This window comes from Manis pentadactyla, chromosome 1, assembly GCF_030020395.1.
Source record: "Manis pentadactyla isolate mManPen7 chromosome 1, mManPen7.hap1, whole genome shotgun sequence".
Lineage (NCBI taxonomy): Eukaryota > Metazoa > Chordata > Mammalia > Pholidota > Manidae > Manis > Manis pentadactyla.
In genome coordinates this window covers 91,530,061-91,652,719 of record NC_080019.1, presented here as the reverse complement: position 1 = coordinate 91,652,719, position 122,659 = coordinate 91,530,061, and the positions used below count along the sequence as shown (strand labels likewise).

Here is a 122,659-nt window from a genome sequence, read left to right as displayed (position 1 = left end):
GTGTAAAATACACACTAGATTTCAAACTGTGTGAAAATAGAATGTAAATATTAATAGTATATGGATTGCATGTTACACTGATATTTACATATATTGTGTCAAATAGAATATATGAAAATTAATTTCACCTGCTTTTGCTTTTCAGTGTGGCTGCTAGAAAATTTTAACTTTCATATGTGGCTTACATTCCTATTAGTGGTGATTTATATGCTGATGTCTCCAAAATTCCTCCATTCCAGGCTCCTTTCTTGAGTGACAAGACTCCCATCCTTACTGCCTATTTAACATCTCTGTGTGGATGACTAATAAGCATCTCAAATCTTACATATCCGAAACAGAACCCCCAAGTTCTGTCATACATACTAGAGCTCTTCCTCCCTACATGCTCCCCAGCAAAGTAAATGACACATCTGTCCACAGTTGCTAGCCACAGGCCCACCAGTCATCCTTGATGGATTACTTACCTCCCTGCCTATGTCCACTCCACCTTTGGAGGTGTCTTGTCTTTATTCTAAAACATATCCTGAATCTGTGCACACTCTCCATCTGCCAAAGTGCAGCAGATCTTGATAACTTTTTGCTGCTTATTTTTAAAGAGAAATACATACACCGGTAGAACACTCACATGGCACCAAAGAGAATAGACCTCAAAGCAAATCTTTTCTGCCTCCATATCCCCAGTAAGCTTGAGAAGTAATCACCATTACTATTAGATTCTTTTGTATCATCCTAGAGCTACCCATTTTTTTTCAACCCAAGAACATAGCCTAGAGATTGTCTCCATTTTTTTAAACAAATGCAAAGGGTTCTGTTGTAATAGATGTATTATACACTATTTAGTAAGTCTCCTATTGATGGACATTTGTTTCCAAACTACTATATATAGCACTGTAGTGAATTGCCTGTACAATGGTCATTTCACATATGTTGATTTTACTTATAGAATAAATTTCTAAAAGTAAAATTGCTAGGTCAAATAGACTTAAAATTTTGTTAGTTAGTGTCAAATTGTCCTCACTAAAATTGTACCAGTTTACACCCTCACCAGCAGTACAGGGGAGAGCCTCTTTCCCACACCAGCCCTATCAAGTTTGTTGTCAGGTTTTTGGGTCTTTGCAAATCTAATAAGTGAAAAATGGCTGTCGTAGTTTAGACTCAATTTACATTCCTATTACAATAAGTGAGGTTCAACGTGGTTTTATAACTAATAGCCACTTACATTTTCTAAGAATTCTGTTCATATAGTTTGCTCATTTTTTAGATGAATCATTGACTTTCTCATTGATGAAACTCTTTGTCAATGGTGGGAGTTGCAAATATTTCTTTTGACTGTGATTACTGTATATTTTTCTATGTAGACTTTTAGTATAAATATATTTTTTTCATAACTCCAGGAATTTGCTTCGCACACAAAATTTTCAACAGCCTTAAACTGGGTTCCCTACTTCTGCTGTTGTTATATTCCTGTGACATGTTGCCCACACAACAATCACAATGATCTTTTTAGTTTTGATGTTTGGTTTGTCAAAGGATGATGAAACAACCGCCTCATATCAGAGTTAAATAAGACAAAACTAGATTGATCATGTACTCTAGCAAGGGAGAATTGTATGGGTAGGCACAGTCTCTCACCAAGCAAGCAGGCTGTTGATCCTATGTAGGGGTAAGTATGGAGTTAGGGAGAGGTGCATTTGGGAGACAAAAGGGTTGGACATCATCTGTCTAAATGCACTAGCTAATAACTCCAATATTAGATAGCTATGGAGATAATGTGCATTCTTGCCTTGGACAAACTAAACTTGCCTGGGATAATACTAAACAAGCAAATAGAAGAGAAGGGAAAGCTCTTGTTTATTAGTTGGAAAGCAAACTAATAAATGTAGAAGGAATGGTGGAAATAGAACATCACTGTTCGGCAACCATTGTAGTAATTTATTCAGGCAACAATCATCAGTGGTTGCTAAAATCAGTAGGTAAAAGTTCAAAGAGTGATGATATATACATATTTTCAAAGTATCTCTTCACAAGACACTTATTAATTATAAAAGGAAAAATAGTGCAGAAACCTGGCCCACACCATCTTAACCAAGTGATCAAAGTTATTACCAGTGCTGAGACAAATGGACAACATGTACCTCCTGGTATTATGCACTGAAATGAACACAACCATCTGTGGTATACCTATCACAAGCTCAAGCCTAAATCTAATCATGAGGAAACATTGGAGAAACCCAGACTGTGGGACAGTCTACAAAATAACACCTGTAGTCCTCAAAAACCTCAATGTCATAAAAGACTAAGGAACTGTTCCCGGTTAAAGCAGACTAATAGGCATGACAACTGAACACAACACATGATCCAGAATTTCTTTAGTTAGAAGGACCATTATTGGAACAGTTTACAAAATATGAGTAAGGTCAATGATTAAATAATTAGTACTCTATAAGTACTGATTTACTGATTTTGTCTGTTGTACTGTGGTTATGAAAGAGAAAATACTTCATTTTAGAAGACACACAGATATTTAGCAATCAAGGGACAATATACCAGCACCTTACTCTCAAATGGATCAGAAAAATGTGTACGTGTGTATACACACTTACATGTGTAATATGGATACAGAGGGAGAGAAAACAAATGTGGTTAAATGTTAACATTCAGGGAATCTGGGAGCAAGATGTATAGGAATTCTTTGTACTAGTCTTATTGCTTTTTGTGAGTCTGAAATTATGTCCACAAGACTTTGACCACCTGAGAGTCAACTTTGTTCCTCAAACACCTAGTACAGGGCCCAGCTAGAAAAATGTTTAAGTGGATGAACCCCTTAAATCAAAAGAGTTGCATCAGTGAGTGGTGTAATAGGGAAAGTTTACTGCCATGCAAAAACCCATCCTACTTACATAATAAACTTACTTATCCTATCTGAATTGACCTCTTAATTAGTCAAGCAAAGTGCACTTATTCTATAATTACTGAATGATAGAAAAATGAGAATGACTGATTGAATGAATGACCGGTTTAGGCTTTACTATTTGGGACACAAGACCATTGAATTGACTAGCCGGTATCACTGGTGAGGGGATGGCTGCAGCTTCCAGAGCAAAGTTAGCCCCACAGACAAAAATGAGGGTAGCATTCTAGATTCAGCCTTCACATGCCTTAATTCCTATTATTCCTGAGGGCTGTATGAGTCAAAACATTCCCTTTATTTCCAAGCCAAAACCTTTCAGTGCCTTCTTTCCCTTCTGGCCTGCCCCCACCCCCACTCTCCCTACCAGCAGCATTGTTTCTAATGAGGGACAAGTGGGAGGAGTGTCTGGTTCTGCTTGGAAACCCAGAAACAGGGATAAATCAGCTAGACCTCAAAGAATGGAGAAGATTGAGGCAGGTGGAGGGAGGGAGTGTAAGAGATTGAAAGTATTTCAGGCAAAAGTGACAATGTATGCCAAGGTTTAGAAGGGTTACAAAATCGCATCAGCTCCCATATCAGCTTTATTCAGTTCTACATGAAAGCTATGCAAAGGAAAGTCTTGAAATTCTGGTACAAATAACCAGATTGCTTTAAATCATGGGACCAGAATTTAAATCTAGATTTCTATATATCAACTCATGAAAAATATTTTGTAGTCTCTGGCCAAGTTTATATAATCATGGGAATAAATTTTTAATATTTTCTTATTTGAATGACCTACCAAATTTAAGAGAAAAATATGTGCATTAGTAGTATAAGACTACCTTTAGATTTTAGAGTTGAACTGGCAAAACTGGTGGCCCAGATAATGGGAAGACACCCGCTAGGAGGTCTGGGGATCCTTGGCTAACCATCTAGTCACCATTTTCAACTGCCTCCTTTACTTTTTTCTTTTTTTCAGCATTACCATCCATGACCTGAGAATCTGCCCCCCACACATTTTGTCTGGTGCCTTGCTTTTGTTCCCAGGGTGGAGAAAGCTCTTCCTTCTCTCCCCTCTGGGACTCAGGTAATGCTCACATTCATTCATTAACATTTCTCTCATCAATATGTTTGTAAAGATGTCCATTCTGGATATCTACTCTCTTTAACTAAAATATAAAATGCACTCATTTATAAATAACTATAGGGCATGATATAAAGCTGAAATGTCTTCATAAAGCATGGTTTTAAAAGTTGCTTAAAACAGAAGTGCTTTTTCCATAAGAAAAGATACTCATTTTATGATTTGGGCTCATTACACATTTCTGCACCTGAATTTTGCTGTCAGTAAAAATCGTTTTTTTGGCCTGTGTACTTTATAGGGATACCAAGGTGATTGTGGGATTTCTAAGCATTTTAATGTCCTCATATGAAAAAAAAAAAAAAAGGAATTACAGTGAGCAATAAATACTGGTCTTAACGTTTTTTGGAGACGAAGTCCTACATCTAAAACTATTAAGCCAAAGAGTCATCTTTATGGATCTAACCTTCTGTGGCCAAACTTATAAAAAATATCTAAAAGAATGTTTGCATGCTAAATAAATTATTTTATTTATGATAATACATAATTATATGTGTATGTAATTATATATAATTTTATTTATTATAATCTTTTTATTATACAGCAAACACCTAGAAACCATTTAGATCTATTTTATTCATTTACAACAGAATAATTCCTTTGTTTCCCTCTTTATTTATGGCAAACTTGAGTCCTGGAGGAACAGAATAATTCACTGGGTTTACAATACAAATCGGTGAGTGAACAAAGTTTAGATGGTAAATTACTATATAGCCTGCTTCAAACAACTGGTTAAAAGAAGGAAAGAGATTGTGAAAGATATACATTATTAACATATATGATTATTCCAGGAAATAAAAAACTCAGTAAAAGTGAAAAAAACTAAAAAAATGTTGGAAACACATGAGACAATATGACAAAACAATATTAAAGAGATACACAATACAGAATTATAAAATGAGAAGGAAAATATAAGAAAACATTAACACCAAAACCAGCTCCTTGGAAAAGCAGCAATACAAAGTAAATATGAGCATGCCCTGAGAGAAGCACATGAGATTTTCCACTAGGAAGAATAGAAAATAGGAAAGAGAGAGCTTTTAGACCTTAGAGGTCAGAGCCGCTGACCCTCAGATTCCAGCGTGACTGTTACAGCTGTATGCACAAATGTAAAGTGAACAAATATGGATATTTTCATTCATATACAGATCCCCAGATTTTCACATTCTTATCTGTTTTCAAAACTAGTTAAGTAAAGAGAAGAGGCCTGTCCCCAAAGATATAAAATTGGTGAGTATGTCAGGATGGAGTGGAGAAAGGCTGGCATTTTGGAAACAAAGATAGGTACCATGCCTAGGATGAAATGCCACTTAAATTGCCCCAAATTTCTAAAACCATTGAATAAATTTGTGTCCTACAGACTTCAGTTTTAAGAAATATGCCTCTTTTACTTTGAATGCTGTTATCTGTATGTTATCATCTTTTCATCTATTTCTATTTTTCTCTTTCTGTATGTGTCTGGCCATGTATTCAGCCATATGCCTATCTCTACCTATACATTTACTGTACATTTATCTACCATGGTTATGGACATCTGTTTTGGAGACTAATTGCAAAAATAAACTCAAGATATTTTTCCTCCCTCATAAATGGTGAAGGGGGGTCAGGAAAGAACAGGTGTCACATTTTTTAATTGGAGAAACTTAAAGGAATCCTTTGGCTTGGTAAAAGGAAATATATGTATGTATGCATATAAATGTATGTGTGTATATATGTATGTATATATCTATGCATACTAAGCCATGAAAAATGTGAGCATACTTACGAATTACATATTGAGAAAGAGAAAAACAAAGGATGAGGAAATATCTTAAGGAAAAAACTAAGCTGTTGAGGAACAACTATCAGAGGTATATAGGGATATTTTTAATGCATATTATGTACTTACTGTCTCAGCTCCAAGTTCAGCTACAAGATAAAAAATACCTTGGAGTTCATTATTTCACCTAGTCTATGATAATTTAAATGTTTCCTTTGCCAACTGGCACAATGTTAATCTTGGTCAGTAGATGGCGCAGGAGAGACATCTCCGACAGAAGCAGTTCAGCCTCTGGTTTGCCTTGCCCACTCCAGGCTCAGCCACACTTGCACAGCCAGTCTAATGCCCACTTCCCACAGCGCAGGTGGCATTCTTTTTAAAGGAAAAATATTACGAAACCCATAGCTAAATGGAATAAATAAATCTATAAAGTTAGTACTATAACAAAACTATACTACAAAGTTATCTCTGAAATGCAAGTGAGGAGAGAAAAGAGAAAAGGATGAGGAAAAATTAAGATAGCCAGTCTGTTATAACGAAAACAGAGAGGGGAATACGAGCATGCCTCTACAAAAGCAGGGCAGAGCTTACAGTTTGAGAAGCAGTGAGGTCTTCCCTACTCTAAGCTTGCAATTTAAATCAATATACACCATGGCAAACATATCAGTGTAAAATCTTGGAGTGAACAAATTTACTAGGCTCTGGTGCACCTCCTGTCCTCTATTCAAGGATGATTTGTCTGTGAATACTTCAACATGGCAAAGTCAGTGTGTGGTCAGTTCATACACCTAAACCCAGACATACATTTTTATTATCTGCTTCAGATGTCTGTCTGCCTGTCTGTCTATCTATCTATAGATATGAGCTGCCCCAAATGGGTTGCATTAGTGAGGATATCAGGAGGGCTGGCCCATGAAAGCAAAGAGAGGTATCATACCTGGTGTGAAATGCCTTCCTTGTCCATTTCTACCAATCTTGATTTACCATAAATTTCTAGTACTAAAGATTTAAATTATTTCCTGGACTAAGTAAAAAAACAGCACTGACACAGATGTCAATTGTTAAAAGTTGTTTTTCTCTGCCTAACAATATATCCTGAAAAGTGCTCCATATTAGTTCATATAGATTATAATCATTCTTTTTTGGTACCTGCACAGTACTGTATTGTGTGTATTACCATAGTTTATTCAACCACTTTCCTGTATTTGGTATTTCTTAAGTTTTCAATATTTTGCAATTACAAATCATCTTTTAATAAATACTCTTGTGCTTGTGTATTTTTATACTATTGGAAGTTCATGTTCAGGCTAAAGTATAATTACTGGGCCAAAGAATGAATGCATTTATGGTTGTGTTTGTGCCAAATTTCCCTTTGGTGGAGTTGTAACATTTGTGCCATGTTTAACTATGGCTACACCAAGAAAGTATATTGTTAAGCTTTTGAGTTTTTGCCAGTCTGTGTTGGCATAGGTGGCAAAGATTAATAAAAATAACATGAAGAAATATATACAATAATGTATATAAATTTTTGGAGGTAGAAATCACTTGCTTTTGTGGGGAAGGCAGCATAGCACAGAGAAGACAAGTAGTGATTCTATAGCATCTTACTATGCTGATGGACAGTGACTGTAATGGGGTATGTGGTGGGGACTTGATAATGGGGGGAATCTAGTAACCACAATGTTGTTCATGTAAGTGTATATTAATGATACCAAAAAAATAAAATAAAATAAAGAAATGAAATCACTTGATTTTGGATACACATATTTAATTATTTAGAGCATTTGTCTCTGAATGTTCTCCTTTTTTGTCACTCATAAGAAGTAATGTTTGGCCAGTGGATGTCACTCTAGTGCTACTTATTTAAAGGATAGATTATAATACAACCCTCTCAGTTCATATATTTTAGGACAATAATTCTCTTTAAAAATCCTTTCAACATGTTCATTAGATAAACTAGGCAAGAGTTTCCAAGGGACAAATCTCTTTGGAGAGACTAATGTGTTTAACATTAGGAGGGAGATTTTTGAAGGGCTAAAGAAAGCCAGTTCGCCATGGTCTGATTTTAAAATGCAAAGTATGGTACTTTTGATTTGATAACTAAAATTAACCAAATCAAGAACAAAATTCACTATCAATGAGTACTAAACCATGATCATGTGACTCTTTAATGTATGTAAATAATAACTTGGAATTTTTGTCCTTAATGAAATGTCCTACACTGTCCAGAGAAAGAGGAGGTGGCTTTCTCTATACTTCACTAGACCTCTCCAGCTGAGGTCAATGGCTTCTCACCTAGAACAGTCTCCAAACATGATATGCAAGTGTCTTAACTTAGCTCTTACAGTCACTCTCGTAGTACTACCTTCATAAAATTGACCTTTAAATGAACTCCTAAAGCATTTATGCATTAAAATTGGCAAGAATGACCTTAATGACTAGAGAATCCTTGAATTGATTACTTTGTGGATTAAAAGGAAAAAGACACTTTAGCAAATCTATAGTATTCAACTGTAGATCTTTAATATTCATTATTGCTTATTTCAATAAAGCAGGTAATTTCAAATCCAAAAGAAAAGGTTAAGTTCACAGATTAGAGCTTTGTTATTTGTCCTCAATATCAGGCATAGTTAGTACCAAAATTAATTAAATGTCACATGATTAGTATTTTTAAATAGATATTTTATTAGTAGAGTCCCAGATAAAAAATTATAGCATACTCAAATTAGGACACATGAAAAAAAGCTAAGAGTCTTAATAAAGACCACAAAAGATTTGTGGAGAATAGCCAAACTCCCCACTCTAGAATAAGGTCAATATTCAGTAACCATAACCCCATGATTAATAAAACTGACAACAAATGCTAAACACTGTGTCCTGATATCAACAGTTAAATCTCTCCTTATGACAACCCGCAGCCAGGTGTAGCCAAGAAATCATCTCTGTTCTGAATTTATTTCTCTGCACTGAGGAAGTTCTGCCACACATCGTCACTTGCTGGCTCAGCCCTATTTAGGTCTTGTGACCTTTGTTCCACTTGCCAGACAGTCCCAAGTTCTTCTTATGCTCTTGTTCCAAGGTCGCCTGAAGTGCAGTGTTCACAAGGGAATTCCCAGAGCTGTCCTTTGCCTTCCATCGTGCTTGTTAAACTTTCTTGCTAATCACGTGTGACCACAGGACTGGCTTGTCTCATTGTGTCTGTGAGCCCCTGTGGCTTTCATGTGTTTCTAAGTTGAGCATTCTTAATTTTCTGGCTGTCGCCTCTCTGTTCACCCTACAAGGAGTTATAGAGGGAGAGGTTTTCAAATCTGCCCTGTAAATAGTGGGCTATTTTTTTAAGGGAAGATTAAACTCTATGGGTAGTAGAGGATGACAGTGAACTTAAAAGAGTTACCACTTTATTATCTTCCATTTCTTGAGCAAGAATTTCACTAAGTCTGCCTAGAAACCTTGAATTTAGGAGTTGAACAGGTAAATCATTTGCAACTGTTGGAGGCAGATAGTATTTTACCTAGAACTTTTGAAAATTTTTCAAAAGCTGAAATTGAAATCAGCTATGAGTGCCTGAAAAATATATTACTATTTTATCTGCTGATGCATCGGAATGAGCAACTTGAAGCGCTTTAGGCATTCCAATTTTTTTCTGAATAAATACACATCTGCCAACTAGTTATATTTGTATAACAGCTCACATCATTGAGTGCTTACTGTGTGCCAGGCACTGTGTTAAGCACTCTGCTGGTGTCTGGCATAACCTCATGCCAACCCAGTGAGGTAAGTACCCTTAATATCCTTGTGCTATACATGATGAATTTCTAGCTCCATAAGTAGGAAAAGATAGAATGAGAACACTGTTAAGTAAGCCAGAGCATTCTGGGGAATGTAGGGATTCTACCAAGGGAAGACAGGGTGGATTAGCCCCAGTGGACCCACACAATGCCCAGAAAAAGAGACTATCCCTGCAGCCTAATGGAGTAGTTGTCTGTCCTGAGAAGAGAGCCAGAGGCTCTCCCTTCTGTGGGAGAGGAGCCCTCCTTTGACCCTACTAATTAGAGCTAATAAAGAGGTAAAAACAAATGAAACAGTAAACTGAGGCAGAGCTTCCTGTGAGGAGGACATGAGGAAGCTCTGTGATGGCAGAGAGGGGACAATAAAGACCTGTTCTCTACCTTATGTAGATAAGGCAAACTCTCCCTTGCACTCACACTGCACTGGGCCAGACAATACCAGCTGAGGCGGTGGTGGGTAAAGGTCACATTCCCCTTATCACTTGAGTGGATAACTCAAGTGCATGCTCAAGATTCAGTGCTGGAGAGGGTCAGCTTCCTGGTTCTTTTCACCATGTCCTTACAGGGCAGAAGGGTCAAGGGAGCTCTCTAAGGTCTCTTTATGACGGCCCAAATCACATTCATGAGGGTTCTGCCCTCAAGACCTAAGCACCTCCACAAGGTTCCATCTCCTAATACCATCACATTCGGCGTTAGGTTTCAATGTATGGATTTAAAAAGAAAAATGAACATCCAGTTCACAGCAATTCCCTACTTCCATAAGCCCTGCAGTTCTTTGATTCGTTTCTAAAAATTTTCATCACCTTTACTGAGGAATAATTTACATTCAGTGAATTTTATCCCCTGTCTGGTACAAATCAATGACTCATGACAAATTTATACCATTATGTAACCACCATCCCAATCAAGACATAAAATAAACATCACCCCGAAAAGTTCCTTCAGGGCTCCTGACAGTCAGTCCTTTACTCTACCCCTAGCCCAGAGAGAGACATCTAATGGTCTGGTTTCCTTCATTACAGTAGGCCTTTTCTCAATTTTCATGTAAATGGAATCAGAGTATGTAATCTTTTTTTTTCTTTTTTTGCCTTTTACTTAGCATTAAGTAATTTGAGATTCATCCATATTGTTGTATATGCCAGTAGTTAATTCCTTTTTATTGCCAACCAGTATCCCAATAAATGGATGTAGAATGGTTTGTTTAGCCAATCCCCTGTTGAGGAACACTTGAGTTCCTTCCAGTTTGGTCTATTATGCCTACAACTGCTAAGGATATTCATGTACAAGTCATTGTAAAAACATACGTTTTTTTTTCCTTGAGTGACTATGAGTAGGATTGTTGAGCTGTGTGGTAAGTGTGTATTAAACTTTTTAAAAAACTGCCCAACTACTGTGCAAACTGGCTGTGCCTTTGTGAAATGTATGAGAGATCCAGTGGTTCCACATCTTCATGAACACTGTATATTCTCAGGTTGTTTTCCTTCTTTTATTTTCAGCCAGTTTAATAGATGTGTAAGTAGTAGTAGTTCATGATAGTTTTACTTTATTTTTTCCTGATGATTAATGATGTTAATTGGACAACTTTTCTTGTGTTTATTTGACATTCATATAACTCCTTTGGTGAAATGTTTGTTCAAATCTTTCTCCCATTTTAAAAAATTTAGTTGTTTTTTGTTCCCAATATTTAGTTGTAACAGTTCTTTATATATAGTTGGAATATAAGTCCTTTCATCAGGTTATATTGTGTAAATGTTTCCCATGTTGTGGCTTGATTTTTATTTTCTTAATGAAGTCATTTTAAATACCTCTATTGATATATAACTCACATACCATACAATTCAACTGTTTTAAAGCATACGATTCAATGGATATTCAGAGTTGTGTAAACTTGCCACAGTCTAATTTAAGGACATTTCAATACTCCAAAAGGAAACCCTATAACATAAGCATTCACTCTCCATTTCCCCTTACTGCTTCCCCTTCCTGCCAGCTCTCTGTAACCACTCATCTCTTTTCTGTCTCTAGATTTGCCTATTTAGAACATTTCATAAGAATGGAATCATACAATATGTGGTTTATTGTAATTAGCTCCTTTCATTATGTAAAATGTTTTCAAGTTTCATCTGTTATAGCATGTATTGGTACTTCATTCCTTTTAATTGCCAGGTAATAGTCCACTGTGTGAATATACTGCATTTTCCTTATCCATTCATCAGTTGATGGGCTTTTAGATTGTTCCCATTTTTGTCTATTGAGTTAGGCTGCTCTGAACATTCTTATGCAAGTTCTTGGAGGTCTTTTTTTGGTATTCTTGTCTCACTACTAATGTATGGGGGTTGCTGTTTCTTCACATCCTTGTTACTGTCTTTTTTTTCATCACCATCCTAATGGACGTGAAGTCATATTTCTCTGCTTTGCATTTCCTGATGTCTAATGATATTGAGCATTTTTTTTCATGTGCTGATTAGACTTTGGAGAAATGTCAATCAGATCCTTTTGCCCATTTTTAATTGATTGTCTTTTTATTATTGAGGGCAAAGTTTCTTTCTATATTCTGGATATAGATCTCTTGTCAAACATATGATCTGCAAATATTTTCTCCCATTCTGTGGGTTTTAATCATATTGTTTCCAGCTCAAAAGTTTCTAATTTTGATGAAATCTAATTTACCAACTTTTTTTTCCCTTAATACTTTTGGTGTCATATGTAAGAAACCATTACCTAACCTGAGGTCGCAAAGATATACTCCTCTTTTCTTCTTTTATAATTTTACTTCTTACATTTAGGTGTTTGTTCTATTTTGAGTCAATTTTCGTGCATGATATAAGGAAAGAAGTCCAAATTAAATTTTTATGTGTGTGTTGAAAAGACTATATATCCCCCATTGAATTATCTTGGCAACCTCGTCAACATAAATTGATCATAAATGTAAGGGGTTATTTTTAGACTTAAAATTCAATTCCATTGATATGTATTTCTATCCTTATGCCAATATTACACTGTCTTTGTAGTAAATTTTGAAATCAGGAAGTATGAATTCCCCAGTTTGGTTCTTTTTTTAAAAAAAGATTGTTTTAGCTATTCTGGGTTCCTTGAATTTCCACATGAATTTTAGTATCAACTTGTCAATTGATAAAACAAAAAAATAGCCAGCTGGAGTTTTTAGTAGTGTTGCACTATTAAATTGAATCTGTAGGTCTGCAGAAAATCTGTAGTTTGGGGAGAATTGCCATCTTAATATTAAGTCTTCTGATCAATGACTAAGGGATGTCTTTCTATTTCTGCATTCCTTAGGACTTTCTATGTACAAGATCATGTCATCTGCAAATAGAGATAGCTTTACTTCTTCCTAATCTGAATTCCTCTTATTTCTTGTTTGTGCCTAATTGTCCTGGCTAAAACGTTCAGTACAATATTGAATAGAAGTGGCAAGAGCAGGTGCCTTTTTCTTGTTTTACCGTTATGATATTAGCTGTAGTTTGTTGGGGGTTTTTGGTAGATGTCCTTTATCATATTGAAAAATTTTCATCTTTTCCTAGTTGTTGAATGTTTTTATCATAAAAGGATATTGAATTTTGTCAAACTTTTCTATTGAGATGATCATATAATTTTTGTCCTTTATCCTATTAATACAGTGTATTTCATTAGTCAAATTTCATATATTAAATTAAATTAACCTTGCATTCCTAGAATAAATCCCACATATGCATGGTATATAATGATTTTTATGTTTCTGGATTCAGGTTACTATATTTTGTTGAGTATTTTTGCCTCTTCATTTATAAAAGATTTTGGTCTGTAGTGTTCTCTCTGGTGATGTCTTTGTCTGGTTTGCCATCAAGATAATACGGGCCCCATAGAATTCATGGTAAAATAGCCCATCCTCTTTTATTTTCTGAAAGTTTGTGAAGGATTGGTATTAACTCTTTAAATGTTTGTAGAATTCACCAGTGAAACCCTCTGGATGTAGCTATTCCTTTGTGGAAAGTTTGAAAGTTACCAAGCTGGTCTTTTTATAAATTGTTATAAGTCTATTCAGATTTTTTTCTGTTTTCTTAAGTTAGTTTCAGTAGTTTGTATCTTTCTAGGAATTATTCCATTTTATCTAAGCTATCTAATTTGTTGGCCTTCAGTTTTTATAATATCCTCTTATATTCTTTTCTATTTCTTTAAAGCTGGGAGTTATGTCTCCTCTTTTTTTCTTGATTTTTATCACTTGGGTTTTCTCTCTTTTTTTTTCCTTGGTCAGTCTAAGGTAAAGATTTGTCAATTTTGTTGCTCAGAGAACCAACTTTTGGTTTTATCGATTTTTTTCTATTGTTTTTAAGTGCCCTATTCCAGGTATTTCCACTCTAACCATTATTCTTTTCTTTGTTCTTCTCAGTTTGGGTATAATTTCTTCCTTTTTCCAATTCCTTAAGGTGTATAATTAGGTTATTGATCTGATATATTTCTTTTTTAATACAAGCATTTAAATCTATCAATTTCCCTCTAAACACTACTTAGCTATATCACATAAATTTTAATATGTTGTATTTTGTTTTCATTCATTTCAAAGTACTTTCTAATTTCTGTTGTGATTTCTTCCTTGACCCATTTGTTATTTAGGAGTATGTTATTTAATTTCCACATGTTTCTTAATTCCTAAAATTTCCTTCTATTATTGATTTCTGATTTTATTCCATTGTGGTTAAATAACATACTTTATATGGTTTAAATCCTTTTAAATTTATTGACACTTTCTTTATGGCCTACCATGTGACCTATCCTGAAGAATGTTCCATATGCACTTGAGAAGAAAATCTATTCTGCTTTTGTTGGGTGGAGTGTTCTAGAGATATCTGTGGTTTATAGTGTTATTCAAGTCTCTTATGTCATTACTGATTATCTTCCTAGTTCTTCTACCCATTATTGAAAGTAAGCTAGTGAAGTCTCCTGCTACCATTACTGAATTTTCCTCACAGCAATCCTTACGCCATCATTCCAGAAGTATCACCTTCTGTCTTTTGAAAAGTATATGTTTTTAATTTTGAGGAAGTCCAATTACTCTATTTTTTTCTTTTATGCTTTCTGCTCTTTTTGTGTTTTATCTAAGACATCCTTCCCTAACTCAGGATTACAAAATGTTTTTTTATGCTTTATTTGATAAGTTTTACCAGTTTAGCTTCTATATTTAGATCCATTCTAGTTAACTTCCTTTATATGGCATGAGGTAAGGGTCAAGGTCCATTTTTTTAAGACACCAATTGTTCCAGTATTGTTTATTGGAAATACAATCTTTTCCCCACCGCTTTACCTTAGCACATATATAAAAAAATAATTGAAAATTTAGTTTCAAAATGTACACATGTACCATAGTACTACTACCTTATAGTAATGAACACACACACACAGAAAATTTTAAAGGATGAGATTTTAAAATGAAATAAACAGTATTTTAAATGTCTTGTTAATAGGATGGTCCATGGATCATTATCAATATCAAGCCACAATATAGACTTTGTCAATAAGGGTAATGAATGTGAATCCATTTTTCAGATAGTATTCTTAATCTCAAAGTTTTGTCTGTTGGTTGTTTTGGGGTTTTCTTTTTCCTCATGCTAGGAGAAAGAGGCATGTGTTATATTAAATGGTCCTACGTACAAAAAAGAGTTAACATTGCAGGCCTAAGATGTAGCCTCAAAAGTTCCTGCTTGCAAGGCTGGCCCCTGGCTGGCATCTGGAAACTTAGATTTGAGGAGGGTTCCCTCCCATTAATTGGTGAATGTGGCTCTCTGTGCCAAACTGTTTCTACAAATAATGTGGTTTATATTGAACATCCACTTTCCTCCTGGGAGCATGGAATTTGGGTATGTGCTAGATAAAGAGTGCTATGTGTTCACCTCCCGAGGAAACTAGGCACTGAGTCTCTGATGGACTTCCCTAGTTGGCAACATCTCACATGTATTGTCACAACTTGAGGCTGGGGTGTTCTGTGAGACTCTACTGGGAGAGATTCAGAAGCTTGTGCCTGGTTACCTCCCACATCTCACCCAGTGCACCTTTTCCCTCTGTTGATTTTGGTTTGTATCCTTTCTCTGTAATAAATCAGAACCATGACTATGACCTGTGCTGAGTCCTTTGGGTCCTCCTAGAGAATCACTGAACCTGGGGGTGATCTTGGGGACCTTGTGATATGGCCTGCTAACACTCCCTGAAATGAACTTACCCCAAATTGCAGACCTCCCTTTGGTGATGTTGATGTATTTGAAAAGAAAGAGCCTTTGTCAAACTTTCAATTATTTATAAAAGAAATAAACCCTCATACAATATTTAAGAACAATATCAAGGGACATACTAGGTAGTCAAAGGAAGGCAATACAGATTTGTGCCTTTGGCCCGTACAAATTTTGTTTTTCCATGACTTTTGGGCTTACTGTATATACATAGGACAAACCCAGTGAATGCTTACATACTAAGAAAAAATACATTTTGCAAACGCAAAGTAAAAATGGAATACTTGCCAAATTTCTCGTAATATTTTCCAAGTGTTTAATTAAAAAATCTCTAGGGAAATTGGGTGTTTTAAAAATTATGCTGTCAACCACCTCTTAGACAAACTAAATGCATTTTTGTCCAAACTTGTTCCAATACTGACTGAAAATAAAGATATCACTCAGTCATGGACTCAATTATAATAATGTTTCCCTGTTATGAAATTACTTGAAGTTTAAACTCTTCTTACTTTGGTTGTATTGTAGTACTTTTCAAGTTAATTGAATTATGCCACTGTAGGTATAACCATGCTAGTGATATAAGCATTAGACAATCCACATAAAACTAAATAGACCTCAAGGGAATTACGATAAATGAAAAAAGCCAATATCAAAAGGTTATAGACTGTATGAATACATTCATACATCATTCTTGAAATAACAAAATTATACAGATGAAAAAAAGATTAGTGGTTGCCAGAGTTTGGGACTGGGGGAAAGTATAAAAAATGAAATAAACAGAACATGATTATTAATCGGGAATGTAGAAAGATGAAATCCTATATATCATTTATTTGAAAAATATTTATCATTACACATTTGATCTTTTTCATTTCCAACCATATACAGTTTCACCTTGGTGATGACCTTGCTGAGTGGGAAGCATAATATCTTTAATACATGAGTTAAATCTAAGATGATGTTCAAATGGACTGCAGGTAACTGTTTATGTCAATAATAAATACAGTAGATTACTTTTAGAGCCCATACTTTGGACTTTTTATTACAGATGCAATTGCTGACTTGCCATAAATCAATGTGCTTAAAGTGCCATATGATATCAAATGTTTAGCTTAACAGCATAAAATTGAGCAGAAACTATAAAACATGTTTTATAGGTGCTATAAAATCCTGGGGCTGGAGGTCCTGCTTTTTTGCATTACTCTGATCCATCAAGTCCACTGAAAATTCCAGAAAGCCAATGCACTTGGGAATTGCAAATTGGCTTATAGTGTTTTACTCACTTCAGTTATTATGACCTCTGGGAAAAGCATCCTGTTTCCTAATAAAGGAGAGACACACAGGCTAGTGTAGGACCCAGAGAGACTTAAAACATTGTATGTTCATAATGCTCCTCTGTCACTTATTCATCTTGCTGCATCTGTCCTCCCCACCCCCAGCCCCCTGTGGGCTCTTTAGCATCTGAAAAGAGGCTAATTGATAATGCAAAAGTACAGTCATTGTTTTTCCCTAAAATGTTTGTTTCCATAAGCAGCGGTCACTTATTCATTAAGCAAATAATTACTGCTCCACTTTAAGCACTGTTCTGTGTTCAGCCATGGACAAGATATGGTAGAAGCAGTAAGGAGGTGAGGACATAAATATGTGGATGGAGGTTGGGTCCTTTAGGATATAGAGGCAATCACAGTTGGTGGATAAAGTGGTGAGAAGGAGGGAGGAGTCAAAGATGACACCCAGGCTATTGGCTTAGCAACTTGGGTGGATGGTGGTGCCATTGCCAAAGTACAGTACAGAGAAGGGAGCCGGGGCAGTGAGAAGGGGGGATACATTGAATTTAAGACACTCATGGTTAACCCAGTAGAAATTTCCAATAGCAACTGGTTATATGGATCAAGACTAAAAGGCAAATTAAAAGGAATTGACTGTGGTAACATCCTTGATGGTATTTTCTATGGTTGCAAATGCAGTCCCTTCCATTATAAAACCTTGTATCTCATGGGTCCCTTCAAAGCATTAACTGATTCAGCTCTCCATCCTTACTTACCCATCCAACAATTAATTTCTAAGTTTAAACCATCCGGTGCTTACTTCTTACCACTCAGAAAAGTCAACTACTTTTCCTCTTCAAACTACAGAACCCACAACTGAAGGTAATGCCTTAGTACAGTCAGAGATTAGCACTGAAGAAATGAAAACAGTCAGTAAAGAAATCTATGACAAGTTCATAAAGGGGTAAAATGCAATAATAATAAAAATTTATTAATCCAAAGGAAGGAAAGGAAAAATCTTAAATGGCATATAAAGCAGGTGGGTAACTTAGAAAATAATAGTAACATAGTCACTATAAACCCAACTATTTCAATAATTAATATAAATTGACTGAATAGTCCAAGTAAAAAGCTAAAACCGTAATACTGAATGAAAATCAATAGACACATTTTAAATATAAAAACACAGATTGTTACTGAAACTGAGAGGATGAAAAAGTCACCAGGCAAACATTCACCACAAGGAGCTGGTGTAGCTATCCTCATTTCAGGCAAAGTAAACTGTGAGGCAAGAAGCATCACCCAACAGAAAGTGGGACACTTTGTAGTGATCAGGGAGTCAAACTGACAAAAAAAATAACAATCTCAAATCCTTACACAAACAATAACTTTTCTTCAAAATACAAAAAGTAAAAAATCGACAAATGCAAAATCCACTGAGGAATGATATCAATCAAGTTCAAAGCTGATTTGAAGAGTGAGCTGCTACTGAATCAGAACTCATTATCACAAAGAACCTGACTTGCCTAAGCACTAGTGGCCTTGAAGTTGCCTCAGGAACAGTCAGAAAGGGGTGGCAGTGGACAGTGAGCTGCATCCATCCCTCTAGATCTCTTGCTTAGTGAGATCTCTATCTCCAGGCACACCTATTAAAACACTTAGATGTATAATACATCCTTATGTGAGACTGTTGTGTTCCATCTGCATTTTTCTATGTGAATTCTAATCAATGTCAGGGATCACCAGAGCCCTATCCCAGCCTTGGGATCCTCCAGTTCCTGGTGGTGTTGTCAAAGGATAAACATAATCTGCAGCTGCTTCTTGGTACCTGACCCCTCAGACATCAGACACTTAGAATAGTGAAGTGTTCCAACATTATGATCCAAAGGATGACCCACAAATATGTAGAGGATGTTAAAATGCTGGTGTCCTCCCAAGCAAGGAGCACATCACTTGGTTCCCCTGTGTCATCACTAATTTCTGCCCCAAGAGCTATGGTCTCATGAGGATCATTTAAGTCTCTCCATCTGTCTGCAGTCACCACACATCAGCCACTGTACCATACAATATCCACTCTGTGCAAAATCTCAAGACCAAGGTCATAATCTCTGCATTAGAATCCCTTACTCTAGAAATAGGAAATTACTCTGCTATATTCACCCATCTTAAGCCTTCAAAGGAGGAATACCATCATTTTGGGGTGTCTCCTCTCTCACTGCCTCCTTGATAAGGGGCTTTGGTCCTGGAATTCAACTACCTCCGCTTTCCCAGGAAGAAAACCCCTTTATTCTTCTTTAGTCCCTGGGGATCTAGTCACTGCCCTCTGCCCAGAGCTCCCTGTTTTCTGCCATCTCTATAGGATCCCAGATAGTCTGCCTCCAGTGGTTCAGGGAGTAAAGCCAGCTTCCCTTGCTGAGGGTAGGGCTGGGGTGTGGATACAACAAGGGACAGGTTGTCATTAACAAACACGGCAAAATGTTATCTTGAGATATATAAACCTGTGGAGTTTTCTTTCCCCGCTTTCTTGTACAGTGACCAGTAGCCTCGTGGAAGAGTAGAGCTGTTGGAAAACGATTGAAAAGAGCTGAAAATAGTGAATAGTGAAAACTCTGCAAGTCCAGAACAGCTTTGAGAGTCATAAAGTGAGGCTTAGGGCATGAAGCTTATGGAGAAAGTTGCCAGACAACTGCACCCCAACGACTCCAAGGGACAGCAGGGTAGCTCTGTTGGGCTGGGCAAGGGGAGGAGCCCACGGAGAGGAGCAGGTCAGCACTGGGAGCCTGGAGTGGCCTGAGAGCATTTCCCATCAGCAGCCCTCCCCCTGGGAAGCCCTCAGATGACTGCATATCCCTGCAGATGTTTGCCAAGCCCTTTCCACACTCCCCTGAATGGACACCTCCTCATTCAGTGTCCCAGGACTCTCAGGAGGCCTGCATATCTGTTAGGAATGTTTTCAGCTGCAAGCAACAAAAAAGTATTATTTGCAGTGCCTTAAACACTGGAAGTCTATTTTTCTCATGTGACAAGAAGGCTTGAGGTGGGCAGTTGTTACTTCATAAAAATGCATATTCCCCAGGACACAGTTCCTAAGAACAGGATTCAGTTAATTCTGGAATGATCTCCAGGGATCTGTAATTCTAGGAGCTTCCACGGTGATCCTAATTTGCATCCAGATGTGGAAGCCTTTCCTCCTAAATTCACTGAACCTGCTGTTCTCTCCCCTTTTCTGAGCTTTCAGAGTCATTTAGCTTCCAGAGGAGTCAACAGCACTAGCAGTCTACGGATCTAGGGATCATCTGCTTCATTTATTCAGTAAACACACAGTATTTATATGAGTCACCAGCTCAAGTAAGGGTTGCGAACTTGGCCAGAGACATGGGGATTTAGTAACATTCTCAAACTAGGTACAATGTCCACAGAATCTATTTTAAGTACTTTTTTTTTCCATTGAAGAAAAATGGGGTAACCATCCAACTACACCTGGTAGATTAAACATCCTTTTTTGTCTCCATTCTCTCTCAAAACCTCATTGTTCTTTGTTTTGATTTTGTTAAAGGCAACAAAATCCTCATGGACAAAGCTAAAAGAAAAGGCAGGGAGAATGAAGAGATATGAACAAAATATTGGAAAATGGAAAGCAGAGAAGAAGCGATGAATGACTGACAGACTGATCGTGAGTTGCAGGGCAGAGGCAGGAAGCTAACAGACTGGCCCCATGGAGCCCCTGAAAGACTCAGGACTGGAGGCCCCAGGAACCTCTCAGGTGGTAGGGTGTAGGTTACAAGTACTAAATGTAGCAGGATCCCTAGGTTGCTTCTGTACCACCCTCACCACCCCACAGCCAGGCATCTCCTTCATTCAATAGAAAACACACTGGAGGAGATTAAGGGCAAGTTGGCATGCTGAATGAATGTTGAAGACCGCCAGCAGTTTTTCACACTGCATCTGAGAATTATCATGTGGCAGGGGAGGCTGGTGTTTCCTCTCTAGGGAAAATGCACTCTTCAAAGAAAAGACTTACGGACAATGATTATTGGGAATCCTAATCAAACATAGCAATCCAGAGGAAACCAAACAGCACTAAGCACAGAATAAACTTTCAGGAAAATCATAATATCTTCAGAGAAGTAATAGAAGATAATTACACCAATGAAAGAAGAACAGGCTGTTCTCAGTTTTAAAAAATATAAAAACAGAAAAAAAAATTCAATAGAAACCAAGCACGCATTATGGGAAGCTACTGGAGAATGACCTCCATCAAATGTGGGCCTAAACCAGGAAAAAAGGAGATAGAAGATCCACCACAGGAGAGTTGGATGTCACACCAAAGCAGGAGGCTGGTGGGCTCCAGAGGGAATGTGTTAAAAATAAAAAATCAACAGATTACCTGACACATTTGAACTTTTAAGAGAATAACAGCTTTGGCAAAGAGTTGGAGAGCATTTGGGATAGGTGTAAATCAAAACATTAGATAATTTTGGACTCTAGGCAGAAAAAAGAGTTGTGTAACCAGGAAAACATCAGTGTATACTGCATGCTGTAGCTGGAGAAAATACAGTGATCACAACAGTGTTAACTTTGAATATCGATTTAACCAAAATTGATGATACAGATTTATCATATAAATGTATGATACATTGGAAGAACAGAGAGAACGAGAGAGCCAAATTCTCATTGCATAGTTGGAAGTTAAGAGTTTATATCTAAATCTGAAAAATCAATACAGAAGGATATTATTTAGACACATAGAGGAAAGATCCAGAAGGAACCAGTTGAAAGTGAGACTTCTGTTTCCCTGATGAGGAGGGCCACATGGGAAATGGTAATCTGGCAGACCACAGGGTTTTTCTAGTCAACAAATCTCAGACTTTTGTGATTCTTTCCCTCTAGTTCACTGGGTTCAGCCAAAGTCCTCCCTTGAGGCTTGCCAAGTGTAAACTCTAAGGAAACACAAATACACACACTGAACTTCATTTGATCTTCATTCTTTTCTTCTAAGCCAAAAGTGTCATAACGAATAGGGAGAGAGCCAGAGCCCCACGGATAGGTGGGGGTATTGGTGCAGAGGGTCTGTCCCCTGAGCTGCCTGCATCTGTGTTTCTCATCCATGACTCCCTAGTCGCCCAACATTCCTCACACTCAGTATGTTTGGTGAAAGGAAGAATGAATGGGTAAACAAGGAACGAACCTATCACTTCTCATGCACCGTGAGTGCTTAACAAATGTTAGTACCAACGCTATTTGCCTCTAGCACCTCTTTCTGATCCACTCAGAGATTTAATGGCCTGTTGTGTGCTTGTTGTAGATGATGTGGGCACCTTTAATGAGCAAGGGACACTCCTGCCTTCAAAGATACTACAGTCTGTTTAGGGAGGCAAAATGTGAATAAAAGAAAATGTAAGCATATGGCCATGGACAACTGAGCATTGGGTGCAAAGGAAGAAGTTACTCTGAGCCTTGAGTCCATAACTGGACTGAAGGCTGAGTGCAGGGAGGCAAGACTTCCCAAACACTGCCGGCGAAGACTCCCTCGAGTCCTCCCAAAGCATCTTGTTCACATGAGGATGGGAAGATGGGAAGAGTATCATTTGGTGTGACACTCTCATTGACAAAAGACAACTAAGCTTTAATTTCGTTTGGTTGCCCAAAGGCATTCTCATGTTTGCCTTAGGGCTTTCACTCTAAGGAAGAGAAGTAAGAGTTCCACTGGTGATGAACTCTTACCAGTCTTTCCTTCCCACCTGGAGGACAATTGGTGGGGTGCTCTCTGGCTGCCTGCTCTGCTCACTCCACGATTGCAGGTGACAATTGATTTCCCCCATTTGGATATTCTTCCCACTGGAACAATGATCAAACCATTATTCAGGACTGGCTAAGAACACTTCCACTGGCCTGGGCTGCTTCTTTTGGTGTTCTCTAGTTCTGGAAGTCTGTGTCTGCACTCCTGTGTCCTTAGGGATCCACCAGGTCCAATGCCGGCCCCACCAATTCACACCAGAGCAGCCCCTTCCTCACTGTGGGAGAAATATTCTAATGGAGGAGAATTCTTGGTCTCCCTCTGCACCTGTTCAGACTTCTAAGTACAGAGTCTTCATTTCTTTAGCTCTGTCTGGCTAACTTTGCTTTTATTTACTCTTGTAAAACATTCAGAGGTGCAGTGCTTTTTCAGTTTTGTAAATATTCCTTTTTTAACAAAATGCATGCTCTTGGCATTTAAATGTCCCTAATTTGGGGAAATCAGGTGATTACAACAGGAGTACAATCTTAAAGGCTCTTGAACTCCATGGAATGATTACTTCTGGGGATCTGGCTACTTACGTGTATGCTGGAGTGCTCAGGGCTCGCTACCTGCATCCAGGACAGAGCTGTCATAGAGAAGTCCCTCCACAAACAAGGATAAGGAATAAAACCTTGCATCTGAAGACTGTAAGCCTATCCTACCATAATATGAAAGAGAGTTGTAGAGCTCTATTTAGTATTCTTTTCAAATCCACTTGTCCATCCTGTGCTAGACATACGTGATGGACAAGGTAGCTGTGCTGTTTGAAGCTTCCCTGGGAACCAGTTTATGCTGATTAATCTAATGGCTCTATGTCTCAAGTGTAGGGGAAAAGGCCCCTCTACTACCACTTTCCAAATAATTTCCTTGGTGAGGCCAGCTCCAAGAGGCTGGGGCTCCAGCTGCCATTTTCTGTGAACCACACAGACTCTCTAGCATGGCTTACAGTGCAGGAAAATCTCTGTGTGGACAGAAAGCAGCTCAAAGTCTCACTTTAGAAGTCATGGGAAGAAGTCTTCATAAACCCTCTCCAAGCCATATTCCATTTAAGGTTATGTGGTGGGGACTGAGTACCTACTATGTGTCAGTGATAAACAGGTCAGAAACAATCTCTGCTTTTAAGGAACTTGCAGTCTTGTGGAAGAGCTAGAAGGGACACATTGAAGGACATGTGGTCCAGAAGCCCTGGAGAGTGGCCTCCGGGGGCTGAAATCAGGCCGAAGCAGATGGACAAGGAGAGGGTCCCCAGCAGGGGAACACCAAGTGTTAAGGCCCACGGTGAGAGATGCTGTGATGCGTTAGGGTTAAACCTGGAGCAGAGAACTCGGCAGCTGCAGGTGAGGGAAGGTGAAGGAAGCAGGGGGTAGATCGCAGAGGGACCATGTTAGGAGGTTTGGGCTTTATCTCGAGAGAAATGGGATGTCACTGAAATATTTGAAGCAAGGGAGGGGCATAATCATATTTGCATTTTAGAAATATGAGGTAGTGATTTGAACCAGCAGAGTGAAGTGGAGATAAAGAGAAGCATAATGAAAGGGTCTTTCAGGAGTCAAAATTTATAGGTGAGAGGGGAATGGATATGGTGGATGAGAGAGGGGGGGAGGCCCAGAGGAAGCTTCTCCTTTCTAGAATGAATGCGTGGGTGAATGCAGGTGCCACTTCCTGAGTTAGAGCTCCCAGAGGAAGAGCAGGTTTGGAGAAGGTGGGAAGATGATTGATTCAATTTGAACTTATTGACTTGGTATTACCTGTGGGCCGGATAAATGCCCAGTAGATGGTTGTGTATTTGGACTTAGAACTCATCAGAGAATCTGGGCTGAAGACAGAGATTTGGACAGCATCTGCATGAAGTTGCTAAGAAAAGCCACAGGAGTACATGGGAGTGTATGAAAGGAGAAGAGCACACAAGGGCAAAACCCTGAGGAGTGCAAATATTTAAAGGCAAGACAAAGGAAGAGATGCCAAGAGAGTAAGGAAGAAAAGAGTGGGGAAAATATGTTGGATTCGGCAGCAAAGCAGTTGTTTTGAGTTGAACTGAATCCCCCAAAATTCACACGCTGCAGTCTTCTTCCCCAGTACCTCAGAATGTGATTGCATTGGAAACAGGGCCTTTAAAGAGGTAGTTAAAATGAGTTCACGTGGGTGGACCCTAATCCAATATGACTGGGATTCTTATTAAAAAAAAGAATATTAGGACACACACATAATCTCTCAGAGGAAAGACATCGTGAAGACACAGGAAGAAGACAGCCATTTACAAGCCAAGGAGAGAGGCCTCCGAAGAAACCAACTCTTCTAACACTTGATCTCAGACTTCCAACCTTCCAAACGGTGAGAACAAAGGTTTCCAGTGCCACCCAGTCTGTGGCACTTTGGGGTGCCGCCCTCTCGGGCTGCCACAGCGAGAGCAGCGACTGGCCAGAGCACGGCTCTGACAGCAGCACAACGGGCAGCCAGGCGGCAGGGCCGAGGGGCCAGCAGGTGGGAGAAGAGGCTCAATGAGCCGAGAAGATGATTCAAAAACCCTGCATTTGAAGGGAAGGGGAAGACATAGGTAGTACCTGGAGGAAGCTGTGGTGTCAGCTGAGGGGAGCTGACTAGTTAGTTGCTGGGTTAGTTGGTTAGTTTACAAGAGATACAGCTAGTTATTAATAGCTCTCCAACTGAAGAATCAGAGCATATTGCAAGAAGGTCAGTTAAACATTCCTAGGCTAGAGTTTAACCAAGAACAAGCCCACGTGGCTATGCTGGTCAAGGCCCTAGAGTGGCACTCTCCAGTACAGCGCAGTCGGTGGCTGCATGTACATAACTGAATTTAAATTAATTAAAACTGAATACAATTTAACACTCAGTTCCTCAGTCACACTGCCACCTTTCAGGCGCTCGATGGCCACATGTGGCAGGCGGATAGCACTAATTAGGGATCGCAGTAATTACAGAGTGTTTCCATCATCACAGAAAGGTTGGGCAGCACTGCCCCCAGCTTATTTTTGATGTTGTTAAGTGAAGGGCTGGTGTCACACAGTGTCACATGTCTACAGTGTCACATGGTCCAGCTTACATGAATAGGGAGGGTGAGCAAGAGAATGTCATTCCCAAGACTCTTGTCATCTGAGAAAGACATGCTAATGCCCGGTGTGGCTGAACACAAGAGGGAGAGGCTGGCAGCTCGCCCTTCTGGGGCCGCCTGTGGGAACTGAGAGCGGGCAATAGAACCCGGCTGAGGGTGTGACGAGGCTTTTATGACCAGGAAGCCTGGTGGTGGTGATGAACCTTCTATCAGCTGGCTGGGGTCCCTTTTCCAGCAGGTCAGGCGGGAAGCTGAGCCATGGAAGCCCCAGGGAGGGACCCCTGCACCCCACGACTTGTTCCCAGGAACCCAAAGAGATTAGGGTCAGTCAGGGAACAGTCCTGCTGGGTCTCCTCAATAAGTCTCTTTGTGAGGCAAGGATTGGTCTTCCTGGAATTTCCTGACACTGTCTCTGCTACTAGAAAGGATGAAATAGTTTACTTTTCTTTAGCCATTCTACTGGCACTGGTTTTGGGGGGTTTCTTTTGAGGGTTATTTGGTCGTTGTTAAAATCAATATATTTGTTCCTTTCATTTTTAAAGACACAGCCATGTCCGGCTGTGTATTATTTTCTTTTTTGTGTGTTAAAATACACATAACAATGGCCATCTCAGCCATTTTTAAGTGCATAGGTCAGTGGTATTAAACACATTTCATTGCTGAGCAGCCATCACCACCATCCATCGCCATAACTCTTTTCATCTTATAAAGCTGAAACTCTATACTTATTAAACAATAAATCCCCACTTCTTCCCCCAGTCCCAGGCAACCCCATTATACTTGGTATTTATGATTTTGACTACTCTAGTAAGTGCATCATATAATATTTGTCTTTTTGCACCTGACTTATTTCACTTAGCATAACACTCTCAAGGTTCATCCATGTGGTACATATTGCAGAATGGCCTTCCATCTGGGACTGATACTATTCCCTTCCACGTGTTTACCACATTTTGTTTATCCATTTCATCTGTGGATGGACACTTGGGTTGCTTCCACTTTGTAGCTAATGTGAAAAATGCTGCTGTGAATATGGGTGTACAAACATTACTTCAAAATGCTGCTTTCAATCCTTTTGGGAATAGACCCAGTAGAATTGCTGGGTCAAATAGTAATTTTATTGTGAATATTTTGAGGAAGCTCTGTACTGTTTTCCACAGCAGCTATACCATTTTATATTCCCACCAACAGTGCACAAGGGTTCTAATTTCTCTACATCCTCACCAACATTTGTTTTCTCTTGTTTTGATAGTAGCCATCCTAATGGGTGTGAGGTGCTTCTAACGGCACTTTTTTGAATTCTCTCATTCACATATGCCCACTCGAAGCTGAGCACAGGGCTGGCCAGGCAGGGTCTGTCAGCTCAGGGCAAGCTGTCAGCAGGGCTGGCTGAGCCCAACACACTGAGGGGCCTATTACACTTGTGGCCAGCAAGCAACACACACACACACACACAAACTTTAAAGAAGTTATCATTTTAAAACCACGTGATTATGGTTAAAAAGTACAAAGGGTATAGAAGAATACAATGCAAAAAGTAAAATCTCTTCCCACTTCTCTCCAGCCTCCCACATTCTGCCACCCAGAGAGAATGGCAGCTGAGCGTGTGTGTGTTTCCTCATGGAAATTTTCCATTCATTTTCACACATACCCTATTTCATAGCACCATGAATAACTGATCAGGACGACACTATTGATCTCATAAAGTTTGTCTTTTAAAAATATGTGTGTGAATGTGTGCCTATACGCAGTATACTTCTGTGTCCGGATATTCCCTCTCCCTCCTCCCCCGACCCCACAGCCACCATCCTGGGCCTCCACATAACAAGGCCTTAGGCAGTCACCTGTGGGGTGTGTCTATGTGAGCATATATAATACACTTTACACAAATGAAAGCTTACCCTATATACTGTCTATAACTTACTTTCCTAAACTTAAAAATATATCATAGTGTGATGGGTTACATGCCAACATGACTGGGACCAGACATTATGTGAAATATGATTTCTGGGTGTGCCTGTGAGAGTACTTCTGGGTAAGATTAACATTTGAATCAGTCAGATTGTCCTCTCCAATGTGGGCGGGCCTTATCCAAGCCCTTGGAGGCCTGTATTAAATAAAAGGTAAGGTAAGGGAGAGTTCACTCTCTCTACCTGACTGCTTCCCAGCAGGATTTCGGAATACTCAAGCAGTCAGACTGTAACCACATTGCTAGCAATCCTTGCTCTCCAGATTGCAGATGGCAGCTCTTTTAACAATTCTTCATAAAATTCATGACCTTCTCTTTCAGTCCTGACCTCAAGCTGCTTAACATTTTCATCTGATTGGTTTTCTTTCCAAGAATGGCTCTTACCTCTGCCAGGATCATCACCTTAGAAAGGACACCCCTACACTCCACCAAAGGCCCCTTGCAGAGAGCAGGTGGCAGGTAGGAACCTTCCAGATAGGCTGCCCACAGGATGCAAAGGGCACGTCAGAAGGAAGGATCCTAATGTGTTGCCCTCACCTCAAAGCTCCATGTTCCATTGTTTGGCCCTTTCAACACCCCAGAATTTGGTGTCTTTTGAGTTTTCAAGAGAATGAATCCACAATTTTATTTATTTACTTTTCAATAAATTCAAATCCTGGAGGGGCACAGCATTACATGGATTCCAGTTCCATGGCCTTGGCAGGAGGGCTGCTCTGAAGTTTGGCAGGAACCGTGCCACTGTTTTCATGGCCACTAGTTCCCCTTTTCCACATTCCTCTGGTTTTGTTTGCTTTGCCACCAGGAGTCACTGTGTTGTGCTTTATACTCATAAACATATCTCTTGTCCAAATAGAATCCAGTCTCTTGTCGGGCATAAACACCTTCAGTTTTAAGAAGAGCTGTGTGGTCCCTCTGGTTCCAGAGATCTCGCTTGTCGTCAGCAAAAATGGCCTTGGACACACCTCCTGACATAGTTACTGCTTTAGAAGTCCTGTTCACAGCAGTTTCCACAGGCTCCAAAATGGCACACAGAACAGATTTATTCTCTTTTGCCAGGATAAGAATCTCTAACTACAGAAGAGCTAAGATCTTTTTAAATACAATTTGTCCCAAAATAAACAGTTTTGGTTGTTGAGTCTAAGACACAGTGACATGTAATCCTAGATCTTACTCAGATTCCTTAAAACTAGCTTTAATTTCCAAAAGGTTGATATTGCATTATTTTGTTGGTACCATTTATTATTTTGTGATAAAAAAGAACACTACAAAAAAGTAACAGTTCCAACAATAATTCCACCAGAGAAAAATAACTTCACTTCTCCCTATTAAGGTTTGAAAGATAGCATGTCAGTTTACATGCACACTGCTTCAAAATTCACAATTAATCCCCAAATGATGTAAGTAAAAGTTCTGCAGGTCAGTAAAGAGGAAAACAGAAATGAACTTCATAAAGTATTAAGACAGCTCAAGGTATGGCCCAAAGCCATAGCTCCTCGATCAGGTTCTCAGGCAAAGTGGAATCAAGGCTGGAGAGAACTCACACAGGCCACCACCACAGAGCAGCCCAGGACATGGTAATTATGACATAGGAGGCCTTGTGCCCCTTGATCAGTAATAACAATATGTGGCACTCCTGCAGTGCTTTTGAAACCTGAGAAGCCCCTCAAAGCCTTGACTATCATAGGTCCAGGGTCCCAAGTTGCTGAGAAGTGTTTGCTACAAATATCATGTAAAGTGATGTCCTCCACACTGACGGAAAGATGGGGGTGGGGATGAGGGGGGCAGCACTGAGTGCCAAGTGTCACAGTGACATCCTCCTCACTGAGCTTCCGGCAGCCACCTGTGCTGGTTCCCGGAGGTCCCCAACAGGGCAGCCAGAGTGACCCTTCCAGACACAGTTCAAGCATGTCAACATCTGCTTAAATGTTCAGGCCTCATGTCAATCTTAGAACAAAGACCACATCTTAATAGGGTCTCCAGGCCTTGATATGGATCCCTGCCTGCTTCTCGGCCACTGTCTTCCACTTCCCGCACCTGCACACTGGCCTTCTATAACCTCCTCCAGCACTCCCTGAGAGCATTTCCCCATCACAGAGCTCTGAACAGGCTGTTCCCTCTGCCAGGAACTTGCCCCACACCCTTCCCTTGGCTCACACTCTACTTTAGATCTCAGCTTCCATAAACTTCCTGCCCCAGACTAGTTTCTCTCTCCCAGCACCAAGCATCTTTCCCTCAAGAATTGATCATGATATGCAATTACACAGTCATGTGCATGATTATTTAACACCCTCCTCCACTTAAGCTGTGATCTCCATAAGGGCAGGGCCCATGTCTATTTTGCTCACCTTGTTATTTCCTAGTGCCTGACACAGTACATCATAGACTATCAATAAATGCTTGATGCATAAATAAATGGCAGAGTGCCTCCCCATCCTTTATAAATTTAATATTTGGGTTCAGTCCCCACCACTCCAGCACAGCGTGTAATCAGCATGCAAGTTTCTATCCTGAATACAATAAATATTTACTCATATCTTACTCGCCAGAAGTTAAGTATTTTGAAACTTCAATTCATGAATCTCCATCCCTCAAAAAGAAAGAAGATCCCCACAGACTCAGTAATGTTAAAGGGGACTATGTTTTTTTGACTGGACAGTTTAAACATTAGGCGAATGTTCAGCTGTCTATCAAGATAACAGAGCTTCCTAAAATGTTCTGCTGTTAGAGAGCCTCTCCCTGCCCTAAAAGATGAGTCAAATGCCACTTAAACCTTTATTCACTCTAATAGACAAAGAAAATTTCTCCTTGGCCTCCATGCACCACCACTCTGACTGAGAAACAAGGGTCAACCAAGTGCAGCGGCAGTTGGGTTATCCTCCTTGGCAGAGCTCTCCGGCGGCCGGTGGGTACTCTGCTGCCTGTTCTCTGACATAAAGCACCCCCATTTCTAGCTTACTTCCTTCATTTAAAGTGGTTTTTCTTCTCAACTTCTGTGGAGCTGTCATAGAAAAACTATTTGAAAGAAAGTCAGGATAAACCATCTCTGCCAAATATTAGATATGTGCTAAGGCTGTAAGAACTATGGGACTGTGCCAGGACTCCCATGTCAGCAGCCACAGTCCTTTAAGCACTGGAGTAACTAAAAAGACTGTGAAATCCCCATAATGTAAATGCAGGCAGTGCCTGGTCGAGGCTGTAACCTGCTGAGGCTCCTGGGAAGTAGTTCTCCACTTGACCCACCTGAGGCTGCCTCTAGGCCAACGCCCTCATTTAAGGATCACACCTCAGCCTGAGGGTGCCCAGCTTCTCCTAGCCTCATCTTCTGGCCTTTATCCCTTTTACCCTCTAAGCCACAGCCTGGGTCTCTTCTCTTCCCTCTCAGCAACTGTGGTTGGCCTATTACTGGGAAGACTCTCAATCACCCTGCCAGTGATGAGTCCCAACTGCCAGCAACTGACAATGACATGTCAGTCCTCGAGGACAAGTGGTGCTCATTATTCATCAAACCCAGCATTCTAACCCGCACTCCAAGGAGGGAAGGGAGATGTGGCCTCTCAGCCTTGGGGAAAGTTGCCCTCACACCCAGAATGGACCAAACAGCTCTTTACCATCCAGAAAGAAAAAGACAATAAAAGTTGAATATTCATTTAAAGAGAAAGTTTATATCCTGCTTTTCAGACCATAATTCATTTGATATTCCCAAATATCTCTAACACACACACAAAGGTGATTACATTCTTTATATTTAAAGAACACCCCATAGAATGAACACTCACTCATTGTTATTTGCATTTCACTTAATGCTCAACTTATTAAACCTATAAGTTAAATAAACAAAATGTTGAAAATCAAATTTTCTTATAAGATCAGGCAATCATCATTTATTTAAATTACCTTAAATTATTTAAGCTACAATTAAAGTTTTAGGATAGTTCAAACAAAAATACGCCACTATAAGGCTCTTAAAACTATTATAAAGTATGGATGGGTGGAAGATGGCGGCGTGAGTAGAGCAGCGGAAATCTCCTCCCAAAACCAAATATATCTATGAAAATATAACAAAGACAACCCTTCCTAGAATAAAGACCAGAGGACACAGGACAATATCAAGACCACATCCGCACCTGAGAGAACTCAGCGCCTCGCGAAGGGGGTAAGATACAAGCCCCGGCCCCGCGGGAGCTGAGCGCCCCTCCCCCCAACTCCCGGCGGGACTGCCGAACACCCAGCCCCAGCCATCCGGGCCAGAGTGCAGACACAGTACGTGCCCAGCGGGCCCTGGATGCTAGGGAAACAGGGCAGCAAGAACAGTGAGCGGGCACCAGTGGCCTGGCGCTGGAGGACACCAGAAAAGTGAGCGACCATTTCTTTTTTTTTTGCGCTGTTTTGTTTTGGCGAGCGCTTTGTGGAAGACTTAAAGGGATAGGGACCCCAATACTAGGGAAACAGGGCAGCAAGAACAGTGAGTGGGCACCGGTGGCCTGGCGCTGGAGGACACCAGAAGAGCGAGCGACCATTTTTTTTTTTTTTCTTTGCTGTTTTGTTTTGGCAAGCACTTTGTGGAAGTCTTAAAGGGAGAGGGACCCCAATACTAGGGAAACAGGGCAGCAAGACCAGTGAGCAGATGCCTGAGGCTGGTGCCAGAGAATAAAGAAAAACGAGCAGCCACCTTTTTTTTTTTTTAATTAAAAATTTTTTTTTTTTTTGTGATCGTCGTTTTGTTTTGGCGGGTGCTTATTGGAAGTCTTAAAGGGGCAGGGTGGGACACTTAATCGAGAGATAGGGAATCCGGGGATCTCTGGACACCCTAACCCCTGGGCTGCAGGGAGCAGGGAGGCTCCTTATGGAAATAAATAGCCTCCCAGCCGCTCCGCCTCCAAACACAATACCACCACTTTGGAGCAGCTGACCGAGCCAGGCCACGCCCACAGCAACAGCGGAGATAAACTCCATAGCAGCCGGGCAGGAAGCAGAAACCCTGTCTGCTCGCAGCTGCCCAGCACAAGCCTCTAGAGGTCACTGTTCTCCCAGGAGAGAAGGGCCACAAACCAACAAGAAGGGAAGTTCTTCCAGCCATCACTAGTCCCAGCTCTGCGAACTATTCCTATCACCATGAAAAGGCAAAACTACAGGCAGACAAAGATCACAGAGGCAACACCAGAGAAGGAGACAGACCTAACCAGTCTTCCTGAAAAAGAATTCAAAATAAGAATCATAAACATGCAGACAGAGATGCAGAGAAATACGCAAGAGAAATGGGATGAAGTCCGGAGGGAGATCACAGATGTCAGAAAGGAGATTGCAGAAATGAAACAAACTCTGGAAGGGTTTATAAGCAGAATGGATAGGATGCAAGAGGCCATTGATAGAATTGAAACCAGAGAACAGGAACGCATAGAAGCTGACATACAGAGAGACAAAAGGATCTCCAGGAATGAAACAATATTAAGAGAACTGTGTGACCAATCCAAAAGGAACAATATCCGTATTATAGGGGTTCCAGAAGAAGAAGAGAGAGGAAAAGAGATGGAATGTATCTTAGAAGAAATAATTGCTGAAAACTTCCCCAAACTGGGGGAGGAAATATTCAAACAGACCACGGAAATACACAGAACCCCCAACAGAAAGGATCCAAGGAGGACAACACCAAGACACATAATAACTAAGATAGCAAAGATCAAGGACAAGGAAAGAGTTTTAAAGGCAGCTAGAGAGAAAAAGGTCACCTATAAAGGAAAACCCATCAGGCTAACATCAGACTTCTCGACAGAAACCCTACAGGCCAGAAAAGAATGGCATGATATATTTAATACAATGAAACAGAAGGGCCTTGAACCAAGGATACTGTATCCAGCACGACTATCATTCAAATATGATGGTGGGATTAAACAATTCCCAGACAAACAAAAGCTGAGGGAATTTTCTTCCCACAAACCACCTCTACAGAACATCTTACAGGGACTGCTCTAGATGGGAGCACTCCTAGAAAGAGCACAGCACAAAACACCCAACATATGAAGAACTGAGGAGGAGGAATAAGAAGGGAGAGAAGAAAAGAATCTCCAGACAGTGTATACAACAGCTCAATAAATGAGCTAAGTTAGGCAATAAGATACTAAAGAGGCTAATCTTGAACCTTTGGTAACCACGAATTTAAAGCCTGCAATGGCAATAAGTACATATCTTTCAATAGTCACCCTAAATGTTAATGGGCTGAATGCACCAATCAAAAGACACAGAGTAATAGAATGGATAAAAAAGCAAGACCCATCTATATGCTGCTTATAAGAAACTCACCTCAAACCCAAAGACGTGTACAGACTAAAAGTCAAGGGATGGAAAAACATATTTCAAGAAAACAACAGTGAGAAGAAAGCAGGGGTTGCAGTATTAATATCAGACAAAATAGACTTCAAAACAAAGAAAGTATCAAGAGAAAAAGAAGGACACTACATAATGATAAAGGGCTCAGTCCAACAAGAGGATATAACCATTCTAAATATATATGCACCCAACACAGGAGCACCAGCATATGTGAAACAAATACTAACAGAACTAAAGGGGGAAATAGACTGCAATGCATTCATTCTAGGAGACTTCAACACAGCACTCACCCCAAAGGATAGATCCACCGGGCAGAAAATAAGTAAGGACACGGAAGCACTGAACAACACAGTAGAGCAGATGGACCTAATAGACATCTACAGAACTCTACACCGAAAAGCAACAGGATATACATTCTTCTCAAGTGCACATGGAACATTCTCCAGAATAGACCACATACTAGGCCACATAAAGAGCCTCAGAAAATTCCAAACGATTGAAATCCTACCAACCAACTTTTCAGACCACAAAGGCATAAAACTAGAAATAAACTGTACAAAGAAAGCAAAGAGGCTCACAAACACATGGAGGCTTAACAACACGCTCCTAAATAATCAATGGATCAATGACCAAATCAAAATGGAGATCCAGCAATATATGGAAACAAATGACAACAACACTAAGCCCCAACTTCTGTGGGACACAGCAAAAGCAGTCTTAAGAGGAAAGTATATAGCAATCCAAGCACATTTAAAAAAGGAAGAACAATCCCAAATGAATGGTCTAATGTCACAATTATCGAAATTGGAAAAAAGAAGAACAGATGAGGCCTAAGGTCAGCAGAAGGAGGGACATAATAAAGATCAGAGAAGAAATAAACAAAATTGAGAAGAATAAAGCAATAGCAAAAATCAATGAAACCAAGAGTTGGTTCTTCAAGAAAATAAACAAAATAGATAAGCCTCTAGCCAGACTTATTAAGAAGAAAAGAGAGTCAACACAAATCAACAGTATCAGAAACGAGAAAGGAAAAATCACAAAGGACCCCACAGAAATACAAAGAATTATTAGAGAATAGTATGAAAACCTATATGCTAACAAGCTGGGAAACTGAGGAGAAATGGACAACTTCCTAGAAAAATACAACCTTCCAAGACTGACCCAGAAAGAAACAGAAAATCTAAACAGACCAATTACCAGCAACGAAATTGAAGTGGTAATCAAAAAACTACCAAAGAACAAAACCCCCGGGCCAGATGGATTTACCTCGGAATTTTATCAGACATACAGGGAAGACATAATACCCATTCTCCTTAAAGTTTTCCAAAAAATAGAGGAGGAGAGGATACTCCCAAACTCATTCTATGAAGCTAACATCATCCTAATACCAAAACCAGGCAAAGACCCCACCAAAAAAGAAAACTACAGACCAATATCTCTGATGAACGTACATGCAAAAATACTCAACAAAATATTAGCAAACTGAATTCAAAATTACATCAAAAGGATCATACACCATGACCAAGTGGGATTCATCCCAGGGATGGAAGGATGGTACAACATTCAAAAGTCCATCAACATCATCCACCACATCACCAAAAAAAAAGACAAAAACCACATGATCATCTCCATAGATGCTGAAAAAGCATTTGACAAAATTCAACATCCATTCATGATAAAAAATCTCAGCAAAATGGGAATAGAGGGCAATTATCTCAACATAATAAAGGCCATCTATGATAAACCCACAGCCAACATTATATTGAACAGCAAGAAGCTGAAAGTATTTCCTCTGAGATCGGGAACTAGACAGAGATGCCCACTCTCTCCACTGTTATTTAACATAGTACTGGAAGTCCTAGCCACGGCAATCAGACAAAACAAGGAAATACAAGGCATCCAGTTTGGTAAAGAAGAAGTTAAACTGTCACTATTTGCAGATGACATGATACTGTACATAAAAAATCCTAAAGACTCCACCCCAAAACTACTAGAACTGATATCGGAATACAGCAAGGTTGCAGGATACAAAATCAACACACACAAATCTGTGGCTTTCCTATACACTAACAATGAGCCAACAGAAAGAGAAATCAGGAAAACAACTCCATTCACAATTGCATCAAAAAAAATAAAATACCTAGGAATAAACCTAACCAAAGAAGTGAAAGATTTATACTCTGAAAACTACAAGTCACTCTTAAGAGAAATTAAAGCGGACACTAACAGATGGAAACTCATCCCATGCTCGTGGCTAGGAAGAATTAATATCATCAAAATGGCCATCCTGCCCAAAGCAATATACAGATTTGATGCAATCCCTATGAAACTACCAGCAACATTCTTCAATGAACTGGAAGAAATAATTCAAAAATTCATATGGAAACACCAAAAACCCCGAATAGCCAAAGCAATCCTGAGAAAGAAGAATAAAGTAAGGGGGATCTCACTCCCCAACTTCAAGCTCTACTATAAAGCCATAGTAATCAAGACAATTTGGTACTGGCACAAGAGCAGAGCCACAGACCAATGGAACAGACTAGAGAATCCAGACATTAACCCAGACATACATGGTCAATTAATATTTGATAAAGGAGCCATGGACATACAATGGCAAAATGACAGTCTCTTCAACAGATGGTGCTGGCAAAACTGGACAGCTACATGTAGGAGAATGAAACTGGACCATTGTCTAACCCCATATACAAAAGTAAACTCAAAATGGATCAAAGACCTGAATGTAAGTCATGAAACCATTAAACTCTTGGAAGAAAACATAGGCAAAAACCTCTTAGACATAAACATGAGTGACCTCTTCTTGAACATATCTCCCCGGGCAAGGAAAACAACAGCAAAAATGAACAAGTGGGACTATATTAAGCTGAAAAGCTTCTGTACAGCAAAAGACACCATCAATAGAACAAAAAGGAACCCTACAGTATGGGAGAATATATTTGAAAATGACACATCCGATAAAGGCTTGACGTCCAGAATATATAAAGAGCTCACACGCCTCAACAAACAAACAAAAAATAACCCAATTAAAAAATGGGAAAAGGAACTGAACAGACAGTTCGCCAAAAAAGAAATACAGATGGCCAACAGACACATGAAAAGATGCTCCACATCGCTAATTATCAGAGAAATGCAAATTAAAACTACAATGAGGTATCACCTCACACCAGTAAGGATGGCTGCCATCCAAAAGACAAACAACAACAAATGTTGGCGAGGCTGTGAAGAAAGGGGACCGTCCTACACTGCTGGTGGGAATGTAAGTTAGTACAACCATTGTGGAAAGCAGTATGGAGGTACATCAAAATGCTCAAAACAGACCTACCATTTGACCCAGGAATTGCACTCCTAGAAATTTACCCTAAGAATGCAGCAATCAAGTATGAGAAAGATCAGTGCACCCCTATGTTTATCGCAGCAGTATTTACAATAGCCAAGAATTGGAAACAACCTAAATGTCCATCGATAGATGAATGGATAAAGAAGGTGTGGTACATATACACAATGGAATACTACTCAGCCATAAGAAAAGGGCAAATCCAACCATTTGCAGCAACATGGATGGAGCTGGAGGGTATTATGCTCAGTGAAACAAGCCAAGCGGAGAAAGAGAAATACCAAATGATTTCACTTATCTGTGGAATATAAGAACAAAGGAAAAACTGAAGGAACAAAACAGCAGCAGAATCACAGAACTCAAGAATAGACTAACAGGTACCAAAGGGAAAGGGACTGGGGAGGATGGGTGGGTAGGGAGGGATAAGGGCGGGTGAGTAGTAGGGGGGTATTAAGATTAGCATGCATGGGGGGTAGGAGAAAAGGGAGGGTTGTACAACACAGAGAAGGCAAGTAGTGATTCTACAACATTTTGCTATGCTGATGGACAGTGACTGTAAAGGGGTTTATAGGGGGGACCTGGTATAGGGGAGAGCCTAGTAAACATAATATTTGTCATGTAAGTGTAGATTAGTGATACAAAAAAAAAAAGGGCAGTTCCTGTGTGATAACGTCCAATGAGTTCTACACAAGGGTATAAAGGGCATATAAAGTGTAGGCAAAGGGTCTGTTTGTGTTTATACAGAGGATCAAAGCCTAATTGGGCTACCCCGAAAATGAACTAAGATACGATATGAAAAAGAACTTCCAACATCAGCACTCTCTGGAAGACTCATGCCAGAAGATGATCATCAAAAAACCCCAACAAAGATCCACGCACTGCTACAGCTGTAGATGCACTCATCCCACCAGTTCCTGGACTTGCCATGGGAATGAGGAAGGAGATATCTAAACTGGCCTGTGCATACAGTAAAACAACAAATTTGACTGGATCTATACTGTTGGAACTCAACCAAGAATTTGGAGAAGTGCAAATTGTAGCGCTCCAAAGTCTTACAACTACAGACTATTTACTGTTAAAAGAACATAAGGGATGTGAACATTCCCCAGGAATGGGTTGTTTTAATTTGTCTGATTTCTCTCAGACTGTTCAAGTTCAGTTGGACAATATCCACCATATCATAGATAAGTTTTCACAAATGCCTAAGGTGCCTTAATGGTTTTCTTGGTGTCACTGGAGATGGCTGGTAATTACAGATATGCTTTGGTTATGTAACTATACTCCTATTATGTTAATGTGTGGGCACAATTTAAGTAGTATCTTAAAACCTATACATGCTGAAGTTACTCTACAAGAAGATATGTCAAAGAAATAATCAATCTTCCCATGTTTTCTTCCGCCTGCTACTTCTATAGCTTTTCTTCTTCCTTCCTAATTACAACCCTTAAATAGAATTCGTGCCTCATATCAAATTTACCGAGTATCATAATTCTTCCAAGTGGTAAAGATACCTCAAGACAAATGCTGGGCATAGAAGCTACAGGGCATAAATATGCAAAGAAATAAAAAGCTAACCATTTCAAACAATAAGGCTTCTCTCTCACTTACCAACTTTACATTTCCCTGTATGGCCCCGGAAGATGACTGGTTAGCCAGAGACGGGTAAGATTCCTCAAGGGAGGAACAACCTAAGACAGGCACAGTCGCAGGGGGGCCATCAGGTGAGAAATTAGGGATCAACAGAGGTGAGGCTTAGAACCTCACCCCCCCTGTTCTGAGAGAAATCTTCTGCATACGTGGATGTTTTATTGCCCTTGTCTAGCTTGGATTAACACATAGTCTACAGGCTCACACCTGATCATCTACATTTTCTCTCTTACAACACTAAACTATGTTTTCTACCTTTATCTTGTATCTACCTACCACTTCAGCATTTTATTAAAAATAATAATAATAAAGAGAGAAATGTGGTATCCACATATAAATCAAGTATAAAAACCAAATGAGTATTCATATTTGAACTGACTGTTTATAGTTCATAATGCATGAGCAAAACTGAAAGTTTCTGTGATGACTGCCCTTGTACTGTTCACCATGTAACTTATTCACTATGTAAGAATTTGTTCTCCATGTAAGAACTTGTTTGTTATGCCTCAGAAGATTGGAGACTGACGAAAATTAGGCTTGGGGTGGATTAATGATTGTGCATTGAGCATTGACTCCCGTATACAGAATTTTATTGTTGTTAACAACCATTTGATCAATAAATATGAGAGATGCCCTCACAAAAAAAAAAACAAAACAAAAAAACAAAAAAAAACTATTATAAAGTATCAACCCAATTAATTTCCTAATTATTTCTATATTTCTTATACCTTCTCATGGTTATATGAAATACAGTACCGCTTATTTCAATACTTCCCAAGTATACAAATACCCCAGGCCAAAAGAAAAGGGCGACAGTAGCCCTCAGCATCCAATCAGGAAAACGAAATGCACTTGGGGTGTTTCAGATGTGGGGGATTCACACAGAGCCCTGGGCACCAAAATGCTGGAGGAATGAGAAGGAGGGGGTCAGTTTTCCCAGAGGTGGTGGCAGCAGGAGGATGCCACCGCCCTGCAGGCCAGCAGCAAAGGGGAGAGTGGTGTGGCCCGAGTGCACCCCCCCCCACCACCACCGTGGGAAGCCTGTGGACCCCCCTCCCACTGACACCCAGAGTCCACCCCATTGGGCCAGAGCCAAACCCAGCAGTGCTCTTCACCTTCCTTCCTCACACAGTCAGAAACAAGCATCCATCCATACCCAGTGTTTGTAAGAAGAGGTAGCCAAGAGAAGAAATAAAAAGCCCCAGTGTTACTTCTCTCCTAGGCTTTAATGTCAACACAAAACACGCATCCCTGTGTTCACTCCTCCACTGTGTCTTCTGTCTTCCTTCATTCTCTTTATATTTTTATCTTTTAGGTATCATTAAGTTTTTCCAAATACAACTCTTCCAATTAACTATGATTACCGTGTCCTTTGTGATATCCACATTGCCAAAGGCAGGCAGAGACCTCCTTGGCTCAACTCTTGTGTCCTTTCAGCACAGGTCGTGAAGTCCTAGAAATTATTATTATTTTGCTTCCTATCAGTCCCAAAGCTGTTCTCAAGCCAAAATCTGGAATCAGCTACCCTCCAGGGGGGTGCTGGTTCCTCATAGAGACCAGCTCCGGGCTGATGGGGTGCACAAGAGAGTGAGTGTTGAGAAAAGCGCCCCTACTCCTGCCCTCCATCATCAGCAGTAGGGTGAAGTGTCTTTAAGGACTTGTATTAACAATAATGCTCCAATTTAACATTGTTAAATATTGTATTGTATTGTTGTTAACCTATTTTCTTGTGGTATGAGATTGCATTCACCACCAAGATTTCTATTTCTTTTTTACCCTTTCTTTCTTCAAGGCAGCTGAGGCTGAGAAAGCTTATGTAACATGTCCAGGATGACATTGCCAATAAACCTCAGATGCTCTTTCAAACTTGGTCCAACCCCAAAGTTCACATTCTCTCTATTACACAGCCCTTTGTGGAGCCGAAGCTCTAGTTCTGGTCATTGGTCCATTTGTTCCATGAGCTGGTCCTCCCTTATAGCTTGGGACTTGTCTTCCCTGCTCCATCCTCTGTCACATGGTTACAAGATGCTCTAAGTACGGCCTGAACACTCTGGACATACTGCCAATGATTACGAGAAGAAAAATTCCTGTGATTGCATCAAAACAGGAAAGAATTCATGCAAAAGTTATTTTTATACTTTTGAGAACTATTCTCTCAAGGCAATCAAATCACCTTATATTTCAAGATCAAGGTCAGGATAGAGTTGAGTATAAGTGAATAACAAAAGAAATAATATGAACATGGCAAGCCAGTTAAGTAACAATACATGAAGAGTCAAATCTTGCTGAGCTTTAAATTTCAAAATAAAAGATCTGCTCTGTCCTCACAGAACTGTCCTAAGGATCAAATAAGGACCCACTTAAAGCTCTCAACCCAACATGTGTGCTCAAAATGTTAGTGATCATCAATAGTATTATTTCTTTCTGAACCTGCAAGTTTATGACTTACCTAAAATGTGTACAGTATTATGATTCAAACTAGGGGCTAGTGTAAACAAACAAACCTGCTTGTCAAAAAATAAAAATTATTTCAAAGATGAAGGAAGAAAAACTAGTAAGAATGTTTGATACCTTGAGCTGGGCGATAGTTGCAAAAGGAAAATTAATTTTATTGACAGAAATCTTGATAGAAGTCACAAGATGCTAGTTTGAATTAAAGGAAGAACATGGACGGGCAGAGGATGGCGTGAGCCATTTCAGAGGACTACCTACACTTGGTGCACTTCGGTGGAGAGCTTCCACCCATGTTCTTTCATAAGCTGAGAAAACAGAGTAAGTCAAAAAGTAGTTGAGTTCAGAACTGTGATGGCTTAAAGTAATTAAATGTACAGCCTTATTAAGAATTAAGTCAAATGGTCTAAGCATTTAAGATGACCTGCTGTCATCAAGAAGTCAGAAGCAATCTTGTTTTTAGCACATAAGAAAGACTTTCCCGAGGATTGTATTAAAGATGGCGGCATGAGAGAAGAGACAGAGGCTTCCTCCTAAAACTGGATACAATTAGAAAATTTAATTAGCGCAACTAATCCTGAGAGAGCAACAGGAAAGAAGACGTCAGACTGCACACACCTGGAGAAAAGAGCAGACCTCAGCGAAGGGGGTAACGTACCAGAGCTGTGGCTCTGCGGGACCCGAGCCCCTCCCCCACCCCAGCTCACCAGCGGGAGGAAGAGAAACGGAGCAGGGAGGGAGTGGAAGGCTTGGGACTGCTGAGTACCTAGCTCCGGAGATCTGCTCTGGGAGCACAAACCTACGTTTCATGGTGCTTTCATGAGACTCACATGACTACCGGGTTGGAAAGTCAATACAGGCAGAGTTCCTGGGGACACTGGGATTCCGGCTGCTTATGGAAAGCAGGATCCATATCTGGCTGCTCTGGGACAAAAACTTATACCTGTGTGCCCGGCCCACTGGCTCAGGCAGTGGAGAAACGCACAGCAGCCAGGAGGCGGGGAACAGCTCTTTCCTACCCCCAGGCACCAGTACCGCTCCCCTGCGACCCCTGACATTGCTTCAGGGGCTCAGCAGCTCCAGAATAGAGAATTCTGGACACTAGAGGGCGCCATATACAAACATGAAACGCCAAAGAAACCTTGTCCAGAGTCAAATTGTTAATACAACTCCCGAGAAAGATTTAAATGATATGGACCTCATGACTCTTCCTGAAAGGGAGTTCAAAATAAAAATCATCAACATCCTAATGGAGGTACGGAAAGACATCCAAGAACTCAGGAATGAATTCAGGTGAGAGATCCAGTTGGTTAAAGAACACGATGGAGGGTATTAAAAGCAGGTTAGATATGGTGGAGGAGACAATAAATGAAATAGAAACTAGAGAAGAGGAATACAAAGAAGCTGAGGCACAGAGAGAAAAAAGGATCTCTAAAAGTGAAAGAATATTGAGAGAACTGTGTGACCAATCCAAGCAGAACAATATTCGCATTATAGGGATACCAGAAGACGAAGAGAGAGAGAAAGGGATAGAAAGTGTCTTTGAGGAGGTAGTTACTGAAAACTTTCCGAGTCTGGGGAAGGAGATGGTCTCTCAGGCCATGGAGATCCACAGATCCCCCTACACAAGGGACCCAAGGAAGTCAACACCAAGACACATACTAATTCAAAAGGGAAAGATCAAGGATAAGGACAGACTGTTAAAAGCAGCCAGAGGCTGAAATAAGATCACATACAAAGGAAAGCCCATCAGACTAACAACAGACTTCTCAGCAGAAACCTTAGGGGCCAGAAGGGAGTGGCATGATTTATTTAATGCCATGAAGAAGAAGGGCCTGGAACCAAGATTACTTTATCTGGCGAGATTATCATTAATTTGAAGGAGGGATTAAACAATTTCCAGATAAGCAAAAGCTGAGAGAGTTTACCTCCCACAAACCATCTCTGCAGTCTATTTTGGAGGGACTGCTATAGATGGAAGTGTTCCTAAGGTTCGATAGCTGTCACCAGAGGTAGTAATATCACGGTAGGGAGGGTAGAGCAGCTGATTGCAAGGCAAATGCAAAATTAAATTGACTATCCCCAAAGGTGATCAAGGGATAGAGAAAAAGTATAGAATCTTATACCTAATATATAAAGAATGAAGGAGGAATAAAAAGGAGGAGAAATAGAAAACCTTTAGATTGTGTTTCTAACAGTATACTAAGTGAGTTAAGTTAGACTCTTAGATAGTAAGGAAAGTAACCTGGAACCTTTGGTAACCACGAATCTAAAGCCTGAAATGGCAATAAGTACATACCTATAGATAATCACCCTAAATGTAAATGGACTGAATGCTCCAATCAAAAGACATAGAGTAAGAGAATGGATAAAAAAAACAAGACCCATCTACATGCTGCTTACAAGAGACTTACTTCAAACCCAAAGACATGCACAGACTAAAAGTCAAGGGATGGAAAGATATTTCATGCAAACAATAGGGAGAAAAAAGCAGGAGTTGCAGTACTAGTATCAGACAAAATAGACTTCAAAACAAAGAAAGTAACAAGAGATAAAGAAGGACATTACATAATGATAAAGGGCTCAGTACAACAAGAGGATATAACCATTCTAAATATATATGCACAGGAGCACCAGCATATGTGAAACAAATACTAACAGAACTAAAGGAGGAAATAGACTGCAACGCATTCATTTTAGGAGACTTCAGCAAACCATTCACTCCAAAGGACTGATCCACCAGACAGAAAATAAGTAAGAACACAGAGGCACTGAACAACACACTAGAACAGATGGACCTAATAGACATCTATAGAACTCTACACCCAAAAGCAACAGGATACACATTCTTCTCAAGCGCACATGAAACATTCTCCAGAATAGACCACATACTAGGCCACAAAAAGAGCCTCAGTAAATTCAAAAAGATTGAAATCCTACCAACCAACTTTTCAGACCACAAAGGTATAAAAGTAGAAACAAATTGTACAAAGAAAGCAAAAAGGCTCACAAACACATGGAGGCTTAACAACACGCTCCTAAATAGTCAATGGATCAAAGACCAAATTAAAATGGAGATCCAGCAATATATGAAAATAAATGACAACAACAACACAAAGCCCCAACTTCTGTGGGATGCAGCGAAAGCAGTCTTAAGAGGAAAGTACATAGCAATCCAGGCATATTTAAAGAAGGAAGAACAAACCCAAATGAATAGTCTAATGTCACAGTTACCAAATTGAAAAAAGAAGAACAAATGAGGCTTAAAGTCAGCAGAAGGAGGGACATAATAAAGATCAGAGAAGAAATAAACAAAATTGAGAAGAATAAAACAATAGAAAAAAATCAATGAAACTAAGAGCTGGTTCTTTGAGAAAATAAACAAAATAGATAAGCCTCTAGCCAGACTTATTAAGAGAAAAAGAGAATCAACACCCATCAACAGAAACAGAAATGAGAAAGGAAACATCACGATGGACCCAACAGAAATACAAAGAATTATTAGAGACTACTATGAAAACCTATATGCTAAGAAGCTCGAAAACCTAGAAGAAATGGACAACTTCCTAGAAAAATACAACCTTCCAAGACTGACCAAGGAAGAAACACAAAATCTAAACAAACCAATTACCAGCAAAGAAATTGAAGCGGTAATCAAAAAACTACCCAAGAACAAAACCCCTGGGCCAGATGGATTTACCTCAGAATTTTATCAGACATACAGAGAAGATATAATACCCATTCTCCTTAAAGCTTTCCAAAAAATAGAAGAGGAGGGAATACTCCCAAACTCATTCTATGAAGCCAACATCACCCTAATACCAAACCAGGCAAAGACCCCAACAAAAAAAAAAATTACAGACCAATATCCCTGATGAACGTAGATGCAAAAATACTCAAAATATTAGCAAACTGAATTAAAAAATATATCAAAAGGATCATACACCACGACCAAGTGGGATTCATCCCAGGGATGCAAGGATGGTACAACATTCGAAAGTCCATCAACATCATCCACCACATCAACAAAAAGAAAGACAAAAACCACATGATCATCTCCATAGATGCTGAAAAAGCATTTGACAAAATTCAACATCCATTCATGATAAAAAATCTCAGCAAAATGAGAATAGAGGGCAAGTACCTCAACATAATAAAGGCCATATACGATAAACCCACAGCCAACATCATACTTAACAGTGAGAAGCTGAAAGCTTTTCCTCTGAGATCAGGAACAAGACAGGGATGCCCACTCTCCCCACTGTTATTCAACATAGTACTGGAGGTCCTAGCCATGGCAATTAGACAAAACTAAGAAATACAAGGAATCCATATTGGTAAAGAAGAAGTTAAACTGTCACTATTTGCAGATGACATGATATTGTACATAAAAAACCCTAAAGAATCCACTTCAAAACTACTAGAACTAATATCGGAATACAGCAAAGTTGCAGGATACAAAATTAACACACAGAAATCTGTGACTTTCCTATGCACTACAATGAACTAACAGAAAGAGAAATCAGGAAAGCAATTCCATTCACAATAGCATCAAAAAGAATAAAATACCTAGGAATCAACCTAACCAGGGAAGTGAAAGACCTATACCCTGAAAACTATAAGACACTCTTAAGAGAAGTTAAAGAGGACACTAACAAATGGAAACTCATCCCATGTTCTTGGCCAGGAAGAATTAATATCTTAAAAATGGCCATCCTGCCCAAAGCAATATACAGATTTGATGCAATCCCTATCAAATTACCAACAACATTCTTCAATGAACTGGAACAAATAGTTCAAAAATTCATATAGAAACATCAAAGACCCCGAATAGCCAAAGCAATCCTGAGAAAAAAGAATAAAGTGGCAGGGATCTCACTCCCCAACTTAAAGCTCTACTACAAAGCCATAGTAATCAAGACAATTTGGTACTGGCACAAGAACAGAGCCACAGACCAGTGGAACAGATTAGAGAATCCAGACATTAACCCAAACATATATGGTCAATTAATATTCGATAAAGGAGCCATGGACATACAATGGGGAAATGACAGTCTCTTCTACAGATGGTGCTGGCAGAACTGGACAGCTACATGTAAGAGAATGAAACTGGATAACTGGATCACTGTCTAACCCCATACACAAAAGTAATTTCAAAATGGATCAAAGACCTGAATGTAAGTCATGAAACCATAAAACTCTAAGAAAAAAACATAGGCAAAAATCTCTTGGTTGCAAAAATCATTAGCAACTTCTTCATGAATATATCTCCCTGGGCAAGGAAAACAAAAGCAAAAAATGAACAAGAGGGGCTATATCAAGCTGAAAAGCTTCTGTACAGCAAAGGACACCATCAATAGAACCAAAAGGTACCCTACAGTATGGGAGAATATTTTCGTAAATGACAGATCCGATAAAGGCTTGACATCTAAAATATAGAAAGAACTCACACTCCTCAACAAACAAAAAGCAAATAATAAAATTAAAAAATGGGCAGAGGAGCTGAACAGACAGTTCTCCAAAGAAGAAATTCAGGTGGCCAACAGACACATGAAAAGATGCTCCACATTGCTAGTTATCAGAGAAATGCAAATTAAAACCACATTGAGGGGTGGGGCGGAAGATGGCGGCGTGAGTAGAGCAGCGGAAATCTCCTCCCAAAACAACATATATCTATGAAAATATAACAAAGACAACCCTTCCTAGAATAAAGACCAGAGGACACAGGACAATATCCAGACCACATCCACACCTGAGAGAACCCAGCGCCTCGCGAAGGGGGTAAGATACAAGCCCCGGCCCTGCGGGAGCCGAGCGCCCCTCCCCCCAGCTCCCGGCGGGAGAAGAGCAGGCAGAGCGGGAGGGAGACGAAGCCCAGGGCTGCCGAACACCCAGCCCCAGCCATCCGGGCCAGAGTGCAGGGCCCTCGATACTGGGAAAACAGGGCAGCAAGAACAGTGAGCAGGCACTGGAGGCTGGGCGACAGAGGACATAAGAAAAGCGCGCGACCATTTTTTTTATTTTTTTTTTTTGCTTTTTTGCTGCTTTGTTTTGGCGAGCGCTTTTTGGAAGTCTTAAAGGGACAGGGACCCCAATATTAGGGAAACAGGGCAGAAAGACCGGTGAGCAGAGGCCTGAGGCTGGCACCGGAGAATAAAGAAAAACGAACGACCACCTTTTTTTTTTAATTAAAAATTTTTTTTTTTTTTAATTAAAAAAAATTTTTTTTCTTGTTTTTTTTTGTGGTCGTTGTTTTGTTTTGGCGGGTGCTTTTTGGAAGTCTTAAAGGGGCAGGGCGGGCCACTTAATCCAGAGGTAGGGAACCCGGGATCTCAGGGCACCCTAACCCCTGGGCTGCAGGGAGCAGGGAGGCCCCTTACGGAGATAAATAGCCTCCCAGCAGCTCCTGCTCCAACGCGACTCCACCATTTTGGAGTAGCTGCCCGAGCCAGGCCACGCCCACAGCAACAGCGGAGATTAACTCCATAGCAGCCGGGCAGGAAGCAGAAACCCTGTCTGCGCGCAGCTGCGCAGCACAAGCCACTAGAGGCCGCTGTTCTCCCAGGAGAGGAGGGCCACAAACCAACAAGAAAGGAAGTCCTTCCAGCCGTCACTCGTCCCAGTTCTGCAGACTATTCCTATCACCATGAAAAGGCAAAGCTACAGGCAGACAAAGATCACAGAGACAACACCGGAGAAGGAGACAGACCTAACCAGTCTTCCTGACAAAGAATTCAAAATAAGAATCATAAACATGCAGACAGAGATGCAGAGAAATACGCAAGAGAAATGGGATGAAGTCCGGAGGGAGATCACAGATGTCGGAAAGGAGATTGCAGAAATGAAACAAACTCTGGAAGGGTTTATAAGCAGAATGGATAGGATGCAAGAGGCCATTGATGGAATTGAAATCAGAGAACAGGAACGCATGGAAGCTGACATAGAGAGAGACAAAAGGATCTCCAGGAATGAAACAATATTAAGAGAACTGTGTGACCAATCTAAAAGGAGCAATATCCGTATTATAGGGGTCCCAGAAGAAGAAGAGAGAGGCAAAGAGATGGAAAGTATCTTAGAAGAAATAATTGCTGAAAACTTCCCCACACTGGGGGAGGAAGTAATCAAACAGACCACGGAAATACACAGAACCCCCAACAGAAAGGATCCAAGAAGGGCAACACCAAGACACATAATAATTAAAATGGCAAAGATCAAGGACAAGGAAAGAGTGTTAAAGGCAGCTAGAGAGAAAAAGGTCACCTATAAAGGGAAACCCATCAGGCTAACGTCAGATTTCTCAACAGAAACCCTACAGGCAAGAAGAGAATGGCATGATATATTTAATACAATGAAACAGAAGGGCCTTGAACCAAGGATACTGTATCCAGCACGACTATCATTCAAATATGACGGTGGGATTAAACAATTCCCAGACAAACAAAAGCTGAGGGAATTTGCTTTCCACAAACCACCTCTACAGAACATCTTACAGGGACTGCTCTAGATGGGAGCACTCCTAGAAAGAGCACAGCACAAAACACCCAACATATGAAGAATCGAGGAGGAGGAACAAGAAGGGAGAGAAGAAAAGAATCTCCAGACAGTATATATAACAACTCAATAAGCGAGCTAAGTTAGGCAGTAAGATACTAAAGAGGCTAACCTTGAACCTTTGGTAACCACGAATTTAAAGCCTGCAATGGCAATAAGTACATATCTTTCAATAGTCACCCTAAATGTTAATGGGTTGAATGCACCAATCAAAAGAGACAGAGTAACAGAATGGATAAAAAAGCAAGACCCATCTATATGCTGCTTACGAGAAACTCACCTCAAACCCAAAGACATGTACAGACTAAAAGTCAAGGGATGGAAAAACATATTTCAAGCAAACAACAGTGAGAAGAAAGCAGGGGTTGCAGTACTAATATCAGACAAAATAGACTTCAAAACAAAGAAAGTAACAAGAGATAAAGAAGGACATTACATAATGATAAAGGGCTCAGTCAAACAAGAGGATATAACCATTCTAAATATATATGCACCCAATACAGGAGCACCAGCATATGTGAAACAAATACTAACAGAACTAAAGGGGGATATAGACTGCAATGCATTCATTCTAGGAGACTTCAACACACCACTCACCCCAAAGGATAGATCCACTGGGCAGAAAATAAGTAAGGACACCGAAGCACTGAACAACACAGTAGAGCAGATGGACCTAATAGACATCTATAGAACTCTACATCCAAAAGCAGCGGGATATACATTCTTCTCAAGTGCACATGGAACATTCTCCAGAATAGACCACATACTAGGCCACAAAAAGAGCCTCAGAAAATTCCAAAAGATTGAAATCCTACCAACCAACTTTTCAGACCACAAAGGCATAAAACTAGAAATAAACTGTACAAAGAAAGCAAAGAGGCTCACGAACACATGGAGGCTTAACAACACACTCCTAAATAATCAATGGATCAATGACCAAATCAAAATGGAGATCCAGCAATATATGGAAACAAATGACAACAACAACACTAAGCCCCAACTTCTGTGGGACACAGCAAAAGCAGTCTTAAGAGGAAAGTATATAGCAATCCAAGCATATTTAAAAAAGGAAGAGCAATCCCAAATGAATGGTCTAATGTCACAATTATCAAAATTGGAAAAAGAAGAACAGATGAGGCCTAAGGTCAGCAGAAGGAGGGACATAATAAAGATCAGAGAAGAAATAAATAAAATTGAGAAGAATAAAACAATAGCAAAAATCAATGAAACCAAGAGCTGGTTCTTCGAGGAAATAAACAAAATAGATAAGCCTCTAGCCAGACTTATTAAGAAGAAAAGAGAGTCAACACAAATCAACAGTATCAGAAACGAGAAAGGAAAAATCACGACGGACCCCACGGAAATGCAAAGAATTATTGGAGAATACTATGAAAACCTATATGCTAACAAGCTGGGAAACCTAGGAGAAATGGACAACTTCCTAGAAAAATATAACCTTCCAAGATTGACCCAGGAAGAAACAGAAAATCTAAACAGACCAATTACCAGCAACGAAATTGAAGAGGTAATCAAAAAACTACCAAAGAACAAAACCCCCGGGCCAGATGGATTTACCTCGGAATTTTATCAGACATACAGGGAAGACATAATACCCATTCTCCTTAAAGTTTTCCAAAAAATAGAGGAGGAGGGGATACTCCCAAACTCATTCTATGAAGCTAACATCACCCTAATACCAAAACCAGGCAAAGACCCCACCAAAAAAGAAAACTACAGACCAATATCCCTGATGAACGTAGATGCAAAAATACTCAACAAAATATTAGCAAACCGAATTCAAAAATACATCAAAAGGATCATACACCATGACCAAGTGGGATTCATCCCAGGGATGCAAGGATGGTACAACATTCGAAAGTCCATCAACATCATCCACCACATCAACAAAAAGAAAGACAAAAACCACATGATCATCTCCATAGATGCTGAAAAAGCATTTGACAAAGTTCAACATCCATTCATGTTAAAAACTCTCAGCAAAACGGGAATAGAGGGCAAGTACCTCAACATAATAAAGGCCATCTATGATAAACCCACAGCCAACATTATATTGAACAGCGAGAAGCTGAAAGCATTTCCTCTGAGATCGGGAACTAGACAGGGATGCCCACTCTCTCCACTGTTATTTAACATAGTACTGGAGGTCCTAGCCACGGCAATCAGACAAAATAAAGAAATACAAGGAATCCAGATTGGTAAAGAAGAAGTTAAACTGTCACTATTTGCAGATGACATGATACTGTACATAAAAAACCCTAAAGACTCCACCCCAAAACTACTAGAACTGATATCGGAATACAGCAAAGTTGCAGGATACAAAATCAACACACAGAAATCTGTGGCTTTCCTATATACTAACAATGAACCAACAGAGAGAGAAATCAGGAAAACTACTCCATTCACAATTGCATCAAAAAAAATAAAATACCTAGGAATAAACCTAACCAAAGAAGTGAAAGACTTATACTCTGAAATCTAGAACTCACTCTTAAGAGAAATTAAAGGGGACACTAACAGATGGAAACTCATCCCATGCTCGTGGCTAGGAAGAATTAATATCGTTAAAATGGCCATCCTGCCCAAAGCAATATACAGATTTGATGCAATCCCTATGAAACTACCAGCAACATTCTTCAATGAACTGGAACAAATAATTCAAAAATTCATATGGAAACACCAAAGACCCCGAATAGCCAAAGCAATCCTGAGAAAGAAGAATAAAGTAGGGGGGATCTCACTCCCCAACTTCAAGCTCTACTATAAAGCCATAGTAATCAAGACAATTTGGTACCGGCACAAGAGCAGAGCCACAGACCAATGGAACAGACTAGAGAATCCAGACATTAACCCAGACATATATGGTCAATTAATATTTGATAAAGGAGCCATGGACATACAATGGCGAAATGACAGTCTCTTCAACAGGTGGTGCTGGCAAAACTGGACAGCTACATGTAGGAGAATGAAACTGGACCATTGTCTAACCCCATATACAAAAGTAAACTCAAAATGGATCAAAGACCTGAATGTAAGCCATGAAACCATTAAACTCCTGGAAGAAAACATAGGCGAAAACCTCTTAGACATAAACATGAGTGACCTCTTCTTGAACATATCTCCCCGGGCAAGGAAAACAACAGCAAAAATGAGTAAGTGGGACTATATTAAGCTGAAAAGCTTCTGTACAGCAAAAGACACCATCAATAGAACAAGAAGGATCCCTACAGTATGGGAGAATATATTTGAAAATGACACATCCGATAAAGGCTTGACGTCCAGAATATATAAGGAGCTCTCACGCCTCAACAAACAAAAAACAAATAACCCAATTAAAAAATGGGCAGAGGAACTGAACAGACAGTTCTCCAAAAAAGAAATACAGATGGCCAACAGACACATGAAAAGATGCTCCACATCGCTAATTATCAGAGAAATGCAAATTAAAACTACAATGAGGTATCACCTCACACCAGTAAGGATGGCTGCCATCCAAAAGACAAACAACAACAAATGTTGGCGAGGCTGTGGAGAAAGGGGAACCCTCCTACACTGCTGGTGGGAATGTAAGTTAGTTCAACCATTGTGGAAAGCAGTATGGAGGTACATCAAAATGCTCAAAACAGACTTACCATTTGACCCAGGAATTCCACTCCTAGGAATTTACCCTAAGAATGCAGCAATCAAGTTTGAGAAAGACAGATGCACCCCTATGTTTATTGCAGCACTATTTACAATAGCCAAGAATTGGAAGCAACCTAAATGTCCATCAATAGATGAATGGATAAAGAAGATGTGGTACATATACACAATGGAATACTACTCAGCTATAAGAAAAGGGCAAATCCAATCATTTGCAGCAACATGGATGGAGCTGGAGGGTATTATGCTCAGTGAAACAAGCCAAGCGGAGAAAGAGAAATACCAAATGATTTCACTTATCTGTGGAATATAAGAACAAAGGAAAAACTGAAGGAACAAAACAGCAGCAGAATCACAGAACTCAACAATGGACTAACAGGTACCAAAGGGTAAGGGACTGGGGAGGATGGGTGGGTAGGGAGGGATAAGGGGGGGAGAAGTAGGGGGGTATTAAGATTAACATGCATGGGGGGGTAGGAGAAAAGGGAGGGCTGTACAACACAGAGAAGGCAAGTAGTGATTCTACAACATTTTGCTATGCTGATGGACAGTGACTGTAAAGGGGTTTATAGGGGAGACCTGGTATAGGGGAGAGCCTAGTAAACATAATATTCGTCATGTAACTGTAGATTAGTGATAGCAAAAAAAAACAAAACAAACAAAAAAAAAGGGCAGTTCCTGTGTGGTAACCTCCAACGAGTTCTACACAAGGGTATAAAGGGCATATAAAAGTGTAGGCAAACGGTCTGTTTGTGTTTATACAGAGGATCAAAGCCTAATTGGGCTACCCCGAAAATGAACTAAGATACGATATGAAAAAGAACTTCCAACATCTGCACCCTCTGGAAGACTCATGCCAGAAGATGATCATCAAAAAACCCCAACAAAGATCCACGCACTGCTACAGCTGTAGATGCACTCATCCCACCAGTTCCTGGACCTGCCATGGGAATGAGGAAGGAGATATCTAAGCTGGCCTGTGCATACAGTAAAACAACAAAATTGGACTGGATCTATACTGTTGGAACTCAACCAAGAATTTGGAGAAGTGCAAATTGTAGCGCTCCAAAGTCTTACAACTACAAACTATTTATTGTTAAAAGAACATATGGCATGTGAACAGTCCCCAGGAATGGGTTGTTTTAATTTGTCTGATTTCTCTCAGACTGTTCAAGTTCTGTTGGACAATATCCACCATATCATAGATAAGTTTTCACAAATGCCTAAGGTGCCTAACTGGTTTTCTTGGTTTCACTGCAGAGGGCTGGTAATTACAGATATGCTTTGGTTATGTAACTATACTCCTATTATGTTAATGTGTGTGTGCAATTTAAGTAGTAGCTTAAGACCTATACATGCTGAAGTTACTCTACAAGAATATATATCAAAGAAATAATCAATCTTCCCATGTTTTCTTCTGCCTGCTACTTCTATAGCTTTTCTTCTTCCTTCCTAATTACAACCCTTAAATAGAATTTGTGCCTCATATCAAATTTACCGAGTATCATAATTCTTCCAAGTGGTAAAGATACCTCAAGACAAATGCTGGGCATAGAAGCCACACGGCATAAATATGCAAAGAAGTAAAAAGCTAACTTTTTCAAACAATAAGGCTTCTCTCTCACTTACCAACTTCACATTTCCCTGTATGGCCCCGGAAGATGACTGGTTAGCCAGAGACGGGTAAGATTCCTCAAGGGAGGAACAACCTAAGACAGGCACAGTCGCAGGGGGGCCATCAGGTGAGAAATTGGGGATCAACAGAGGTGAGGCTTAGAACCTCACCCCCCCGTTCTGAGAGAAATCTTCTGCATATGTGGATGTTTTATTGCCCTGGTCTAGCTTGGATTAACACATAGTCTACAGGCACACACCTGATCATCTACATGTGCTCTCATACAACACTAAACTATGTTTTCTACCTTTATCTTGTATCTACCTACCACTTCAGCATTTTATTAAAAATAATAATAATAAAGAGAGAAATGTGGTATCCACATATAAATCAAGTATAAAAACCAAATCAGTATTCATATTTGAACTGACTGTTTATAGTTCATAATGCATGAGCAAAACCGAAAGTTTCTGTGATGACTGCCCTTGTACTGTTCACTATGTAACTTATTCATTATGTAAGAATTTGTTCTACATGTAAAAACTTGTTTGTTATGCCTCAGAAGATTGGAGACTGACAATAATTAGGCTTGGGGTGCAATAATGATTGTGCATTGAGCATTGACTCCCCTATACAGAATTTTATTGTCGTTAACAACCATTTGATCAATAAATATGAGAGATGCCCTCACAAAAAAAAAAAAAAAAAAAAAAAAGGACAGACTTCCAATGGTAAAATAAATTAGTAACCGGGATGTAATGTATAGCATAAGGAATATAGTCAAGATATTGTAACAGCCTGGTAGGGTGATAGCTGGAACCTAGAATTATGTATATAAATGTTCTACCACTGTGTTGTACACTTGAAACTCATGTAATGTAATACTGTGTGTCAACTACCCTTCAATAAAAAATAATTATTATAAAAAAAAAAAAAAAAAAACCACATTGAGATATCACCTCACACCAGTAAGGATGGCCACCATCCAAAAGACAAACAACAACAAATGCTGGCGAGGTTGCGGAAAAAGGGGAACCCTCCTACACTGCTGGTGGGAATGTAAATTAGTTCAACCATTGTGGAAAGCAATATGGAGGTTCCTCAAAATGCTCAAAATAGACTTACCATTTGACCCAGGAATTCCACTTCTAGGAATTTACCCTAAGGATGCAGCACTCCAGTTTGAAAAAGACAGATGCACCCCTATGTTTATCGCAGCACTATTTACAATAGCCAAGAAATGGAAGCAACCTAAGTGTCCATCAGTAGATGAATGGATAAAGAAGATGTGGTACATATACACAATGGAATATTATTCAGCCATAAGAAGAAAAGAAATCCTACCATTTGCAACAACATGGATGGAGCTCGAGGGTATTATGCTCGGTGAAATAAGCCAAGCAGAGAAAGAGAAATACCAAATGATTTCACTCATCTGTGGAGTATAAGAAGAAAATTAAAACTGAAGGAACAAAATAGCAGCAGAATCTCAGAACCCAAGAATGGACTAACAGTTACCAAAGGGAAAGAGACTGGGGAGAATGGGAGGGTAGGGAGGGGAAGGGTGGGGAAGAAGAAAGGGGATATTATGATTAACATGTATAATGTGGGGGGTGCAGGAAAGGGGAGGGCTTTGCAACACAGAGAAGACAAGTAGTGATTCTACAACATCTTACTATGCTGATGGACAGTGACTGTAATGGGGTTTGTTGGGGGGACTTGGGGTAGGGGAGAGCCTAGTAAACATAATGTTCTTTAAAAAAATTAAATAAATAAATAAATATCAATTAAAAAAAAAAAAGAAAGAAAGACTTTGCGTCGCCCCAGTCCTACTTCCTCCAAGTGCAGCACACTTTATTAACTTTGGTTTCTTCATTCAGTGTGTTTATATTCTCAAGTTGGGGTCTAATGAAGTCTTCAATGGCCTTCCATCTGTAGGGATGGCGGATCAAATATATTGCAATTAGCTCAGAAGGATGTGATAATGCCATAGTATTGAAAATGAGACAGTTCCTGTCCCATATATTATAAAATCTGCTTTTTAAAAAAGCATTAGTAAAATCCTCAAACTTCTGGTACCCAGCCAGTCTGTCTGAGTCAAAGCTGACCTCAATTTCTGTAGACAGTAGCACACATTGACAATAAATCCTTTTAGTTCCTAATTTTTCAAGTACAGAATCAGTTAGCTAAAATAGCTCTAAGTGCCTTAATTAGTAACTGCAGCCAGTTGGAAACAATTTTTCAAAGATAGTCTTAAAATATTACCTATGACTGAAATCGTCTATCAAGCTCAAAAGCAGTGTTAGATATAGGTGCTAGGTTAAACACTACAACAAAAACCTCAGCTTAAACTGTTAGAACATTAAACGTAACATACATAACCTAAGCTTATAGATCTTACAGTTGACACATCTAATTATATGACCAAGTGTTCATTGAGAGACTGGCCTCTCAGATTTCTAAGAAATGCAGCACAAGTTTGGAACTACATGTGAAACTCCTCTATGAAAACAATGCTAGAGGAACTGTGCACATAATTACACATCTCCCCCAACACTGGGGATGTCAAGGGAATTTGTCTTCTGACTACAGCTGTGGATAAAAAAGAAATCAAACCCCCAAGCCTACTTCACTCAAGGGAATGGGACTCAGATTTACATTACCCTGGGAGCATGGGATTCCTGACCCAAACACCTAAACTAACAGCTATTCTGGGACCTAAAATCCCTGTGATCTAAGACACACTACCTTGTAAGGATACTCAAAAGGAATCAGGATTTCAAAAATTTGAGATAAACCGTGTGCCCAGTATTAGGGACAACTTTTTTTCTGTCACACGTGAAACATTTATAATAGTTAAACATTTACAAAAATTGACAATAAAGGGAATCTCAGTAACTACCAAAAACTACCAAAAACTCAATACCTGGAGATGAAGTATCTAACTCCAAGAAAACAAATTAAACATCAAAAACAAAACTTTTAAATGAACCAATGTATTTGGAAAATAAGACACAGTTTTCTAAATATTTCATGAGTTAGAGAATTAATCATTTTTTTAATTATAAAATGTTTAGAAATGGATGTCAAGAAATATCCTGTATATCATATGGAATGCAACTAATACAGAACTTACAGAAAAAAAATAATTATACTAGAAAAGAAGAAAAACTTAATATTGAAAATCCAAGCATTTCATTCATGAAATTATGAAAACAATAACAGAATAGCAAGGAAAACAATAACAGAATATAATAGAATATAATAAATGTAAGAACAGAAATGAAGTAAAAAAACAAAGACAATTAGGATTAATAAAATAAAAAACTGATTCTTTACAAAGACTTGTAAAATGGATAAAACACTCACAAAACTTGTGAATAATAAATGAGAAAAACACAGCTCAACATTCTGTATGAAAATTAAATATAAATATGGGCATAGGACTTAAAAACTTCATGAAAGAATACTATGAGCAATGTAACAAATAATTAGATGCAATGGACAATTTTTTAGAAAAATAAAAAAAAACTTGACTGAATGAGAATAAAAAACCTGAAAAGATCTGTAAGCATTTAAAAACAAGTTGAATCAGTAATTTAAAAAAATCAACCACTGTAAAAAAGCAGCAGTCCTTCAGAATGGCACAGCTACTTTGGATGACAGTTTGGTGGTTTTCCTTATAAACCACTATAAACATATTATGACCAGATGACCCTACAGTCATGCCCCTTGGTATTTACCCAAAGAAGTTGAAAACTTACAGCCACACAAAAACCTGTACACAGTTGTTTACAGCAACTTAATTCAAAATTTGGAAGCAACCAACAAGCCCCTCGGTAGCTGAATGGATAAATAAACTGGTACATTGAGACAATGGAATATTATTCAGGGCTGTTACACCACGCGCTATCAAGCCATGAAAAGACATGGAAGAAATTTAAATGCATGTTACTAAGTGAAAGAAGCCAATCTGAAAAGGCTACATACTGTCTGATTACAACTATACGACATTCTAGAAAAGGCAAAACTATGGAGAGAGTAAAAAGATCAGTGGTTGCTAGTGGTTAAGTGCAGGGAGAGATGAACAGGTCTATCACAGAGTATGTTTAGGGCAGTGGACCTATTCTTATGGTACTGTAATGGTGCATACACATCATTATACATTTGTCAAAACCCACTGCATGTGCATAATACAAGAGTGAATCTTAATGTAACCTATGGACTTGGGGTGATAATGATGTGTTAATGTAGGTTAATCATTTGTAACAACTGTACCACTCTGGGGAAGGAAATCGATAATGAGGGAGGCTGGCTGGGGGGCTGGGAGGAGAGACAGGGAGTTTATTGGAACTTTCTGTACTTTCTGCTCAGTTCTGCTGAACCTAAAATTGCTCTTTTTTAAAAAGCCTATTTAAAATTTTTTTAAAGTAACAATCCTTGATGGTTTCACAGTTCTTTTACAAACATTTGAAGAAAGATAAAAACTTATGGAAAACATCAGTAACCTAAATCCAGCAATGTACTGAAACTTTTAAAGTAAGGTTTTTAAAAAAATATAAAACATGTAAGGTTTATTCTCAGAATGAAACAATGGTTCAACTTCAGACAAATCTATCAATATAGGAGAAAGCTTAACAAATAAAAAATAGATAAATAAGAAAAAATATATGATTATTTCAACAGATCTAGGAAACTCATCTAATAGCTTTAAAGTCATTTTATAATTAGAAAATAAACTCTTAGCAAGGTAGGAATAGAAGGGAAAGCTCATGACCATGGAAAAGATGTCCTCCAAATTACAACAGAAATTATGCTTCATGATGAAACATTAGAAGTGACAGCCAAGAAAAATTCAAGGATTTTCAGTATCAGCTTCCATTTAACCCAAGGTTTTAGCCAGAATAAGAAGATCAGAGGTGAATATGAAATGTATAAGGGATGGAAAGGAAGACACAATCTTGTCATTAATTGCAGACAACATACTGTTTATGGATATATTTGTTTTCTGTTGCTAGGTAACAAGTTACCACATGTTTAGCAGCTTCAAACATCACATATTATCTCACAGTTCTGTAGGTCAGAATTATGTTCTCCGCTCAGGGTCTCACAAGACAGAAATCTAAGCGGGGCTCTGCTTCTGTTCTCGGCTGATTGCAGGGTCCTCTTCCAAGCTCACATGGTTGCTAGCAGAATTCAGTACCTTGGGGTTATGGACTAAGGTTTCCATTTCTCTGACGGCTGTCACCTGGGGGCTGTTCTTGGGTCCCAGAAACTGCCCACAGTCCCTTGCCACATGGCCCACACTGTGACAGACTTATTCAAAGCCACCAGGAGAATCTCTCCTTTCCATGAGCTAAGACTGAGTCTTATATGGATAATGGGAGTGGCTACCCCATCACCTGGGTCATACAAGGTAACCTAATTAAGGGGGTGACTATTCCATCATATTCACAGGTCCTGCCCACACTCAAGGGATCACATAGGGTGTGTACAACAGAAGGTGAAAATCTTCTTAGGAGTTTGCCCACCACAACGGAAAATCCAAGAGAATTTTTTAACCTATCAAAACAAATATAACAATTTAACAGATTGTTAAATACAAGATAGACAGACAAAAAGCAAAAATATTTAGACTAAATCAACTAATAAAAATGAAATGGAAAAAAAGATTCCAGTCATGATACAAAACCACATAACTGGGTACCTAACTAGGAAAAAAAATCTAACAAAAGCAGTTCAAGATCCAGAGAAAATTATCAAGCTATAATGTACCACATGAACAAATGCACATATTTACTACAGTCACAAATGGTGAAACTTAATATTTTAAATAAGTCAGTTCTCTCTAAATTAATCAAAAATGAAATGCAATTCGGATCAAAATAACAGCAGATTTTTTTTTTACAGAACTTGTCAAGTTCATCCTCAAAGTAATAGTAAGGAACAAAAGGAAAAGTAAAGCTAAGAAAGAACTGAAGAAGGAAGAGGAGAAGGGGGCACTCATGCTTCTAAATAATGTGCCTTACAAAGCTAGAGACACTGAAATAAGGAGTTCCAGGTGTTGGTATAATGCCAAACAGGCAGACAAATAGACCAGGAACACAGCTACATGCAGGGCCTCACACATAGGAAAACCTCATTTCTGACAGAAGTGGCAAGACAGTTTAGACCAGGAAATAATGCTGGGACAACTAACTGACTATGGATTTGAGGGGGGAAGGGAGAGTCACTTTTTCACACACATATTCAAAATTATGGATAATAAAGATCCAATGTGGAAAACAACATCATAATATAGTTAGAAGAAGAGGTTATTTTTATGACATTGAAGTAGAAAAGGAATTTCCCAAATGAGATATAAATGCACAAACCATGAAAGGACAGATAAATTGGATTACAGTAATACGTAAAAAAGGTAGATGAGAAGACAGTATATATAAAGTGAAAAAATCCACAGACTGAGAGAAGAAATTTTCAAGGCTCCACGCCCTCTCTCTTCCATGGGGCTTACCAGTGGGAAGCCCAATAGAGAGGAGACAGGCAAGTGCTCTGAGGTTGGGCAGGGCATCTGTTCTCCCATCCCTCTGTGTATCCATGGATGTCCCTGTGACTGGCTGTGACTCTCAAACAAAGACCTAGGCTCCTGAAAGAGTCCTCTCCACACACCTCACCTACCCTGTTTCCTCCTGTGCCCCACTGGCCCTCAGGTACAACATCCCCGACTGTCAGGAGCCCTTACTGCTTCTCTAAATCCTGCCCACACCTTTATGACACTCACCTCTAATTGCCCAACTTCAGGTTGCCATCTGTTTTCTTCTGGAACCCTGATGGGTACACCTGGTACAAATTTTGCTACATGGTATTACCCTATTAGGCAAGTTGCTTAACCTGTCTAACTCCAGTTACTTCATCTATAAATGGTGCTATCATGGGAATTAATTAAGCTAATCTACATAAGCTCCTCAGCATAGCATCCAGCCCAGTGAGCAGTCAGTAAATTGTTACTATTATCATGATGGTGGTGGTTATTATTGCTGATACTAACATTTCTTCATTACTACACAGGGATCTGAGTACCTAATCACAGCTAGGCAAAAACACCAAAGCTGAACTGAAGACAGGATAACTAAAACAGAATTTGGTAGCAGAGTTAGAGAACTTCCCAGAGTTTTCTGAAGGTCACCAACATGTTAATAAATGTTGATCACTCTTTATACCAAATGGAATTACAGAGTTGTCTTCTGTCTACCTGTGAGGAATGGGCCAGTCTAGTTCATCTCCTGCAACAAGAGGAGCCTTCCTTACTGGCAAGCCCAGGCCACACCATCCCTGCAATCCACAGACACCTGCAGGTATGTTGGCCACAGCGGTCAGGGATGTGGTGGCCAATGCAGGCCTCCATAAGCAGCAGCCAACACAGGCCAGTGGTTGGATGCCAGTCGGCACCTGCGCCTGCACCTGTGTGCACCTCTGCTGGCTGCAGACCATGTGGGGCAGCTGTGCTGGCCAGTGACCATGATGTTGGCCCTTACATACTGAACACTTGTGACCGGGCAGATTGTCTCCATTTCAGTTCAATTTTGTGCACATATTTAAAAAATACTATAGTATACATTCCATACAGAAAATATGCTTTAATTGGTATGACATACTGAACTATTTAAAGAAAATCAGGTAGTGGGAAATGTGGGAAAACAGAGTAGTAAACACATGGTTACCTTTCCCATGGAGAGGGATGGGAAATTTTTTAATGTTTTAAGCCATGTATATCAGTCTTATTTTTATAGGATATAAAATTATATCCTCCCCAATTATATTTGCATAGTGTCTAAGACATGTTAGAGTGTTAGGGCCTTAGGACATGTGGCAGGTGAGAAAGGGGACCTTTTGGGGGTGATGGACATGGTCTGTATCTTGATTAGGATGCTGGTTACATGGATCCACATATTTGTCAAAACTTGTGGAACTGCGCACTTAAGATCTGAGCATTTCTCTCTGGGTATTAACTCAATTTAATTGAGGTTACAGAAACATGTAGAGGAATAAAAAAGCTAAAACACAGGTTCTAAAAGGTTACACCTGAAGGTATATGCCACTTTACCAATTTCTTTATGTTTCAAAACCTTGAAATACGAAGCAGATCAATCTGAACTCCCCAGGTGTTTGCTAAATAATTGCTGGTGAGAGGCTTGTGACTGGCAAAAGGGAGTCAATTGAAGATTAGGCATTTGCTGAGAGTAAACCACCGATATAATTAAAGGGGTAACACCTCAACTATCTGTGCTCATTCAGAGGGGGGTTGACCTGATGACACCCCAGCCTTTCTGGAAGAGGCTTCAGCCCTTAAGGGATCATGATTTTTCATGAGCATGTGCTCAAAGTCTCTGGGCTTACTCTGGAGGGCCAAAACACAATTAGATCTATTCCTAGATGGCTGAAATGAGAAAACTATAAATTATCGACATACAACTTGATGTTAATCTAAATGTGTGCCTCAAATGGTGTGCCCCAAGATTCTTTCTCAATTATTTTAATCAATAACTTGGAGGGAGCACAGAAGACATGTTTACCAAATGTTCAGAATTCTCACACAGGAGACCACCGTAAGATGGGCCAGCGGCTCACAAACACATCACCTGAAATGGAATGATGACTGGGCCCAGGACAATAAGTCAAACTGGGATAAATAAAAAACAAACAAACTGCCATTAGGTGGAAAAGGCCAATTGCCAAGTCAAGGGAGCGGGGGCAGTGGGGAAACCTGACTTGACAGAAGAAGCTCTGTGGTTTTAATTATGAGCCAATGACGTGGTACATTTGGTTAAACATCAAATACATCGACAGGTCCACTAAATTCCACATTGACTATCTCCTTTGGTTTCAGATGCTGCATTCTAAGAATGACATTGGCAAATTGGAGTGTATGCCAGAGATGGGGATCAGGGTGGTGGAAGCAGGTACTCTGCTCTACTACAGATATTTCAGGAAATGCATGGTTTAGCCTAAAGAGAGTAGAGAGTACAGGTTAGGTGACCAACCATCCTGGTTTGCCTGGGACTCAGAGGGTTTGCAGACACAGAACTTTCCATTTTAAAACCAGGATAGTACCAGGCCAACCAGGTTAAGCTGTCATTCTAGGTCAAGGTGACAGTGGAGTAAGAGGTGGCAGGACACATGACCGGTGGTCCCCAAGTACTGGAGGGGCCTATTCTCAGCTGCACTGAACTGGGCCCTGGCAGTGGTAGAGGCTACCCGAGGCAGAGCTGGGCTCACGAGGACATCGCTGAGGTTCCCAGGAGCTTTCTCCAGAGAACGAGCAACACTTGGCAGGTCCGCATGAGGGGGAGCTCATGACTGCTGGGGTATGAAGGCTGCTTTTTGGGGTAGGAAGGTACAGTGATATCTCCCAGGGGGTAGAGAGGTGGAAGTATTTGGAACAGCACAAATGCTACCATAACGGTAACTGTCAGGCGAGGCCCAATAAGCATGAGTCTTTTGTATGTCACGTTAGGCCACTTGAGCTGCCGTAACAAAGTACACAGACTGGGGAGATTAAACAGCAGAAATCTATTTTCTCACAGTTTTGGAGGCTAGAAGTCTAAGGTCAACGTATCAGGTCGGTTTCATCTGCAGCCTCTCTCCTCAGTTTGCAGCTGGCTGACTTCTGTGGGCCCACATGGTCTCCCTCTGTACCCTAACCACCTCCTCTTTGAAGACACCAGTCAGATTGGTAAGGGTCTGGCTTAGTGACTTCATGTCACCCCAGTTACCTTTTTAAAGGCCCCATCTCCAAATAGAGTCAGAAGTCCTGGGGGTTAGGATTTCCATATGAATTCTAAGGGACACAATTCAGCCCCACACAGATAGCATGTTAAAGTTGGGGCCTTTCTCACTGATTGAGGCTATAACAGTGGTAGTTATATGCAAAACTTTTCAGCACATCTTACCTCCATCGTTGGTGTAGACCAGACTTGAAACAACCCTGGCTTAGCAAGCTGGAGTGATAGAATGCATCTATCTTTGTATGTATCTCATCTCTGGGTACCGGTGTGGGGGTGCTGGAAAGCACCTGGTTGTGGGTTCACCCATTGGTACCTTCCAGGCACAGGCAGATGGTGAGCAAGAAGGTCAGAACTGTGACTTTCTAACCAAGACTAGCTCTTTCATAGTCCTTAATTGCTACACAAACTATGTAATATTACCCTCTCTCCACGAGGCCTGCTTCCTCTTGGCCCACTCTTCAGTCATTTTGTTTTTGTTTTTAGATCAAAGAGTCTTGGTAGAACATTCTTTTTAATATGCCAATTCCTACCAAGTCTTGAGAAAAAAAGACTTACCCAATCCTTCCATTTCCAACTGTGCTGTTTTTCGTAAAGGCAAATCTCCTGGGCCCCATGTTAACTGTGACCACTTCTGCTTTGGGAACTATAGAGTTCCTTGCCAAGGCACACCATGACAGCCTGCACCCACTCTCTTCTTGGCATCTTTGCCCTCCTGTTTGGGCTGCACACTCAGACTGTGCCATTAGAACTGGTGGCTTTTTAGTTCCCCAAGGCGGAGTGACAGCTGGGTAGGAGATGAGTGTATATGCCCGTAGGAGGTAGCAGAGGCAGACATTTCTCTCTGCCTACCCAGAATTCATTCACCCTTCCTTCCTCACTAATGAATCTCAGTGTTGTTCAGGGTGGTGACACGTGCACTAAAAACTGCTCCAGGACCTTGGAATTAGGGGTGGCTGCATGCTGATCTTGGCCAAGGGTATCCAAGGACTTTCTGCTTGGGGCTTCCAGAAATGGCTTCTAAAAGGCATTTGGCTCAGCTGGGGTGCTCTTGTGGCCCCTTGCCCTTCACAATTCCTTTATTTCCTTCCTGGACTCACTTGTGCTGGGCATGAAGATGCGGCAGCCACCTTGCCACACAGAAGGCTCTGCACCGAGGGAGTCAGAGAGGGAAGAAAGGAGCCTGCCGCTTTCATGACTTCACTGAGCAGTTGCTCAACTCTGGACTTTGTCTTATATGAGGAATCAAGCCCCTGACTAGACAAGGTGTCTGCAGGTTTCCGGTACTTGCAAGGGCTCTGCCTGCCTCAGCCAGTGTGGGGGCTGGGAGAGGAGAAGTGACTGGGGGAGGACACGAGAGTCCTTCTTCTGAAGATGACGTCGAGAGCAGGCACCAGCTGCCATCTCTTGAGCACTTGCACCAGGCCGGTACTATGCTCACCCTGGACAGGTCGTTTTACTGATGAGAAACCTAAGGTTCAGAGAGTTTAGGTAACAAGCCCAAGTCACAGCCAGGAAGTGGCAGAGCTGGGATTCTAGCCTGGGTCTCCCTGACCTCCCCACTCCTCATTGTGACTTTGGACCCCTCCAACCCTGGCCCCAACATCTCTGTCTTCTGTGTCTGGAGTCCGGTCTGTAGGTTCATAGCCCTGACTCCCTTGGCTTGTATCTTTTATGGACTGGTTGCATCCCCCCAAAATTAATATGTATGAAGCTGTAACTTCCAATGTGATGATATTTGGAGGTAGAGTCTTGGGAGGCATGTTCAGATGAGGTCATGAGGGCGACACTATTTCCCATGGTGGAATTATGTCCTTATAAGAAGAATAGGGACCAGAGCACATTCCCTCTTTCCATTGTGAGAGGACGCAGTGAGAAGGCCCTGTTGCACATTGGGAAGAGAGCCCTCACAGGAACTCACCCAGCCAGCACCTGGATCATGGCCTTCCTGCCTCCAGAACTGTGACAAACAAACGTCTGTCTGTTTTAGCTACCAGTGGCTATGTCATTTTGCTACAACAGCCAGAGATAAGATCCCCTCCATCCTGATGCCAGAGTCTCCCCCGCACCTCCTACCCCTTCTCTGGTGGATGCAGCCACTCCAGGGCTTGACCCAGAGTGGCCCCATCCTGTGCGGTGCCCCTTCCCACCTGTCCCGGTGCTCTCCTCTCTGGCTCCTGCAGTACAGTGGTTTCTCTTGCACAGGTTGGTGTTTATGGCCCCCCTTCCCTCCGCCCCCCCCATTCTCCTCCTTTGCCTCCTCATCAAAATGAGAACAGGCCTGGGGCTTCTCTTTAGAGTTTGATTTATCAGTGTTGCAAACACACCTGCTCTTCACATTGTATCCTCCTTTTCTTTGATGTCAGTTTCTATAACACCTAAGATGCGCTCATGTAAACCTAAGTACTTACCAGAGGGAAACAATATCAAGACATAGAAGTTACAAGGAAAAATAAGTACAATACTGATAAATTATAAATGGTTTAGAATCTTAGTGTTCAAAGGATTCTGGAGCATCACCCAGCCTCATCCTCCCCCCTGAGGACGGCAAACTCAGAAAGTGGACCGGGGCGAGGAGGGGTTTGACTTGCCAGGGAGCTGGGAGCCTTGCATTCTCTATGGGAAGAACAAATGTTTCTATAGAAACATTCTCTATGGAAAGTCTCCTACTTTTCAAACGTATCAAGACACTGCTGTGATTAATATAACACGGATTCATTTAAGAGCATTACTGAACTTCTGATCATGATGAATTTTCTGGCTGGAAAGGGTCTTCATGGCATGGCCACGTGATGTGCTTTGGCCAATGAAAGGTAAGCAGAAATGACAAGTCAGGTCTGGGCAGGAACTTCAAGAGCTTGGGCACGACTGGCCCTGCTTGCTTCTCCCCTCAGCCACGGCAAGGAGCAGTGCTCCCAAAGAGGCTATTCTGCCGGCCTGCTTCCCGGAACAAGCAACACGGGCAGAGCCCCTAGCCAACCTGCGATGAATTTGTAATGAGAACGACAAATACAGTTTTGCTGTTGTAACTCCTGAGATGTAAGCATCTTTCATTATTGCAGCATATCCTACCCTACCCTGACTGCTTAATCAGTTTACTCACAATAAAATATGAATCACTGCATTGAAAAAGTTTTTACCATTCAATTATTTCATTTAATTCAAATAGTAGGCCCATCAATTAAGCTATTAATCTTTTTTTGGTGGTGGGGGAATTGTACTTTTTTAAACCTAAAATATCTGAAAAATAAATAAAATATAAATTAAATAAAAAAGGACAGAAATCTAAAAATAATGAAATAAGCAGTAAGAGGGCACAGGGCTTCTTGTAGAAAGTGCAAAGATGTTACTGAAATTAGTCCAAAGGGCAATCTAGGAAGACTCTCTGCATTGGGGAGGCACAGCTAAAGGAGAATATAACCACATTGTTCCAAACTGGCAGTTTCTTCTGATCATCATTTAATTGATCCTGCACCAGCATTCTACACAGGAGACTGAAGCCAGTTTGGGTGGTTGAGCTGGGACTAGACTCATTCCAGCTGTATCTCGCACCAGAGCGCTTTGCACTCTGCCGTACTTGTTAGTCCTTTAAGAATCAAAAGATGGAGAGTCATTTTAACCAACAATCATACCTCCTTATCCTAGAGCCTGGTCTGGTTCCATTATGTACCAGTGAAGAGAAAACCATTTTTGCATTAGCATTTCATTTCCAAAAACTAATGTTCATACCACCCAACTCACCTTGTGCACTGTATGCTCTTTTCAGCCTAGTATGCAGGAACTTCTGAGGAACCTCTGAGAACAAATGCCCATTTCTGGCTTCGAGATCTTCCACCTTTTTCCTTTACCTCACATAGCCACTGGTGCCCTTCCAGCCAGCCTCACCACTGTCCCATGCTCAGGCTTCCCTACAATTCATTTCCTGAGGCCACTCCTTCTGCCTAGAACAGTCTGTCCCTTCATGTTCTCACAACTTGCCAACTCTTCTAAATTCACCACAAATCCAGCATTTCTTGAATAGCTTCGCAACTTGAAAATCTACCCAGTGCATCATTACTCAACTCAACTAACCTCTGTATGTATACAAGGCATCTAGACAGTTTATCATCTATATCTTAGGCGATTTACTTATCAGCACTGTTCTCACTGGTAGATACATGCCCAGTGGAAAGAATGGTGAGGAGGGAAAAAACATCAAATGTGGGTTTTCTAACACATCGTCCTGTTATCTAGGCTGCCATATGTGGGCAGATACCTTCCTCTGTATGTGGAATTGGTTTTACCTTGCTTGATGACATATTCTATCATGTTTGGTGAACACATTTGGTGAACTAGTTTCATAAATCAGTCACTCCAGGAAGTTCATGGTATACAAATATTTATAACTACTAGGATTTTTCTTTGAAAACCATAAAATTCTAGAGTATTACAGGAAAAACTTTAAAATTCTTTATTTCATTCTGTAATGAATATAGCATCTTCTCAAACAGAAAATAAACTACAATTTCAAGCTTTACTTAAATATCTTTTGCTTGAAAAATTAAAATAGTCCCAACTTGTAATTTTTTTTTACATCACTGTTTATACATCACCAAGTAGAATGTTAATTCATTCTTGGAATGGCAAATAACCCATCACGAGTGATTGATGGAAAAACAAATGCCATGCCAAATTCATCAGAAAACATATAATTGGTCTATAAAGATGTTTTGTTCTTAACTAGCATGACATGCCAAAAATGAGGGTTTACTTTGGAAAAGTGCAAAATCCAATTTGTAGGGTACTGTGTTTATTTCATTACATTTGAAAAATCATCTGTTGGTAATCATGTGTCAAAATGGTCTTGTCAAATCTTTGCAAGAGAACTTTTTCTTAAAGCCACACAATCTAAATGACTTCTGGTTTGAAATGTAAACACGTGGTGGGTTTTAAAAGAATTGTTTCATGCCCACAACTAAGTGGAGCAGAGAATTGTATAACAGTTCTGTTCATCTGCTCAAACTTAACAGCAACTCCATATTCAGAATAATTTAGCAAAATAGGCTGTGCCCACCATGTACTTTAGCTAACAACCAATATTTCCATCACCAAATAACCTGAATAAAGAAAACCTGAATATGGGAAACATTTTATCTTCTTTAGAAGTAACCAGTTTCTGGTTAGCCCAAATGCTGCTCATATAGCATCCTAAGGCCCAGGCTGTCGAGTTCCTGCTGGACCAGGATCAGCCTCATGGGGGTCCTGAAGTCCAAGCAGGCTCATTAAGGTATGGAGAGAAACGCGCCCACGGCAGACCCAAGCCTTCATTACATTCTCCCATATCCCTCATGTTAACCAGAATAAAATGAAGCTTTCATTAGTGGTGACAGAGAGAGCCTGCTACTCTCCTCTAAAAAATGACTTTTTAATTTAGTACTAAAAACTGAGTGGCTCCTTCAGTGTTCTTCCCTTAAAATGAAATAATCCCAACTCTCCTAACCCTGGCCTTTAGGTAGCTTTGTTACTGTAACCCGAATCCCTCCAGTCTGTCCTGCGTCTCTGGTTGCAGCATGTACAAGAGAGTGGTTGCACAACGGGTATGCCAGCCCTGAACACAGGTCCCTTCCCTGTCCTGCACTGAGAAGTCACTTCACCTCTCTGGCCCCCAGTTTACTCCTCTAAATTATGGAGATCCAATGAGATAATTCTGTTACAGAAAGCGTCTAGCAGAGTGTCTGAAACACGGCTCCCTCAAAAAATTACTGTCTTGCCAATGGGTTTCAGCCCCAGGCAAGTTCACTATGGATTCAATGTGACCAAAGAAAATGACAGAAGAACATTCTTGGGGTGAAAGGGTTATACCCAACTTTATTTCCACAGTGGCAGGTCAATCACTAAAATCCTATTCACTCAGAGTGAGTCTGCATGCAGCAAGCCAGTCTCTGCCTCTGGGCCCCCCTGCCCACACAGCTGTCCTGCACAGCAGTCCCCTGGGCCCCTGTCCTTGGGACTGCCACCACTCAGCCTCTGCTCTGCTCTCCTGCAGCCATGCCACCATGTCACCCAGAGCACTGGGCAGGGCTCTCTCTATAGTCAACAGCAACATATTGCCCACACGTGTGTAGTGAGCTAGCCAACCAAGGCCAGGTGAGAATCTTGGCCACAGGAACCTTCATTTTATCCACAATTACTTTTTGTTTCTTTGCCCAAATTATGCTGTAGTGAAAAGTCTGTCTACAATTCTGCTAATATGTAATCACCAGACACAGTGGCTACATATAATTAAATCAATTACGATTACATAAAATTAAAAATTCAGTTCCTCAGCTGCACTAACCACATTTCAAGCCCTTGCCAGCCACGTGCAGCTGCCATGTCAGATAGTGCGGAGCATTTTGCTCAGGAAGCTCTATTGAATAGTCCTGGTTACCTGATCCACTTGAGTTTTGAGGCTTCCAAATCCATCCGTGTCATTCCCTACCTAAACCACACCAGGGGAAATCTCTCCTTGGTGAGATGAGACTGTTTCCTGTCACATCTCTTTCGGCAAGAGCCTGTCTCCGGTGCTGCCTCTCGAAGAGTTCATTCTAAGGGATTCAAGCTAGAAAGGCTCCCTCCCTAACTCACAGATTCTGAAAACTGCAGGTAACTGCCCCCGCTCTGCCCAGATCTGCATCATAGGCCCCTTGGCACTGCAGTCTTGGCCTGCCTATTCAGAGTTTGGGAGGGTGTAGGCATGGCACTGAGAGCTCTAAGCCCCGGGTTATGCTCCCCAAGCAAAATATCAGCTCTGGTGACTCGCAGCAGCCAGCGTGAGTCTCAGGTAGCTTGTGAACCAGGTGTTGAAGGTACCGTGAATTCCTCCACGAGCCCCAAGTACCTTCAGGGGAAGATGAGGGAGCCAAGTGTTCCAGGAAAGCAGCTTGCTCCATGAAGCAGGGCCTCTGCTCTTCCCATGACCATCAAAGTGCTTTCCTCCCGGGGGCTCGGGACAGACATTACAGGCCTGGGGCACAGCATGGAAAATGTGTAGGTTTACAGGGCTTAACTGAAACAAAAGCCCAGGTCACCTTAGAGCGCGCCAGATGCAGACCAAGGAACCAGGTGAGCTGCACTTGCTCCACAAGTGTCCTGGTTCCAAGGCCTAGAGAAAGGGCTCTTCAGTCACACCTGAGCTTTGGTTAATCAGGGTTCACTTGTCAAGGACTGATTATCCATTCTTCTCCCAATCCCACCTACCCTCTACTTTCACCTGCCAGAGAGAATGAAGAAGGAACATAGGTGCACATTTTCTGGCTTGCTAATAACTCCAATAAAAGACGAGGTTAAGGAAACTAAAAGTAATAGCTAGAATTTTATTTAATGGCCCAGCAGGTTTTAGTCCCTGCTATCCCGTTTATGTGTGAAAAGTCCACAGCTGATTGCATTCTTTTCAAGATTACATCTTATTTCTAAGTTATTGGCAATAAGAATAATAGCAATCACACACATAGCCACTACCATGCACCAGGGCCTGTCCCAAGTGCCTTATATAACGTATGCACATCAGCTACCTCACAGACCTTACCAACTCCGCGACATCGGAAGTCTGAGCCATGGAGTAACTCCCCTAGGCTCACAATGGGGAAGCCGCTGTGCTACCTGTAAGTGATAATAGAAAAGAACCAAAGACTTGCAGTTACATAAGCCCTTCTGATCCCCAGCTCCCTCTCCAGAGGCAACCACCATTAGCAGTTCTGATTGTCTTTTCAATGGTGTTTGTGCAAACATCAGTATTGGAAAGGAGTTGTGGTGTTATGTTAGTGGTCTGGCTTATGTATAAATAAGGCATGTTTCACTATTTCTAATACTGATATCAACTGTGTTTTCCAATCTCCATGGGGGTGCTTGCACTGGTGAGGGAGCTCGTTGCCCAAGGGCTTAACCCCGGGGAAGTTCACTATGGATTCAGTGAAACCAAGAAATGACAACAGAACATCTTAGGGGTTAAAGGATTTATACCTGGCTTTATTCTCCTGGTGGCAGGTCAAGCCTAGGATCATGTCTGCATCCAGCAGTCTGCAGGTCCATAATCCACCTCTGTCTCTGCCTCTACCCAAAGCACTGGGCAGAGCTCTTTATACAGTGACTGAGTCAGTAATTTTGCTTATGGGTGTGGAAGCAGTAGCCTAGCAGCAGGCCAGTTACATCATCAAGTAGTTTAGGGTCAGGTGAGGATCCTGGCCATAGGAACTTCCATTTTCCCCACAAGGGGAAACAAAGTTGTCAGTAAAGATTATTCAGGCTTTTGCAAAATATTCATCTACCCTAGTGATGCTACCATCTCCTCTGGGTATGACTCTGAGCCGCAGCCCAGGTTCAAGTCTATCTTAGGGATTCCCTCTCCTCCTGCAAGGTCTTCTTTCTAACCCTGTTCTTCTTAGAGAGGAGCCTGAGAGAGTGGAGTGGACAGTTGTCCAGCCTGGAAGCAGTCACCTCTCATCCAGGCTCATGGCCTGGCCTGGCTCCTATGGTTGGCGAGGTTCCTTGGCCATGGCTGGGAGTGTTCCTTCACCAGCTAGTTCAGCCAAAGTTGGGGGCATCTGCCAGCATGGTCTTCTCAAGGTAGGGGCAGCTGAGGTGTTCCCAGACTGTGTCCCCAGTGCAGAGGCAATTCCCCCAGGGGGCAGCCTTATACCTCTTTGGTTCCTGCCAGTAGTACCTGCCTCAGCAATCCATTAGGGATTTTTCAACCAGTGTAACAAAAATCATCAGTTGGCTTACGCAATAAAATTGGCTTATTTGTTCTTACAACCTAAAGTTCTGGAGATGGGGCAGGCTTCAGGTGTGTCATGAGCCAGCAAGGACCTGGCATCTTTCTGTGCTTCATCTCTGTCTTCCAGCGAGTCAGCTTCATCCTGAGGCCCACTCTCCTGATGGTGGCAAGATGTGGACAAGTTTCTGGTGTTCATGGCAGTCATTTATACCACAGGCTTCCTCTCAAAGGAGCAGCAAGGGGAGGGGAGAGCATGGTCCCTCCGAGGAGTGAGAGAACTTTTCTCTAAGACCTCACCAATAATTCCTCCTGACTCACTTGCCCAAAGAGGGTCCCAAGCTGATCTCTGAACACCCCCCACCCCACATAATGACCAGGCAGCTGAGGGGTGAAGTAAGAGCCCACTCAGGGCTCCCAGAGAGAGGTATGTTCAGAGAGGGGTAGACAGTGATGAAAATCAGAGAGGCATCACCAGGAGAATGCGGGGACAGCTGCTAGGAGGCCCCAGCCAGTGTCTACTCGACCTCACCTGTTCCTAATGTATTCTCTGGGCCTCAATAAGGAACAAGGGCCTGAGGCTCATGGCTTCTGAGTCCTTATCCACACTCTTCAACAAGCCAGGGGAGCTGGGGATAGTGGGAATGACAGTGTCACCACGCCCTTCAGTCTCTGCACACCGCAACCAGGTCCTCTCATGCCCAGTACTCAGGCCACTGGGAAGGATACTTCAGCAAGCCTCTGTTTAACCATCTCCTCAGAAGACACAGCCCAGCTCCTCTTTCCTGGAGGAGAATGAACAGTAAACAGCTCTCAAGGCTCCTGCTATGCTTTCTGGCCTCTTATTACTCAAAGGGATGAAAAGGGGCAGGTGTGGGTGTTCAGGGGCTTCTGAATGCCTCTACTTAGCACACTGAATACTTGTCGATGCCTGAAATCTGTTCAATCAGAACTCAGGTCTGACTGAATGACAATACTTCTGAGAGGAATAATGTGGTAAGCCACAGCAGTTATTTACACCACAGTATGAATTAGCTCATCAACTCCTTTCCTGGGTGTTCTAATGTGGGAAAACATGATTGGGCTGAGGCAAAAGAAGAGTGTGGAAAGGTGAGGCTCACAGGAAGACAAGCTTGAACTCTTTGGCAAATAAGCCAAGGTCAGGTTTGCTCTAGATACACTGAATGACAGAATTGTAAAGTCCCTGTAGAAATGGTTGGTTTTCCTGCCACAGAAGAAACTGATAGGAAAAGCATTCATAAACAGCACTTCATTAGTTTTATAGAATAGATAACACACATTCAAAAAAAAAATCACTCCCTGCAAAATGGTATATGATGAAAAATTTCCCTCCCTTCCCTATTCCCCCATCTTATAGTTGCTAAGTTATTATGAACTTTTTCAGACACATCTTTGCATATTTCCATCTTTATGTTTATATTCTTTGTGTATGTTCTTAGTTTCTTTTTAAACAATAGCACACAATTTGACCCAGGAGGATAAGCTCATTGGGGAATCTTGTGTGCAGTTAACATTGCCCATAACCAGTTCAAAATCCAAGGACCCCATAGAAAAATGGACAAAGAACATGAAAAGATAATCCTCAGTTACAGAAATATCCTGTGTTCCAGAAAATCCATGGGTAAAATGAATGCTTTAATTAAATTTTTAATGTAGTTCCTGATCAAAATCAATCTGCCCCATTCCTGTGTAGTAACCTCCAACGAGTTCTACACAAGGGTATAAAGGGCATATAAAAGTGTAGGCAAAGGGTCTGTTTGTGTTTATACAGAGGATCAAAGCCTAATTGGGCTACCCCGAAAATGAACTAAGATATGATATGAAAAAGAACTTCCAACATCTGCACTCTCTGGAAGACTCATGCCAGAAGTTGATCATCAAAAAACCCCAACAAAGATCCACGCACTGCTACAGCTGTAGATGCACTCATCCCACCAGTTCCTGGACTTGCCATGGGAATGAGGAAGGAGATATCTAAGCTGGCCTGTGCATACAGTAAAACAACAAATTTGACTGGATCTATACTGTTGGAACTCAACCAAGAATTTGGAGAAGTGCAAATTGTAGCGCTCCAAAGTCTTACAACTACAGACTATTTACTGTTAAAAGAACATATGGCATGTGAACAGTCCCCAGGAATGGGTTGTTTTAATTTGTCTGATTTCTCTCAGACTGTTCAAGTTCTGTTGGACAATATCCACCATATCATAGATAAGTTTTCACAAATGCCTAAGGTGCCTAACTGGTTTTCTTGGTGTCACTGGAGATGGCTAGTAATTACAGATATGCTTTGGTTATGTAACTATACTCCTATTATGTTAATGTGTGTGCGCAATTTAAGTAGTAGCTTAAAACCTATATATGCTGAAGTTACTCTACAAGAAGATATGTCAAAGAAATAATCAATCTTCCCATGTTTTCTTCCGCCTGCTACTTCTATAGCTTTTCTTCTTCCTTCCTAATTACAACCCTTAAATAGAATTCGTGCCTCATATCAAATTTACCGAGTATCATAATTCTTCCAAGTGGTAAAGATACCTCAAGACAAATGCTGGGCATAGAAGCCACAGGGCATAAATATGCAAAGAAGTAAAAAGCTAACCTTTTCAAACAATAAGGCTTCCCTCTCACTTACCAACTTCACATTTCCCTGTATGGCCCCGGAAGATGACTGGTTAGCCAGAGACGGGTAAGATTCCTCAAGGGAGGAACAACCTAAGACAGGCACAGTCGCAGGGGGGCCATCAGGTGAGAAATTGGGGATCAACAGAGGTGAGGCTTAGAACCTCACCCCCCCTGTTCTGAGAGAAATCTTCTGCATACGTGGATGTTTTATTGCCCTTGTCTAGCTTGGATTAACACATAGTCTACAGGCACACACCTGATCATCTACATTTGCTCTCTTACAACACTAAACTATGTTTTCTACTTTTATCTTGTATCTACCTACCACTTCAGCATTTTATTAAAAATAATAATAATAAAGAGAGAAATGTGGTATCCACATATAAATCAAGTATAAAAACCAAATGAGTATTCATATTTGAACTGACTGTTTAGAGTTCATAATGCATGAGCAAAACCGAAAGTTTCTGTGATGACTGCCCTTGTACTGTTCACTATGTAACTTATTCATTATGTAAGAATTTGTTCTACATGTAAGAACTTGTTTGTTATGCCTCAGAAGATTGGAGACTGAAGAAAATTAGGCTTGGGGTGGATTAATGATTGTGCATTGAACATTGACTCCCCTATACAGAATTTTATTGTCGTTAACAACCATTTGATCAATAAATATGAGAGATGCCCTCACAAAAAAAAAAAAAAAAAAAAAGGACAGACTTCCAATGGTAAAATAAATAAGTAACCGGGATGTAATGTATAGCATAAGGAATATAGTCAAGATATTGTAACAGCTTGGTAGGGTGATAGGTGGAACCTAGAATTATGTATATAAATGTTCTACCACTGTGTTGTACACTTGAAACTAATGTAATGTAATACTGTGCATCAACTACCCTTCAATAAAAAATAATTATTTAAAAAAAAAAAAAAGAAATCAATCTGCCCCAATTGTAGTTCCTACTGCTATTAAAAACAACCTTGCTGTCCATTAACATCACCTTAGAGATGTTTCAGTACAGTATCCACACACTGGGATCTATTACCTTCTTAATGGCTGCACAGTATTCTACTCGATGGAGGTCCCATAATTATTCAATCACAGCATATAGATTTTTATTCTAGCTTTTTATTCTTCATTCTTTCAAAACAACAAAAAAGGGTTGGTGTCTACGGTAAGCCAGGCATTGTTCTAGAGACAAAGAGTTGAAAATGAGATATTCAAGGAGCTGAACATTCTCATACGTATTTCTCTGCATGTGTGTGAATTTATCTTTACTATAAGCTCTAGAGGTGAAATTGCTGGGCTAAAAAGTCTATGCATCACTAATTTTGATGGATATTGCAAATAGCCCAACAAAAATGTGACATTTTACTCTCTCACTCTCTGTACTGATTCTTTTCCTGTGAATAAAAGTCATTACAGTTTTATATACCATTACATTTCTTAAGCATAAAGCAAGTTCCCTATATTTGTGTGCTCATGATAACCTGAGCAATGACCAAGGAATGAGGAAACATGACAGGGATGCATCTTCTGCGTGGGGGCTGGGGGCTAGAATCTGCTCTGACTTTCTTCCCCACCTGAAGGGGACAGTCTTCTGACATCCCCAAGGGGGAAAGACCGGCCTGGAGGTGGCCCCTGTGACCCAGGAGGATGAGCTCATTGGGGAATCTTGTGTGCAGTTAACAGTACCACCAATGCACATGGTATTTGGCAAGGTAGAGCAATCCAGACACACAAATCCCGTATACAAAATGAGGAAAATCAGTGATGCCATGACACACTGAGGCCTGATGTCTTCAGTGTTAAAAAGGTTCCTGTGAATCAGTTCAAAGTCCAAGGACCCCATAGAAAAATGGACAAAGAACATGAACAGATAGTTCTCAGTTACAGAAATATCCTGTGTTCCAGAAAATCCATGGGTAAAATGAATGCTTTAATTAAATTTTTAATGTAGTTCCTGATCAACATCAATCTGCCACAATTGTAGTTCTACTGCTATTAAAAACAACGGGCCTTGGCAGACTCCCCTACATCACATGGCAGCACTGCTTCCTTGGTCTTTTCTGTGTGTCTGTCTTCCCTGCTATTTATGACTTTCTATGATTCTCACCATCTCTCTGGTACTAATTCCCCCATCGCCATTCCCATCCCTCCTCATCTTGACTGCAGTGATAAAGACTGCTACTCGCCTGCCATTCTCCAGTCTCCCTACAGGGTCTCTATGGATCCTTTTCCCAGATTCCACCCCTACCACTTGCCATGTTTTTTGCATCCAACCCAAGGTACCTGTGACTCTTCTCAGAAGGGCATTTTCTGGGCTCCTGCCCCTGTGCACTCACATCCTGAGAGCCGGAAGTGCCTGGGCTATCACCCAGGGTGGCCCCTAGTCAATGACTGGGAAGAAGTAATTAAGCACAGATCCCCTGCCTGATGGGGACAATTCTGAGACATCATTTACATCCCAGAACTCCATTTCAGATTTGGTGAGGGGGGATCAGGATCCTCTTCACGTAACTTTGAGATCCTTGCTTGCTACGCTCCTTACTGGTTTCTTCTGGGAGTGTTTCCTTCAGTCACTTGCAGTCTTTGTCTCAGGGCCTGCTTCTGAGACACCCAATGGAGGACACAGCCTTCCTCCTTAGTAACAAAATCCAACTTGAATTCAGGCACATGGCCTTCCTGAATAAAGACTACATTTCCCAGCCGCCTTTGCAACTAAGACTATGACTAAGTTCTTGAAAATGAGATATAAGCAAGAACACTCTGTGTGACTTCTGGGTAGTCCATAAAAGGGAGCTCTTGTTGATGGCTAGAGTTCATCTTGGACACCAGGGACAGGGAGCACACTCTTGGAATGTGGGAGCCAAGATCTGAGAAAAGGCTAGACTCCTAACAACTTCATGGAGCTGCCAATACCAACCACTGATTGCCAGCTGTTCCCATCCCAACTCCTTTTACGTGGCAATTAAATTTCTCTCTTGTTTAAGTAAATGTCATTTTTTTTGGGTCTATATAGCCCATCAATCCTAACTTTTAGAGCAGACCACCACTATAGAGACTGAAGAAAGGCAGATACTAGCCTTTCCAGCTTCCCTTGCAGCTAGGGATTGCCAGAGTGACCCAGTCCTGACCACTAAGACATAAGGGAAGGTCTGGTGGGGAGCAGGGTGGAAGAACAGGTTCTGGAAAAGATTTTTCTTCTCTGATAAAAAATAAACAGGTATATGTCATAGAGTTCTCTTGCCACCATGGAGGCCTACTCCCAGCCTCCTGCCTTTGTTTGCAGCATCTGAAGATATGATGTCTGGAGCTGTGGTAGCTATTCTATAATCAAGAAACTGCAAGTCTATAGACAAAAATACAACCAGCTGAGGATAGCTGTGGAGAAGGATAGAAAGAGCCTGACCCCTTCCAAAATTCACTGAGTCTCCAAACCATCCCTGAGCCTTCCACTCCACACCACTCCACAATGTTTATCAGTTTTGCTATTACTTGCAGCTAAATTCGGCCTAATACTCACTGGGGGCAAAGCAGTGAAATACAATAAGAAAAATTTAACATTTATAAAACCAAAAGGTGATAAATTCTCAGGAAGCCTTTGAGAGGAAGATGACTGGCTTCTGGGTGAATAATTATCTTAGGCTGCCTCTCACAGCAAGAAAGAGAAACTTTAGGCACTTAAGAAATGAGCTCCAGGATCAACAGTGTCATCAGGAACGCAGTGTCCTTCCCTCTCTTGGATCAGGCATTCCTCAAGTGGGCTTCATTCTCAGGCTGCTAGCAAGATAGGGGCATACTTCCTGATGCCCCATCAGGCACCACGAGGGCTTATCAAGTCCTGCACGGTCTGCCTTATTCCCCCTTGTCCCTCCCTCTGAGTTTTCATCCTCACACCCTCCCCCAGTCTTCTTCCAGCTGCACTTGCTCGTCTTCACACATGCTGGTGGACTCCTGTCTCAGGCCTCTGCACTCGCTCTCCCTCTGCCTAGGGTGCTCTTCCCAGACATGTCCACCAGGCTCCCTCATCTCTTTCAGGTCTCAAATATCACTTTAGTTACTCAAATATCACTTTCCCAATGAGACCTATGTAACCACAGTATTTAAAATTACAGCCACCCCCCAACTCCCCATCTCTGTCCAGGATGTAACTCCATAGCATGTAACTGCATCCATATAGGGCACATTCCTTCTCTCTCTGATCGGGCCCCACCTGCCTAGGTGTGCTCCAGGAAGGAAGGGATGCTTATCTGATGCATTTCCCCTAGAGTAGGTGTCCCAAAAATGTCTGCAGAAGCAAAGACATACAAAGATGGACAACATCCAGGGGAAGAAGTGGGAGAGGATGTTTTCGTGATGGTGTTCACATCCATCACCCTGGGGCTTCTCCCATATCTCCACCAGAAACACTCAGCCAGCCAGTCGCTGGGAGGGAGGAAAGACTTCCTCTAGTGAGGCTGGGGTCAGCGGTTGTTGGGGAGGGATGGACTCCTGAACAGAATGAAGAGACATGGAGAAATGGATGCTGGGAGTGCCTAGCAGTACCAGTTTTACCCTGTAATCTCTGGTTCTCCTGGGCTCTCTCGTCTGTAGCTTTAAAAAATGGCCATCTCATCCCTTCATTGCCACGTGTCTAAAAAGAGTTGTCAAAGTTCTCTGCCTCCAGTGCCCTAAAGCCCCACCCGTGCCTCACCCCTCTGGAATTCGGCCTGTACCCCCAGCCTTTAAATCTGCCTCGCACCAAGGCTGTCAATGACCTCCTTGTTCCTAAGTCCAGGGAGGCCTCTCAGTCCTTATCTGACTTTGTCCTGCTGACCCCCTCAGCCCCCTCACCAGCCCCAGCTATCTGGTGACTTGTCCCACTTCCAAGGTCATGTGCCACGGCGACCCCACTATCCATGTGGCTGTGTCCCGCCCCTTCCCCAACCATTCCCAATTTCTTCATCTGGGAAATGATAGCTCCAAGTCTTGGGGAACTGAAGGGTTTCGTTCTGAAAGAGAAGGGTTTCCAAATCGCAGCACCCGCAGAGGCGAGAGGCTGCGCGCTGTCCCCGGGGAGGGGCCCCCAGGGAGGGGTCCCCAGGCCCACGTCGCCCCTGCTGCGCGGCCAGGCCCGGACACCCGCAGCCCCTTGGGCCGGCGTCGGGCCGCGCTCTGGGCACAGGAGGATGGGGCGGGGGGAGGGACCCGCCGCGGGGGACGAGCTCCCCTCCGCGGGCCGCGCCGGGGGCGGGGGGAGGGGCCCGCCGCGGCCTTATTTCCTCGGGCCCCCGCGCCGGCGGCTCCCAGCCCGACCGGGGGAGCCACGCGCCAGCCCGCCCGCGCCCATGCAGCCCCGCCGCCCGCCGCCGCCCGCGCCTGGGCCCCGGGGCCCGCGCCCCGCCGCCCTGCTGCTCGGGCTGTGGCTGCTGCTGCCGCTCGCCCTCCAGGGGCTGGCGGCGCCCGCGGAGCCGGGGTGGCGCCAGGACGCGGAGCTGCCGCCCGGGTTGCTGGAGCAGGCGGCGCGCGCGGCACTGCACTTCTTCAACTTCCGCGTGGGCTCGCCCAGCGCCCTGCGAGCGCTGGCCGCCGTGCAGGAGGGCCGCGCCCGGGTGAGTGCGCGCCTCCGGGCGGGCGGCCACACCTGCGCGCGCCCGGACGCCCCGCCACGGAAGCTGCGCAGGGAACGACGCTGGGGTCCATTCGGCGTGGTGCGCCCGCGCCCCCGAAGTGTCCAGGGTGGGGAAGGGCCCGTGGCTGCGCACAGTCCGCAGAAAGCTGGCCTCTGCGGGGCCGTAGATTTTTCACAGGCATTCGAATTCCTGCGGAAGAGGTGCATGGGGAAACTGAGGAACAGGCCCCAAAGGCAACCTCGGTCTTGTCTGGTAGTACCCAGAGGTGGTTGCTGAGCAGAGGGTCACCGAGGCGCCACCCACAAGTGGTTCCAGCAGCAGAAGCTGCGGGTGGAATTTCCAAAACCTCAACCAGTTCCCGTGCCCGACAGTGGATGTACTGTCTCTTAATTGGAGGCCACTATCCAAGGGCTGCAGGGTAACATGGCTGGAATTTCTGCGTCGGCCTGGGCAGGAACCTTCCTAATCCTGGTGCCTGCTTTAATCTAATGGAAGTGAGTGAGCCAGGGCTGTTTTCTGGGTGAACGGAATGGACGAGAACTCCGCAGCTCGCTATCTGGTTCCTGACCTCAGGCGCTGGCTGTAGGTATCGTTTTGTCTTTTGGGGGCTATACTACTTTCTTCCTCAAACAGAAGATTGCACAATTACAGAGCTACACTAAGTCTGTTCCATAAATAATGACGCTTTTCCAGTAATCCTCCAATATACCACAAAGCCTGCAGACTCAGCCTCAAAGAATCTAGAGTGGGAAGTAGGATTTTTGTTGAAGGTTGTTCTAAACTGGTGTTTGTTAGATATAGGAAGCTCAGCCTTGGTTCCTCAAAGACTTAATCCTGTAGCTAGGGTGGCTAAAGTTACTGAATGATGAAATCAAATTGCTCCTAGAAAAAGGCAACCTATTCTTGTCACATGTTTTAACAATCCTTGCTATCTCAGGGAGGAAAATTCGGTTCTATTAGTCCAACAGAGAAGTGAGGAAACAGAGTTTGAGAACTTTCTGTCAAAAAAGGAGAGAGGAGAGAGGCAACTACCCACCTCCCAGAGTCCTAAAAAGGCATCCCTGAAGATTTGCTCCCTGGTGATCAGTGGGGAGGACTCATTTTGGAAAACCAAGCTCAGATTATAAATTATGCCAGTTTTCAAATTCCATGAATTTTTCCAGGGATCCCGGATGTGGCCCCTGCTTTGCCTTCAGTGAGCCACACAAATTCCAGGAAAAATTTTCCAAGACCACAGAAAAAGTAAAATACTTTGCATTTTCACACATTTAGTCAAACACTTGGCATCTTTCACAAAATAACCAAACTAGCTCTCAAAACCTGAGTGAGTTAAGTAAAAAATCCCTTTCTCTTCCACAAAGAGCTCAGTTATCATTTTTCATGTGGAATAGTACAATAATTTGAAAGGGATCCTCTCTTTGACCAAAAAGTGTGGGGGAGGAGGATAAATCAATAAATTAGAGGCAGGTATGCATGAAAGGGAGGAGGTAATAAATAGAGGGACCCAGGACGATGATCCTAAAAAGGCAATTTCCTATAGTCATTTGGTTTATCTTCACATTTCCTCCAAAATTGGTTATAAATATTTTAAAATCAAGGAGCCAAGGAAGAGAGCTCAGTGACTTTCAGGGCCAAGAATGTGTAGAGACTAAGTGGTTTCAGTTACTTACAGGAATTTAGTGGAATTTCCTTCATTCCTCTGCCTCCTCCAAACACCAGCCCTAAAGGAGAGCCCCCCTCCAATGGTGATCAAGGAATCCTGAGGCCGCACATGTCTTAAACCCGTGACCAGGCATGCCGGGATCCTTGGGGGGAGGCTGAGAGTGAGTGCAGATTCCTGCTGGGGAGTGCCATGGGCTGCCCTTTCAGAATGTGGGGAGCCACCTGGCAGGTGTAATAGGGAGCCGGGACACAGCCCCTGCTTTGCCTCCAGTGAGCCATACAATCTAGAGAAGGCCATGTAAATCTTCTTTGGTTGTTTCCCCATTTGGGATGGAAATGATCCATGTTCTGCCAACCATGGCAGGTGTTTTAAGAGTCATGTAAGATGATGTAAAGTACCAATTGCAAAGGATACAAATGTGAGCTAGCTACTGTCTGAAGGGCAATCCATACATCCAGTAATTTCTTGAGCACTTACTATGTGCCAGGCACTGGGCTAATTCAGTGTGGTGCTAATTCAGATTGGGGTGGGATCATCAGGAAGATCTTTTTGAGATTCACTGAGTTTTCAGGCAGTCACTCAGCTGCCTAAATGAGGAGCACAGACACCACCTGCATGGAGCTGTTAATGTAGTGACTTGAGGCATTGCTACTTCAGTTACAAGAGTAATGGTAGCATTGACAAGAAGTGAAAAGTGGCAGATTCCCCAAACTTGGGTTTGCATTCTTTATGCAGTTAGTGCATTTTCAGAGTGAGTGCACAGTTGCTGTACGACGTCTGTCTCTCATCCAGGACTGACCCCAGGGTGAGCAGGTGGCTGGGTGTGTGAGGGAAGTGTGGCTGGTAGGGACCCCTCTCTGTCCTAGGAGTCAGGGCTCCCCGTTGTAAAATAAGAGGCTGGGACCAAGTCAGTGTTTTTCAAAATAATGCCCCACTAGTGGGTTATGAAATCAACTTAGTAGGTTACAGTTGTTTTGTTTTTTTCTTGTTTTTAACAAAATAGTTTGGAATATAAAGTATTAGGGTGCATTGCAGAAGAAGGATAAGTAGTGCCTCAAAATGACCTACTATGAATCAGGCCATTATGAACAATTCTGTTCTTGCTGTGGGTTTCAGCTACAGAAAATTTTGAAAGCCAATGAACCAAATTATTTTTAAGACCTCTTGCAGTTCTGAAACTCCGTTTGAGTGATTCCTTGGTTCTGCGGGAATGCCTCATCTTAGAAACGCTGTTGCCCTCTAGTGGTAAAATGCAGTTAGAGCTGCGGTAGTAAATACAACCAAGTGCTGAGCAGAATCAGGGCTAGCTGCTCCGACAAGGAGCCTTCTGTTGTTTGCTAATTGTAGGGAGAGATCACAAGCCATATAACTGGCCTTACGTTACCCTTTGTGACCAAGAAGGATTCTGTTCTTCTGATATCACATGGTGCAGGCTCAGGGCTGCTGGGTGGAGTGGTGGGAGACTTTGGGTGGTGGTGAGAGACCCTGTGCTACCCAGGGCATCTGGAATCAACCTCGCTGCTGACCACTCTGGGCTGCTCCTTACCCTGAGACGAGTCTCTGGCCACTCAGCAAGTCCTGGGACCACTGGCCCAGCAGCCGGTGAGAGGCCAGTTCTTCCCCAATGTTTGGAGAATCTGGCTGAGGACTCTGTGCACATACTGCTTGAGAATGGCAACCCATTTGGGAGTCAGCTGTTGTTTGGGGCCTGGTCACTTAAGGTGAATGCTGTCTGACCAAGCCAGGAAAGTAGTTGGAAACATATTTGAAACAACTGTCCAAAGTGTATGGGGGAGGGAATTATGCCCATATTTAAATTGCTTCAATTTACATTAAAGTCAGTACATGTAAATGTATCACCCATCTTTTGGTAGAGGGCCAAGGCCATTTCATGGACACTCCTTGCAGTCTTTCTAGCCAGAAAACACAGCCATCATGTTCTTCTACCTGTGATTTCCATTTTGATTTACTTACAGTGCAGGGAGATCTTGCAAAGAATACAGAGCATAATCTTCTACTTTTACCTTTTTTTTCCTTTCTTGCCCAAACTTAACTCACCCACACCTGATTCAACAACAAGAGTTTTAGAGGCTTGACTTAACCAGTTCCTTCTACAAGTTTAACTTGGGTTTTGTGAACATCTTTTTTTACGTCCACTCTTCACCAGCGTACATAAAATTTGATCACACAGTTAGGTAATAAGTACACCCAGCATAAGCAAGTTTGGGAGCAAACACCTGACCTTGGTGAGCATCAAGCTGCCAGGGGCAGGAGGGCTGGGCCGCTATGGGTGCCTGCTCAGGCGTCTGACAGCAGAATGGGGCCTGTCTGCCGGGCCACAAGGCGTTTAGGAGAGTGCCTGCTCTTCTAATAAAAACCTTTCTTTATCACTTTTCAATCTTTACTTTCATCCAAGAAAGGCTCCTAAGTGCTTTTACAGCCACTGGGGAAGAACAGGGTCAGCAAGGGGTTGGCAGGATGAATGAAGTGCCCCTTAGCACCCTCACATTGCCCTGGGGACCAAACACAGCAAGCCTGAAAGCACAGAACAGAAAGGCACACGCCTGCCTTCCTTCCGGGCACTGCGTGTGCTGCAGTGGCCCACTGCATCCAGGGTCTCTGCCCCGACCCTCACTGTGGCACCTGCCTCGTCTGCAGGTACCGACCAGAGTCTGTGTCTAGTTTGGGGTGGGAAAGGCTGCCTGCCCTGGAGTAAACTGAGGCCTTGGCCACCTTGGCACTAAGCCCCGGTCACCCAAGCCAGCTGCCCCCGGATGAGCCAGCAAGTAGGAATGCTTTCCACCAGCTTGTAAAAAGGTGTTTTTGAATCATAAACATTTTTTTACCAGCCCACAAGATTTTCCACTTGTCATGTCATGTGGTATAATAGCCACGGATGTGTGTGGCCACAGCATTAGTAGTGGCCCCAAATGAAAACCGTGGGTGGTTGTCATGATTTAACCAGCTGGAGTCTGGCTTGGCTGCATTCTTCCTTGAACAACCTGAGTGGTTCTGCGGGAGACCGAATATAAATATTCAGCCCTAAAATGACTGATATTGATGAGACACACACATCTCCCAAATTGAACCTGATCTTTGATCTCAGTATATCACAATGAATTACCCCAGAGGTTTAGCCACACTTACATATTGGCATTTATTTGCCTGGCCAGTGGCACCTAAATTGAAGAGGTCTTTATGAAGCTCATCCCACAGTGGATGGGGATAGTAACAGTAGCAAGTGTCTGCTCTGGGTTACTTCTTACAGTTGCTCAGGATGTCTCTGGCAAGTAAGTCAAGCTTTGCAAGGGGGTCTTGTACTCTGACTGTGTAAGAAGTGTACAAGACTCCAGGATGGCACCAAGGGGGTGTGCCCACACAGAATACCGCAGTAAGGGTCACTGTATCTGCAGCAGTTCCACGGCTGAACAAATTACCAGAAACTTGGTAGGTTAAAACACAAATTTATCCTCCTGCAGTGCTGAAGTCAGAAGTCTGAAATGAGTGTTACTGGGCTAAGACTGAGGTGTTGGCCGGGCTGCACTCTTTCTGCGGGCTCTAAGGGAATCCCTTTCCTCGCCTGCCCACCTCTTTCCTGGCTGATGTCCGCAGCCTTGGTGATCTCACCTCCGAGCACCCCTGCCCTCAACACCCTGTCGTGGGACTTGACGGCAGGCTGCTTCATGCTCCCTCCTCAACAGCCAAGTTTATTCCCACTCTGCACATGGGTCTGCTTCCTGGATGAGGCCACCGTGTCGCTGTCCCTGCACAGCACTAGCACAGAACAGAGACAAAAGTCTGCGTGTGCTCAGTGAATAGAAAGGCATCTGGGAGGGTGCCGGGACCACTGTGCACCTGGTCCAGGACAGCAGGCAAGGTCCCCACCCCTTCCCAGCACTTCCAGATGGTGGAAGAGACTCAGCACCCAAGTGAGCGTGGCCCTTCAACCCAGCTTTCCTAATTAGACCCACCCTGAGCTAGCGGGGAAGCAGAAGACGCTGCTTCCGGCCATTTCCACTCTGGCTCCTTGCGAAGGGTCATGACTTTATACCCAGAGTTGACTGAATGTTACCACACAGTATTCTGTGTCTTTCCACTATTGCTTAACCCGGTAAAGCAACATAAGGACTATTCATAGGGTAAAGCAACATGAGGAAAAGTCCTCATGAAATGATCTTGGGCCCCACTGGCTGGGACCTGATCTGAAGGTCACTGACTCTGGCTCCGTAAACCGCATTTGCGTTACCAGTGTTGCCCGAGGAGAGGGAAATGCGGTCACATGGTCGCAGGGTCTGATGGAGGACCCTGAAGCTCTCTGTCCCAAACGGCAGAGCGGCAGAGCGGTTTTATCCACCAGTGCGTTGTTTACTTGTCTGCCACTAAGCCTGACTCATAAAGCTAACCTTATAAAAGGAAGAAGTTTGCTCTTACCGGAATGGCATGGCATTTATGATCTCTTACCAAATGTGCAGGCTGGAGGGAACATTTAGAAGCTGAGTCTGTTAGGCCAGCAAGGCCCAGTGTGCGCGGGGGGGTGGGGCCAGCGCCACTCAGGGCTCCTGACAACGGGAGTCACCCCACCGCCCACCCTTTCACGGGAAGAACCAAGTTCAAAGCTGTCCCCAGCAGCCTGGAGGCAACAGGAAGGGACAGTGCTTAGCAACCAGCGGCAGCGTGAGGAGAAGCGAGGCGCTGGCATTTCCCCAAAGCACGCGGGTCTCTCTCCATGGACCAGCTTTGGCAGAATCTTGTCTCAGGAAACTCCCGGAGTCGGAGCACTTGTGGTGTCCCTGGGGCAGCTGGCAGCAGGTTTCTCTGGGACACCGTCCCTGCCCTCTCAGGGGCTCCAAGTTTTGCAGTGAGTTTAAAGTGGGTGTTAGGTTTTTAAAATATGCTCTTGGAATAAATAAATAACTATTCCCTATCCCTCATCAGCTCCTCAGGTGTATGTCCAGTAACTCACACCCAATAATTCAATGACTCTAACAAACATTGCGTGGTATCTAATGTAAAGACAGCCCAGACACGTGCTGGAAGAAAAATCCTTGACCCATTGGCATGAAAACAAACTTTTACAGTAAACAGCTTTTTCCTGAAAATAAGACATGACTGTGGAGTTGCTATTAGAATGTGCAGTTTTATCTTCTTGATGCATACACAAATGTTTTTGCATGGCAAAGTAGCTGTGCAGGTAACAGGAAGCAAGGGGGGATTTTCTTCAGTCCCGTTTTGGTCCAGAGCCTTCTGTAAATGTGCCTGCCTGTGGGAAGCACAGCCTATGCCATTGGGCCTCACCAATGTCACCCCCTGAAGCAGCAGGTGCCCCTGTCCCCTTTCCTTTCTAAGGCATCCTGACCTGATTTGCCAGAGACTCCAAACTTTGGGTTAACATTCCTCCACTTCATTTAGCCCCCGTGATGCCCTCAGGCCTTGGGAGAGTTGTCACTCCTCAGTCTCCTACTCAGCTCTATTCTGGGGATGCCACTGGCTCCATCTGTCACTTCCATCTGCCCCCGCCCGCCCCAGAACTAAAGTAGCTCCATTCAGCATCTAGAGAGAAGTTCTTAAAGTGTGCTCCCTGGATGAGCTGCATCAGCATCACCCAGAACTCATTAAAGCGCAAGTTCTCAGGCCCCACCCTCGACTTACTGAACCAGAACTTGGGGTTGGGCCCAGCGTGCTGTGGTTTAGCGACTCCTCGGGAAGAGTCCACTGCAGCTCAAGTTTGAGATCTATTACTCTAGAATAAAGTCCCTTTAAGGGACTTTCTCTAATCTGGCCCCCAGCTTGCCCTTGACTCCAGGTACACCTTCTGTTGACCTACTAATCCCCCCGGCCTGGCTGCTCACCCCCATGCCTGGACTCACACTCTCTTCCTAGCACGGACTCCTCTCGCCCCTCCTCGGCATGTCTCCGTCCCTAGATCTCCCTGGGGATTGCCACACCTGCACTGGCTCGTGCTCCCACTTACCCCTGGCCTGAAAGCGTGCAGCCAGGGCTCCTAACAGAGTCCCAGGTCAGCTCATCTTCACATCCCTGTTGCGGGTTGAGTTGTGTCCTGGGAAAAGATGCAGTGAAGTCTTATCCCCTGCACCTGTGATTATGACCTTACTTGGAAAAGTCTTTGCAGATGTAATGAAGTTAAGACGAGGCCACTTTGGGTTAGCATGGGCCCTGAAGCCAATGACTGAGGACCTTATAAGAAGGCCAGTGAAGATATAGACAGAAGAATACAGAGGCTGAGACTGCAGTGAGGCAGCTGAAGGCCAAGGAAGGCCAAGGATTGACGGTCACCACCAGAAGCTGGGAGAGGCAAGGAAGGATCCTCTCCAGGGTCTCTGAGGGAGCACGGCCCTGATGGCACCTTGATTTTGGACTTCTAGGCTTCAGAACTGTGGGGGAATCAATTTCTGTTGTATAAGGCACCCAATTTGTGGTACTTTGTTACAGCCATCCTAGGAAGCTGATACACAAGCCCTGCTTGGCTGCCTCCCTTCCAGAAAGGTCAGGTGATCTTGTCTATAGGAACCATGGTTATAAGCTGTCTCTGTCTCTCTCATACCCACACATATATGCCAGCTTTTTTTCCATCCCCTTGGAGGCTGCCAGTTCTGTACGGTCTCTGTGCCACAGAAAGGAAGGGTGCAAGTCGGAGCTGGTTTTGTTACTTACCAGCTCTGTGACGTCGGGCAACTCCGTAACTTTGGCCACATGCCTCAGTTTCTTACCCTTAACCTGGGGATACTAATAATATCTACCTCAAAGGGCTCCTGTGATGTGATAAGAAATACATAGGCACCGTGTGGAACCATGTGAAGCATGTAGGAAGAGCTCTGTCTATTAATAGCTTTTATCATGCTTCCCTCCCATCCCCAGTAGGATGCTTTACACACAAGCACTGAAGTGCCCATCATTCTCCTAAAGAGCCCATTATGAGCACAGCATGTGGGAGGTCTACACAGCCAGGGCTGGCTTCCCTCATGACCAGTGGGGGTGAAAATAAATAAAACACACAAGAAATCAGATTAAAATATAAACCATGTCATTAGTGATCTGTAATTGTAAAGTATGTCATTCTAGGCTACAGCATATAAATCTTTTGTATAATTAAAAAAGAAATCTGTAGCAAAGAGCTACTAATTCATTCCTTCAGGTTATACAGTCACATGGTCATTTGCTTTGCTTGCTGACTTTTCTTTATATAAAGAGCCTTATTCTGGAATGTATTAGGACAAAATGCTGTGCCTCTGAACCTTCCTAATCTGGCTCACAGATGGACAGTGTTGGCAGTGTGGGGATGACAGGAACCAGTGCCATGGTCTACTAGTCTGGGAACACTCCTTGCCTCAGCAGAGCCCGAACTACTCACTCTGCTTCCTTCATCATAGACTAATTGACCCTATTAAGTGTGGGTTTATCTCTGGGCTCTCTGTTCCATTGATCTGTGTGTCTATTTTTGTGCAGTACCATACTGTTTTATTATAGCTTTGTAGTATAGTTTGAAATCAGGGACCATGGTATCTCCAGCTTTGCTTTTCTTTTTCAAGATTGCTTCAGCTATTTGGGGTCTTTTGTGGGTTCATTCACATTTTAGGATTTGTTCTAGTTCTGTGAAAAATGCCATTGGTATTTTGGTAGGGATTGCATTGAATCTGTAGATTGCTTTGGATAGTATGGATATTTTAACAATGTTCTCCCAGTCCATGAGCATGGTATAGCTTTCCATTTATTCGTGTCATCTCCAGTTTGTTCCATCAGTGTTTTTTAGTTTTGACAATACAGGTCTTTAACCTCCTTGATTAAATTTATTCCTAGGTATTTTGGGGTTTTTTTGATGTGACTTTAAATGGGGTTGTTTTCTTGATTTCTCTTTCTGCTAGTTTGTTTCTAGTATATAAAAATGCAATAGATTTCTGTACATTTATTTTTCTATCCTGTGACATTATAGAATTAATTGATTAGTTCTAGTAGTTTTTTGGTGAAATGTTTAGGGTTTTCTCTATATAGTATCATGTAGTTTGAAAACAGTAGCAGTTTTGCTGCTTCCTTACCAATTTCAGTGCCTTTTTTCTTGTCTGATTACTATGTATGGTTAGGACTTTCAATATTAGGTTGAATAAGAGTGGTGAGAGTGGACATCCTTGTCTTGTTCCTGATCTTATAGGAAAATAGTTCAGCTTTTTACCATTTAGTATGATGTCAGCTGTGGGTTTGTCAGATATGGTCTTTATTTTATTAAAGTATGTTCACTCTGTGCCTCTGTTGTTGAAAGTTTTTATCATAAATGGATGTTGAATTTTGTCACATACTTTTTCTGCATTTATTAAGATGACCATATGGGTTTTTTCCTTTCTTTTGTTTATGTAGTATATTACATTGGCTTGTGGATATTGAACCTACTGTGCATCCCTGGAATAAAGTCTTCTTGATCATGGTGAATGACCCTTTTAACATATTTTAAAATTCATTTTGCTACAATTTGTTGAGGATTTTCGTATCTGTGCTCACCAAGGATATTGGTCTGTAATTTTCTATTTTTCTTTTTTCTTTTTTAGTGCTTTGTCTGACTTTGGTATCAGGATAGTGCTGGCCACATAGAAGAAATTTGGAAGCATTCCTTCCTGTTCTAGTTTTTGGAATAGTTTGAGAAGGATGTTCTTCTTTAAATGTTTGGTAGAATTCACCTGTGCAGTCATCTGGTTCTGGAATTTTGTTTGGGAGTTTTTTATTATGATTCAATTTTGTAACCAGAAATTGATCTGGTCAGATTTTCTATTTCTTTCTGGTTCAGTCTTGCAAGACTACATGTTTCTAGGAATTTATCCATTTCTTCTAGGTTGTCTGATATGTTGGCATGTAATTTTTTCATAGTAATCTCTTATAGTCCTCTGTAATTCTGTGGTGTCAGTTGTAACTTCTCTTCATTTCTATTTATTTGCTTCTCCTTTTTTCTCAATGAGTCTGGCTACAGGTTTATCAATTTTGTTTGTTTTTTCAAAGAAGCAGCTCTTAGTTTCTTTGATTTTTACTGTTTTTCTAGACTCGATTTCATTTATTTCTGCTCTGATCTTTATGATTTCCTTCCCTCTATTAACTTTGGGTTTTATTCTTTTTCTAGTTCTTTTGGGTGACAGTTTAGATTGATATTATTCTTGCTTCCTGAGGTAGGCCTGTATCTCTAAATTTCCTTCTTGGAATGCTTTTGCTGCATCCCAAAGATTTTTAACCAACATTGCGTTTCTGTTTTAAGTTGACTCCATATGTTTTTTATTTCCTCTTTGGTTTCTTCATTGACTTATTGGTTGTTTATTTGCATGTTATTTAGCCTCCATGTGTTTGTGGGGCTTTTTCATTTTTTTCTTTTAATTAATTTCTGGTTTCATACTTCTGTGTGGGCCTGTGGCCCAGGTAGCGAAGGCCCTGGCTGGCCTGCCTCTGCCTGCACAGCCTGTGGCTGAGGTATTTATCTCAGGACAGTCAGCAAAGCAGCCTCAGAGAAACATGTGACTCACATGAGGGGAAAAGACAGAAGCCTTCTGTGGTCAGAAAAGATGGTCAATTTCAGTCATTTTTTGGTAAGTATTCTTAAAGATATTGTTGGTTTGTGTGTAAATTTATATTTACATTTTTTTTTGCAAATGGTATTATGCCATTTTGTTTGTTTTTCACTCACAGTGTTTAGGATCTATGTTTCTGTGTGTATGGCTACTTTGCTACCTCTCCCTGCTGCACAGCACTCCTTGGCAGGAACTCCCCTCACCCCCATCAGGGATGGACAGCACATTGTCTCCAGCTCCTTAGCACACACACAGTGCCTCAAGGAACATTATCCTTTGAGTCTGATATGATCTGCATCTCATTTCTCTGAGATAGTTACCCAGAAGTGGGATTGTTAGATTGTATGGTATATGTAAACTTGATTTGACCAACTTGGCCAGACTGCCCAGCAGCCACACTGGTTTCCTTTCCAGGCTACCCTCCTACATGCCACGGGGGAGCAGTCTTAAATCCCAAAACCTGGCCAACCACTGGCCCTATCTACTTTCTAATTTATTGTCAGTCTAATAGTTGTACAGTGATACCTCATTGCTTATTTAATTTGCATTTCTCTGATTACTCATGAGTTTGAACAGGATTTCAGAGCTCTGTTAGCATAGTTAAGATGTGAAATGCTTAGAACAGTAACTGGCATAGGCCCAATAGGGTGTTGTTATTGCTCTGTAATACAAGCATCATTTAAATGATGGTTGATTTAATGTTGTCCTAATGTAAGACTTCCATTCTTGTGATGACTTCTAATCTTGAATTTCATATCTGTTCATTGCTTACCTTTTAGTGTAGGACTCATATCTGTCCACCATATACTTCTCTCCATTTCTGCTCTCCCCACTTGGTTCATGTGCCCCTTCAGCTAGCCTCCTGTGGTCTCTACATTCACTCTGGACACCTTCTCTATGCACCACTTGTCTCTGCTCCAGCTGAGAGGGATCTTTTAAAACTCCTTTCTGTCCATGCTTCCATTTCTCTTTGGATAAACCCCCCACTGCAGCCTGCAGGGGCAGCCACCATCCACCCAGTTGGCCTGCTCCTGATCCAGGCTGCTGTCTTTCTGCCCTCCAGCCCTGCTGGTTGCTCCTCAGCGCTGTCAGCCTCACTGTGCCTTCCATGTGGAACGATTTGCTGGCTGCCCCTCTCCCCACCAAAGTCAATTCCTTTTTAATCTTCAGAGTTTAGTTTAAAGGTCATTTCCCTGATCCTGAGACTAGATCAATTCTCCATTTACCCTTTCAGAGCTCTTAAATAATCGATAATCAAATGATCAGTTCTCCAAAGATCTAGTTAAAGGCCTTCTGCCCAACCTGACTACCCTTCGGGAAGGGACTACCGCTGTTTTGTTCCCTGTATTTGAACACTTGGCACAGTGTTCTGTGCTCAACAAATCCTGGAGTGGATGTTGAGCAACAAAGACCTCTTTATTGCAGAATAGTTTTAACCAAAAACAGCCAGAGTGAAATATAGTCCTTAGACAGTTGAAGGAGCACAAGACCCTGTGGCCCAGGTGGCGAAGGCCCTGGCTGGCCTGCCTCTGTGGCTGAGATATTTATCTCAGGACAGCCAGCAAAGCAGCCTCAGAGAAACTTGTGACTCACATGAGGGGAAAAAACAGAAGCCTCTGTGGAAGATAAAAGCACTGGGTCTTGATAAATGATAAAGTACAACCAAAAATGTAAAATTTTATTTTGGACAAGATGTAGATGCTTTTAAGAGTACCCAATTAAAATGAAATAAGGAAATCAAATCAGCAAGGAAAATAACTCTTCAAAAGGACAGGCTCCATTCTGACTCAGCTCACAGCCTTTATTAATCAAGTTCTGTGTCTTTCCCTCTAAAGACCATGTACTGGCACTTTGCATTGCCTCCATTTATTTTTTTTTTAACCGTTGAGTCAAATAACATCGTAAGTATTTTAAATATGCACAATTATATCAATAAGGAAGACTTTTTTGAACAGCAAATAAGTGTATAGCAAGTAAGTATGTGAAGGTTGGTGGTTCTCAGAATTTTTCTCAATAAACATCTTCTCTAGGGGATGGCATCAAATTCCATGGCTTCAACCACTGTCTCTACTGAATCTGCTTCTCTAATGTCCTGCTGCCTCCTGGGTGTCTCCAATGTCCCTGAGCACCAAAGACTGTACCCATCAACTCTGCTTCCTGCTCTTCTCATGCGTGGCCTCACCACCCTCCCTGCTCACCCCACAGCTGGCAGCCTACAGGAGGTCCCTGATTCCTGGGTGGAGACTTGCACTTAGGGGCCCCATAAGCAGACATGGTGGGCAGACTCCCAGGTCCTTGTACAGCAGGCAAGAGGGCCCCAGGGCTGGTGCAGCAAGTGACTCAATTCAAGGCTTAGAAGCTGCTGGTAAGCAGCTGTGCTGCCTCCTGGAGTGTTAGCTGTTTGTGGGTGTCAGTTTGGCTGGGGGGGCCACGGGCAGCAAGCCTACGGTTCCGTGAAGACACTGGAGTTCAGCAGTCTCAGAGACGGGCCATGGGGCACCTTGTCCAGCCCCTTCCATGCAGGCCTCACTTCACCCTTTAACCGCTCATCATTTACTTCTGGCCAAAGCTCCCAAAATAGAAGCAGCCCCGACAGGCGTCAGCGTTACTCTTTCCACAGCCTATAAACTGAGCCAGGCCCGGGTTCCCAGCAGAGTTCTTTCTCTCCCTCAGATCTGTAGGTTTTACTAGTGATCAAAATAGTGCACACACACTGAACGTTTACCCCGGCCCAGGCACTGTCGAAGCCCTGTTGATGCTGTACCTTACTCTTCAGAGCACCCGAAGTGCTGCGGTCACGTGTACTTCACTGGGGCTCTCAGACTCCCAGGTCAAGTTCCAAGTCCTCATAAAAAAATGAGGCTTTTCTTGACCTTGTGCCAGCCTCCCAGACAGCTTTTTTCCTGGCTTTGCTGCCTGCCCTGGGATGCCAGCCTTATACTCCATGCCCACACCTTTGCCCGGCCAGCAGCTGCCCTCAAAGAATTAGTCCAGGCCTCGCTGGCTCTAGAAAGCCTCCCTAAACCTGGCACCACATGTCTGCAGCGTCGGCCAGAGCTGCACTACGGCTCTGTGACGGGCTGAGCAGCTTGTTCCACACGAGCAGGGGTTCCTGGTAAGGCTGGACTAGGCATGCTCCTGCTTTGTATGTCCCCCATGCCTGGATACTGGGTGGCCCACTGCAGATGAGAAGATGAGCTTGTATGGATTTTGTAAATTGAAATCAATGTTTCAACTAAATCAGAACTTGTCTCGAGATTAAAATGAGTCCTAAGCAAACTGCTGAGTGCTTCTCCTCCATTTTCTCTGCAGAGCACATTTAAATTGCAGTTTCACCATGAATAACTGCCACAGAGTCCTGTCCCTCCATTTCCTAATTTCCCAGAACTTTTAAAGAATCTATAATAGGAATGGATGTTCGCTGGTCTATTAAAATAAGATAATCCTGTTTGGTTGTGTTCTGGAGCTAAGATTCAAGTGAAATTGATGTTTCCAAATCTAACTTAAGACTGTAGGAAAAGACTTCAGCCCCATGCAGTAGAAAGTTCCCTTTCCTCTCTAGAAAATATTCCTTTTACTGAGTGACCATACTGCTTAGAAAAAAAATGATGGTAAGTAATTATAAAGTTCTTCTGAACAGTTTAAATTGTTTCAATGATAAGGTTATTTATACTCTAAAAGTATGCACTGGAATCAAAAGTTTAAAAAGGCTAAACATGCATTTCCAAAGTTCAGAAGTATAACTGCCTGTGAAAACTGCAAAAGACAGACTGACCATAACAGCTGAGTCCTTAATGTTGGTAATTCATCCTGCAGGCCCATCTGCAAACCCCACCTCTGGCCTCAGTGGTAGGTCCCCTCTGCTTGCCCCCTGGTGGGGTGCAGCTGCTTCCCTACTGTCCTTAGGACCTCAGCTGAAATCTCCTCCTCCCGGGTGCCATCCTTGACCAACAGTAAAAGTAGCCACTGCTTTCTTCACCTATCATATCACCATCTGAAAGCCCATTATTTATGCTGGGTGTACCTTTGTCATGGTGACCGTGAGTGGCACGGGGGGCTTTCCCTTGTCTCTTTTGCTGAAGCAGGCCAGAACCTGGGACAGGGTGTGGGGACGCAGTGCAGAGTTCAGGATGAAGGGACTCATTCCACAGCCCTGTGTACGCATGCGTCTCACCTAACTGCTCTCACTCACCTTCCAGCCTCAACACAACCATTTCCCTTTCTCAGCCTTCCTCTTTGTGAGTAGGCGTCACACTAGCAAGCAGTGTGGCATGGTTAGACCAAAATTTGAGATGTTTTCTCCTTCTAAAACATGTTTAATTTGGATAAATACTACAGCTACCATTTGCATGCCGTGTTATGTTATGCCAAGATTCTTGGTTATGAACATGTTAACAGAGCTTCAAGTAAGCTAAGATTCATTTTCTGTATTTCAGATTAATCCAAAGACAGGATATAGAGTTGACCTGGTGTTTACCACAGAGCTCTATAACCCAGAGGTAAGCTGCCATCATTAGTGCAGTGTCCTATTTGCAACTCATATGACTTTTTCAGGTGAGAATCTTTATATAGTGACCTAGAGGTTTACTTCTGTTTTATTCCCATTTTGTTTTCTATTTGCTCTAGAGAGTCTAAGAACAGATCTAGGCAGGAGCTCAAAGATTTAACTCCTTCAACTTCATGGCCTTATGGAGGGTTGTTTAAAACAGTCCACAAAGCTGTCATCCCCTCCTTCCTGTGTCCTGGGAGGGAATCTCATAGCTCCCTTTGGTATCCCTTCCTAGCACCTCAGAATCCTTAGAATGACTGTTTCAAATGCCAGCCTGCTTCCTCTCCCTGCCAGCTGGTGACATTTCTCGTTAGCAGGCCAGCAGTGCCTCTCCTATGCACGCAGTGCTCTATGGAACCCAGCAGCACCCGTGTATGCCCCGGGCATTATTAGCGCCTCTACAATTCTGACCAAGCAGCCCAGGGTCTGCCAAGTTTCCTTCCTCTCATTCCCAATAAGACAGTAAATGGAAAACTCATATAGAAATTAGAACCAGATGAAGTTCCGTATGCTGGGCCAAGCTGGGAGGCAGCAACCAGCATGAGGGTGGAGGGGAGACCAGCCCCAGTTCTCTGAGTGTGGTGCTGAGTCAGAGCAGCCAGGGATGAGCAGGAAGCGTCTGGCATTAAAGGATCTCTGGGACGCAAAGCTGGGCCCCAGCAGCCCAGTGCTTCCAGAAGAATGCTTACCAGTATTCAGGAACAAGCTATAACAAGACAAAAATATACTCTGACTTCACTAATTAACCTAAGAATTAAAATTTTCTCAAAACTTAAGGAAGAGCATTTAATTTCTTGTGTTGCAAATAGATAGTGTTAAAGCTGAAGGGGAAACAGTTACTAGATTATTTTGACCAACACTGCTTCTCTGAAGAGCACAGCTAGCTAACTGAAACATCCCATCTCAGGGGGATGAGGAAGTTCTTCCATCTGCAGGCAATTGCTTTGCTTCTGTGGAGCTGCTTTTGGTGGGTGGGTTCAAAAGGGGCAAACACTGCTTCCTTTCCTCTTCCCTGGAAGCAGCTTTGACAAAGGGGAGGCCATGTACCAGCCATCTTCTGCCTTTGAGGAACCCTTTCCAGAATGTTCTTCACTTTTTTTGTTGTTGCACTGATAATTAGGATTTTAATGCATGGAGCCAGCACTTTGGCATAAGACAGATATGAGCTCAAGTCCTGGCTTACCATTTACCGGCTGTGAGACATGGAGTAGTTTCCTCTTTAAACTTCAGTGTCTTAATCTGTAAAACTAGAATAAGAGGACTGAATTCATAAGGCAGCATGAAGATGTTGTTGTTTTTGTTAATGGGAACCAGCTTCCTCTTAGTTCAAGTTAGCAAGCTTGAGACCCAGCTGAGCATTCTGTTGGTCTAGAGTAAAGTACCCATATCCTAGAGGTTTGAGCCAAGCAGTATTCAACAGACATCCATGATATTTCTTTGGAATAGGCCCATCATTATTTTATTAGGGCTCCACCAGAAAGCAGGAGTTTAAATGACAGCAAAGAGTGAAGGGCTTGTTGTGCTCAGCTGTAAGCACAAAATCACTTTTGGGGGGAGGAGCCAAGATGGCGGCATGAGTAGTTCAGTGGAAATCTCCTCCAAAAAACATATATATTTTTGAAAATACAACACATACAACTATTCCTAAAAGAGACACCAGTAGATACAGTACAACAGCCAGGCTACATCTACATCTGCAAGAACTCAGCATCACACAAAGGGGGTAAGATATAAGCTGTGGCCCAGTGGGACCCAAACGCCCCCCTATCCCAGACCCCGGTGGGAAGAAAGGAATCAGAGTGGGGAGGGAGTGAAAGCCCAGGACTGCTAAACAACCAGTTCTAGAAATCTGCACCAGGAGTGCAGACACACAGTGCACGGGGTGCTGGATATTAGAGAAACGGAAAAGCAAAACCTGTGGGCAGGTCCCCGCAACCGGCACCCCTGAGACAAAAGAAAAGCAAGTGCTTTTTGCAAGTCTTAAAGGGACAGTGACCTCACAGCTGGACGAAGTCGTCCTGACACACGCACCCCAGCACCTGGGAATCCGGGGAACTCTAGGTGACCTAATCACCTGGGCGGCAGCGCAGCTCTGAAGCCCCTCACAGCGATAAGCAGCCTGCCAGTTGTTCCCCCAACTGGTGCGGACCCTGACACACCGGCCCAGTAGTGGGAGAGCTGAAGTGCGCGCCAGGGGAGGCGGCACCAGAGGGGCCTGGGAGCAGCCTGCGCAAGCCTGTGGTGGTGGTGGCTGAGCGGCCAGGAGCCAGCCTGCATGGGCCGGCAGCGGTGGCGACAGAGTGGCCTGCACAAGCCCGTGGCAGCGGCGCTGGAGGGGAATGGGAGCAGCCTGTGCGAGCCCACGGCAGCGGCAACGAAGTGGCCCAGGAGCAGCCCACGTGTGCTGGCAGCGGCGGCAGTGGAGGGGCCCAGAAGAGGCCCATGCGAGCCCGCGGCAGTACCAGAGGGGCCTGGGAGTGGCCCGCAGGAGCTGGCGGCAGTGGCAGAGGAGCATCCCAGGAGCAGCCATGCCCCCAGCAACCACTCAGCCTGGCACACAGCCGCGCAGGCCAGTCCCAAAGGCCGCTGTTGGCACACAGCTGCCTGGCAGGAGCGCTGCTTATGCAGGAGAGTGCAACTGGCGCACCTGCCAATCGCTGCAGGGCTCTGTGCTACTCTGATGGAGACCCCGCCCACAGCAGCTTAGGGGATTAACACAGAGGCTGCTCCAGGAGTGCGGATAACCAACACAGGCAGCGGAGAAGGGCAAGGCGACCAGCAAGCAGGAAAAGTCTTTGTTCTCCAGGCTGACACATGCGCTACCGGCCTACAGCTACCTCTATCAGCATGAAAAGGCAGAAGAATTTAGTCCAGTCCAAAATAGTCCAGACAGCCCTTAAGAGAGGGCCTGGGGAGACAGACCTAGCCAATCTACCCAGAAAGAATTCAAAATAAAGGTGATAACCATGCTGATGGATCTTCAGAGAAATATGCAAGAGCTAAGGGATGAAGTCCGTAGGGAGATTACAGAAATGAAACAATCTCTGGAAGGACTTAAGAGCAGACTGACTGAGGTGCAAGAGGCTGTTAATGGAATAGAAATCAGAGAACAGGAACACAGAGAAGCTTACGCAGAGAGAGATAAAAGGATCTCTAGAAATGAAAGAATATTAAGAGAACTGTGTGACCAATCCAAATGGAACAATATTCGAATTATAGGGGTACCAGAAGAAGAAGAGAGAGAAAAAGGGATAGAAAGTGTCTTTGAAGAAATAATTGCTGAAAACCTCCCCAAACTGGGGGAGGAAATAGTTGCTCAGATGACGGAAGCACACAGAACCCCCAACAGAAGGGACCCAAAGAGGAAAACACCAAGACACATAATAATTAAAATGGCAAAGATCAAGGACAAGGACAGATTAAAGGCAGTTAGAGAGAGGAGGAAAAAGATCAGCTAAAAAGGAAAACCCATCAGGCTATCATCAGACTTCTCAACAGAAACCTTACAGGCCAGAAGAGAATGGCATGATATATTTAATGCAATGAAACAGAAGGGCCTTGAACCAAGAATACTGTATCCAGCACAATTATCATTTAAATATGAAGGAGGGATTAAACAATTCCCAGACAAGCAAAAGTTGAGGGAATTTGCATCCCACAAACCACCTCTACAGGGTATTTTAGAGGGACTGCTCTAGATGGGAGCACTCCTAATGCTAAAAAGATTTGACCAGAGAAAATAAAATCAGAGCAGAGAAAGAAGACGAACCAAATACTAACTAAAAACAAAAAATAAAATCAACTACCCACAAAAGCAGTCAAAGGAAACACAGAAGAGCACAGAACGAAACACCCAATATGAAGAATGGAGGAGGAGGAATAAGAAGGGAGAGAAATAAAGAATCACCAGACAGTGTTTATAATAGCTCAATAAGTGAGTTAAGTTAGACAGTAAGATAGTAAAGAAGCTAACTTTGAACCTTTGGTAACCACAAACTTAAACCCTGCAATGGCAATAAGTACATACCTTTCAATAATCACCCTAAATGTAAATGGACTGAATGCACCAATTAAAAGACACAGAGTAACAGAATGGATAAAAAAGCAAGACCCATCTACATGCTGCTTACAAGAAACTCATCTCAAACCCAAAGACATGCACAGACTAAAAGTCAAGGGATGAAAGAAGATATTTCATGCAAACAACAGGGAGAAAAAAGCAGGTGTTGCAGTATTAGTATCAGTCAAAGTACACTTCAAAACAAAGAAAGTAACGAGATAAAGAAGGACATCACATAATGATAAAGGGATCAGTCCAACAAGAGAATATAACCATTCTAAATATATATGCACCCAATACAGGAGCACCAGCATATGTGAAACAAATACTAACAGAACTAAAGGGGGAAATAGACTTCAATGCATTCATTTTGGGAAACTTCAACACACCACTCACTCCAAAGGATAGATCCACTGGGCAGAAAATAAGTAAGGACACAGATGCACTGAACAACACACTAGGACAGATGGACCTAATAGACATCTACACAACTCTACATTCAAAAGCAACAGGATACACATTCTTCTCAAGTGCACATGGAACATTCTCCAGAATAGACCACATACTAGGCCACAAAAAGAGCCTCAGTAAATTCAAAAAGATTGAAATCCTACCAACCAACTTTTCAGACCACAAAGGTATAAAACTAGAATGAAATTGTACAAAAAAGCAAAAAGGCTCACAAACACAATGAGGCTCAAACAACATGCTCCAAAATAATCAATGGGTCAACGACCAAATTAAAATAGAGATCAAGTAATATATGGAAACAAATGACAACAACAACACAAAGCCCCAACTTCTGTGGGATGCAGTGAGAGCAGTCTTAAAAGGAAAGTATATACCAATCCAGGCATATTTAAAGAAGGAAGAACAATCCCAAATGAACAGTCTAATGTCACAATTATCGATATTGGAAAAAGAAGAACAAATGAGGCCTAAAGTCAGCAGAAGTAGGGACATAATAAAGATCAGAGAAGAAATAAATAAAATTGAGAAGAATAAAACAATAGAAAAAAAATCGGTGAAACTAAGAGCTGGTTCTTTGAGAAAATAAACAAAATAGATAAGCCCCTAGCCAGACTTATTAAGAGAAAAAGAGAATCAACACACATCAACAGCATCAGAAAAGAGAAAGGAAAAATCATGATGGACCCCACAGAAATACAAAGAATTATTAGAGAATACTATGAAAACCTATATGCTAACAAGCTGGAAAACCTAGGAGAAATGGACAACTTCCTACAAAAATACAACCTTCCAAGACTGACCCAGAAAGAAACAGAAAATAAAAACAGACCAATCACCAGCAACGAAATTGAAATCGGTAATCCAAAACCTACCCAAGAACAAAACCCCCAGGCCAGATGGATTTACCTCGGAATTTTATCAGACATACAGAGAAGTCAACACCCATTCTCCTTAAAGTTTTCCAAAAAATAGAAGAGGAGGGAATACTCCCAAACTCATTCTAAGAAGCCAACATCACCCTAATACCAAAACCAGGCAAAGACCCCACCAAAAAAGAAAATTATAGACCAATATCCCTGATGAACGTAGATGCAAAAATACTCACCAAATATTAGCAAACCGAATTCAAAAATACATCAAAACCATCGTACACCATGACCAAGTGGGATTCATCCCAGGGATGCAAGGATGGCACAACATTCGAAAGTCCATCAATATCATCCACCACATCAACAAAAAGAAAGACAAAAACCACATGATCATCTCCATAGATGCTGAAAAAGCATTTGACAAAATTCAACATCCATTCATGATAAAAACTCTCAACACAATGGGTATAGAGGGCAAGTACCTCAACATAATAAAGGCCATATATGATAAACCCACAGCCAACATCATACTGAACAGCGAGAAGCTGAAAGCTTTTCCTCTGAGATCGGGAACAAGACAGGGATGCCCACTCTCCCCACTGTTATTCAACATAGTACTGGAGGTTCTAGCCATGGCAATTAGACAAAACAAAGAAATACAAGGAATCCAGATTGGTAAAGAAAAAGTTAAACTGTCACTATTTGCAGATGACATGATATTGTACATAAAAGACCCTAAAGACTCCACACCAAAACTACTAGAACTAATATAGGAATTCAGTGAAGTTGCAGGATACAAAATTAACACACAGAAATCTGTGGCTTTCCTATACACTAACAATGAACTAATAGAAAGAGAAATCAGAAAAACAATTCCATTCACAATAGCATCAAAAAAATATATACCTAGGAATAAACCTAACCAAAGAAGTGAAAGACCTATACCCTGAAAACTGTAAGACACTCTTAAGACAAATTACAGAGGACACTAACAAATGGAAACTCATACCATGCTCCTGGCTAGGAAGAATTAATATTGTCAAAATGGCCATCCTGCCCAAAGCAATATACAGATTCGATGCAATCCCTATCAAATTACCAACAGCATTCCTCAACGAACTAGAACAAATAGTTCAAAAATTAATATGGAAACACCAAAGACCCCAAATAGCCAAAGCTATCCTGAGAAGGAAGTATAAAGTTGGGGTTATCTCACTCCCCAACTTGAAGCTCTACTACAAAGCCACAGTAATCAAGACAATTTGGCACTGGCACAAGAACAGAGCCACAGACCAGTGGAACAGAACAGAGACTCCAGACATTAACCCAAACATATATGGTCAATTAATATTCAGTAAAGGAGCCATGGACATACAATGGGGAAATGAGAGTCTCTTCAACAGATGGTGCTGGCAAAAGTGGACAGCTACATGTAGGAGAATGAAACTGGATCACTGTCTAACCCCATACACAAAAGTAAATTTGAAATGGATCAAAGACCTGAATGTAAGTCATGAAACCATAAAACTCTTAGAAAAAAACATAGGCAAAAATCTCCTAGACATAAACATGAGTGACTTCTTCATGAACATATCTCCCGGGGCAAGGGAAACAAAAGCAAAAATGAACAAGTGGGACTATATCAAGCTGAAAAGCTTCTGTAGAGCAAAGGACACCATCAATAGAACAAAAAGGAATCCTACAGTATGGGAGAATATATTCATAAATGACTGATCTGATAAAGAGTTGACAACCAAAATATATAAAGAGCTCACACACCTCAACCAACAAAAAGCAAATAATCCAATTTAAAAATGGGCAGAGGAGCTGAATAGACAGTTCTCTAAAGAAGAAATTCAGATGGCCAACAGACACATGAAAAGATGCTCCACATCACTAATCATCAGAGAAATGCAAACTAAAACCACAGTGAGATATCACCTCACCCCAGTAAGGATCGCTACCATCCAAAGACAAACAACAACAAATGTTGGCAAGTTTGCGGAGAAAGGGGAATCCTCCTACACTGCTGGTGGGAATGTAAACTAGTTCAACCATTGTGCAAAGCAGTATGGACGTTCCTCAAAAATCTCAAAATAGGCATACCATTTGACCCAGGAATTCCACTCCTAGGAATTTACCCTAAGAATGCAGCAGCCCAGTTTGAAAAAGACAGATGCACCCCTATGTTTATCGCAGCACTATTTACAATAGCCAAGAAATGGAAGCAACCTAAGTGTCCATCAGTAGATGAATGGATAAAGAAGATGTGGTACATATACACAATGGAATATTATTCAGCCATAAGAAGACAAATCCTACCACTTGCAACAACATGGATGGAGCTAGAGAGTATTATGCTCAGTGAAATAAGCCAGGTGGAGAGAGACTAGTACCAAATGATTTCACTCATATGTGGAGTATAAAAACAAAGACTGAAGGAACTAAACAGCAGCAGAATCACAGAACCCAAGAATGGACTAACAGTTACCAAAGGGAAAGGGACTGAGGAGGATGGGTGGGAAGGGAGACATAAGGGTGGGGAAAAAGAAAGGGGGCATTACGATTAGCATGTGTAGTGGGGTGGGCACAGGAAGGGCTGTACAACACAGAGAAGATGAGTAGGGATTCTGCAGCATCTTACTATGCTGATGGACAGTGAGTGTAATGGGGTTTTGGGGGGAGACTTGGTGAGGGGGGGAGCCTAGTAAACATAATGTTCTTCATGTAACTGTAGATTAATGATACCAAAAAAAAAGGCTAAAAAAATATCACTTTTGACAAAGCAGAAAACACTACATCTGTTGTGCCAGGTACAATAGTGCTATACCAGCCATGTACAAGGAACTTCTCAGCCTTGTATTTGTGTATCGGGGTGGGTGGGGAGTGATACGGAACCACTTTGTTTAATTCCAAAATCTTTATTTTAGGAAGGTCAGGAACGTTTGGGAAAATGTTCTGCTCAAGTGTTCTTCAGGAATCAGAAACCCAGACCGACCATTAATGTAACTTGTACACGGCTCATCGAGAAGAACAAAAGACAACAAGAGGATTACCTGCTTTACAAGCGCATGAAGCAACTTAAAAGCTCCTTGCATGCAGTCAGCATACCCGGTATGAACCAGTATCTGGAATTTCTATATTAAGCAATGTATGTAATTTCTAAATCCTAAAAAGAATGATCATATAAATTCTTATCCCGAAAGTGACACTTTAAATCATCTACAGGATGTGGTACACCTCACTAGTCAAAGCTCAGAAGTTGCATTTCCTTGTTCTTTGTCTATCTGTGTCTGCGTCATCTCCCCACTTCCCGTCCCTGAGGGGCAGGGCAAGGGCTGAGCCTCCAAGGAAGAGGCAGAGGTCTCTGCCTGCAGGGGTGCAGTTTGCAGGGTTAAGTCCAGAAACTGAGGTGACATTTCTAGACTTCTGGTGATGACTTTAGAAAGTTTAGGTGATGGGACACCATCCAGGGCCTCTCCTGTTCCCATCACAGCTCTCTGACCCGGGCTGGGCAAGCTGACTGTCTCAGGGCCTTGCTGGGAGGCTGAGTAGAGTCAAGTTTGTCTCATCTTAGGCCAGGAACTACTGGGTAGCGAGCCCTGCCCTCTGGAAGGGTTCAGCTGAGTGAGGCAGAGCTCACTCATTCTGGTGCCCAACAGAGGGTACAGGCGGCAGCAGAGACCAGGCACTTAGCAGCAAATCCAATTTCCAAATCCACGAAGTCCTCTCCGGACTTGCACCTGGGTATTAAACTTGATGTCTGACCGCTAGAGCACCCCTCATCCCACTCGCAGTTCACGCATGTGCCCAGACACTGGGACACCCATGTCAGCATGGGAAGCCCTGTGGTCTCTCTTCCTGACTGCATCTGGGCCCCATCAGTTTATGGAGACTAAGTATTTTTTAAAAACCTGCAGGTAGACTACTGCTTCTTGTGTTTCTAAAATTCAGAAGCTGGATGATTTTTAAAATAGTTCTCTGACAACTCAGAATTGTGAGTTGTGAGGAGCAATTCAAACTCCTGTGTATAGTAGAATTTGTTTATATTTAGTACTGCCTGAAATAAATGGGCTAATGACTAATACTGAAAACCTACAGTTATTCAGGGTTTTTTTTCTCCTTTAGCATTAGTTGGGGAAAGAGTTTTATATATTCTTCTTTAAAAAAATTTCAGAAATTATATAGCATCTTTTTTTGAATATTTGCCATAGATTCATTAGATTTTGGATACTTTGTAGTAGTGCAGGTTATGTGGATCATGTTCACTTAGTAAGTCCTATATGCCAAGGATCATTCTAGAATAATCTAATTTAATGTAGCTACTATGAAGCTTCAAGAAAATTTTTTTAATAGAGGGTGCCTTTTCATCAACAAAATCTACAAGGTCTGTTGTCACTTGAAATTCAGTGGAGACATTGAACAAATGTCTGTATTTATAGCCTGTCTGTGTATATAAAATTATCTACTTAAAACTGAAAAGGTTTGGTTTTGGATAAAGTGAATCAGTACTATGCAGATATCCTTGGATTAGCCAGTTCAAATCTCAGATTCTGTGCAGTACTTAATCAGGACAAGGTTTTGGACAGTTGTAGTGCAACTGATGAGTGAGAAGATGGAATCCATTTCAGGATACCCTTGCTCCACACATGGTTTTTCCTCTAGAAAAGTAGTTGTCTGCTTTTTAATTAGTAAAAATTTCACTGTTCCTAATGAATTCATAAACTTCCTAGAGCAGAGCCCAAGTACACTACATACAAAGGGAGGACTGAGGACCTGGGAACCACCAGCCAACGTCCCGTGCTTGTGTGATTCTACAGCAGTGCTGTACACGCATTCATTCATCCTCTAAACGTTCTCCTTATTCAGTGTTAGTATAACTTAGCTTCTATGGTAATGGGCTTTGATTTCACGGTCTAAACTGAGTAGCACTGTAGGTGATAGGCAACAAGTAGTCGGATGAAGGGCTCTTTACTTTCTCTCACTCCCACCCCCATACATGGCAGGAAGTCAAGGCTCAGCTCAAATCTCATCTCTGTGAAGCTTTCCCCAAACAAGAGCCAAAAGAAATCTCCCTTGTCTGTGCTTCCTCAGCTCTCTGACTCTCTGACTCTGCTTCTCTCTCCTAATATATATCAGCGGTTCCCACCGTGTTCACAAGTGGAGGGCAGGAACCCATCTCTGCATCCCTTACAACACCCAAGCAATCAGTGAATGCTTTTTGCATTGACTACCATTATAAACCAGTCAAGTCCTACCAATACAGAGAATTTATGCTAAAGATTATTTTACGAAGAAGGATTAGCTTAATAAGCTTGTTAGTATTTCTTACATGTTAAACTATTGGGCCTTAATATAACCTGAGAACATCTCCACCAAATTGCATAAAATGATGGTCCATGAACACTTATCTCACAATTATTTGCTAAAATTTGAGTTCCTGAAAGTCACAAAAGGCAATTTATTAATCATCATATTCCTGCCTCTTGTAGTGTCTGATATTAAATAGGATTTTATAAATGTTTGCTGAATTATAAGATTGTGGGTCCAAAAATGATACCATGGAAAAAACCCACTTGATCTCTTCATGTGTTCAAAAACGTGACAGAGAAACTGCCAACACATTCGTTAGTTTTAAAGCCAATGATAAGGGAAGGGCAAAGACGTTCTGTAGACTGGCAAAGACCACTGCACTGACAGTACACCCAAACCAGAAGGGAGGCTTTTCAACCAAAGACTCTTCTCAAAAAGACTTTATATGAACTTTGAGTATTATTATAGCTCTTACTTTGCATTTATATAGTACAGCAAATAGCGCTTAAATTGTTACGGTAGCTCTACTCAGTAGGGCAAGTTGGAACACATAAATTTCCATATATACAGAAAGAGACATGAGCAAGTGTCCAGTTTAAGGTCTTGCTGTGAGATGACTGATGTGACCAAGCTTAAGCCCCTATTTCATTCCTGAAGTCTATGAAATTTTGTCCCCAAATTACCTTAATATAAATTTTTTTTCTCCCTCTCAGATAGTCACGGGCATATTGATCCGTCCCTGAGGCCCATTTGGGATTTGGCTTTTCTTGGCAGCTCTTACGTGATGTGGGAAAAGACAAGCCAGTTTTTACACTACTACATGGCACAACTCAGCAGTGTGAAGCAATGGGTAAGAAAAACTGAAAATTTAATTCATGCCACAAGAAATAAAACCAGTGCAGTGTTCTTAGACTAAATTAATGTGGATTTCTAATTTCATGCCAAGAGTTTTACACTTTATTCATTCTGTAAATATCTGAATGCCTGCAATGGGTCAGATGTAGTTTTAGGGACTGAGGATACAGCAGTGAACAAAGAACACACTGTAGCCGCCTCACTGAGATTAATTCCAGCGATAGGGTAAGACAGTGACCTAGTAAGTGAACATGGGTAGCTGTGCCATCGCCAGTAAGAAACAAGCCCTGCCCACTGAAGTAACTCAGCTGATGTGAAGCAGAGAGAAAAGGCAGGAAAAAGGGAAGAATGCAGGATATTGACAGAACTACTACTTAGTCTAAGGCCCCTCTAACGTGAGCAGAGGCTAAGGGAAGTGAAAGTGAGCCATGCTTCCATCAGGGAAGAGAACTTCAGGCAGAGGGAACTGAGGCAGCCAGTGCCTGATGGGCTGGAGAGACAGCAGAGGCTGGTAGGGCTGGACAGTGAGCAAGGGGAGTGTGCCAGGTGAGACCAGACACGGGGAACCGTTCATGGAAGACATTGCAGGCCGTTAGGAGGACCTTGTCTTTTACCTATTAGAAGGCTTTTAGTAGAGGAGTGACATGATCTGACATACAATAGGCCATTCTAGCTGCTATGTTGAGGACAGGCTGTAGAGAGATCAGGGTGGGAGGAGGGAGACCAGTTAGGAATTGCAGTAACCTAGGCAAGGGCTGGTGGTTAACTTGGGCTGGGGGAGAGCAGTGGAAGCGGTGTGAAGTGTTTCGATTCACGATATATTTTGAAGGTCAACCAACAGTGTTTGTTCATGCGTTGGATTATTGCATCTGTCAGAGAATGAGAAAAGTCAAGGATAATTCTTGGGATTTTGGCCTGAGTAAGTGGAAAGATAAGAGTTTTCATTTACTGTTTGGGGAAAACTACAGGAGGAATGGATTTGGGTGTAAATTAGCTTGATTCGGGGCATACTGAATTCTGTAAATAAATAAATAGTTTGTATAACATCTGGACGTTAACAGTCTGAAGTTCAAGGGACGGGGTCTGGCTGGAGTCATCACCATCCAGATGGTATTTAAGGCCACAAGAATGGATGAGATCAGAGAAACAGTGCAGACAGAAAAGAGGCCATGTAAGGACTGGGTCTTGGCAACACTCTTCAGAGGCTGGAGATAGAAGAAAAGTGTTTCAGGGATGAGAACTGACTATTAAATACTGCTGGGAAGTTCAGTAAGACAGACTGAGAACTAGCCATTTTATTTAGGAAGCTGGAATTCCAGTCAATGGAGAGCTTATGAAGAGCTATGGCTCAGTGTGGGGGCAAAAACCTGCCTGGAGTAGGTGAGAGAACGGGAGGAGAGGAAGCGGGCACTCTGTCTCTCTCAAGCAATTTAGTTATAATGGGGAGTAAAAGAAAGGGAGGTGCTAGAGCTGGAGGATGGTTAAGCACTGGGTTGAGAGGTTTGTTTTCTGTTGTTTTTCAGATTGGGAGACTTAACAGCATCTCAACAACATAATAAGAAAAATCCAACAGAGTGGGGCAAAGTAGGGCTTGCAGGAAAGAGAAGGAAGAATTGGTGGGGTTACTATCTTTGACTAGGCAAGAGAGGGTAAGATGATCCAGGAGATGACCTTAGGAACAGGGAGTTCACCTGGAGGGAAGGCAGAGAGGCATGGTGCAGATGCTGGGAGAAGGGAGGTACCACGGTGGTAGCTTGCCGAGGTCCCAACTGCATCTGTCTTCACAAAGACAGACCAGCAGGCCAAGTGATCAGCTGAGATGACAGGTGAGAGCAGAGGGGTTGGGAGTGCATGGACATGACATCGTGCAGCGAGGTGGGCCCCTTAGAGGTCTGTGGTGGCACAGAGGAAGACCAGGGCCTCTAGCCGTGTGGGTGTGCGCATGGAGTGGGCCCAGCTGGGCTGAGCCGGGATTGGGGTTTGTCAGGCAAGTGTCATGTAGAGAGAGAATGGTATTTCCGGAGTAAACACAACCAACCACTCGGAGAGGCAAGCTGAGCCAATCCTATGTACAAATTTCTGAAAGCCATTTTCTTCACGGATTGGGGGAGCAGTAAATTCACTGCAGTGAGTATCTGTTGAGCAGAAGGCTTTCCCCAGCCACAGGTCAGCTTTAGGAATGTCAGTGAGAGTGCGGTGTGCCCTCCAAAGGCCACTTGTAAAACACAGATAGAGAAGTCGTTTTCTCCTTTACTTGTCAAAGAACACACTTCTTTCCCCTTAGAGCTGCTGCTTACTAGAAGCAACCATTTAACTGATTGCTGCTCTATTACAAGTCAGGATGCTGCACTAGTTCTTTTGCTAAATTTCTCTCTCACTTACCAAGATGGTCATATTTGCAACAAGAGGTTTTAACCTTCCCAACAATGGCAACATTTGTTTACAGTACACAAATGAAAAAGGAAAGGAAATGGTATCCAGTTTGAGTATGAGAGGAAAACTGGGTAAGAATAGAGCAACACAGGGACAACAAAGAAAAAAATTAGTATATTTTAATGTCAGCGTTTCCCTTTGTTTTGTAGCTGTTCATTACCAACTAAGTGCCAGGACATACCGCAGTTCACACACAGTGGCCCCGTGTTTGTCCCCATCTAGCTCGTCTTTGGTTATCTATCATCTGTCCACTAATATCCCTCAACCAATCTGCTGGGAAAGTGGGGACAAATGTAATTGTAAGAAAACAAAAATACAAAGGGAAAATGGTCACTGAGTAGGAGTTTTAGGTTTTTTTTTTTTTTTTTTTACAACAGTGGGGTTTGGGTTTTAGATAAATATTAAATATGCACCTGATTTGCTGGGTCACCTAATGCAAACCACTTCATTGCTTAAAGCCTATTAAGTGAGGATGAACTTAATGAAGTTTGTGAAACTAACATAAACCTAAATCACTAAAGCAATTGGGAAATATGGTGTCAAGGCTGGTATGTTTTTCAGCCTCGAGTATTTCTCTTGAAGTACACACACATCCACATAGATTTTCAAATTCTGCCACTACTCAGTGGCCAAGACGTCCCATGATCTTTGAGCAAAAGAAGCAATAAGGAACAGTTTTTTTGAAAGTAACTAAGGCCGTGAGGTCTAGATGCTGTCCTGGCAGGACAGTAGGGCTGATGGAACAAGACGGCACAGAAACAGGAAGTCCTCACCCTAACCAGAAGCCCTACTGGCCGTGGGTATATAACAGAAACCATCTTACCTATTTTATTTATTTGGCTAAGAAACCAAGTTGATAGCATATACTAATAACCTAAGGCCACATACGCTAAGACCACACTGGCCCTGTGAGGCTCATTCTCCTCCTTTTTGGGGGGTGGAGGATGCAGTGGGTCACGAGTAAATAAAGGGGAGCAAACAGCGCGTGTCACGCTGTCTCCAGGAAGATCAAAGTGCTGGGTCACCAGAAACTGTGACAGGGAATCATCAGTTTGACCTATGAGGACTGGGCATTTGTGGTGATTTGAATAGAAACCAGGAAGATTATTTCTGAATATGAAAAATAACCACTTCTTGACTGGGCGAGGGCAGTTCCTCTCTGGAACGCCTGGCCAGGCTGAGGTGTGCAGTGTCCCCATCTGCAGTTCTTTTATAAGCCCTGTTTTTTGGTTTGGTTTAAGGGTGTTGCCTCTCGGAGGAGGAAGAATCTATAGAAACAGAAATGTAAGGGTGTTTCACAGCCTCACTGAGGAGGATCTTAATTAAATGCTAAAGGGCTTCTGAGCATTATAATAATCCACATTTTTGTATTAAAAATTACTCTATTTAGCAGTATAGTTTATTGAATGAAGTTGGATTCCCATCATTTGTTTCAAGCCTTGCCTCTTTTTTGCCTAAAATCTGCAGACTGTCATGGTTTCCTTCAGAAATGCTATTTTCAAAGGTAGAATAAGGTGGCATTGTCCTGAAAAAATATTAAGTTTGTAAGTAAAAACAATTACATTATAGAACTACATGGGAAATAGGCCTTGAGAAACAGTGTAGGTAGCACAAAAATATGAGACAGAAACCATACAACACAGCACCCAGCTGGTGTGGAGCATCTTGGAGTAATCACTGCTTTTCATGGTAAAACAGGCACCAAGAGAGGGTCAAACAAGGCTAAATACACCCTTAAAGCCAGCAATGCCCGACTGCTCACAGGAGCTTCCAGAAACTGTTCCGCCAGGAGACACGCTGCATGTTCTCTCGGGAATTCCACAGCTCTGCAGCGTGTGCCTCAGCTGTTTGCATGTTCACTAGCACCCAGCAGGCAGCAGGGAAACCTGCCCAGTGGTGCAAACCCCATAGAAAGCAGGCAGCTTCTGGCAGATCGAGGCCCTCTCTTACAATTTCTTCCCCAGCACCCTCTCTCCCCCTGCTTGCAGAGGAAATTTCATGGCTTATAAAAATCTCCATCAGTGTAAGCAAAGGAAAGACAAAACTTAATATTAAGTCCTTTTTTGCTTGTTTTTGCTTTTTCATATTCTTTAACAGTCTCAATTAAAAACCTGGCAGATTAAAATTATAATTCAAATTGAATTAATTTTTTTATTTCTTCCATTTTTCCTAGTAAAGGGATAAGTACCTTGCTTGCTCCCCCACCTAAAAAAAGAAACAAGAAGTGTTGAAAATAGGAAATTGGCTCAGTCTACTCGTAAAATTTACAGAAATCAAGTGAATAAAATAGGTGATGAAGACTGCCTGCCAACCTATAAATACCTAGTGCAGTTTTTAAAAGCAGTCTGGTAAAGCATGAAGAATGTGGGTGGTGGAGTCAGTAGATCTGTTTGAGTCTCCACTTACTAGCTGTAACCTCAAGTCACCTACTCTGTGAAGCCAGGCTTACAATACATACTCCTGTGAGACAGGAAAATTACACGAGAATGTGTATAAAGTGTCCAGCACAGAACCTGGCCCGTGGTGGCATTCTAGAAATACTGGATGCCCTGACCCTTGATTTAGTGCCTGGTATATCACGGCTAACAAACACCTGAGGTGCATATACAGTACCTAGATTCCTAAGATTGTCAAAAGATTCTCCCTATCCCTACAGACCTTAGCCTCCAAAACCTGTAAATATTAGAGAAAAAAGTGACAAAGATTTCATCTAGATTTTCATGTGATTCAATGACAAAACATGAGAGTCCATGACTTCCTTATCTCAATGCAGGTTACTACCCAAGGAAATGAGGCTACAATCAAAGAGGCAGCAGGAGATTCAAGGCACCCACCTAAACAAGAATTTATTTGAGATCAGCCTTCCAAATTCTGAGCTAATATAAATGCTATTTATTAACCTTTTTTTTTCTTCCTCTAGAAAACAAATGACGGTGCAATTGATTTTGATTATACTGTTCTACTACATGAATTCTCGACACAGGTAAAACACAAAATTGTATACAGAATTGTTTTACCAGAAGTTTTTGCAGGTAATACTTTAGAACTCTTATTTCCTAGGAAATCATTCCCTGTCGTGTTCACCTGGTCTGGTACCCCGGCAAACCACTTAAAGTGAAGTACCAGTGTCAAGAGCTACAGACACCAGAAGAAGCCTCTGGAACTGAAGGATCAGCTGTGGCTCCGCAAGAGTTTACTAATTTCTGAAAAAAAAAAAAAAAAAAAAGATCTGCTTATATCAAATTCTAAAAAAATTTACTGTACTGAATAGCCTAAATCATTATTCTAGTAAAATAGCTAAGGTATAAGTCATTCTAATAATGTGGGAAAGCCTGTGATTACAAGTAAATATTCAAAAATTAACAGATTTTTTGTTTTTTTATTGGTTTTAGTTTACAACTCTAGTAGCAAGTACATAACAAATTCTTCTCAGTGCTAAACAGCCACCTCACAGGTTTTAGCCCTAAAATGTGAAACCTTAGTAAATCAGTATATGCTGCAACTGTATCAGTATTTAGCAAAACAAAATAAAATGTGATGGTTTCACCTCAAAGTAGTTGGCTACAATAAAGTAAGAAGATACAGATTTAATGTTGCTAAATTGCTTCTGCCTAGTATGCAAAAAAGATAATATATTTCAATGAAAGTGAATTGCAGGGAAAATATTACCAATTTGAAAGGAATTTTACTATTTTTTTATGATTTCAAGCAAATATTCCTTTTGAACTTCATAACTACTCAAATGTTTACATTTCTAAGTAAAATATGTTAAATGTGTTTGTGGAGATTTGCATACTTAGGCAAAATTTGTGCTAAACTGGAATGAAATGAACTCTTAATATTGCTTAATTCAACTTTTACTAAAACAGTATATATATATATAGTGTTTCACAGGTAAAGAAAGCCAAGTGTCTGCAAACATGTAAGTGGAGGAGTGATGTAACTGAAAGTACATAAAATATTTACAATTTTCATTTATAACAGCTTGGACCTAGTGTTGGCCTAAGTACACCACATACTATAGTCAAATTTGGTGGAGTTACCTCCCCAAGTCAGGAAGAATTGATTCAGGAAATGTGGCCATCATCTACCTCTCAAAATTAACATTATTTAATTGAAGGCTTGTATCAGTGCCTACAAACTTGGAGCCAGAATTCTTGGCCAGTAATTGATCAGGAAGCATCAGCCTTAAAATATACCAAAATATTACTTTTAAGTCTATTCTATTAGAAAATGGGGAAGTTTATACTAAAGAGAAAACCCTTCTAGACATGGACTCTTACAAAATAAAAATAAGATGGATCATACTATTTAGCAGATCTAATTTATATATTTTTCTATTTAAAACCTCAACCCTTTGCATTTATCTTCCCAACATCCTTTTGATTTAAAGAACTGTAAGTGCTCTGCAGCACTACAAACCATCACTTAAAGGAAACATCTGATCGCCCACCTACATGACAATGCACAGAATAAATAGCAAACAATCTACGATGATTAAAGCACATGCAAACCAAGCAATGATAAACTCCAAAGGAAGTTCCCTAAATAATCTTAAAAAGAGATGCCAAGAGCATTGTACTAACATATTCAATGTCCTGTGGCCTTGCATCAATCCTTCAGTATCCCCTTCAAGACAGAAAGGGGTTTCAGCTTTCTAGAGTCTCACTGTTCTCAAATCTACATTCTCACAAGGCATTTTTTAATTAGTGAGATCAGCTCACAAAGGTGACTGTAATTCAATCAGGGAAGGACTCTAAAGGTCAGCCTTTAACAGATTTATTTCAGCATAAAAGGTTACAAAGGGGAATTCTACACATACAACATGTAAACACAATTATCTAACTTATAAAACAAAACCTACAAAAGTTAAATGACCAAAACTTTCTCAATGAAATCACTATTAGAACATATTTTCTAGCACAAACTCTAAAATTGCTAACTTGATTTTACTAATATTGATTTTGCTGCCTAACAGCAGAAAAATTACTTTATCTGCTTCGACATAAAATGAAAAACTCTAAATTCCCTAAGTTCTTTTCAGTAAGAGTCTAAAATCTTCTGAATCACCTTGAGCCAATGACATTATTTATATATACCATCACATTCATTTTGTCAGTCTCTAGAATTTTCAGAATTTTAAGACCTACAAAATGCTGGGATTTTACCTGCATTCCATTGTATTCTACTCACAGGCTCATTTTTTCCACATGAATTATGTATTGTTAGAAGTTAAATTCTTCTGAAACTCAGTTGGACGTTTCTGTATTTACCCTCCAAAAGCAATTTTTGATGACACAGGAGTTTATTACAACAATTTTGCTCAGCTTTGAAAATTCTGACTTGTTCTGTAACCTTTACTAGCTTCAGAGTACACTAATCATCTAACATGCTGCCTTACACTTATCTGAATGGGTGAATGCTCACAATAAATGGTGAATACAATAAACTACTTTAAGGATGCACTCCAATGTTCTTTATTTGAAGACACCTGAAGCACAAATTAAAGCACTCATTCAACAGTTTATAGTATTAGTGATGCAAACAGCTGTTTTCTACAAAAAGATATACTACACATCACAATTAACTACTACCTGGTGGCTGTCTAGTTTTATAGCCTTTAATTTTAAGACTCATCCAGATTTCAAAAATATTAAAATATGACAAATTCTAAACTTCAGAATTTAAATTTTAAGTGGTTTCACAACTAAACAATCTAAGAATGAGCAAGGTAGAAAGGAATAACAGAAAACTGTATTACTTTCAAGATAAAATTATCAAACTAAAAACCTAGAGCCCAAACTCTAACATCATACAAAAGAATATTAACAATATGACACATCTAAACAAGTATTTCATTTCATGTTTTGGAGGTGCAGGCAATACTGTAGTGGTCTTTAACTTTACCTGTGTGTTAGAATCACGGGGAAAATGATGTTGATCTCAAAAATCAGAGTATCTGGGGGCTGGCCTGGGTGTTTCTTTTTAAAGCTCTCCAGGTAATTTTTAAACTGCAGCCAGCCGACCCATACCCCTTGGCCTCCTGGCGATCCCCTCAGAGACCCCCCCCCAGCCCAGTGCATACCAGGACTTCCCATGGCCTGTGCCTCTCCCCCAGCCAGGGCACCCTGGTGTGGTGCATACTGGAGACACCCTCTGCCTACACTTACCCAACTGCCAGCCAGCTAGCCAGTCCACCCAGGAGAGGTTTCTACACAGGCCACTCCACCAAGACTCAAAGAGGTAGCTGTTTCACCTAACTCATAGAATCAATACACAAAAAGAGCAACAAAATGAGACAGAGGAATACACTCCAAATGAAAGAACAAAACACAACTTCAGAGAAAGAACTAAATGAAATGGAGTTAAGCAATCTACCTGATAAAGAGTTTAAAGTAATGGTGGATGAAGTAGATGAACTCAGGAAGGACTTCAATAGAGACAGAAAATATAAAAAAGAACCAATCAGAATTGAAGAATATAATAAATGAAATGAAAAATACACTAGAGGGGACTAACAGCAAATTAGAGAATAGAGAAGAATGGATCAGTGATCTGGAAGATAGGGTAATGGAAGGCACTAAAGCTGAACAACAAAAATAATAAATAAAAATAAAAAAAACAAGGATAGGTTACAGGACCTCTGGGACAGCAAATGTATTAACATTTGTATTATAGGAGTTCCAAGAGGAAAAGAGAGAGAAAGGGGTGGAAAACTTATAAGAAATAATAAATGAAAATGTCCCTACCCTCGGGAAAGATACAGATATCCAGGGCCAGAAAACACAGACCCAAACAAACAAACCCAAGGAATCCACACCAAGAAACATAAAAATTAAAATGTCAGTGATTAAAGATAAAGAATCTTAAAAGCAGCAAAAGAAAAGCATTGAGTTATACATATAAGGGAAACCCCATAAGGCTATCAGCTGATTTTTCAGCAGAAACTTCACAGGTGAGAAGAGAGTGGGGGAATATACTCAAAGTACTGAAAGGAAAACCTACAACCAAGAATACTCTATCTAGCAAGGTTATCATTCAGAATTGAAGAAGAGATAAAGAGTTTCCTAGGTAAACACAAAGGAGTTTTCCACCACTAAACCAGCCTTCCAAGAAGTGTTAGATTCCTTTAAGAGGTAAAGAAAAGGTTATAACTAGAAGCAAGAAAATTGAGGAAAAAATTTCACTGGTAATAATAAAAATAAAGATATGAAATCAATCACTTAAAAGATATTATGAAGGTTAAAAGACAAAAATAGTAAAATCTACTATATCTAAAATATTAGTTAAGGGAATCACTAAGTAAAAAGGTGTAAAATAGGATATCACACGCACACACATATAAATAAAACACAGAGGAGGGGGAAAATGTAGTGTGGGCTAGAATGTGTTCAAACTTGAGTGACCATCAACTTAACATAGACTGGTATATATACAGGCTGTCATATATGAACCTCATGGTAACAACAAAGCAAAAATCTATAATAGAAACACAAAAAACAAAGAGAAGGGAATCTTAGCCCAACATTAAAATCAATAGTCACACACAAGTGAATATAGCAAGAGAAGAAAGGATCAGAGAGGAACTATAAAACAATCAGAAAACATGTAACAAAATGGCAATAAGTACATACCTATCAATAATTACCTTAAGTGTAAATGGATCAAATGCTCCACAGTAACTGAATGGATAAAAAAACAAGACCCATCAATATGCTGCCTATAAGAGATTCATTTCAGACCTAAAGACACACACAGAATGAAACTGAAGGGATGGAAAAAGACATTCCATGAAAACGGAAATGAAAAAAAAAGCTGAGCAGCAGTATTTATACCAGACAAAAGACTTTAAAACAAAGACCATAATAAGAGACAAGAGTGACAAAATGATAAAGGGTTCAATCCAGCAAGAAAATATAAAAGTTGAAAATTCTATGACCCAAGAAAGGGGCACCTAAATATACAAAGCAAATATTAACAGACATATAGGGAGAAGTTGACAGCAATACAGTACCAGGAGAGGACTTTTTAACATATCATTTACGTCAATGGATGGATCATCCAGACAGAATATCAACAAGGCAACAGTGGCTTTAAATGCCATATTAGACCAGATGGATTTAACAGATACATACAGAACATTCATCCAAAAAGCAGAATACACTTTTCAAGTACACATGGAACACAGATCCATTAAGCCACTAAATGAGCCTCAATAAATTTAAGAAGACTGAAATCATATCAAGCATCTTTTCCCAACACAATGGTATGCAACTAGAAATCAATTACAAGAAAAAAACTGAAAGAAAACACAAACATGGAGGTTAAGCAACATACTATTAACCAGTGGGTCAATGAAAAAATCAAAAAGGAAATAAAAATTACCTGGAGACTAATGAAAATGGAAACAATGGTTCAAAATCTTTAGGCTGCAGCAAAAGTAGTTCTAATTTATAGTGATACAGATTTACCCCATGAAACAAGAAAAATCTCAAATTTTCTAACCTTACAACTAAAGGACCTAGTAAAAGAACAAAGCTCAAACTTAGTAGAAGGAAGGAAATCAAAGATCAGAGCAGAAATAAATGAAAGAGACTAAAAAAAACAAAAAACAAAAACAAATCAAAGGAACTAAGAGTTGATTCTTTGAAAAGATAAAATTGATAAACCTGAAGCCAGACTCATCAAGAAAAAGGAGAGGAATCAAAATCAGAAATGAAGAGAAATTACAACTGACATCACAGAATTAGAGGATTATAAGAGATTACTATGAACATTTACATGCCCACAAATTAGACAACCTAAAAGAAATGGATAAATTCTTAGTAACATGCAGTCTTCCAAGACTGAACCATGAAGAAATACAAAATCTGAATAAATCAATGAATAAAACTGAATCAGTAACTGTCTTGCCAATGGGTTTCAGTCCTGGGCACGATCACTATGGATTCAGTGAGACTGAGGAATGACAATGGAACGTTCTTGGGGTAAAAGGGTTATTACCTGGCTTGTTCTCCCAGCAAGAGGTCAAGCACTAGAATGTTTGTAATCCTCCTTTGTCTCTGCCTCCGCCCAGAGCCCTGGGCAGAGCTCTTTATATAGTGACTCAGTCAGTAATAGCTTATTGCCTACAGGTATGGAAGCAGTAGCCTAGCAGCAGGCCAGTTACATCATCAAGTAGTTTAGGTTCAGGTGAGGATCCTGGCCATAGGTGCTTCAATTTTCCTTACAGTAATAAAAAAGTTTCCAACAGAAACCAGATCAGATGACTGCATAGGTGATTTCTACCTAACATTTAAAGAAGAGCTAATACCCATCCTTCTCAAACTATTTCAAAAACTGTAACAGGAAGGAATGCTCCTAAATTCATTCTATGTAGCCAGCATTATTCTGATACCAAAACCAGACTAAGACACTACAAAAAAGAAAATTACAGGCCAATATTGCTGATGGAACATAGATGTAAAAATCCTCAATAAAATATTAGCAAACTGAATTTAAAAATACATTAAAAGGATCATTCACCATGACTAAGTGGGCTTTATTTCAGTGATGCATAGATGATTTGATATCCATAAATCACTCAAGTGTGATACCACATTAGCAAAAGGAAGGATAAAAACCATGATTATCTCAATAGATGCAGGAAAAGCATGTGACAAAATTCAACTAATTCTGATAAAAACTCTCAACAAAGTGGATATGGAGGGAATACACCTTAATACAATAAAAGCCTTATGACAAACCACAGCTAACATTATAAATGGGAAAAAGCAGTCTCTTCAATAAATGGTGCTGGGAAGACTGGACAGCTACATGCAAAAATAATGAAACTGGATAACTGTCTTGCACTATACACAAAAATAAACTGAACTGGATTAAAGACCTAAATATAAGAACTGAAACCATAAAACTCTTAAAAGAAAACATAGGCAGTAAACTCATGGTCATTGGCATTAGCAATTTTTTTCTGGATATGTCTCCCAAGGCATTGCATATAAAAACAGAAACAAACAAGAGGGACTACATCAAACTTAAAAGCTACTGCTGAACAAAGGAAACCATAGGCAAAATGAAAAAGCAACCTACTGAATGGCAGAATATATTTGCAAATGATCTGATAACAGGTCAATATCCAAAATATATAAAGAACTGATACAAGTCAACACTAAAAAACCCCCAAATAATCCTATTTTAAAAATGGGCTGAGGACTTGAACAGACATTTTTCCAAAGAAGACATATAGATGGCCAACAGACACATGAAAAAATGCTCAACATCATTAATCAGGGAAATGCATTATCTAAATCACAATGAGATGCCACCTCATACCAAGTCAGATAGGCCTACTATCAAAGACAAGAAGTAACAAATGTTGGCAAGGATGTGAAGAAAAGACAACCCAGTGCACTGTTGGTGGGAATGTAAATTGGTTCAGCCACAGTGGAAAACAGTATGGAATTCCTCAAAAAATTAAACACAGAAATATTTACAACCCAGCCCAGCAATCCCACTTCTGGGATTTACCAAAAAATATAATCAACTATGTTTATTGCAGCATTTTTTAATAATAACCAAGATATGGAAGCAACCAAGTGTCAACTGATAAATGAATGGATAAAGAAGATATATCTATACAATGGAATATCAGCCATAAAAAAGAATGAAACTTACCATTTGTAACAACATAAAGGTACTATGCTAACTGAAGTCAAAGAAAAACAAATACCATATGATCTCACTTGCATGTGGAATCTAAAAAACAAAACGAATGAACAAAGAAAACAGAAACAGACTCACAGAGAACAAACTGGAGGCTGCCATAGAAGAGGGTTGGAGGGAGGCAAAATAGGTGAAGGGGATAAAGAGGTACAACTTCTAATTATAAAATAAACAAATCATCTGGATGAAAAGTACAGCATAGGGAAGACAGTCAATAATACTGTACTATCTTTGTATGGTGACAGAGGTTAATTACACTCATCATTAGCTTTCTGTAATGTATGTAATTGTTGAATCACTATGTTATACAACTGTATATCAACTACACTTCAAGATAGATACATAAATAGATAGGTAGAATGACAGATAGATAAGTAGAGTGCAGCCAGAATGAGTGGGTTAGGCATCAGTGCAATACTGCCTAATGCATTTACCACTCTCCAACACAAGTATACTACCTGTCTTTAAATTAGCCAACAATTATCCTTCACAACAGTAGTATATTAAAAAATCCTCATTTATGAAAACTCTTGCTACAGACTTTGGCTGGTATGTGCTCTTTACCAATTGTAACTAAGGAGTTAACAGAGATATGGACTCTGGTCTTAGATTTGTCTGTGTGATACTACTATAGTTACTCCCACCTGCTGGGCCTGTGTCACTGCTTATAAAATGTTCATGTTGGATTAGTTACCTAGGCTCTTTTCTGATGCTGTATCTTTATATTCAGAATATTTAAGAAGTTAAAAGCACATCCAAGTTTATCCATCTTAGTTCCAATATATATCTGTTGGCAATAGCCAGAGGAACTGTGTTAAATTCTATGAAGGTTATTTCCTCATCAGAAACAATATTCAAAGTCACTGTGAATAGCGTTAAGATGCTGATGAAATGACAAAACAACATTTTTCAG

The 122,659-nt window shown here is 41.5% G+C and overlaps 1 protein-coding gene and 1 pseudogene across 1 annotated transcript; one reads left to right on the top strand and one right to left on the bottom strand.

The window, feature by feature from the left end:
- Nucleotides 1-28,530: 28,530 nt before the first annotated feature.
- Nucleotides 28,531-68,150, bottom strand: LOC118921871 (60S ribosomal protein L35a-like; annotated as a pseudogene).
- A 12,763-nt stretch (nucleotides 68,151-80,913) lies between these two features.
- RARRES1 (retinoic acid receptor responder 1) lies at nucleotides 80,914-116,489 on the top strand. The gene is made up of 6 exons (XM_036904096.2): nucleotides 80,914-81,233; nucleotides 96,911-96,973; nucleotides 105,354-105,537; nucleotides 108,450-108,586; nucleotides 113,945-114,007; nucleotides 114,085-116,489. Exons 1-6 carry the CDS (start codon nucleotides 80,970-80,972, stop codon nucleotides 114,229-114,231), a joined length of 858 nt encoding a protein of 285 aa, XP_036759991.1. The 5' UTR covers nucleotides 80,914-80,969; the 3' UTR covers nucleotides 114,232-116,489.
- Nucleotides 116,490-122,659: the final 6,170 nt, after the last annotated feature.

Excerpts from the sequence above, each read along its gene's own strand:
- RARRES1 (XM_036904096.2), top strand. The coding sequence starts at position 80,970 with ATGCAGCCCCGCCGCCCGCCGCCGCCCGCGCCTGGGCCCCGGGGCCCG. Across the intron at positions 96,974-105,353 it reads CAGAGCTCTATAACCCAGAG|GAAGGTCAGGAACGTTTGGG; the intron begins GTAAGCTGCCAT and ends TCTTTATTTTAG. Across the intron at positions 114,008-114,084 it reads TACATGAATTCTCGACACAG|GAAATCATTCCCTGTCGTGT; the intron begins GTAAAACACAAA and ends CTTATTTCCTAG.